Here is a 112,357-nt window from a genome sequence, read left to right as displayed (position 1 = left end):
TGTTTGTTCCAAGCATAATTGCATCCTACAAATTTTCTTCAAAGACTTTATTATGGATTATACTTTCAGCACCTGAGGTGAATGTTTGCTGAGTCATCGTTTTACTTTGCGCGTCGAGGATCCTTTCTGCGGAAAAGGCCAAGAAACCAAACTCACGGTTTTAGGATAAACAACTTTACTCATTAACCTTTCTCCAAAATCAAAAATTCTCGAGTTTAAATTGAAATGCCTTCTGTCATTTATTATAAAAAAAATGTCGTTTTAATGTTTAATTATTTTTTGAGTACAAATAAGATGATAAAAACTCAAATTTAAAATTCTACTCAAGTTAAGATATACACATAGTCAGATATATATGACTCGTTAAATTCATGAGATAAATTTTTATTTTTAATCATAGAAAAAGAGAAATGAAAGTTTGAAATTATCAAAATTTTATAAGAGTTTTCCACTAGCTAAAAATTTATTGGTAGATATTAAATTTGGACTCTATTTACTATGTTAATAAAGTTTATTACAAAATCGGTTGATATGTTATATATTTATTAATAGGCTTACTTTTTTCTTTTTTTCAGGACATATTATAATTTAATATATGGTAAATGACATATATTATATATAATTTAATTTATTTTTATAATATCTAACTTTTTTTAATAATCTATTCAATAAGTCTGCCTACTACATATAAATATTTAAATATTATAAAAAATAAAATTAAAATAATTAAAATACTAAAATTTAAGCGGTTAAATATGTATTCTGGTATAGTTTATACAAGTTATAACTTTCGGTTGGTCATGTCAAAAGCTCTACTGTAGTAATCCAACAATGAGTTGTAGTAATGGGACATATCTTGGCTTCATTCCCTGCATCTAAAATCCGATTACTGATTTGATACCAAACATGGGTGCGTGCAGTCACGAGCCACGGTCCAGATCTATTGCCCATTTATCTGGTGGATACTCTACTAATGAGTGCAGATTTGTCGGTCGCCTGAACTAATAATACTTTTTCTTTTTCTTTTTGTTAACGATAATACTTGTTCTTTATTATATGGATTTTTTTACTCTTTAATTCAGATTTTCGAAGTATGATTAACCGCATTTCAATAGAAAAAAAGAAGAAAAATATCTGCCTAACTAATTATAAATTACTAATTTAATTGTTAGCTATTTATTGAATAGTATTGGTACCTCCAAGTCACTATATTTATATTTTTTTAAAATTATTTAGTATCTATTTGAGATTGTTATAGGACGTTAAAAATAAAAATTGAACACGTGATATATAATTTAAGTGGTAAGAGTGTTTATTTTTTATAGTTGAAAGTTTTGAGTTCGTATTTTCACTTCTACATTATAAATTACTAATTTAATTGTTAGCTATTTATACCTCCAAGAGACTGTATTTATATTTTTTAGAATTATTTAGTATCTATTTGAGATTGTTATAGTTCGTTAAAAAGAAAAATTGTACACCTGATATATAATTTAAGTGGTAAGAGTTTTGTTTTTGAGAGGTGGAAGTTTTGAGTTTGTGTTCCCACCTCCACATTAAATGAATTTTTTTTTTATAACGAATATATAGATGACTATCTCTTATTATATAATCCATAGCTCGTTGTGTTTGTCATAAATAAAAAAGATCTATTTAAATATATTTTTCAATTATTTAAATTTATTCTTCAACAAACATGAGTTATTTATTTTTCTAAAAAATAATTTTCAACATCAAGATGTTCTTTTGAAAATACTTTTACGAACTACAATTTCAATAAATTTATGTAAATTTTCAAAGACTAAAGAATAGAGTAGTTACTCCAACTCACTTCTTAGAACAGAAATGGAAAAATTCTAATTTTTTTTTTATTATTTATCAATATTTATAGAAATTTAAAATTTATGAGTAAGAGATAATTATTAAAAAGTGAGTATAAAGTCTCTATGTAGTTTTTAATTAAAAGATTTATAAAAGTCAAATAAAACATATATTTAAATTATTTTTTTAAGTTATAAATAAGGAATAAAAAATTTTAAATTTTAAAATTTTATTTAAATTGATATATAGATATACTGTCAGGAATAAATTAAAAGAAGAAAAAACAGATTAATGATGTTTTTTCTAATCCTAGTAATGTTATACTCTTCGTACATTTTTATTATTAAAGAAATAAACACCTAATCAACTAGATGGCGAATTTGACCATTAGTCCAGTTATCAATCAACTTGTTATCAGTTCGACCAATCAAAAAAATACCAAAAGAAAATTAAACTAAAAGCTACCCAATAGATGCTGACCTTAGATACGCACGTGCGGAAACACTCGACAGTGCTAATGGGTCGAAATACAAAGAACCAAGTCAGCAAAGGCACGTGCCAAAGTGTATCTTTTGAAGACTTTGAAAAACCTTCATGTCCGTGACGCTGCTCCCTCTCCTCTTCTCTTCTCTATACGCTTTTTTGCTTCCTCACTTTTAAACAATTCATACCTTTTTCATTTTCTGATCCTGAGAAATTTTTTTAAAAAAATAGTAATAATTTCTCGAAAGAATGAACGGCTCAGATCAAAAGCTCAAACCTCTGCAACTATTTTCTGGCCATCCATTTCTTCTTCCTCGTATCTGGTACTGATAATTTTTACTTTTTATGGATTATTTTAAGGGTGTTATTTGTGGTCATTTGAGGTTATTGATGGTTTGCATTATAATGGATAATCTGCAGTTACTTCTACTGAATCTTGCTTTAGTTATAACTAGCTTGCTTCTGAGCATTATATGTTTAAAAATATTAATCTGTTTAAATATGTGTTCAGATAGTTTTGAGATGATACTTGTAAATGAATTGGCGCGGTTAATAAAATTTCAGTTGTAAGTGGTGAATTTATTTGACAAGTCTTTAGTTCCTAATTCACAATTAGGGAAGCTTTTTGGATACTTGAGAAAGAAATTAAACGTTCAAATCCATTATCTAAACGGCTTGCATTTCAAAAAAAGAAAAAGTGGAATCAGTTCTGGAATCGATGGATACAAGTTTATATCACAAATATAGTTCTTCTTGTTCTTTAATAAGAAGGAAGATTGGTAATTTTTAATGATGATTTACCCAGTGTTTAGTTGAAATCTATAAAATTTATGGAATTCATTTACAAATTTAAAATTTATATGCTTTGAATGAAGGGAAAGTTAATTTAGTATTCTATATAATCACATTTATGTGATTGATTATAACTAAATTAAATTCTAACAAAATAGATAGAATTTCCAAATGAATTTCACATTAGTAAATAAATACATTACATAACATTAAAATATCTTTTTCAACTTTATTATTTCCATTTTATTTTTTGTCCATGTCTTTTTTTCAAATGAAATAAATTATTTTATGGATTTCAATCAAACATAGCATTAGTAAAATTTTGTGAAGCATGTGGTTGTAACGTGTTCTGGAATGTTATAGTGACTTATTTTCTTAAAATAAATTTTGTGATGTTTCCAGATTTACTTGGCAGTTTATGGGAATAATGGAGTCCTGTGACTGCATTGACACACAATGGCACCATGAGGAACTTCTTGTGAAATATCAATATATATCGGATGTCTTGATTGCCTTCGCGTACTTCTCAATTCCTGTCGAGCTCATTTATTTTGTGCAAAAATCCGCTTTCTTTCCATATAGATGGGTGCTCATGCAATTTGGTGCTTTCATTGTTCTTTGTGGAGCAACTCACTTCATAAACTTGTGGACATTCACCATGCATTCTAAAGCTGTTGCCGTGGTGATGACTATTGCAAAAATTTCTTGTGCCATTGTATCATGCGCAACTGCATTGATGCTTGTTCATATTATTCCTGATCTGCTGAGTGTTAAAACTCGAGAATTGATTCTGAAGAACAAGGCTGAAGAACTTGACAGGGAAATGGGCCTCATTCTTACACAAGAAGAAACTGGAAGGCATGTAAGAATGCTGACTCATGAAATCAGAAGCACACTTGACAGACATACAATACTGAGAACTACTCTTGTTGAGTTGGGTAGAACCTTAGGCCTGGAGGAATGTGCACTGTGGATGCCTTCACGGTCTGATATGACTCTGCAACTTTCTCATACCCTAAACTACCAAATACAAGTTGGAATAAATGTGCCAATAAATCTTCCTGTTGTTAATGAAGTCTTCAACAGCGCTCGAGCAATGCGTATACCTTATACCTGTCCACTGGCTAGGATCAGACCTCTTGTTGGTAGATACACACCACCAGAGGTTGTTGCTGTTCGTGTACCTCTTCTACATCTTTCAAACTTCCAAATCAATGATTGGCCCGACCTCTCTGCAAAAAATTATGCCATCATGGTTCTGATTCTTCCCACAGACAGTGCTAGAAAATGGCGGGACCATGAGTTGGAACTTGTTGAAGTCGTTGCAGACCAGGTCTTTATGATTTAAATTTCTTTATTTCAAGGGGTTTCCGTTAGAAATAGGATATAGGTTTTCAATTTTGTTTCCCATTTTTCTAACTTATATATCTAATTCACTAGTGTCTTTCTACCTGCCATAATATGATGTTATGTTAAGAGATGTTATGTTCAATTTTATATTTTATCTGGTAAATTTGATTACTTGTTTTTCTTTTTCACGTGGTAGTCCTAAGCCATTCTCATTATATAAAGCTACAAGTTGGTAAAACTTGCATATATGATCTAAACTTCTCAACTTTCCTTGTATATTTAAATAGGTAGCAGTTGCTCTTTCACATGCTGCTATTCTGGAAGAGTCTATGCGAGCACGTGATCAACTCATGGAGCAGAATATTGCTTTGAAGTTAGCTCGTAGAGAAGCAGAAATGGCAATTCATGCTCGCAATGATTTCCTTGCCGTGATGAACCATGAAATGAGGACGCCAATGCATGCAATCATTGCATTGTCTTCGCTCCTTTTAGAGACTGAGCTGACTTCTGAACAGAGAGCGATGATTGAGACAATATTAAAGAGCAGCAACCTCTTGGCAACACTTACTAATGATGTTTTAGATCTTTCTAGACTTGAAGATGGCAGACTTGTATTAGAAATCCAAATCTTCAACCTTCATGAGGTCTTCAGAGAGGTGAAAGTCCCTGATTTCTTGACTACTATCAACTAGTTTATATGTGTACTAATATAGTTTTGCTCTGGAAAAATGTAGGTTGTCAATTTGATAAAGCCCATTGCATCTCTAAAGAAGTTGTCTATGACTTTGATCATGGCCCCAGATTTACCTGTGCTTGCCGTTGGGGATGAGAAACGTCTTATGCAAACTATTTTAAATGTAGTAGGTAATGCTGTCAAGTACACGAAGGAGGGCTATGTTTCAGTTATAGTTTCTGTTGCGAAACCAGATTCTCTGAGAGACTGGCATCCTCCTGAGTTTTACCCGATGTCGAGTGATGGCCACTTCTATCTACGAATACAGGTTATTTACCGTTGCATCTGAATTCCCATATTATTGAAGTTTACGTGTCATCTTCTATAATCTCAGAATTAACGTTAACCATCTCTGTGCGTGTTATTGTTGCTATTTTGGCAGTTTGTTGCACTCCTTTTAAAGTTTTTCAATGTTATACTTGCTACAGCCAAATTCAATTTTAATTTCCCGGTTTGGCATAATTATCGTGTTGATTGTTACAGGTAAAGGATTCTGGTTGTGGCGTTCTTCCACAAGACATCCCACTCATCTTTACCAAATTCAATCAGCCCCGAAGTGGATCTAGCAGAAATAATGGTGGTGCAGGACTTGGACTTGCCATCTGCAAACGGTTAGCTAGAAAATGTCTATTGCTTATCTTTTGTGAATTATGGTTGTTTATTGTGCAAATTATAATTCTTAGCTTGTCTTGGGCATTCTTGCTTCTCTTTGTCAAGCAAGGAGCTAGACTTTTACTGGCTAGGGATTATGATATTGGAAACATATCAGATTGATTACATGTACTTGCCCGTTGTCTTAGTAATCACCTCTATCTTTCTGACTTGCTGTATCAAATAATTGAATCAGGTTTGTTAGTCTAATGGGAGGCCATATATGGATTGAGAGTGAAGGCCTCGACAAAGGTACCAATGCTACATTCATTGTCAAACTTGCGATTTGTGCACCAAGCCGCACCCAAAGGTCGAGCAAACCATGCAAGTGCAGATTTTACTGGATATAAACCATTATTCAGAGATAATGATGGGGTGCCCTTTTCCAATCAGCGCTACCAGAGAAGTCTGTAGAATATGTACTATGAGAATGAAACCCAGCTCACGGAAGGACTATTTTTCCAAGTGGCTCTACTAAAGGCTGATGAATTGTCTGACTGCAGACATAACCTCTAGCTAATAGAAAGAGGCGATGCCAATAATGAAAAGATATATCTTACAGATGAATTGCTCTTGTACTTGCTTATGAATTGTAGTATATAATTCTAAGAAAAGATCATGGGTTAAAATATCAGCGATGCTGATGTATGCCGTACATCGGTTGAAATGAAAGTACGAGCGTCAGCATAGCATTTCTCACAAGCACCGGAGCACCCGGAGACGGGCTTGAATTCGTGTAATATTCTGTGAAAATATAACAGGTCCTATTCTCATGTCAGATAGCAGGTACATCTTATGACCGGTGCTCTGGAATGTTGTTGTAAAAGCCTCCTATCGCTGTTTGGGTTACAAAATATATCGAAAATGTTTTCTATTTACATAATTGCACGCAGAAATTGTCTATCAGAACTGGAACAAGGATACGCTCCACAAATTCCCCAAAGAATTTTCTTAACAACCACAGGAAGTTCAAGGGTCACTGACCTAACCTTTGAACATTTTGCAAGATCTCTAGGATTGAGAACCAACACAAATACATAAATCATTAACAAACGAAATAAACTAAAATCTGATTAAGAGTTAAAGAATCAAAATACAAGCAATGAGAGCAGTAAAGAAAAAGAAAACTGAAGCTATATAGTGTCAATGCTTTAAACTTCGTTCCATCTTAAGGTAACATAGTCCAAATAAACAAAATAAACCACACAGGAACAACAAAACTACTCTGCCACAATAACAGGATCTTCTAGAACTCTCTAAATTTGATCTCACTTCTTGGATTTCTTAGATCCCCTGCATCCAAGAAAAATAAAAAAGCATTTAGCATATCATACAGACTTGCTAACTTTGACGACAAGTGGGAAGTTTTATCAAAATTAATACTTACTCAGTTGATTGAGAAGCAGGTGGAGCGGCTATAGGCTTCTCTGCCCCGGGTCCCTGTGCAGAATTCAAACAAGATGATAGTAAACAAACCAGTTAACCAGAATGACAGAGATAGCACATCAGTAATATTTGGAACCATGGGGTAAATATAGCTTATACTTAAATCACAAATACCTGGGCCAATCTTTCCTCCCTCCTAGCAAATTTTCTTTCCCTACTAGCCTTGTTCTTTGCCCTCTTAGCCTCAAATTGGTCAGATAGAGTCTTTTCTCTTGCTTTCTCAGCCTTTGACTTGTGAATACTTTCCATAAGAACACGCTTGTTCTTAAAGACATTACCCTTCACCTTCATGTACATGTCATGGTACATGTGCTTGTCAATCTTCTTGGATTCCCTGTACTTGCGGAGAAGACGCCTTAGAACACGCATCCTTCTCATCCAGAGAATTTTTGTTGGCAGCCTAGCCTCTCTTGTACCTTTGCGCTTACCTAGAATTATTGCAAACAGCACGACAGTTGATAAAAGTTTGCTAAGTAGGAAATCCTAGAAATAACTACACCAGTTAATATACAATTAATCTAACCAGAAAAACAGTAGTAGAATTTCTAGATGCATAACACTTGCATGTTCTGAATTGCATATATCATAGAACAGACAAAACCATGGAAGATTGAACCCATACTGCTTACAAAAGATAAATACCTTCTCAATCTCACATAGAATGAATCATAAAAAATTTTACAGTTTGGAATAACACATACCATATCCAGAGTGACGTCCTTTTCTCTTGGCTTCCTTCATGCGGCGAGCACGAGATCGAGAGTGAATCTTAGTTGGCTTCCTGATGATGAAACCATCCTTAACCAGCTTCCTTATGTTCTGGCCTGTATTTTGTACAACACACTCATCAGATAACAGAATTCCGACAGTTTCATCCAGAGTCTTGCTATAACTACACATGTTTGTGTTGGAGCTACTATATGCGCCAACTGTATATACACGATTTTGCAGCATAGGAGATAGTAACAGATGCAACCCACAGAGTGATAATGAAAAATAACAGAAAACAAAACACTGACAATAAACAAAATATTCAAAAGAAACATATATTTCAGACAGTGTTTTCCATAACAAGTCAGTGAAATATGAAAATAAATTTGGATCATTGAAATAATATTGAGGAAAATAGATAAAGCACTGGAGAAACAGAGAGCCATTGAAAAATGTCCAAAAGAAAAAGAAGGGAAAATAGTTACATAAAACATAAATAGAATAGATTCAATCAAATAGGAATTAAATCGCCTATAAAAAATATAATAATAAAAACAAAAAAGAGAGAACGTACGGGAGTTGGCCATAGAGATTTCGTTAGCTTCATTGGGATCGAGCCAGACTTTGCCTTTACCGCATTTCAGAACGCTGGCGGCAAGCCGCTTTTGGAGCTTCAGCGACACCATTTCTTCTTTCTCCCCCTCCCGTTTGTAGCTGCTAATTGCAGAGAGATAAGACCAGGAAATGCTTAGCGCGTTTATATACCACGGGTTTCTAGGCTTGTCAATTAGGGTTTCTGCAAAGGGTTCTGCTTGTTGGGCCTCAAATACGGATTGGCTTTATAAGATAGAATTTACCCACTTCTGGATGGGCCCATTTTACGTTGGTTGCTATTTTATGGGCTGAGTATTTTCTCTTTTAATACTTTTTCTTTTTGTGCATTATATTTTCAAAAAAATACCATAAATTCCATGTGTTTTTGTTTCTTTTTATCAAATTTACATTTTTCTTAACTTATCTTCGTTTCCAATGTGTTGAAATATTAAAAATACAGATTTCTTTTTCAATTTATGGTTTTGGTCGATTGTTTATTTATTTTTTAATAAAATAATCGAAAAATAACTACCATAAAATTAGAGAAATTTTTTAAATTAAATCAGATTTTTAAAACAAGTAAAATTACATAGTAAAAATGATAATTCTTGTAAAAAGAAAGAATTTAAATAAATCAGATTTTTGAAAAAAAAAAATTACATCGTAAAAATGATAATTCTTGTTGATTTAGTATATTTTCAGAAAGTTGTTTTTATTAATGGATTGAGATGCCCCAACCTATGATTTAGAATGGATATGTATAACAAAATCAACATCTATAATAGATAAGAATTATTATGTGTAGGTATCTGTTATCTAAGTTTGCTTAAAAAATAAATTAATGAATTTATTTATGATTTATAGAAACAAATTGATATGTATATTCTTTTAATTTTTCATTTGTATATACTGTATAATAAATTAATTTAGACATACAGATATTATGGATTAATAGTATTTAAAACGTGTTAAATATTTTATTAAATGGATCTTAATAGTAGATATCCATAGTAATAGTTATACAACTTGAAATTAAGACTAACAATGAATATTAGATTAGATGAATTATGTGTTACAATGTATATCTAAATCTCTCACAAATATACATCTCTTTCTTCAGCTAATTAAAGGTCTAATTCAAAACCCAATTGATAAATTTCATCAGATGGAGATATATCAGAATTTCATCATCATTCCATAAAAAGGAAAAGAGAATAAAAAATAAAAACCTTAAGACCGCTACTAATTGTGAAGAAGAGAAAAACACAATTAATTTGGTAGTGCAGTTTTGTTTTGAAACCAATAATCCGTCGCTTTTCTTCCATTGCACGACAAGAAACAAACTAAATACAAACACTTTATATAATCAGCATGCCAAAATCTTATTTAGACTACCACTCAAACTACATGATTTGGTAATTAAATTATCTTAATAATCATCATCGCCATACCATGTCACTACCAAAGGCGAAGTAACTCGGTGCGTCCCATCCGTCCAAGTAAGTTGCCCAAACTCACTCTTGAATTCCCCACTCGGTATTTCTTGCATCTTCGACACGATCCTAACCGTGTAGCTCAGTTTTTCCCCGTTGCTTGTGAAAACCAGCAATGGAGGATCAACAGTTACATCTGTGTCCTCTGGTTTCTTGACCTCCACACTGTAGCTTGACGCTCCTTCTTCAACATGTGTCACCGTTCTCTTCACTGAGATCTCTTTTATAGAGGGCTTTGATGCTTGGAAAGGAACAGAAATCGCAGGATAGTTTAGGTCCCATGCGTTTCCGATATTCTTGCATTCCACTGATCTATGAGTGATAATCTTTATCTCTTTTTGCGTCAAATTCGACGCACATAGAAAATCCACGTAGTCATCAGAAGTCATATCGTATACAAGACCTGGATCATTGGCTTTTTCTGGATCCACGTGTCCAGCTCCCATATCCCCTGCAGTACTTACACCGTACGTCGTGTCTTCTAACAACGGATTGCCATCTTGATCATGTGTATACGCAGTTGTCATGATGGCTGATTTGATCATGGCAGGTGACCAGTGGCTGTGCGATCCTTTCAGAAGAGCAGCAATACCTGATACGTGTGGACAGGACATTGATGTTCCAGATATTATATTGAATTCGGTGCTCCGCTTATCTTCTGATAATCCAGACGGTGGAGAGACTTTGGACCAACCGGCTAAGATGTCGACACCTGGAGCAATCACATCTGGCTTCATCACATACATAGAACGAGTGTTGGGCCCACGAGATGAGAAAAAAGCAACCACAGGTGCAGGTTTGACCCCGACCTGTGTCCCACGGAACACCATCATAGCCCGTGGATTAGGAGTAGAGGACATGTAATCCAAAAGAAGTCTACGACCTGAATCGGTGATGGACAATCCAGGAGTCAAGTACGCATCAGTTATTAAACCCCAGGATTTTACATTAGCAACGACAGCACCAACCCCTCCCGATGCCTTAACAACCAAACCTTTTTCAGGACTTGACAGCATGCCAGTATCACACACTACGATCTTGCCACTCACTAGTTCTTGGTCTAAGGATCCGTCACAGTAAGCACTGGCATCAGAAGAGTTCAATGATGCATTTGCCGCGTAAATCAACGGCCAATATTCATTTTCAGGAAATGCAGCGCCGTTGAAGAGAGATACTCCACTTATTACGCCACCATCTTCCAGTAATAAATCAGCTGGGAACTTCCTATCTATAGAACTAGCCCCAACGGTGATTATCCATGGTGCTACATTACACACGGAAGCGGTTTGAGGACCAGAATTGCCTGCTGAAGCTGATACAATTATACCTTTCACCATTGCACCAAAAGAGCCAATCGCCACCTCATCATCAATCAACGGTAAGGCATAGAATGACCCTAAGGATACAGATATCACATTGACTCCATCTTCAACGGCCTTGTCAAAACCAGCAAGTATGTCCGAGCCTCTGCAACCAATCTCTGTACACACCTTATAAATTGCAAGTCTTGCTTTGGGTGCAATGCCCACTGCAGTGCCTCTTGCAAAAGTACCAAGAAACGAAGCATTGGTCACCGCTTGTCCTGCAGCGGTAGAAGCCGTGTGTGTGCCATGGCCTACAGTGTCTCTAGCTGTATTGGGGCCAGATTGGCGGTCTCCATTTGCTCCGGTGAAGTAGCGGACGCCAATGAGTTTTCTGTTGCATAAGGTTTTGGGAAATCCCTCTCCTCCTTGGCATTCTCCTTTCCACGTAGAAGGAATGGGACCAAGGCCATCGTCACGAAAACTATATAGTTCTGGCCATATTCCAGTGTCGAGCATTCCGATAATAACATCGGCACCGAATTCTGACAGGAAAGACGGGCTTTTTCCGCCGGAATCATTTCGCAGTCCAAGAAACTCAGGTGACCTGGTAGTTTGGAGTTGATAAATATGTTCAGGAAACATCCCAAGAATTTCAGGGCGTTTTCCAAGTTCTTGGGCTTGCAGTGGTGTAAGCTCGACGGAAAAGCCTTCAAATACTGTCTTATAGATGTGGCCAATTGAAACTGAAGAGTTGGATTTGAGGTCTTTCAGTATAGAGCTATACCATTGATCTAGCTCATAGAAGTGAACTGGTTTCATGGAATTTTCAACACTAACAATGAAAGTTTGGACAGTGTTGATCTCAGAGAAAGCAATACGGGAGGAGACACAAAATATAATGAAAATGGTAGACCAAAAGCAACCCATTGGAGAAAGAAAAAAAAAAAAGAAAGAAGAATCAAGTATATGGAAGAGAGATGGAGTGAATAGGAGAAATGAGATGATTAATTCACTCAGAATATATGAGAATTTATAATAGAGAATCCGAATCTAAAAGGAGATAAAAAACAGAATTAATTGAAGCTGTTGAACTGCCTCCATGAACTCATTTTGTAGAATGAGTGAGAAGTGGAAAAAAAGACCGAGTCTTGCTTGGCAAAAGTGATCAATTAGTAGGCTTTCAAGGCATATTAGCCCATTAATTGTGATAAAGATTAAACCAAAAAAATGCTTTAGCATCAATAAGTACAATTAGCAGACCTTATAATAGTTAGTGTAGTGTGAGAAGTTCATAATTAAGTAAGCTGTTCATGCTTATTAATCTAGTATCCTAGCTGTTAATGGAATGTTCCTTTTTATAAATGAAGTTACAAATGAGAACACAATCACAGCACAGCTGATCATTATGGTGGATGAATGTGGAATCCTTTCTACTTTCTACAAACATATGGATGCAGTAGGCATCGTGGAATCCAAACAACTTAGATGCCTCTCAAATGTTTGTTACTGGTCAATTATATTCACTTGTGAGAAGCCATGGGCTACCAATTTGCATTGACAGAATATTCAAGTTCCCCTACAACAAAATGAATATTAACAATAAAAATATTTTCTATCAAATTCTTTTTATCACAGAAGAGTTCCCAGTTAAGCTTTCTCTGCCCTCTCCAATTCCATCTCCACATAAGTTATCAAATTAGGGTTAGTAATTTTATAATTTCTCTATTCAAAAAGAAATTGCATGTTCAATCAAATAACTACATTTTATTTACTCATTATTCTACCTCATAGTTCAGACTCGTGAAATAGCAAATCAGTGCTCGTGCGAATAGTCTCTTCCTACTGAAATTGCGGGAATTATGATTAGACAACACCAAGAAGACAGTCACCACTCAATTCATATTTCTTGATATTTAAAAAGAAAATATAATAAAAGAAGAAAATTGGGAGTTCTTTTTTAACGTTGCAGCATATTTCTATCTTTAATTTCTGTTTAGTTACTGAAAATAAGAGATGTTAAGTGTGGAAAGCATTTTCCTCTAGTCTCTTTCTGATTTTTTTTTTTAAATTTATAAATTCTTATTTATTGTTGATAATTCACACAAATTTTATTAGATTTAAATAATAAAATATGTATTAATCATTTAATATCAAAATAAAAAATACTTGTAATATGTATCATTCTTCTATTTATTGCAATATATATATCAAACTTAGATAATAATTATATTATTTTATTTTAAATTCTTTTACCTAAAATTGGTGTATACACACTGCAACAAATAGAAAATAATATATAGAAGAGAATCAATTATTGTGAATTGAGTAAAAATCGACGATTTTCTCCTTAAAAACCGAGCAGAAGATGTTATTTTACTGCCATGACCAACATGGAGAGTTTGCAATGGTGTCGTGGCGATGGTAGAAGTAAATTCACAGTCGTTTAATAGTAAAGTTAGAAATTTTTCGAGGTTAAAAGCATTTAGTTGAAATGAATTTAATAAAAAATTGATTAAAAGTGACTCAATATTATGAAATTTGGACTCATCAATCAAATTTCCAATACCAAAAGCTTTAGCTTTGAAGGGAGATTATGAGTTCTTAACAGAGAAAGCAAAATACAGAACAACTATAGATGAGTCTCTAGCAAAGAATTGAGGACCCAATTGAGCTGACTCAGCGAGTTGAGAAAAGAGTGATTTGAAACCTAATAAAGGTGGAGTTTGCTTTGTAGTTTGAGAGATTTGGCCAACAACATTAATAGTAATTATTTCTGATTGTATGCTAAATTTGTTTGGAGAAGTAGGATTTTTTGGACTGAGAAGTCATAATTGAAGCAAAAGGTGGCATCTTTTGTGGTGGTGTGGATGATAGCGACGGTTGTTGCTGTTTTAGTGGTGGAGGAAATGTGGGTGGTGACTTTAGAAAGAGGAAAGGATACTCTGGTTTCTAGAAGGCCTTAAAAGGTTTTTGTTTATGGTCAAATTTTGAAACGTGAGGAGAGTCTTGGACTATCGAAGCTTTTTGGCAAGGGTCTTTTAGAAAAAAGAAAAACTTGAAACGGTGTGTTTTGAGATGGAATCTGAGTCAGCAATTGATTTATGCTGATTTAACAGTTTTTTTTTTCTTTTTTCTTTTTCTCTCTAGTGCCACCTAATAAAAATTAGCCCTCTATTTCACTTCAATTCTATTTAAAAAGACAAAATTTTAATCTAGTCACTCTTTGGGCAAAATTGAAAGCATTAGATATTTTAGAAAAAATGCCAAAAATTTAAAATTTTTTTGGGTCATTAAGCTGTTTTTATAAGCAACATTTTTTCCATTTCTTTACCATATGCAATGCGAGCTTTAGTTAATTTAACGACTACTAAAAGTTTTCTTGACTATTTCTTTTTCTCTCTTTTTATTTTTATCATCCATCGAATCAAGTTTAAACCTTGAATTATCTTCCCAAAGCTTCGTTTTGCAAGTTTTGAATCAAACCATCGCAAGCCAACATTTATGGTGATTACAACCATCTTTTGGGTTGATTTTTATGTCCATAGACTCGCTTCCCTCAAGCTTCTTCCTTAATTACCATTATTAGCATCTAAACCTTATATATATATAGTTTTCCCTTAAATCGATGCTGCTAGTTTCAATTTGAAACCTCTTGTAGAATTGATAGAGGAAAACATTTATAGGATTGAAAGCTGTCTTTTGAAATCAATTTCATTCAAGTTGAGTAAGTTTTCTTAAATCCCATAACTTCCTTCTTAATCTCAATTTCTCAAATTTATCACTCATTCTTCTTCTTTTGTTATAATTAAAGTTATTTTTTCTATATGAGACTTCAAATTGAAATTCTAAATGTTCGAATGGGATTTTATCGTAAAGTAGCATTGAAAAATCATTAAAGCTTGAAGTTGCTTGTCTATTATATTGGGTTACCAAAACTCAATATTGATTGATTCTAAACCTATAATAGTTAGTTGGTTTTGATATTATGATCATATTTTGGAAACTGTAGTAATTGTTGTAAGGATCTTTTAAGATGTACCATTGTAGAATGACTTTCGAGCAGAGATTGGTTATGGTATTATAAAGTTTGAGGATTCGGATCTTTTTGCTCAATGAAGGTAAAAGAAAAGAAATACTTGTTCTTTCTCTTTGCTGTAAAGAAAAAAATATGAACTATTTTTCTTCTTTTCTTAATTAAAATGTTCTAAAATCATAATTTTATGTAAGAATATATTCTTTTTTTCAAAATTAGAATATATTTTATCTTAATAATAAATTTTGTGTGTGTCACGCTACTCTTTAATAATTGATTTTGTCGAATTGGTGCATATATTACAAGTTTTATGTAAGGATAAATGGTTTAATTTTTTTGACATAATAATAGGTCGTATGATTTGTTTATGATATTTTAATATTTTAATAGTTAAATTATTAATAATTTATAATTAAATTTATTAATATTGATAATAGTTTTGATATTGAATATGAAATAAATTCTAATCGCTGTAAAATCAGTTTTATTAGTCAGACAACACAAAGCAAAAATTATCTAATATTGTTAGTTTATTAAAAATTTGTCAGAATTTATTAAAATAAAATAAAATTGAATTGTGAGATTATTTTCTCTTTTAATTTTTTTTTAAAATTTTTAAAAAATTGACATGATTAATTTTAAATAAAATAAGATAATAAATAATGGTGACGGAATTACAAATAATTAATATTAGATGAATGAGTTACAATTAAGAGTATTAGTGAGTTTAAGTATAAATGATAAATAATTTAACTCTTATAATATTTTAAGTGTCATAAAAAAAAAAAGAAAAAAAAACCCATAGAGCGTTTTGTGTGAAAATATGAAATCTCTCGGCTCAAAAATTATAATGAAGGGGTGATACAAGTTGAACGGCCAAAACGAACTTTTTCGGAACATCCATTCCTGATTCCTGAGGTAAAATTTTGGATTTTGCTTGCTACAGATATAGGAACTAGTACTATGGGTCCCATTACACATGAGACTGCACGTGGTCAGCTCGCAGAAAGTACTGGAAAGAGAAGATTCTTTTTTATTTTGTTGGGTAACATACGTACATATGTACGAGAGAATTGATGAGAAGGAATTAAAACCAAAATCGTACAAGTTTTTATATTTATTAATGAAAATCGTACAAGTTTATACAAAGCGTAACTGCACAGGCAAGAAGCAATTTCCCCCCGCCCACAGTCAAAAACACTCCGAACCAAGGAACCTTGGAAACCATTAGCACCGGACACGGTTTCAGGTTTCCAAATTGACTTGGCTCAGCTCCACTGCGATGTGTTACCCTACCAACCATTTTGTTCTCTTCTAGGCTTCTTGTTTTGACATTTTCATTACCCTTTGACGCTTCCCGGCCTTCTGCATTCTCATATCTTCTATTTCTTTTAATTATAAATAAGAGAAAAGAGACTCCCATTTTTTAGATTTTTAATAGAAAAGATTACAAGTAATAATAACAAATTATCGAAACTACATTTTATGGGAGAAAGACGGTCCGTTTTGCTATTTCCTTCGTCAACTTTTTGACATGACGTTAATGAACTATGTAAATCAACTACTTAATCTAACACAGTTTCTGTCCATGTATTTACCTAATCTTGTTCAATTTTAGTGTCGTAACAGAGACTAATCAATATCATTTTACAAATCTTGCATTGTGGATATTCTCTGTTGTCGTCCACATGAAGCATGACCAAACTCATGATTCGTGCACTTCTTTTCTTATATCTTTTTTCACTTTTCCACTTCGCCATCGCATGCAGTTTTCACTTTTGTTCTCTTATATCATTTTTTTCTTAAAGGGCAAATGGTCATTTTGAAAAAGAAGAATTACAGAGAAAATGATTTGAATACAGTTGCTTAAACATTTGAATTTTCAATAGGAAAAAAGAAAATTACACTTAGAGACCAATGAAAATCTTTTTCTAACAAACAAAATAAAACATAATAATCCTGGGAAGATTATAACCCCCAATAACCAAAATTCAAGAGTTCCCGGTATTTACACACCCAAAACCACCCAAAACTCCAAATTACCAGAAAATTCGGTTGTCATCAGAGAGAAACAACAGCATCATCAACATAATCATCGAAGTTCCAGAGACTCCCAACAACACTTTCCTGAGCAGCAGCAGCAGTATTTGGGGCCGGTGATTGTCCATCGAGATAAGGTATCTGATAGAATTTCATGTAATTTTCATAAGCCATTAGCTCCTCCGACAGTTTCTGCACCTCGTTTTCTTGCTGCCGAGATTCCAAGTCAATTATCACCGTCTCCCCATTATTCACCTTCTCTACCTCCATTTTCGCCTCTTCCTGTTTCACTTTCACTTCTCCTATGTAGTTATTGCTGTTCACATTCTGTTTACTGACTCCTGGGCAAGCTTCCTCCTCTGTAACAGACCCAGAATTTGAAGAATAAGATCCGATCTGATTTAGGTCATAACCAAACCCAAAATTACAAGTCTTCGGGAGATTGCTGAAATTACAAGCAATATGCTGGGTTAGAGGAGGTGGGTTTTGGGTAATGCTGTATTCGTCATCTTCGTTCGGGAAATTGACTTTGGCCTTCTTGCCGCGAATTTTACGGGCTTCTCTATCGTAGGCTCGAGCAGCTTCCTCAGCAGTATTAAAGGTGCCAAGCCAAACACGGACTCCTTTCCTTGGATCACGAATCTCTGCTGCCCATTTTCCCCAGGGGCGTTGCCTTATACCTCTGTAGAGGTTCTTTCTCTGTCTCTTGACAGGGGTTTTATCTACTTGCGCATCACCTGTTTGAATAAATGCCGCAATGAAACTGATTCTCGAAACAACTAAAAGAAAAATTGGAAAGATATCTCTTAAGAAAAATTGTTACCTGAAGCAAGCTGGGATCTTTTACGAGTGAAAGAATCGGGGTTGATGAATGTGTCCCGATGGGACTCGAAAGGAGTGAGTTTGGAGAAAAACGAGTCAGGGTTAGGCCAGAGGTCAGAAGCGGTGACGCTGCGGTCACCACGCTGGGGATGGATGAGATTAGCTATAATAGCACCGCCACACATCTTTTAGCTGAGCCAAGTAAGAGAAAGCTAATAAACAATATTTGAAATTAGTGAGAGGGGGAGAGAGTATGCAAAGAGGAATCGTTAATGGAAAAGGAAGTCTAATCTAGAGAGGGTTTAAGAAGGAATGAGTGGAAACGAAGAGGAGAGGGGTTTATGTACCGCGTGAAAATGAGATGGGAGTGGTTGCCAGTAGAGTAGTACAAGTTGTGATGAAGGAAGTTTCTTTGCATACGACTGCTTTTTGTACGATTATATTTCCTTATATTGCGTCCTTTGGTCTTTGCTTGCGTGGAGGGCAAGTTCAGGCTGCTCCTATCCAAGCCGCATTTCAGATATGTAATTGCTGAATCGGACAAAAAAGAATTTCTCCTGAAAGGTCTGGAGAATATGGATTATATGAATATGATTCAATTTGGCCCCTGAACTTATTGAATTAGATCAATTTGGCCCTTTCTAATCTCTTGGGGCCAATTTAGCTCAAAATTTTACTTATTTTAGCTGAAATTACACCATTTGAGAGAGATTGTAACTCATTGACTATAGAAAAAAGAGAGTGAATTGATAGAAAAATAATAAATTAGAATCCTTTAGTTAATATGTTTGACGAATATTTAAATTATAAAATAGCTTATAGGAATTATTAAACTAATTTTGTTTCATTTCATAAATCAAGCATTTTCTTTTATTTATCAGGAGAGGATGATTCTCGCTCTCTTATTCACAGAATAATGTAAGCTGAAAAAGATAAATTTTTGCGCTAGGACGGCTTAAAAGTGTTAAATTGAACTTATATGGTAAATTTATGGGTTAAATTAAACTTTATTTCTAAATTATATTTTGACTTTTTTTGAGTTGCAAATGAGTATGGGTTCAAATTTTAAACATTTCTCAAATTGATATATACATTTGTCTCCGGCTAAGAGTGGAAGTGCATATTTTGACATTTGATACAAGGGTCATGTCTTACAAAGAAACTGTTAGGAAAAATACTATAATCCTTTTTCAAAATCTTATTTGGCAAAGTATGACTATTACGCAAGTAAATTTTGACAAGAACTAGTCTAGCAATCCATTGTCACATCTCAAATTCAATATGGGTAAAAATAATAGTTCCAACATTTCATATAAGTTCTTTTATGAGAGAAAAAAAATAAATTTACTTTATTTAATTTCTCTTTAATGACTCATAGTTTAACCATATAATTTATTTATAATGATCGTAACAAAAAATTTCTTATTAATTTGTTATTTTATAGAATTTGGAATTTATTCGATACAAACTCATTGATCTTATAAGGATAAGATTATTTAATATTGTTTAACAAATCTAAGAATAAGACTTGTAATAATTCAATTCCACTTGATACTCAACGTCCACTAGCCTTAACAAATAATAATAGTAATAAAAAAAAGCCGTCAACCATTTAGAGAGAATCTGCTAATCCTAAAGTTAAGATTAAAATAATGTCTAAGCAATTTGATTAATTGAATACAAAATTAATTAATGTACTGTAGAAGTTTGAAACCGCTAAGCACATAGCATCCTTAACTGGTGGGCATATAACATTGATATTCCTGGTTTGACTATGCATTGACGTTATCTAAGAACTGCATATAATGGTTGTTCATTTGCCATTTAGTTGAATTACTTACTCGAATTCTTTATTGTCCAATTTGTAATATCTTAATGCGAATGCACAAAATATAGTTGGATATGGGCACTCGTCCTCTATAATTTAACTTCAACCGGTTGTCCATATAATGGATTAAGTCCCATATTATTAAATGCAGAATGCCAATTAAATGAGCATCTTTATCACTCTGTACTGTAGATGATCAAATATCAGATCTGGGTGGAATGCTCTAAAGAACAACAATGTCCAACTCCGGTGTGTAGTTCATCGTTGCAAAATCAAATCATGTCAATGCTTAATTTGTATTCATGTTTCTTATTTAGTAGTGCTGAAGAACAGTTTGTCTTATTCTGTCTCCTTTCCATTTCTAACCTTAATAGTCATTTCAAAGAAACAAAAAGAAAATAATAAATAATCAACAAGGTTAATAAATTGCATTACTAAACAAAATGTGTAGGACAAATTAAAAATTAATCAAAAGAAAAGATTTAATATACACCTCCATCTTAATAGTCATTTCAAAGAAATAAAGAAAAAATAATCAATAATCTATGTAAGACAAATAAAGAATTATCAAAAGGAAAAAATTAAGCATGAGATCATATTATTACCAATTTATTTAAATTGGTCAAATCCATTTCACATAAAAAAAATAAATTACACTTAAATTAAATGTTTAATCCAATAATTATGGATGAACCTAATAAAAGAAATTTATCTATATTTTATTGCATGATTCCTTCAACTTCCTATGAGTTTAAGGAAAACATAAAATGATTTTTTTCTTCTTTTAATATTTCAATGTCTATTAGCTTGTCCGTAGTGGTTAGGGTTTTGGACTATAGACCCAATCGGCAGCAGTGATGACTAGGAGCGAGAAGAGAACAAGAGATATACGAACAAGGAAAGGGTGCGAGCCATTCCAATAATTTTGTGCAAGCACAAAGGAGAGAGAACCGGAGAGGGACGTGCAGGGTTGACAAGTTACCATCCTTTCCACGTTGTTAGACCAAAGGCACATAGCATGTACTGCAATATGGAACATTTTTAAGGGACTTCTACAATTATTTAAAAGTTTTTCTTTTAATGATACCTTCTTGGAAAAATGATATAGTTGAGTTGATTTTTTTCTTAAAAGAAAAACAAAGTTGATTAAAGTTTATATATATATATAGGGATAGGTTTAAAAATATATTATGTAATATGGTTATAAATTGTGACAGAAAACATATCTCGATATTAAAAGATGTCAATTGACAATAATTTAGAAATTTTTATTCCGATCAACTATTATTATCATATTTCATGTATATGTTAATATGAATTTTAAAGCTTAATAAATTAAAATATCATTATTTAACATTAATTTCATCAAATTAAAAACTTTTTAAATTACGATTTAACAGTCAAATAATAAAATTATAAATTTTTAAATTATAAATTCATATTATCAAACATGAAAAGCATGATTGATTGGAACAAAAATTGAGTAATTTCATACAAACTGATTTTTTAATATATTTAATAATATATTTTTTATCATAATTTATAACCACATATTTTTTTTTATCTGAAAAAAATACATATTTAAAATAATAAAACAGTAAAACCATATATATATTAGGAGAAAATGAAGCCAACGTCAGAATTTGAACATAGAGTTCAAATAATCCGAGACGCACATCTCTTTTTCCTTTACCCCTCTAATGCCAAAAAGGTTCTGTCTAAGAAGCTTGTACAAAAGGTTACGAGATTTTCTCCAATGATCAGATCATCAGTCATTTTTCTTAAAAATAAATAAATATAGCCATTATAAGTCATATTGGAATAGTCCAATCAAATTTTCCTAAGCTAAATTGGTTGCAATAAATTTCAATTAAATCTTCAAAAAAGTATTCAATGAAGTGGTGGCTGGCCACTAACGTTTGCCCCGAAAAAAGCATGGCTTGTGCTTGTCCACTTCATTTCCACCAGTTGGTGAGGTTTATTTTAGAATTGAAATTAATATTAACGAAATCTAAAACAATCCAATTTGTAAACAAAAAATTGCATCCTGAGAATTTGTGCAACCAGTGCAAGATCACAAGCTCGAAGGCTTATTTGCTAAAGTTCTGCTCGTCACGTCGCAATGACATGGCAGAGGCATTCTTTCGTTAAATCTCTTCATATTTATTCAAAGGCCAACTGGCCATGTATTTTTTTTTCCTTATAGTTTATTCTTAAAACTTTAGTAACATAATCAGTTAGACTACTTTATACCTATAAAAGGCCTTGGTACTAGTATTCTCCCCACCAACACCTCGTAGTTTCTTTATTCTTTTCCTTTTGAGCTTCGCCATAAGCAATGGCATTCAACGTTTCCTTTTTTTCATCCTTTATCCTTCTTCTGTCATCGCTAGTTATTGCTTCTGCTAGGGATTATGATTATGGTTCTAAGCCAAACAATAGTTATGGCTCGACACCCATATCAGAAAATGTCCCCAAGCTAGACAATAACTATGGCTCCACACCCACATCCGAAAACGTCAAGCCTGATCACGAATATGTCCAAAAATCCAAATCTAATGATGTCCCAAAAGATGAGTACAACCTTGAACCAAAACCAAATACTATCAAGCCTGAATACAAGTATGAGGAACCTAAACCTGATACTGCCAAACCTGAAAATGTTTATATCCCCAAACCAAAATCAGACATCATCAAGCCCGAAAATGAGTGTAGCGCAATACCTAAATCAGACATTGTCAATTCTGATAATAACTATAGCCCGGTTACTAAACCAGATACCACAAAACCTGATACCACATATTCTAAACCAAAATCAGAATATGTCAAACCTAGTGAAGAATATGATTCAAACCATAAATCACATACCTATCCTAGACCAAACTCAAGATATGTTAAACCTGATGAAGAGTACAACCCAAAACCTAAATCAGATGTTGTCAAATCCGACAATTCATACTCTAAACCAAATCCAGAATATGTCAAATCTGATAAAGAGTATAGCCCAAAACCTAAATCAAATATTGTCAAACCCGACAACTCATACCCTAAACCAAATCCAGAATATGTCAAATCCGATAAAGAGTATAACCCAAAACCTAAATTAGATATTATTAAACCCGATAATACCTCTCCTCAACCAGAGCAAGAGTACATCAAATCTAGTAAAGAGTACAACCCAAAATCAAAATCAAACATTGTCAAACCCGATGTCATCTATACTAAACCGAAGCCAACATATGTCAAATCGAATGAAGAATACAATCCAAAACCTACATTAGACACTCCTAAACCCGATGGAACTTATTCTAAACCAGAGTTAGAATATGTCAAACCTGATGAAAAGTACAACCCTAAACCTAAATCAGACACTATCAAACCCGATAACATTTTTCCAAAACCAAAGTCAGAATATACTAAATCCAATGAAGAGTACAATCCAAAATCTAAATCAGACATTGTTAAACACGACACCACTTATTCTAGACCAAAGCTAGAGTATGTCCAATCCAATCCCGATAGCACTTATCCTAAATCAAAGTCAGAATATGTTAAACCTAATGAAAAGTACAACCCAAAACCTGAAGTAGACACTGTCAATCCTGATAACACTTATCTCACACCAAAAACAGAATATATTAAATCTGATGAAGAGTACATCCCAAAACCAGAGCATGACCAATCAAAAACTGACAAACTAAACTATGATGATCTCCCAAAACCCAACCTTAAGAAACCTGACTATTGGTATATCCCAAAACCTAACCTAAACCATCCTAAGCTGACTGTCCCTAAACCAGACACTGTCAAAGAAGATTATGGGTATGGCCCAAAACTAGAAAATCCATTCCAAGTTGGCATTGAAGGGCTTGTCTTATGCAAATCCAGTTCGAGTTATGTTCCTCTTGAAGGTAATGTCTACATTCCATTAATCGTTAACTTAAAATCTCTTATTTTAACAAGAATAGATTGAATCGAGACCATTTTTCTCTGATATATAAATATCTTTGAATATAGGTGCTGTGGCAAGGATAACATGTTCAGTTATGGACGAGAGTGGGCACAAGACAACACCTTTCTCTTGCTTGACTGGCGCAACTGATACGAAGGGTTACTTCTTCAAGGCACTGTCTCTTTTTGGGCATGATGATGATTTGAAGTTGATAGACTGTAAGGTTAAACTTGAAAAATCTCCATTGGATACCTGCGATATTCCTACAGACGTAAACAAGGGGATTACTGGTGCTCACCTTTCTTCTTACCGCATCCTCTCTGACAAGAAGTTGAAGTTATTCTCAGTTGGACCTTTCTTTTACACCTCAGAGCCCAAATCAACTCCTACTACTGGTTACTAGAATTGCTTTTCATGTCGACAAAATGTTTTTGTTTTTGTTTCGAGTTTTCCAGAAACGGAATGGATGTTGAATTCATACTGTTTGTTGTTGATTGTATTCAATTTGGATTTTCCCATTTTCATCAAAGAGTTTTGTAATAAATTCATTAATTTTTCAGAGTTAAGGCTTTTATTGTCATATATTTATTTTCTCTTCATATAGATATAAATTTATGAGAAATAGCTTGAGTTCCAATTAATCATGATAAATCACTCCATAATTAGGAAACAAATTAACGAATTTAATATTTTTGTTAGATGAATTGAAATTTCATTACTATAACATGTAAACATAGAGAGAAGATAAGGAAAGTCAATATAGGATATCTGTCTCAAGAATCTAAGATAAAATATAGCTTTGTTCCATATGTTTTATATATATATATATATATATAAACACAAATTTAATACATTTTCGCCACTGACGATTTGAAGTAGTCACTTCAAAATCATTGATCTAGATGATGCATTAAAATTTCAAACATTATTGTCAAACAGTTTATTGGGCTAATCAGTTTTATGCAATCAAATGTGTACATGAATTAAAGATCAATTAATAATTCTTAGCTATCCCTTATAGAAAATTCTTATTTGTTCTCAATATATATACTAAACTGATATACCCCTTGTATGTTACCGAACAATAAAGGATTTAAAAAGTGCAAGAAATATTTCTTCATTAAATATAATGTTTAACCCAATTTTATTCTAATGAAATTAGCTCCCTTTGTAATCCAAAATTATAAATAAATAAAAGAAACACTTGAATTCTTTAGATGCATGAGAAATGGTCTCCATCTTGAAAAAAAACACTATAGGTCTTGCAAGTAGAGGAGAGAAGAAAATTAACCGTGAAAAGCATATATAATATGTAGAATGCCAATTAAGTTGAAGTTGTTCAGGATTTCTAAATTTAATTAATTACATTATTATTATTATTATTTTCTTAATTTTTCCATTTAGATATTTTTAGATATAAGTTCTCGATTTTGGATAGTGCCATAATGCTATATTCCAGTTGAATTTTCCCCAACCAAATTGGCAATGAATTCCAATGAAATATTCAATTAAGTGGTCACTGGCCACTAAGGTTTGCCCCCAAGAAAAAGCATGGCTGGTGTACTTCATTTCCACGTCCCTAGTTGGTGAGGCTTATTTAAAATTGAAATTAATATATAACGAATCTAAAACATTCCATTTTTTTTAGAATGCAAATGTGCAAGACCACTAAGATATACATATTCAGACTTATGCACCAGAGAGAAAGAACACAGGCCCGGAGGCTTATTTGCTAAAGTTCTGCTCGTCACGTCGCAATGACATGACAGAGGCATTCTTTGGATAGAGCTCTTCATACCCAGTTAGATGCCAACTGGCCATGTATTCTTGTTTACTTTAGTCACATAATAAATTACACCAGCTTATACCTATAAAAGGCCATGGTAGTAGCAGACTCCCATATCAACAGCTCATAGTTTCTTCATTCCTTCCCTTTTGAGCTTTACTATGGCCTTCTTTCCATCCTATATCCTCCTTTTGTCGTTTCTAGTTATTGTTTCTGCTGGGGATTACGATTATGCCTCTAACCCAAACAATAGCTACGGCTCAACACCCATGTCGGCAAATGTCCCCAAGCTAGATAATAAGTATGCCTCTGGCTCTACACCCACATCCGAAAATGTCAAACCTGACTATGAGTATGCCCCAAAATCCAAACCTCACAATGTCCCGAAAGATGAGTACAACCTTGAACCAGAATCCAACGTTGTCAAGCCTGAAGGTGAGTATGAGAAACCTAAGCCTGATAAAACTATGTATATCCCCAAACCAAAATCAGACAACATCAAGCCTGAAAATGAGTATGGTGCAATATCTAAACCAGACATTGTCAAGCCTCATAATAACTATAGCCCGAAGCCTGAACCCGAAACCACCTATCCTAAGCTAAAATTAGAATATGTCAAACCCGATAAAGAGCATAGTACTCCAAAATCTAAATCGGACACTGTTAGTCTCGACAACACCTATCCTCAACCAAAGAAAGAATATAGCAAATCTAGTGAAGAGTACAATTCAAAGTCTAAATCAGACATTGTTAAACCCGATGACACCTATACTAAACCAAAGCCAACATATTCAAAACCTACATCATACATTACAAAACCCGATAGCACTTATTCTGAATCAAAGCCAGAGTATGTCAACTCTAATGAAGAGTACAAACCAAAAACTAAATCAGACAATGTCAAACCCGAAAGTACCTATCCTAAATCAAAACCAGAATATGTCAAACCTAGTGAAGAATATAGCTCAAAACCTGAATCAGAGACCTTGAATCATGATAACACCTACTTCACACCTGAATCAGATATTAAATCCGATGAAGAGTATATCCCCAAACCAAAGACTGACAAAGTGAATTACGGTTATATTCCAAAACCTGACCATAAGAAACCTCACTCTGAGTATCTCCCAAAACATAACCTAAACCATCCTGAGTTGACTGTCCCTAAACCAGACACTGTTGAAGAAGGTCATGGGTATGGTCCGGAATTAGAAAATCCACTCCGAGTTGGCATTGAAGGGCTTGTCTTATGCAAATCGGGTTCTAGCTATATTCCTGTTGAAGGTAATCTCTACATCCACCAATCTTTCACTTAAAGGCTAAAGTTCTTATTTTGACATGAGTATACCAAATCAGAAAACCATTTTCTCTTAACTATATAAATATATTCTCTTGAATGTAGGTGCTGTGGCAAGGATAACGTGTTCAGTTTTGGACAAGAGTGGGTATAAGACAACACCTTTCTCTTGCTTGACTGGTGCAACTGATGCGAAGGGTTACTTCTTCAAGGCACTTTCTCTTTTAGGGCTTGATGATGATTTGAAGTTGATAGATTGCAAGGTTAATCTCGAAAGATCTCCATTAGAAACCTGCAGTATTCCTACAGACGTAAACAAGGGGATTACTGGTGCTCACCTTTCTTCTTACCGCATCCTCTCTGACAAGAAGTTGAAGTTATTCTCAGTTGGACCTTTCTTTTACACCTCAGAGCCCAAATCAACTCCTACTACTGGTTACTAGAATTGCTTTTAATGTCGACAAAATGTTTTTGTTTTTGTTTCGAGTTTTCCAGAAACGGAATGGATGTTCCTGTTTGTTGCTGATTGTATTCTTACTGGATTTTGCCATTTTCATCAAAGAGTTTGTAATAAATTCATTAATTTCCAAAGTTAAGGCTTTTATTTCATTTATTTATATTTTCTGGGCATACAGGTATAAGTTTATGAAAAATGAATTGAGTTTCAATTACTCCTGAGCGAACTTCTACAAAATTCAATCCATATTTATGATTTAAATTAACGAATTTAATATTTTCCTTCGATGAATTGAGCTTTCGTTGCTAACATGTAAATATTGAGAAAAAGAAAAATGGAAAGTCACTGAATGTGTATGTATGACATGGTAACTTCCATATATTCTATGGTTTGGTATAAGCACAGTAAAAGAACTATGATAAGCACAGTAAAAGAAGAATTATTCAATTCATTTGGGAAGTGTATAAGTAGTGCAACTAATTCTTGATGATTAGCATTCTTAATTCTCTATATCCATCTCAAGAATCAAGATGAGAAACAGCATTGTTCCATATGTTGTATATATAGTACCGCAAATTCAATGCATCTCCGCCACTGATAGTCCCACAAAAATCATTGCTGCAGAAGATGCAGTTGCAAATTCAAACATAGAAAAGAATGCATACTGGACCTTAGTAAATATTGTTGTCAATCACTTCAATCCAATCAAACGTATAGATATGTAAATGTTTTCTTAATAGAGAAACAAGTGAAGCCAGCCATCCCTTGTACCAGCCAACAAACAAAGGGGGTTTAAAAAGTGCAAGGAGATACTTTTTTTCATCAATAAGGAATTTTTATATAATCCAATTTTAATCAAGGGGCGATTTTGAATCTCTTTTCCTGTTTGTACCAAAATTAGCCTATAACGAATGTTAAGAATCTTAATTTGAAGGATCAACTATCAAAGGTGAAAGATTATGGAAAGGTCATATTGCCGGGGGACGAATAAAAAAAAAAAGAAAATAAATAAATATATAAGAGTCAACCATTCAAGATATTAATTAGAAATGCACAGAGGGTTTTTGTTGGTTTTGAGGGAACTCACCTGGACTCACAAATTTTTTTAATGACTTCCAAATTTAATCAAATATATTCTGACTGTGGAATCTTCAAATGTCATTTGAATAAAGAAACAAGAGCATTATTTTACATAAACCATGTTATGGATCGTGCAGCATGATAGGTATAGCAACACTACTCTTACATGCATGCAGGATAATTGAAGATTGGAGATTTTTCTTTTTCCAATCGTGCAGACCAATCACATTTTTTACTTATCGTGTATTTTATTTGGCAATGTATGATGGATAGTAACATTCTTATAAAAGGGTATGTAAGGCAACTCCTATGACATATCCTTCAGACAGTTTTCTCCACTCCTGTCTCTTGAATAGCAAAAACATTGTACTACAATGGCTTTCACTCGTTTCTACTTGGCAATCTATATGGCTCTGTCATCAGCAGTTATTGCTTCTGCTAGTGTTAGTGGGTATGGTCCAAATCCGAACGTTGACAAACCAAGACTGGAAAAGGAGAAGCTACTCTCCTCGTTAGTTGGTATTCAAGGCCTTATTTACTGCAAATCGGGCCCCAAACTCATTCCTCTAGAAGGTAATTGCTGCTCCATCGGCTGGGATGATGAGAGTGGATGGGTCTTTTGCCACTGATCATAATATTTTTCTTTCAGGGACACAATCTGTTTTCTTCCCCTATTTTTCCTAACCTGACATTCCTTCTTAACCATTAATTATACTGTAAACAAAAAAAAAAAAAGCACACACACACAAACCTGAAACCGCTTTGATTTTGGCAAACCAAATATCAACGTAATTTTTGACACTTTGCTAAAGAAATAGCTATGGATGTTAAATCAAAATCAAAACATATAATTGCTCAAATTCATTGCTAAAACATAAATCCAATTCTTTTTTGTAACTTCATTTTGAAGTAAGCATTTAACGATGCATCTATCCAATGCACATATATGAGTGCAGGAGCTATAGCAAGGATCACATGCCTTACAACTGATGAATATGGACATGAAGCAGCACCATGGTCAATCTTGAGTGGAGCGACAGATGCAAAGGGCTACTTCTTAGCAACATTATCACCTTCTGAGGTTGAAGATAAAATGAAGATTAAAGAGTGCAAGGCTTTCCTAGAAACATCTCCATCTTTGGAGACTTGCAATGTTCCAACCGACATCAACAAGGGGATAACGGGCGCTCCTCTCGCTTCTTACAACTTCTTGACTCACAAGAATATGAAACTGTTCACAGTGGGACCTTTCTTCTACACCACCAACCCTAAACCTGTCTCTAATGGTTACTGATTCATTTTTTTCTCATGGCTGATTTAATGCGTTGATTTATCTTTTTCTTTTTGTTCTTGGATTGAATTTATGGTGGCTACTTTGCCTTTTCTTCTTGTTTTCAAATTTATAACAGTAAAAGAAGTGGAGAAAACGCATGTAATTTGGTTCTCTCAAATTGTTTATCGTTCTTGATTTGAACCACGTCATTCACAGATACAAATTACAATATAATATGTTTACTTTCACATGTACAAACAGATTAGGAGTCTATTAAAATTATAGGCATTCATTGATTGTCTGCAAATAATCAAACTTGGCCAACTGAAACTGCCTCTCTAATTGGACTAATTTGGTCATAATCAAACTTGGCAACGGAAATTGTCTGTCATAATTTTAAACACACCGTGGAAATGAACGAAACCTGATAATTTCATTTATTTGAGTTCATCAAAGCAGGATGGATATTTATATTTTGATACATTTAAATAGAGACATAATATAATAATATGGACTAATAATATTAATTGTACTTTAATAATTTCTTTTATTTATTTTTATATTTTTCGATTAGGAACCTGTATACAAATGCCATTAAACAATGCCCACAAAGATACTTAACTTTGATTCATTAAGACTCTAAAGATCTATATCTTTTTTATTTTTTTAAAAGAAAAATGATATGTTTTCTTTAAATATTTTTTAAGTCTTTACATAAAGATTTTTATTTAGAACTTACATAAATATTTTAAATTCAAAGTTCATATCAAAAAAGAAAAAAGAACCTGACTTGCAGAACAAAAAGGAATTAGCACTAGTAATATTTGGAGTGAGACTAATTATTTTGAAACTCTTTAAGGATGCATTTAAATTAAAAGAATAAATAAAATCTAAATTTAACTAATCGTTCAATATTCAAATTTTAGGACAGTTATTTTCATATCAAAATAAGAAAAGGAAAATATGCACAAATAATGAAAATGAGAAAATAAGTAAATGACATGTACATTTTTACATTAAATATAATAAATAGGATAGCGGCAATATGGCGAATTAAAATATAATATATATAAGGAGATAAGGTCAAATTTGGAAAACTATTGATTCTTTATAGTAATATAAATTTTTTAGAGATCCAATAAACTAAAATTGAAAAGTTTAATATCTTATTGGTATATAATTTTATTTATTTATTCATACTAATAGCGTTTTTACTGTGAAATTAAAAAATGAGAAAAGTAAAAATATATAAAATTATTAAAAAAAATCAAAAGTAAAAAATATGGGAACTCAAAAACGAATTTCAATTAATAATATAGTAATTCTGTAGTAAAGTGATGAGGATTACAATTATTAATAATATAGCACTTTGGGGTAAAATGATCAAATTCTGAAATTTATTAATTTATACTGAATCGCTGAAATAGTGTAGGCTGATACTTGGCGTAGGGTTGCTTTCATAGACCATAATAAATTAAATTATGACAAGCAAAGAATCATATCTGATATTATTTGGGACATAAATGATGGTTATATTGATTTGGGCCTACTCCAAAGCCTTAATATGTATTTCCAAAATCATGAGGTTGTGTATCATTCTTTGCAGCTCACGAGAGAATGATTAATTTCAACCGAAATAACAATGTTGTCATATGCAACGACCGCTCATTTATAAACTTCACAAAACATCAACGAAATTAATGTGATGCACATGTTTCACACGCATTTTCTATATGCTAGAAATGCATGTTCTTCTTTTTTCTTTAAAAAAATAAATTATAATCTATAATAATTTATGAAACAAAATTAATAATGTATATTTAAAATGGTTAGAATTATAATTTTATTATATTAGTCCTAAGTGAGACTTAACCTGACAGTAAAGATATATGTTTATCATTTACAATTAAAAAGAATGAAATAAACATTAATCATCAAGAACCATTCACTAACAAATAACTTTGGTTGTTGTGAGTTTGAAGATGGTTTTCCAATTTTAATTAGTAATTAGGTAGAATCCACAGCAAGTGTGATTTAACAGAACCTCCAAAAAGAAGGGGTACGAGGGAAGTAAAAGATGCCAATTAGCAAAAAAGTTTCCAAAAGTTGAACGTCCGAAATTGATACTTCACTTCACTCTTTCCAAAGTCAATAACCCACTCCCTCTTTTATCTCCCTTTCTTTCTCCACAATATCATCATCGAATCCTTCACTCTTCTCTTTTATGATTACCAAACCCAAAAGCAAAGAACAACTGAAATAGAAATGGAAAAGCATCAGACAAAGCAGGGGAAAAGGAGGGCACAAATAGGCCTAGTTGGCGGTGGTGGTCGCGGTGGTGCTGGTGCTGGTAATAATATCGGAGGTATTATTCTATGGGTTGGAGCCTTGGCTGTTGCAACTTCGGCAGCTGCTTTTGCTGCCCACAGAGGTAGAAGGAGAAGAAAAGATGGTAATGATAAGAAAGAAAAAGAAGAAGCAAGTCAAGGGCTGAGTTTCGTCCTCCAAAACTCATCTCCTAGTTTTTACTGTAATCCATGGTTAGTACTGAAAGTAGCTAAAAAAATCATTAAACTTGATTCTATATGTTGCTTTTATTTATGAATAATTATTAAGAGGATTGTTGTGTTCAGCTGCGCAAGCTATGGATCAATGACAGAGTTGGTTGCTACACAGACTGATTTTTGTGCGCTGGATTCTACTAATAACAGTTTGATCTCGGTAATTTATCCTTTCCATATCATAATCTTACACTGTTTCATAATACTCGAAATCTTCATGCCAATTATTTTGAATCGAGCTAGAAAGGAACGTAGATTGTTTAATTCTACTAATAACTTGACTACAAATTTGGTTCAGGAAGAAGAAAATCCTGATAATCAGAAGATCCTTCTCATTGATGATTATAAAGAGGATGACGTTGAATCGAGCGACAATCGTAGCGGGATCGAAGAATTTTCTTTTCCAGTGATTGACCATCACTCCTCGCCTGAGCTGGAAAACAGGATCAAGAATGATTTAGCAGAAGATTTTCCCTTAATGGAACTAATTGAAGTGGTAAAAGAGGAGGGAACAATGGATGCTGCAAGGATAATAAATACAGAGAGAACTTCATTGATGCAGTCAGTTTCAGTTGTTGAAGAAGAAAATGACGATAACGATGATGGTAATGGTGATGCTGGTGAAGGTGAGGACGAGGAAGTAGTCAAAGAGGTGTTGCCCTTGCTTGAAATCGTCCGAGTTGAAGAAGAGGAAGAACCAGTATATGCTTTAAAGATATGTGCAGATAAAACTTCATCAATGCATTCAGTGGAAGAAGAAGAAGAAGAAGGTGATAAAGAGAGAGTAGAAGAATTTCCATTGATGGAAAGAACCGAAGTCTGGAAAGAGGAAGAAGCAATAGATGGCGATGCAAAGAAAAGTGTAGAAATCACTTCATTAATGCATTCAGTTGGAGGTGATAAAGAGGCTGTAGAAGAGTCGCCCTTGTTAGAAAGAATCCAAGTCAGTAAAGTGGAAGAAGCAACCAATGATGCTTCAAAGATAAGTACAGATATAATTTCACCAATTTTTTCAGCTGAAGAAGAAGAAGAAGAAGATGATGAAGAGATTGTAGAAGAACCACTAATGAAGGAACGAATAGAGGCCTTGAAAGTGAAAGAAGCATTTGATGCTGCTATAAAAATAAGTGCAGATTCAAATTCATTGCTGCATTCAGCTGGAGAAGCAGAAGAGGAAGAAGAAGATAACGACGATGATGATGAGGAAGAGGGGGACAATCAAGAATATATAATGGAAAAGGGCAAAGAAAATTCAGAAGAAACAGGGAGCACTTCTGCTGGATCCAGTGCTGAGGAAATATGGCCAGAAGAATCAATAGAGGCATTATCATTAGAGCTCAAGAACACCCTGCAATTCTCTGCTCCAAAGATCGTGGAGGAAGAAGAAGAGCAAATCACCAAAACTGAAGAGTGCTTCAACGACAGCAAATCTAAGAACCTCAGCGACTGCAGAGATGAGTACCAGACTACACAAACTCCAATGTTTTTGAAGAAAGAAGAAACCCTGGAGCATACAGTAAATGATCAACCAACGATCTTAATCAAATGGAGAATTTGGATTAGGTACGTCTTAGTGCTGGCACTGATGATGGTGCTACTACTTGTATTCACCCATCCCAATGCTTTTTATAACCCGTCTTCTTAATTTTTCCTTGTTTCCACGAAATATGGAAAAAACTGGAACAATCGCTTGAGAAATATAATAAATCATTAAAGTACAGTTGAGTTTCTTTCTGCATCTCAAAGCAACAAGCAGCACCATAAGAACTAAGAACCCACATACAGATTTTATTTCTTTTTGTTGACAATTGAGAAGACAAAGGAAACATGATAGCATAAGAGAAAAAAGGAAATCTATATGGCAAGAATTCTTACAACCTTTCTGTATATAAAGTGTTTCACCATCCTCTCTTTGCTAGTATCTTTACATGTGTATATACTCCTATCTACCACTCTTTTCTCTATATACAATGCCCTGATTTTCCAGAGACAGACTAGGGTTCAATTTTCTGCTGCTGGTTTATTTTGCTATGGTTGTCCAACAAATAGATGATAACTATTCAGCTAATTATCCAAAATATAAGAACACCAGAATCTCAGTTTTCTGGGGGCAAAACTTCTTACCCAAGCTTGCAACAGCTGGGTGAAATATTTGGGGCATAAGCTCAACTCGTAAATTAGCATTCAAGACACTGGGGGTTTTCCATTGAGCTTGGCCAGCTGCAACCCGTAGACCATCCCAGAACACCCAAAATCAGATCCACGCTTGAGCAGGCCTTCACCTAAAAGAGATTGAAGCAGGCAATATCAGGACCAAACACAGGCACAGAGAGAGAGAGAGAGAGGTATTGCTGGGTACACTACCAAATTATCAAGGCTCCCTTCAATATGAAACAACATCACGGCCATTCCCCTTCCTCTATCAATCTCAGCCTGATCATGGAAAATAAAGATGTCATGCAGGGTCAGGTAATTAAGCAAACACTAACCAGATAAATAGAAGCTACAGTTCCATCAGACATCAGATATTCATAATCACTCACCACACAGGAACATATTGTGATGCCTACAGTTGCCAATGCTGTTGTAACCTCAGCCATCATGCCTGAAATTGTTTTTGTATGATTTTATGGTTAAACATAAGATTCATGACAACTGATAAATGATGAGAAGGATCTATATAAGAGTACACGGTCATCATTAAAATGGTATCAAACTAAAAGAAGCATCATTTCTCATAGCAATACCGGCCACTCACACTTCATTTGTGTTTAAAGAAAAATGAAAACAAGTCATCAGAAATATGATTCAGAGGGAGTATGAAGTAGCCTCTAATCAATGTTATTATTATTACTATTAGAGAAATAGATGGAACCTAGTTTTTCTTATTTTGACTGAAGCAAAAAATTACCTCTTCGATCTATGCATACCACTGAAAACCATTGGATTGAATGCCCTTCAACACTGTGCCAAGATGCAACCTTGCTGGCATGCCAACCTTCTAAACCAGGCAAGACTTCCTTAAACATCGGAACATTAGATTGTATCATCTTGGCAACACCATTTCCCTGTGATAACAATTTCCCCTGGGCGTCCAAACTCACATGCTGCATGTGCTTATTATGTTTCCCATTGACCTTGGGGACCCAAACGCTGCCATTTTTTGAAGGCAAGAGATCCTTGGAGTATTTCCCCTGAGATGACTTTTCTGCAACATTCACAAAGATTTTCTCCCACAAAGGCCTGTTTGATGCCGTATTATCCAAGAACTCTTCTACCTCACTATCCTCTTCAGAATTAAAGTCATTTACTGCATCTGCTGTTATTTCAGCAGCTGATAGTGCAGCTTGCTCCCTTAAGAACTGAGCAGATTATGAAGTTCTAACTTTAGTCCTGAGAGAATTTATGAATAAATAACAAAGTATTTCTCAGTGTATATAATTTAACCTACTTTCATAATTTTGTGTCTGGCACTACGTGTTTTTGCATGTTGTAGCCATTGCTTATGCCTCTGAAAAGCTGACTTGCTAGAGAGTGCCTGAGGAAAAAATGAAGTTCCAAGATATCATATAGCAGAGCAAGGCATTAATGGTACACATGTTAACATTCAGATGTAAGAGTAGCTAGGCAAACTTCCAACTGCAGATAAAAAAAAAATTATGAAAAAAAAGATAAACATATAAATATAGGTGGCCAACCGTCATAACTTAATATGGATCAGTCTCGAACAAATGAAAAGGAATCATCTAGTGCAAAATGACATAATTAAAATTCAATATCTACAAATATTCACTCATCAGAAATTCAGTATATTTCTATTTCCTATCATGCATAGGAAGTGGACCTCCAGAAAATCCGCATAGGAAGGGAAGAACACTACATGTGCTCCTCCAATATAAATCACAGGGATGAAATACTAACATTGTAGGTGATTATCTCCACAACTTCTGCATTAGCAAGAACATGCATTGGAGAAACTAGATTGCCGTTGACCTGGAAAAGAAAAACAAGAGTGACATATTTCTCATTTAGGTCGTGTTTCTTCCTTCTTAAAAAAACTCATATATTTTTTTTTTGCTTTTTGTTTGTTTATAAAATGTATATCGTACATTCACCTATAAAATTCTGAAACTCATCTAAAATTGAAATACATAAGCCATTCTTTTTTCTTCCAAGCTTAAAAGGAAAATCTTTAAATGTTTAATTTATTTGTTTATAGAATGTATAATGTATGTTCACCCATAAAATTCTGTAACTCCTCTAAAATTGAAAAATATAAGCCATTCTTTCTCTTCCAAGCTTTAAAAGGAAATCTTTAAACCTACATTGCACCAAGTAGACAAGCTTTCCCATTTTTAACTCAAATTTGGAAATCTTATTTCACATGGCAAATATCTTGATTTGGTTTATAGAAAAGCAAAAACCAACCATAAAAAGAATTAAATTTAGCCCCTCAGAACAGAACTTGTTTTGGTTTCAGAAACTATTTTCTGTTATCTAATCAAAAGAGGTTTTTTACTTTAAAAAAGAGTAGCAGAATTAAAAGTGAAAAGAAGAAAGAAGAAAAAGAGGTTATGCTAGCTAACCACCGCTGCTGTGAAAACAAATTTCCCTCTGTGATTGATGAAATTTATTTTAGCAAGTAAATATGGCCTTAAATTTTAATCGCCTTTTCAATTTCCAATCTGTAAAATAAACATGAAAAACACCAAAATGAAAAGGACACCTTTGCAGCCACCATCTTGTTGCCAATATCAGTGTGTATCATGTAAGCATAGTCGATTGCTGTTGCCCCTTTTGGCAGATTTTTTATCTGTAGGCAATATCAAAATAAATATTAATAATCCTGCAATACAGAATTTCCTATTATGTGATTCAAGCCTTCCTACCAATAAGTGATGCAATCCATTCTCTTACCTCTCCCCTTGGTGTGAATACAAAGACACGGCTACCTAATAGATCTCTAGTGATGGTATCTACAAATTCTCTAGAGCTCATATTGCCAACAAACTCCTCTTGCCATTCTCTAATTGCGTTGAGCCAGCCAATCTGGAGGAAGGAAAGGACTTCATCCATGAAATTAGTATCAAAGTCAGGGGCTAAAAGGTCTTTCCTAGAAGTTTAAAAAGTACATCTAATAACTATTGTGACTTGTCAAGGAGAAAAATCGACATACCCTGAGTGCAATATTTGCATTGTTAAGACAGACAGTCTTCCCTCTTGAACTTCTACCATTAGGTACTGCACGTCCAACTAAACCTGTAACGAATACTTTCCCACTATAATGAGCAGCAATGCCTCTCTCAGCTATCAGATCCATCTCTTCAGTTCGAACCTGTCAAAAGCAGATAGCTGTTTTTAGGTGACTATGCTGTGAAGCAAGTACGCAAAGATGAACCAAAATCAGAAACAATATAGATGTTCCTTGGAATTTATTTTGCACAGAGACGGGCAAAAGAGTAGAAATTGACAATTTCAGAGCACTAGGATACAGAAGATGAAGAAGAAAGAAAGAAAGAAATAAAGAATAACTAAAACTGAAGGAAGTCCCTATTCCCTTAATGGAAGGGAAAAGATAAAACTTGGTAAAGATGAACATAGAATAGTACCTGAACCTCCAGCCGAAACATGCTCTCATACAGAAATGGAATTACAGTAGTATGGAGACTTTGATAACCATTGGGCTTTGGGGTTGCAATATAGTCCTTCATCTGTTACAATAATTAAACTGATACTTTAAGTTACTTGTAGTATAACTAATAGTTCAAATATACCATATTGTACCTCAAAAAGAAAACTAAAAGAGTACGTACAGCTCTAGGAATAGGTGTCCAGATCCCATGGACTAAACCAAGAACATGGTAGCATATCTGCATAATTTGCAACCATGAGAACAGAACATTTGACATACCAAAGTATAATCCAGCATAAAACAGAATTTTCCAGAAAATGGACGTTGACTTACTTGCTGTGGAGTACAGAAAGGCCCAACTCCGACACATGGCTTTGGCTTTACAATAATACGTAGCTGGTCATTACAAAAAGAAGTAATGTGTTACGCGCACAATATATAAGTTGAAAAAGAGATTCTGGCTCAGATGTTTCCCATGATGGTTTAGGGAACATATCAAAACAAACCTGTGCAATTTGGTTCACCTCACAAATTGAGCTTTTGGATTTAAGCACCGCTTTGTAAATACTGCAAGCAATGGAAAGTTCCCAATTAAAAGTGTCAAGGGGAAAAAAGCAATTTGAAGCAACTTTAGCAGACCAAGGGCCAGAAACATGCAGGTGAAGGAATCTACTCAGAGAAATTAAATAAATACTCAACATAGAACACAAATCTCATAAAATTGGAGGTCATCTTCCTAAACCTTTGAGATCCAACAAAGTTCTTTCTGAGTAACGGGCTCTGAACCCACACAAGACATGAGAATAAGGAGTTAATTTGTAATTGCAATAGTAACTCTATATTTACTGTGGCAAACAGCTATATATTACTCCCAAATGGTTTTATAAGAAAACTACAAATTTTGCTGAAAAAACTGATAAATTACTGAATCACTTGCTGAAGGAAAAAGAGCCCTGGGGACAGAAACATTACAAGCATCACGGATTTAAAAAAAATTAGCATGTATCCAGAATATATAAATTAACAAAATAAAATGTTCATAGCTTCACCTGTAAGGCTCCTTGCATGCAGAGCGAACTTCAGTCTTCACAGTCATAAGGTCTAGGAACTGATCCTCCTCAATCTTCTTCTCTAAAATTTTGTTTGCCTATACAAAGGAAGAAATTTTGGATAAGAAATGGCCACACTGCTGCAAGACTACCTCAAGAACCACCAAACTTGACTTTCACCTAGCATTAAGTCTAAAACTTTCCTATCAGGATAGTAAAGATAATTCTGAGCTCCTTAAAATAAATGCATGGCAAAAATTATTTCAAGAAACTTACCTCCAGAAGCTCTTTCTCATGTTCTTTGTAGAGATCTGCAACCCTCCTCTTGATCTTAGCATAATCTTCAGGTTTTGTGTACATGAATGATAGATTTTCTAGCTCAGACTGCAATGATTATTAAACACGAGATCAGGAAACTGACAGCAAAAAAATTTTAACAGGATTATAACATGAACAAAAGAAATCCCAAGTTGACCTCAGGAGTAAAATAGGTGTAGTGAAATTAATCTATTCAAACTGGTATAGTATCACAAGCTCAAACAAGCAAAATTCACATTACAATAGACAAAGATATGATATAATCAAATAGTATGTCTCTAGTAGTGACTTGGCTAGAAGAATACAACAGCCCAAGCAAATCAAAGTCAAGCCTGGTTTCTCAATGTAAAATGAAATAGTGTCAGGAACCTCAAAACTAAAACTGGATGCATAATGCTCTAACTCGACATTTTAAACTTTGATTATTCAACATAATGATTATTATTTTAGAAGATGAGTTCACAAATTTAAGCAGCAAATAGTTTCTCCAACTGCATCCCATTGTATAGAATTTAATGTGTGGAAAGGCCACATAAAGATCTACCTTGATTTGATACATTCCTAGTAATTTCGCAAGTGGAGCAAAGACCTGAAGTGTTTCCATAGCAATGCTGGACTGCACAAAAAGTAATAACATTAAAATCTTAACAAAATTGCCAAAGAACAACTTGAGGTTTCTTTTCTCCTTTTCCTTTTTACCATACCTGCTTATGTGGAGGCATATAAGAAAGAGTACGCATGTTATGTAACCTGTCAGCTAATTTGACAATAATAACACGAACCTGAAACACCAAAATTTAGTCATAACATAACTTTGTTAATAGATAACCAAGGCACAAAAAGAATAATAATAATAATAATAATAATAATAATTATTATTATTATTATTATTATTATTATAATAAATAAATAAGAATAGCTCACCTCTTCTGTCATGGCAAGAAACATCTGTCGCAGGTCATCAGCTTTAACATCTTGTGCCGAATCACTTTCATTCTTACACTTTAATTTTCCTAATTTAGATACCTAGAAAAGGAAAGAAACTGATATCAATATGTGCTCACGGTTAATTATTCTGCTAAGATAGCATTTAGGCCAAAAAAGAACATAATTTGTACCCATATAAGTATAGCACCTTAGTCTCTCCTTCTACGATGTGGCGCACAGTGGGACCAAATTCCTCCTCTATTCTTTCAAAAGTAACAACATTTGTATCTTCAACAGTATCATGCAGTAATCCAGCAGCAATTGATTCCCAATCCAATTCCTAAAGGAAAGGGCAAATAACAGTCTTTTAGGTTGCCGAGTGCTACTTAAAGTAGATTTCAAGTTTGAGCATACTTTTAAATACTGAGAAACTCACAAGTTCTCCTAGAATGCGTGCAACTTCAACTGGGTGCACAATGAACGGCTCTCCACTGCGTCTTTTCTGACCATCGTGAGCCTCAAAAGCCAGCTGTAGCATTAAATTATTACATTCATAAGTACTTCGAGGAAAATTTGCAAATATGGTCAATAAATATTCTTCTAAGCAGAAGGCTACCTCAAGAGCACTATGGACCAATTCCAATTCTTTTGGTGAAAGGTATGAAACAGCAGGCTTAAGATCCTAAGTAAATCAAACAATTGACAATATAAGCCAAAATATGCTCAAAGCAATCCCTGTTTCATGAGATAATTATCATAAAAGAGATATGCATGGTATAATTGTGCAAATTACCTCCCATAATCTTTTGGGGGAAACCTCATTCCAGGTGCCCATGGAAATGGGTGAAGAACAATACAATTGCCATCTTTGACCAGCAACATTAAGCAATCTAGTTCTAAAGAGTTTCTCAACAAATGCAGATCCAAAAGCCTCAATTGAGTTAGAACTTGCTATTTCAAAGGTTCCGCATTTCTGAAAAGAGCATCATAACATTGGTAAGGCGATTAAAAAGGCCCAGGATAAAATTTATAAAAAGTTCGAGAATGAGACATTAGAAATGTAAGATGAATAGGATAGGATAGGATAGGATAACTAAAGCTAAGGCAGAATTGCATCAGTATGGTTGCTTTTTTGTCGTATGGTACAAAATAAGTTTAAAATATGCACATACAACCTGTTTGAGAGAATTTTGGCACTCTAATATCTCAAATTAAGTGGCGCAATTTATTTCTTTTAAGGATTACAGCAATTGGGATACAGAAGCATTCTGATCTATTTTTTACAACACTTGCTAGGACAAGAGTATAAGGATCAAAGAGAAAAAGAAAATCATGGTCCATATTTACCAACAAAACCTGTTTGCGGACAAAATAAGATACAACAGATTACTCACTTCTTGAGACTATTGAGCAAAATTTATATGCCTTCCAAAATTGGATGCTATAAGAAAGAGAAGGTTGATTTCACCTGTTGTGACTGTTTTGGTTTTCGACATAATAATGAGCTGAGTCAAATTATCCTTGTATAGTTTGATGATTTTACTCAATTTCCTTTTCTAACATTTTCATGTGACGACTAGATAAATAATATAATCACTTCCAAGATTTCCTAAATCTCAAAATAAGAAACCAAAAGAACCCTTTGTTCTCAATCTAAGACATCCTTCCTATCCTTTTCTTTAACTCCCAAAACGAAACTATGAAGAAGTCTATCAAAATACTTACAAATAAGTATACTTAGGGTGATGAAAGTAAAGAACAAAAAGTTAATTCACCTTAGAGATTAACAGATGTAAATGTTTAACCTTCATTAACTTTCCATTACACTCTAAAACCAACTTCACAATAAAATTAAATAGTTAATCTACATCTCCCGATTCGACCGTTCAACCTTCTAATTGAGCATTTACAATTAACTTAGGATAAATGACATTTTAAGCAAACTAAGAAACTTACAGATTTGAAATGATTCCTTCTACAATTTCGTGCAGAAGACAGCGAGGAACACTGATGAGGATGCGCAGTACTCGCAAGAAACCCTGTCAAAACTCTAGGAGCTTTCCACGCACAAGAGAGCACATTACAGTCATATCTATCTCCTTTTGGTAATTTACATATATTCACGCATTCCAGCGATACTACAAAGTAAACAACCACACAATTACAAGGAATAACTAAATAAATGCATCAAATTCATTATAAGTTTAAAAAAAAATTGTCAAACTCAACTAGGATATGAAACTGAATTCAACTAAATATTCAATACGTTACGAAAAAAATACAATAACAACATTATCTCCTTATCCAACCAAGAGGACTAAACACAATTAAACAGCAGAATCGCAAGACATTAAAAAAACAAATTATCAGAAATGATAAAAACGGACTTACCTGACAAAGAAGAAGCAGAAGCCATTTCTACAGCGAAGCATCGGTGCGAGACAATCTCATTGAATTTATACTTTAAGCATTTAATTATGCAAATTGAAAAGACGCACAGAACCTGCAATCAATCAAACACTAAAAGGAAACAACCAAGCGGACAGAGGGACTAAGAATCTCTCTATAAAGACTGGACTGCCTTTTTTGTTAAGCTGATAAAGCGTTGCGCTCTTTTTGGTGAAAACTTTAGGGGTTTTTTCTTTTCCTGTTTCTTTTTTCTACAAAAAGGCGAAGATATGGATTTGAAGCATGGAGCTGAAGAGATAATCTAGAGAGAGAAAGAGAGATATGGAGTCGTTTAGCCAAGGCCACAAAATATTAATGCCGTTCGATAACAGATATTTTCCCTTTTCAGGTTTTTCTTTATAATTTAAAACCTTTAATTCTTCATAATTTCTTTTGAAATTTTTGCAAGTAAATTTTAGGTGGAGGCTTTTTTTCTCTTAATTTTTATTTATTTTTCTCTTGTCTTTTCATGGACTGAATATTAAAAGGACATGAATTCAGCGGAAATTTACGCTATCAACGTCTACCAATTGGTAGCCCTGACAATTCTCCTGTCAGGTCTCTTAGTTCGCAACCAAGCAGCGGCCTGGTGGCAAAAAAGCTCTATAATATTATTAGAAAATACTTGAAATTATGGAATATTAGTTTTATCTTTTTATAATCTAACAGGTTAAGATACTAACATCTATTTACTTTTATAAATAAATAAATATATCTCTTTATTCCTACTGAATTAATTTTTTAAATTATGTTTATAGTTTTTGTCTTTTTTCAAATGAAGCATTGTAATAGATGACATTATCGGACATTAATAGACATGTGGAACTCTTTTTCGGTTTAATTGTTGTTTATATTTCAATTATTTAGTGTCCGACTCTTATTAATTTAATTGAATTTATTTATTTTTTATTCTTTAGTTCTTTTATAATATAGATTTTCTTGTAATTATAGTAAATAGAACTCAAAAATAAATAACTAATCGGTGCTAATTTTACAAATTAAAATTTAATTTAGTTAATACTAATATTGAAATTTAATTTAAAGTGATACTAATGTTTTATGTTAGTTGTACAGCTAATAATTAAAGAAATATATTATAATTTAATTCCACCCAGAATTGGCAATATTATTTTGTTATAGAAAGAAAATTGGCAAAATTGTTTAAGCTTAAAAATATTAAGACATCTAATAAAAAGAAATTAAAATATAATATAGAATTGGCACTTGCCAATGACCAATTTGGAATGGAAAACGACGAGGTTTTAAGTTAAGTTCGATTTGAAACCAATGGATGAAGCAATCGATGAAGCAGATTTGTTTTAAAGCAAGAATAGCATCGATCAGTACTTTGACTTTGCCGGTGACCAAGTAGCCACTGACTTCTGCTCATTAACGTAAAGTGTTTTTCTTTTTCTCTTTTAATAAATGTAGCAGTCAAAATGGGTGCGTGGAAGTTTGGTGCCCTCGCTCTCTTTCTGTTTCTCGTTTTCTTTTTTCCTCTTTTTTTTTTTTTTTTTTTTTTCTTTTTGAGGTCTATGAATCATTCTAAGTGATCATTATCAAAACAGATATATACATATCCTAAAACAGATTTTAATTTTTTTTATTAAAAATACAGTAGGTATTTTATAATTAATATACTTAATTGATAAAAATTATCAAATATTAATTCATGAATTTATAATATAAAGAGTCCAGTGTAGTGAAATTTATTTTGCTCTTTTTTATGTCTCTTAATAATTAACAGTATATCATCATAATTTTTAACTATTTCATAATAAAATTATTAGTCATCCAACCTGAAAAATAAGTTATTTTTCTAAGTATTTGGCTTGTTATAAAATATAATATGTTGTTTATTCTTAGCATACTCGTCAAAACTATGCTATAAATCTCATTAGTATATTTTTTAATTATTTGACCCTCTATATATAAAGAGTCAGATTTTACTCTCTACTATATATTAGAATTAATTGATATTTATTTTTATATTGATAAATATTTAAAGAAATAAAAATATTAATACTTATATAAATAAAAATAAAAAATATAAAGAGTTTATTGGATTTAAATAAAAAAAATTATTTTTATATTTAAATATGTCTTAAGATGTTATTTATTATAAAAAAAATATATCTTTTAAAATAAAAACCATTAGAGACGCTTTTATAAAAAAAAAATTATTGAAATATAATAAATATCAAAATTCATAATACTATCACGAAATTTAATAATTAAGTTATAACTTTAAGCGAAGAGCGAAAACAAAACTCTTAAGTCTTATTATTTTATTATCGAACAACGATCATTCATTATGGCCGGCCCGACCAAAGACTTCAAACCCGGCCCGGGCAAGCTAGATTATGGAACCGATCTGACCGAAGTGGGTCTAATGGAACAAAATCTCGATCGAAATTGAGCTCCAAAATACTATATCTAAATAGGCAGTATTTGGATGAACTAAAAGATGATTCATTCAATCAATATATTCATGAAATGTACGATTCGCCCCAGGGAACGCCCTCTTTCTAAAATCTAAAAAAGGTTGCGGGATGGGCTTTTTCTTCTTTTTTTCCGGTATGCCGCTCCGCGAGCAAGGAGCGATAGAACCAAATGGGGTGTGGTGATGTCAGAATTTGCACATATTTGTATCTATTTAGTGATCAATCTGCTAGTTTCTTTGATCCTATTCGGTGTTCCTTTTTCATTTGCTTCTAATAGTTCGACCTATCCATAAAAATTGTTGGCCTACAAATGTGGTTTCGATCCTTCCGGCGATGCCAGAAGTCGTTTCGATATACAATTTTATCTTGTTTCAATTTTATTTATTTTTCTTGATTCGAAAGTAACCTTTTTCTTTCCTTGGGCAGTACCTCCCAACAAGATTGATCTTTTTGGATTAATTTTAATATATATATATATATAGGCATATATCATTAAAAATCTTTAATATAAATATATTTTGTATATAAAAGCATTAGTATAGAGTTGCAATGGTTGATTTAGTAGCGTTGACTACTCGATTAATCTTGGGTAGCTGTCACTCTTTGCTATTTAACTATACTAGTTGTTTATCCATAGATTGCATCATAGTTATTATTATATTAATTATAAAATTAAATTGATATATATAATATAATAAAAAAATTATATTTAATATTAATTTATAATATTTTAAAAACAATAGTGAATTAATTATTTTTAAATATTTTTAATATCTTAAAATTTTAAAATTTTATTAGTGCAATAATATAAAAATTATTTTAAAATATTATAAAACTTAATACTATAATTGATATTACTATTTTCAGAATTAAAAAATTAACTTATTATTAAATATAATATTAAAATATAATTTAAAATATTATCTTCTCGAATTAGAATTATTATATAATTAAAAATAATTTATTAGTTAATATAATATTTAATATAATCAATATACTATATTATGATAGAATTAGTATTAGTATCTGATTAGGAAACTATTTATTAGTTAATATAATATTAAAATATAATAAATATACTATTTTTTAGGATTAGAGACAGTATTTAATTAAGAATATAACTTAATAATTAATAAATTAATAAAAAAACTTATAAAAACTTATATATATACTTAAATTTTATGTGTCAAAAATAGTACATATGTTAAAATAAAAATTATACGTGTCAAAAATTAAAAACACGTGTCAAAAAATGTATAAAGAAAAAGAAGAAAAATGAATAAAGAAAAAGAATGCTTATCTTAAAGAAAATTAAGAAAAAAAATAACAAAATTATTATAATAATATTGAAATATTTGAGTAATGTTGAATGTCTATCCTTATTTATACCTATAAATATATGTTATAATTAATGTAACGATACAAAAAGATTATTTTCTTACACTAGCTTAAGTGGCAAGAACGATCCCTCCTGAGAAGTGAAGGTCTTGTGTTCAAGCTCTCATCTATATATTAGGTGAAATTGTATTTTTATGGCGAGTGTAAGGATGGCTATCTGTGTAGCCCATAGCTCAATGGGCCTCCTATAAATATTAGAAATTTTAAATCTCTTTATAACAGAAAAAAAGATTTCCTCTCTATCGGTAAGAAAACCGTGTGGTGGCACAAACTTTACTCTTTAATCTTTATCTCTCATTCCTAAAGATCTGCTCCTAAGAGGTGAAGGTCTTGTGTTCAAGCTCCCATCTATATATCAGGTGAAATTTTATTTTTATGGTGAGCGTAAGGATGGCTACCCGTGTAGCCCATAGCTCAATGGACTTCCTATAAATATTAGAAATTTTAAATCTCTTTATAACAGAAAAAAGATTTCCTCCCTATCGGCAAGAAAACCGTGTGGTGGCACAAACTTTACTCTTTAATCTTTATCTCTCATTCCTAAAGATCTGCTCCTAAGAGGTGAAGGTCTTGTGTTCAAGCTCCCATCTATATATCAGGTGAAATTTTATTTTTATGGTGAGCGTAAGGATGGCTACCCGTGTAGCCCATAGCTCAATGGACTTCCTATAAATATTAGAAATTTTAAATCTCTTTATAACAGAAAAAAGATTTCCTCCCTATCGGCAAGAAAACCGTGTGGTGGCACAAACTTTACTCTTTAATCTTTATCTCTCATTCCTAAAGATCTGCAAAATAAAATTATCATTCGTTCTTCCCTTCTATCTCCCCTTTTATCTTTTTGTCTTTGTTCTGAAATGTAGTAAAAGATTTCTTACTAATCTTGAAGTATGTCTGTATTTATGAAAAATTCTTGCATAGTTTTAATGTATGTTCTTATCTATACACCAACCTGATAAATAATTGATTCATATTTATTAATATTAAATAATAGAGTATGTATCAATTATTCAATATCAAAGTGTAAAATACTCATACATACATGTCACTTTTTTAGCTGTATAACCAAGCCTAGACAAGAATCTCTCCTCTATTAATATTCTAATTTGATAAATAATTAATATATATTTATTAATTTTAAATAATAAATTATATCTCAATCATCCAATACTAAAAATAAGAATCTCTCAAGAGAGTAATGTTTGATATAGCATAATAGTATGTAACATAATCAACTGAGTAATAAAATTAAAAAAATAATGAAATGCAATGTAATTATCATTCTATAACTATATTTGGTTATAATAATAAAAATATATAATATAATTTTATTGTTATTTTTATTTTAATATTTAATTTATTTATAATAGTTAGTATAAAATAAATTATTTAAAAATAATATTAAATTATTTTTAAACAAAAATACCAATCGCCAGGATCTTATCAGTAATCATTAAAATTCAGTCATAGATCACTGAAATTTGATTGCTGGTTGCTGGAACTCAGTCACCGGCCTTCAAAATCTGAAATCGGAGATATTTAAATTATATTAATAAAAAATAAAAATAAATATGTTATAAATAATAATGATTTATATAAATTTTATGTATATCTAATATTACTTGAAATTAAGAATAATTAATTATATTGTGTAATTATTGTTATATTACATTAAAAGAATTTTAATAATTAAATAAAAATAAAATATATAATGTAATTGTGATTTCATAATATGATCACTACATCGCGTTTAATCATAGTCTAAATAAAATCAGCATAACCAACCAGTACCAACAGCAAGCACCGACATTTATAACTGGCCGTTACAATTCCTCGAGGTAAGTTGACTGCCACGACACCATCTTCCTACAATAACTGCATCAGCTTCTTCTTCGTGAATTTTTGTCTCGCAATAGCAATAACGACTTCTATTCTTTATATGATTAATTGTTGCACGGTGCTATTAAGTAGTAATGTTAATTAATTTCCTATTTCTTTTAATTATCAATAATAATTTAATTTCTATTAAATTTTCAGCTGTACATTATCAATTTCATATGAATAACTTTTTTCCCACAAATTAGAGTGCCAATAAATGTATTCTGACTTACTTAATCACTCTTAATTTTGAATAAATTTTTATATTTAATCAAACTAAATTATAAAATGTATTTATTTTAATTGTATGTCATATTATAAAAATCTATTCATAAGTTTTTTGAATACTTTTTATATTTAACCTAATTAAATTATAAAACGTGTTTATTTTAATTATACCTCATATTATAAAATCCTATTAGTAAGTTATTCATATATATTTTTACAGAATTATAATCTAACAATTTAAATCCAAATTAATATTTGATTTGTGTTAATTTTTATACATTATATGAAGTTCTATGCATGAATAAATTCATTTCAAAGAGATATATATACATATATAATGTTATCATACATTTTAATTATTATTTAATATGGTCTACAACTTATGTGAAATCTTATTATTGTGCACAATTTAAACGTTGTGAGACTAAAAATTATGTATAAATAAAATATTCTAAGAAATCAAATAAAAATATTAATTTTTTTTTCTTTTTATGGATATATTTATTCTACCAAAAGAAATACATATCAAAAAGTTGCTAAAAATACAACAGATGGTGTAATAACTTTAATTAAATATTCAATTTTTTTTTTTTTACTTCTCTAAAAATTGAAATGAGAAAATACAATACTTAGATGATGTTTGGTTTAAAGATTTAATACAACCGGTAGTTTTTTTTCACTGAACAACTATATTAAAGCGTTTGATAAAAACTTGAAACAACAACTGATAGCTGATTTAGTCTCAATCAACTGTTGATTGTATCAGCTCCATTTTAAAGTCTTTTCTTATCAGTTTATAGCTTATTTGATTTTTTTATTTTTTTTATTTAGATACTATTATTTTTATAAAACTTATTAATAATAATTTACGAAATTATTATAAATTTATTATTATGGTATTTAAAATTAAAAATTTAAAATTTTTATTTTTATTTTTAAAATAATGTTTATAAATATTTTAAAAAATAAATATAATTGAGCCAAAGAAAATGAATTATAATATTTTTAATTATTGTAAGTTATTCTTATTACTTTATATCATGAATATAATATAATATAATAAAATAATATTTAACAATAAATTATTATCATTGGTCATTTAACATACTAACAACAACCGTTGATAAAATTTTACACAGTACCATTAGTTACTAGCTGCACTGATCAGCCGAATCAAACAAATTCTTAGTTTTTAATCAATCATCCCGTAACATTTATTAATAGTTCCTAAATTCAGTTTTTGTTGTTGCAATTGTTTTTAAATAAACTAGAAACTATGATATTAAAAATAATTTTAGATGTTTAAAACCCAACATGAAATAACAATAAAGTAAAATAAGAAACTGAATATTTAAGATAAATTAATAAAATTTAGCCTTCAGAATAAGGCCAATTGAATCATTGAAACTACTAAAATATTTAATATAAAGTTCAATTATAAACATGTTGATTTTTTATACTCATAATCATCATGCTAAGATACATTATTATTAGCAGAGACTCCAGAGTGCTAAAAAAGACAATTAAAGGGAGAAAAGAATTAAAAGCACTTTCTTTTTTAATTTATTAAACGTTAATCACCTCAACCTTCCATTTCTAAAGTAAAGAAAAAAGAAAGAAAGAAAGAAAGAGAGCAACGCACACGGATAGTTTCTTTTGCACTGCTTTTAATTGATTTTTATAGGGATTCTTTTAATTAAAAAAGAATCATAGAAAATGATTCAATTTTCTTTTTTTATCAATGTTTTAAGAATCTTACAAATTAAAATTAAATTATGATTATATTTTTCAAAAATTTAAAAAATATTTAATATAATAATAAATACATATCTCAGTTTAAATTTTTTTATCAATTTTTATAATGAAAAATATAAGAACACTTTATTACCAACCTCACTTAGTCAGCTACAACCAGAATATTCTATTAATTTATAGTGAACATCTCCTATACAATATTACGAAATTGCTTTCAGATTCTTTTCATTTAAAAATAAGATAAAATAAAATAAAATAATTCAGAAGTATATTAAAAAAGAGAAAAGAAAAGAACAAAATAATCTATTTTATTTGTGAAGGAAGATGAATAGTAATATATAGTATCCAAAATATATGAAGGAAACAGAAAAGTTACAACCACAACCACCCTACTAAGATCTGATTTTATTTGAAGATATCAGCTCCAGATTATAACTTTAATCAATCAGGTAAATCGTAACATATCTGTCTTACGTGTCATGGAAGTTAGGTCGAGTTCCGCAATTGTTTAAGTGAAATGAAGTTCTCTGCTTCAATAATAGTAAATTAATTAACAGCAAGATCGCTATGGTAAATTCTGAGAGCGTTTAAGGACAACAGCCACCCATGCTTTTTTGTTATTATCTGAAAATTGAGCATTTGTTGGTAGCTGGAAACCAGGCACAAGTGGAGAATTCCAGGATGTGCAAAACGCATGCTTTCTCTTTCTCATGTCATTTCTTGTTCTTACATAGAACAAGAAAACAATTCCGAGACTTCTAGTTTTTTTTTTCTTTTTCCTTCTTTTTTGAGATTTTCAGTGCCATCACAAGGAAAAAAGAAACTATTACAAGAAACTTGATAATGTGCCACATGCAGGGCTGGAGCTAGGTTAGAGCATGAGGATCCATTAATCTTTACCAATCTAAAAGCTTCGCCTCTATATTCTTAAGATATTTAGAAAAAATAAAAAGAAAAAACTAGTAGCCCCCTAAAATCTCTTATGTTTTTATTCTAGCCTCTACATTGTTTAAGGCATAATATATTTCTTTAATTATGTATTTTATTATTTATTATTATTCATTACCACTACCAACCCACCACCACCACTGTTTGCCGCTTTGACCACCAGCCACCCACCCCACCACCATATACTAATATAAAGGAGATCAATTATAAATTTTTTTTAAAAATAAATAATCAAGCCCATCCATCAAAAGGGTGAAAATAGCTTTTATATTATTTATAAATTATTATTTTATTTTATGTACTTATTCCATTCGATGGGTAGAATGCTTTCACCACCTTTGTGTTAGTAATTAACTTTTGAAATTATAGTGACCCTATATAATCTCCCTCCTCTTAATCTATACACAAACGGGATTGTTTACGTTAAAAAAATGCAATTTCCACCTAAATTCAAGCTAGGTCAATATATGAAACTAATTAACCAAAACAAAAACAAGGAATTTACAGTGGAATCTGATTTCGAGTAAGAGCAAACCATGAACTAATTTTCAAGTAATTTCCTGTCACGTGTTGTCTTGATTGCAGAATCCAGAGCAGTATCTTGGATGAAAAAAATCACTCAAAAAATCATTGGATGCCTTACAATTCTATGTTTTGGCATGCATTGTAAAGAACAAAACCAAATTTTGAAAAATTGCTACTCTTCTAGGCCGCTCTGCCGTGAATTAGTGAGTGGTTACAGAAAAAGCACAGAAGTTTCCGGTCTATACAAAGTTAAACGGTAAATCCTATGGGTACAAGGAGCAGTATCCTGATACCAGGCTAGCTACGTACCTTCTCTCAGAAAATGTACAAGAGGACAGAAATTTCAATAGTAACTAATACAGAAACAGAAACAGAAGAGCTGATAAGTTATCCCCACATAATTACCTGTGATGGTTCGGAAAAGAAGAGAGAGCAAGCAGACTGCTATAGTGGTCTTGGAAGGAATCAAGGTTTCCACTGAGCATACGGGGATAGCTCCTCTTTGCAAAGCTGTGCACGAAGTGGCTAATCCTGATGACGAAATTATAGTTCTCACCCTTCTTTCTGTCAGAAATACTTCAGAGCCATCATCATCCAACACAGGCGCCGTGGGCGGTGCGAATGTTCGTCAGTGGAATCAATCGCGTGAAGCAGATTCTTATATCAGGTTGCTACGTGAAGAGATCAGTCAGAGGAAGGAAAACTATTTACGGATTTTTCGACCATTTTACTATAGCTGCAAAAGCAATGGAGCAAGTCCTTTTCTTGAACCTCTAAATGTTGGTTGACCTTGTAATTCTGCTGTCTATAACATCTATGCTTTTTTGACAGGTAAAATTTCAGGTGAAGATTGCTGCAGGCTTTAGACCAAAGGATATCATAATTGAAGAGGCAAACAATGTCAGACCAACTTGGATTGTAATGGATAGGTCAGTCCCTTGTCCTAATAACTAATATAATATTGCTTCTTTCAGGTCCAAGTAGCCTAATTTGAGAATCTCACAAGACTAAAAAAATGGTTTCTTATATTGTTATTGTCCAATATAGAATTTTCCATGTTCTTACAGGTGCTTTGCTAGACACTTGACTTTCCGGGTGAGTGGAACAGATTGCCATGTGTCTCTAGTGAGTGACGATGAGCAACTCATGGTTCATAATTGCCTGCCTTCAAATGATGCACCGAAAAATTCATCTGCCGGGGACGTTGCGCGCAATCCTAAATTTCCAAAGTTGAGGAAGGGATCAATATCGGCGGAGGTAGCTCAATTTCCTGACTCCCTTCCAACAGTTAGTAATGAATGCCAACCTATTTTGTCAAGTCTTCCTGCAATTATGTGCAAAGAAAGTGAAAATCAAACTTTTTCTGAGCCAAGCCGGAATAGCGAGTCATGTTTAGGGGCTATTTCACAAGAAACTAGCCATGTTCAGCAGGAAAAGCAGGATACAATCTCAGAAAAAGTCGATATCTTCTTAAGACAACCGTTGCAGCTAACCTGGGAAGTAATTATGGAAATAACACAAGAGTTTAAATCAAGGATTTGCGATGGCCAGAGCGGGAACTATATGTCCTATTATGGGTACCTAGAAAATCATCAATCTCTTGTTTTGGTAAAGAGATATAAAGGAGATTCTGTTAGCATTCTTGAAGCTCAAATGAAGGCAGCCCTCTTCCTGCACCATAAGAATATACTGACTTTGATAGGTTACTACAGAAGTGAACAGGATGTAGTCCTAGTTTTTCCCTTTAAAATAGAAGGGACATTAGACAAACATCTGTGCGGTGAGTTCCATGATCTCTTTTCCTCTACATTGTTTCCAAAAACATCTTTAAACTAAAAGTGCACCAGCTATTATCCTTTTCAATTCTAACATCTTTCTTTCCCATTAGCACAGACTTGACAAGAAAACAATGGGATTTGACATTTCAAGATAAAATGAGGATAGCAATAGGAATTGCCCAAGTTATCCGATACATGCATGAAGAATGCCCTCGAGGCCCCATTGCTCATGGCAAATTACTGTCCAGCAACATTTTTTTGACGTCAGACTTGCAGCCGATGGTGAACAACCCAAAACCAAATTTTGTATTAAAGCTGTTCTTTCTTTATAAAGAAATAAATTGTTAATTGAGCTCTGAGTTGATTACTTGTAATCTCACAGTTCTGGAGATAAAGTTCATCAGTTAAGATTTTTTTTGCTCTCTGATAGTCTTGACTCCGTTTCCAATTTGTGGTTCAAATAGATCGCTGGCTTTGAGCATGCTACATGGCTTCAACTTAAACAAGAGTCACCAGCTTTCAACGACAGGTTTGCATCTATTTAACATGTCCAGGCATTTAGTTTTCAAGCTTTATTTTCTGGTTTGAAGGAGTGCTTTTGGTTTTAAAGGTACCAATTTGGGAATTGTTTGGATCATGGATCGACAGTACTGCTAAAATCAGACATTTTTGCCTTTGGAGTTCTTCTCTTAAGGCTGTTTTGCAAAAGATCAGTGCCTCAGGATGACAAAATCTTGATTGATTGGGTTAGTAGACTATCATTTTCATTTCATCATTTTCTCAGAATTAGATAATCATATCAAACCGCCAAACTCTGTGTCAAGTTCTAATTAGGATTGGCTCAATTGACAGGCTAGCCCACTGTTGCTAGACAGAGCGTTCCATTTGTTACTGGATGAAGACTCTGGTTTAGACATGCACGAAGTTTTCAGGGTAATGTCTGCTGCAAGAATGTGCACAATGAGCAAGCCAGTTTCACGGCCTTCGATTACCGAAGTAAATGTCCATTTTCTTGTTACAATTATTATTTTTTTTTTCTTTTCTTTGCTGTGCTTTTTCCCCCATAATCAACTTCCCTTTAGGTGATCTCCATTCTGAAAGGTGAAGATTTTTGCATCATACAATCATCACCATCAGACAACAGTGCATAAAGTGGATGGGATTAGTTCATTGGAAGTCGCAGCCAAGATTGCTGGATGGGTCACTACTCCAAAAGGACCTTTAGACAGTCCTTAAATTCTAGATGCATATACACAACCGAAGGTTTTTCACAGTTCCAAGCAATGGAAATTCTGTAATTTGTCTTGACTTATCTCTTTTAATTAGATTAATTGAAACGCTTTCTTTGAATTGTATATATATATAAAAAAAAAAAAAAAAGCGAGCTTTCTTTAAAGAAATCATTAATTGGGCTGACAGCTAGCGGTGCATCCACACACGACGGAACTAGAAATTAATGCATGGAGCTGATTTTTTCTTTTTATCAAACATAGGGCTGAAGTAAAATTATAGAGATAATCTAGAAATTAAAATAACTATTTGCGACCTGTGGATTATGCGGATCCGTAGATGTAACTTTAGCATTCAAATATGAAGCTGATATGGTTGAATCTTTTGCCATTAGTGCCTGCGTAGGTCAAGTCAATGTCAGCCAATTCAATTCCTTGGCAAGGGTTGGATGAGCTGGATGTTAAACTGACTGCAACATTTGAAGCCGAAGTTCCCCCAATATTCTTGTAATGAACGTCAGAGATCTTTACTCGTGATGGCTGCACAAATAAATATACGCAAATTATATAAATTTGATATCAGTTTATATCGACAGAAAAAGGAAAATGGGTGTAAAATTACCTCGCTACTATGGGAACCGTAGTTCTGATCTATGAGGATAGGATTCTCAACAGAGTCCATAATAATATCCTGAAAGGTAATGCTTGAAGCTGCACTTGGCGGAGATCCAGGCCAACTTTTGATCCTCACACCGTTATTAGTCTTAGATAATGTACAATTAGTCACCATAATCCCATTAACATCTTTTTCATTCTGATACTTTCCGAGGCTGCCAACACTGCCGCAAAAACATAAGAAAAGCTTTTTCAGACCTTGAAAATCAAACAAGGTTATTAAACTGGATTTCTTTTTTGATTAATTACAGGCTTCATGTTGTGTGATGTTGTAATATACCTAATGCCATGTCCGGGGCCACAAGTGATTTCGGAGAAAGTAGCATCGGTGACTCCTGCTCCGATTGAAATGCAGTCATCACCTGTTCCGATGGTGCTTTTTGATACATTTACGCCATTGGTTTCGCTTATATGCATGCCGTCTGTGTTAGGGCTGTCACCAGGAGCAGTAATTTTGAGATTGTAGGCTGTAAAGCTACTGCTGTATGTGATATGAAAATGTAAGAACTTGCTATTGATGGAATTGATCCCATTAACAACTGAATTGCTTACTCCTTGGAACTTGATCGACTGAAAGCACCATGCACTTCGAGAAATTAATTGTTAAACAATTACCATTTCATTTTTCGAATACAGCAAAAAAGAAATGAAATTCTAGATAGCTTACGGTCGGAAGTGTGGAGCAACCGCTGTTTTTCTTGCAATCATTGAACTTCCAGACAGCAGGGCCCTGTCCGTCAAAGGTTCCTCCACCAGTAAGAACCAAGCCATCAATTTTTTCAAACAAGAACCAAGAATCATCAGAATATTGACTTAGATCAACTGTTGCTTTTATTACTCCAAACTTCAAAGATTATAGGCTCAGAGTTTTTGCATGGCCCCTGAAATACAAGTGGTGATGTCATAAAAGTCCCTTTTGGTACAAGAAACCTAGCGAGTTCAGTACTTGTTCTGCATGAATCAACCCATGCCTTCATAAAAACCTGCATATACAGAAAGATAATCATTTGATTGTTTCTTTTTGTCTTTCAAGTATTAATTCAAGCGTCCATTTCTAATTAAATTGCTTCGTACTCCCGGGCCAATGTCCTAGAGATAATGATAAAAATGGTCACTGACTTATCACGTGGCTTACTTATTTGTCAAAGATGAAAGCATATTATGGGCTGTGGCTCAACATACGGCCTACATTGAAATTCTCAAATGAATAACAGAATAAATGCTTAATAAGGAATATGGAAGTGGCTTAATGTTTTTTTTTTTTTAATAAAAATTTATAAAATTTACATTCAATTAACATAAAGAAAATATTTTTAAACAATTTACAAATAAATTATTTTTTAATATGCGAAATCTATAACATTTTTTACATTGTAAAAGTTACATATTAAAATTTTGGATTTGAAATTGAATATGTGGATGGCTGTTGTGGGCACAAGAACTGAAAACACTAACATCTCTTCTTCTTGTTCGATTGCAGAAGTTTCATTGATGATACGAACCTGAAATTAAAGGATACATTCAAATTCTTATTGATGATGAAAGTAAACCTTACTCCATGACTTGATAACATCTTTGGTTGCATCAATCTATGGCAGGCAGAATCCACAGGCTTGTAAGAGAGTTTATTTCTCTTCTTTCGTTTGACTACAGCTTAATATTTTTATTATACAAAGGAAGAAAAATCACATTATTAATCAACATAATGTCATTTTGACGTTGTTATTCATCAAAATGATATTGTTTTGGTCAACAAAATGAGCCAGCAGCTCTAGCGTAAACGCAATATTTCTTTTTTTTTTTTTTTGTCATTTCGCCTAATTAAATGCCATATTAGCAAATTTAGGCTACTAAATTGTCGGAAGTTGAATTTATAATTAATATTGAAAGTACCGTAATTTGATATAAGTATAGAGTATGTATATAATAAAACATCTCTATAGTCATATATTTGGTACCAAATAAAATTTTTGATCATGACAAAATTATAATTTAATGAAAGTTTGAGTGCTAAAATTATTTTTTTGGACTAATATTTAATTTTATAAATAAAATAATATAAACAGAGATAAAATATATTAATATATTATAATATTACACAAATAAAATTGATGAGATAAAATAATACTACAATAAGACAAAGCATACATAACATATATCTTTTAAAATTATACATATAAATATTACTATATAAAGAAATATTTTTTTAAGATGAAACTGACAAAATTTATAATTTATTACAATAGAGAGTTTATTTTTATTTATAATTGGTTCAAATTAGAGTCGGAGTTTTTTTTATCACTGTATAGAAGTTATTTCTACATAGAGTATCACTATAGAGAGATTTTAATATATATATATTATTCTGAATGGTCAATTGCATATTTGAATACCTAAACTTGGTCCATTTGATTATTTTAACATCTTAACTTTCAATTTAACTTGATAGATACCCTAATTTGTATTGTTTGTGATATTTAAATACTTTTTGACACATAGCTTTATTTAATATGTTCACATGTATTATGTATATGTATATTGAAATTATCATAAAATAAAGTTTAGATGTCTGTTAGGTTAAAATAAATATTAAAATAGTGTAATAGACTATAAAAATAGAATTTAGATGTTTGTTAAGTTGAATTAAGAGTTAAAGTATTAAAATGACTAAAAATCAAATTCAAGTCTCTAAGTATGTATTGTGCTAATTCTGAATTGTGTGGGTACAGATGTTCTTTGTATTAATAGAAAGTAATCGCGTGTCTATTTTGTACAATGAAGTTATTATTCCAACTCAATACTTTTAATTGCAATAATGTCTTATAAAAATAATGATGTTTAACAAATTATATGATTGACGGATAGTTTTTAATTTTATATATAGACCTTTTCTCTCTTGATATAAGACTATTTAGTATATACATCATAATAATTAATAAATAAGAGAATGATGTGTGTATATACATTTTAATATAAATAATTAATAAATATTTCATTATTTAAAATTAATAAATATGTATCAATATATAGATCAGTTTTATACAAAAAAATTTCCATATATATAAATAATTCTTTTCCTTAGCAGTTTTTCTAATTACTTACAACATATCAATATTTAGTATGTTAATCGGATGGAATGTATAATTTGTGAAATAGGCGTACACAAATCGAGGATGTAAGCATGCATACCCTTATCATTCTTATGGTGTTTCCTAATTTTTGTAAACAAAACACAAATCTTCCAATTGTAAATTATACTTATATATATCAGCTATACACAAAGCAATACATGAATAATATGTATAAATAATATAAAATAACTGAAATAGATTAAAAATATAAAACACTTACACATTGCCATTCACTTATTTATTATAGTGTATATATTTGAAATAAATAGTAATAATTCATAAAAGGGGCTATACAATTATAATAGAAAAAAAAAAAAAACTAATTGATATAATGAGGCATTACATAAATAGTGTTAATAAAATATTCAAAAAAGTGATGGCTTGTGACCCTAAAAGAAATAATTATTTAATTAAAAACTTTGATATTTCTCATTCCCCTATATAATAGAAGCTCTATATTTCCATCTCTTTTGTTGACATTTCGTAATTTCTTGATGCCGTATAAAGTTGTGGCAGCTATAATAAACTGAAAGAGATGTATAGGAAGAAAATTGTTTAAAAGAAAAGGAAAAAAGAAGCAGGGGGGGGGGGGGGGGGGGGGGGGAAGGGAATTTGTGAAAATCTCTTTTATATAGGACAAGTTCCTGGATTCAATTTTCCAGCGGCTGTAACTTTTGCATTCGAACATGAGGTTGAGAGCTCTCCAGTCCCCTTTTTAGTGCCTGCGTAGGTGAAATCTATATCAGAAAGTTCTACATCGTCACAAGGGGCAGCTGGGCTGCACTTTAAATCCACAGCCACCATCGAAACTGTGGAGCCCTTAATGTTTCTGAAATGAACATCGCTCAGCTTAACTTTTGACGGCTGCATAATTTTCAGACAAAACGTAAAATTAGATGTGCTGTCATGTTCAACAGTGCACGTGTCCTCTCTCTCTATATATATATAGCATCAGTGAAAATTAAATGCTTAGATACCTGAGAGCTTTTGGAACCATAAAATTGATCTATTACGATGGGATTTTTCACATCTTTCATTGTGATATCTTCGAAAATGATGGTGCTAGCCTTGCTAGCTTGTGATCCAGGGTATGTTTTGATTCTAGCACCATTTGTAGTGCCTGTAAATGTACAGTCAGTCACAACAATCCCGGTTACATCCTCCTCATTTTGATACTTGCCAAGGCTTCCAACACTGCAACAGCAAACACCGAAAGTACGCGCATAGATGTAAGTTTTGTTTTACTGGTACTAGGGTCTGTGTCCGGTTACGAATCCAAACAGCTGAAATCTTTTTACGAAAATAACATAACTGGCACGAAAAAGAATTTGGAAAAAGAAGAGGAAAAGTTTATTAATTACCTGATGCCATGTCCCGGTCCGCAAGTAACTTTGTTAACGGTAAGATCGTTGGTTCCTTGTCCGATAGAGATACAATCATCGCCAGTGCCAATAATGGAGTTAATAACTTTGATAGAACTGGATTTGCTAATATGCATGCCATCGGTGTTCGGGCTTTCTCCAGGAGCAGTTATTTTGAGGTCGTGGAAATTCACGTTGCTGCAGGATACAACATGATAGTGGAAGTATTTGCTATTGAGAGATGTGATCCCAGAAACATCAGAATCTTTCACATTAAAGAATTTCAGTTGCTGCAACATATTTAAAACAATGCAAAAGAAGCAAACCATAAATCTCTAGGAATAAGTTATTTAAAATTTTTCTTATATATATACAAACAGCAAATAGTTTGTGGAGCTTCTTACATCAGGAAGAGCAGCGCAATCGCCAGTGTTAGCGCAGTCATTATATTTCCAAGCAGACTCACCTTGACCATCGAATGTGCCATCACCCTTCAAAGTTAAACCAGTGATTCTTTCGAATGAGATCCATTCTGGTGAAGAGTAATCGCTGAGATCAGTTGTTGCTTTAACAATGCCTAGCAGTTCAAAAGTGACTTTGCTTTGGCAAGGTCCTTGAAATACTGCAGGACCCATCACGAAATTTCCCTTTGGAATTAGAACCTTTGCCGGGGTTTTTGAATTGCATGCCTCCTTCCATGCTTTTATAAATGCCTACATATATATAGAAACAATCATATTTTTCCTGATTCTTTTCTCCTCGAAGCAAAAATAATTGACAAAGGTTCTAAGTCATACAAATAGAGATGCTAAGGAACAAAGAAGAAGAGAAGAATGAAAAGAAAATAAAGTTTGGAATGTGAATTTGCTTACAATTGCGTTATCGGTCTTATCATCCGCTTTAGCGCCAAATTGTGTAACGTCAAAAACAGTCAATGAACCACCAGTATCCTCAACAAGGTCTCTTCTATGGCGGAGTGCTACACCATTGGCCAAACAAGAGAACAAAGCTAAGCCTAGTACTACATGAATAGCCTTAACCTCGAACCTACATGTAATGGCCATGGTGATAAGATACAAATCCAGAAACTACACTGTTGATATATTTTAGTTTTGCGAATGCTTTGCTCAAGCCTGTATTTTATACCCTTTAATCTATCTATGGCCACACAACAGAAAAATAATATGTGATTAATTTAGACTTGGCATGACTATTTTTGTTGCCTTCTATATTTGAGCTTTGATAATTTGTGGCCATCAAATAGAATGTTAGTTTCACTTTTGCTCCACAAAATAACCAAATCCGTAAGGGTCAATGCCCAAAAAGGGACCAATATAAGGCAAGCCATGCCCTGCCTCATGTTCTCTATGCTAGTTCATGGAATAGAAAACCTAACATCCAATCATTAATAGGACCCAAAAATTATAATCCGCAAATAATTATTTCAACCAGTTGAGGTTGTTACTCACACCATGCTTTAGATTCATATATTATTAACACCTAAACTTCTCTCTTTTTTTTTTTTCTGGGTTTTGGTTTACATTGGAAAATTGATGCCACCAAAAAAAGCTTCGAACTTTAGCAAAACGAACTGAATATGGTTTTGTAGTTGTAAACCTTAAGTCAGTGTTTTCCCGAAATAGAAAAGAAATACAGTAGAATTTCACACTTCGTTATAGTTTACTAATTAGCATAAAATATGATACGTCGTGATTCGTAAGGTTGCCATGCTAGAAAGGCACGTTAACTACAGCATGTCTTTTGCTCCGAATCTTACTGCAATTACATTCCATTATAGCACATATCAATACACATGGCCTAATAAAAATAACGAGGAATTGGTGCAACCGGTGCTGGTTTCTTGACACTATGCTCCGAAATTACCACACCACCGTACTTCAGCGCAGCCTGGTCGCAGTCGAGAGTTTCTTTGGTATGATAATGAACTTGTGGAGTTGCAAGCTGAAGTAGATGCTGATTATGGTTATGATAGTTATAGTAAGTTGCATAAAGAGGAGGCCTGGGTTTTCGGCAACCCTCCAGCAATGCAAAAGCTTCGGTTCCAACTTCTTGGATGTTGCTTGAGAATGCCATTTTGAGTGCAGCTACGTACTCTCTTCTGCTCAGAACTGAACTCGTGTTTGTTTGTGATACCATAAGGCACTAAAAACCTTTATATATAGGAGCAGCTAGTTCTATCTTAATTGTACATCATCAACATTATGCAATATGGATTCTCTCTTTTCTTCTAATAGATATAAAGGGTAAAGATAGATACTGATCTCTGATTAGCTTTCGGTGGCCACTTTCCATGTGGAGTTACTTTGCAAGGTTAAAATGCGCATCAATCTTTAGAGGTGCATCTCCTTGAGTGCGGTTTAAGTTTTTCTGTCAGTAATACATGCATCTTTTCCTGTCTAAGCCTGAACCGTCGACTCTGATAGTAGAAAGCGATCTATATGGACAAATACATCTGTGGATCGGATAATGAAGAAGGATAAAGATCTGGGGCTTTGTACATACGGATGGGAAGGAATGTTTTTGAAAAAGAGCCCTCTTTATAGAATTTAAAGAATAGCTCTTGCATCAAGAATCTTTGGGGTAGCTGAAAGATAAAAAGAGAAAATTGGTTGATGTAAGGCATGCATAGCATTAGAAAGAAGGATAAATAGCAAGGCGTCTCTCTGTTTTTATTATCAACTAGTTGAGATATTTCAGTTTTATTTTAATTTTATTATTTATATCAATAAAATAAAAATAAAATTTTATGCTTATTTTTAAAAAATTATTAAACCATACTAAGGGTTTTTTTTTTTTTTTAACCTCTAATGTCAAAGTGGGGCTGCAATTAGATGGGGAATATTTAATATAACCAACCATTGATGGTACCTTAAGAACTATTATTAGATTTAGCACCAAATCATGCAATACATATCTACTAATTAAAAAGACTTTTGTGAAGAATTGGCAGGACATTATAAGGTGTTCCACTCCTATTATGTCTACTAGGCGAGGAGAGGACGGACAGAATGGGCAAACTGGATAAATGGGCTACTCCAGCTAAGGCCCATCATGCAAAATTCTTGGGCCAATTTACAGTCCAGTCAATGGGCAACGATAGATAGAGAAAGGCAACCATTGGGATACAGCCCAGTCCTTCAAATGCTTATAACATAGAGAATAATGAAAAGCCTTCTTCAAAAGTGCCCAACAAATTTCTTTCCATTAATTTAAAATCATTGCTTTTCACTAAGTGAGGCACCTCTTTTTGTTATTTATTTTTCTTGAGAAAAAGAGTTATTTAAAATTAAATTTATTAGATAATGGTTAATTTTATCATAAAATTAGGACCGTTTGATTTAAGTTCTAACATAATAATATATAGAAATAGGCTTTATAATATTTTATTATGTGATTTAAATGCATTACATCAGCATGATAAACCCAGTTTATTAGCTAGTTACTTTTAGGCAAGCACTGTGATTAATTTGTAGAAAGATAATTTAGATTCCTTTGAGCATGGACATATAATTTTGCCTTGGGTAAATTTAAATAGAATAATGGCATCCTTGCTATAATCATAGAAGCAGCTTTCTTAAAAACACAAATAGGTGGACCCAAGAGCATATCCTTATCTGGATAAGAAGAAGATGGCATCTTATTGCATTATTCATTGAAAATGGTTTCAGAAACAGCTTTAACTTATCTTACCTGCCACTCGAAGTGGATAAGCCAAACAACTTTGGAACAGTAGTTAGCAGTTTAGATACTTGATGGATTGGATAATGAAGATTATCCAATTTATTGTTTTTAATATGGATAAAAAATTGGACATGTTTTTTTAATAATGGTATATTTTTACTTCTATTATGAATCTTTTATTATATAATATTTAGCTCTAATTAGATAATGCTTAGCATAATGAGTATCTAGGAATTAAGAAAAAGAAAATGATGGCACCCAGATTTTAAAAGTTGCCAGCAAAACTGGATACTGGTATCGCACTAGCATCCGAGGACAATGATTGCGCAATTCACGTATCTAAGTTGTATTGGCAATGGCACGCCCCTATTGGCAGCACAACTTGTTACTTGGAAAAGGAAACCGTAAATTACAAATTGGACCGAGATTGGTTAAATTGATTTCATTTTTTATTTTTACTTTCAGTTTAATTCTTATTTATTGGTAAAAGTTATCGTTATATTATATATCATTAGGTGGCTTCTGCTATTATTTTATTTAAAATAAAATAATATCTAGTTTAAATAAAAAAGAATTACTAAAACTGTCCATATTTAATACATTATGAATCTAGTGAAATAGTAAATTGAGAAAGTATTTTATAAATATATGATTATTTTGAGTATATTAGCTTTTTTTTTTTAAAAAAGTTGTATAGATAAATTTTTTTTATTTTTTAATTATAAATTATGTAAAAATAGTTAGTTAAATGATTAATTCGAATGAAACTTGACTTTAATATAACAACTGTGTATGTATGTATGTTATCAATATTTAATAATTAAGTACTGTAACTAATATCTATAATAAAATTATTATTTTTTATTTAAATAAATGAAAGAAAATTTTATATTAAATTAAATTTTATTTTTTATTTCTATTTAATATTAATTTAAATCTTTCTTATTTAATAATATTAATATTTATTTTTATCTAATATTTAAATATTTATTTTTAATTTAAAAATGTAATTTTAATTTTATTATATATTTTTAAAATACAAATTCTTCTAAAATTTATAATTAATAATTACTCACAATCGTTTGAATCTATTTAGAGTTTAGTAAATATAATTATAAAAATAGTTACCATTTTATACAAGTAAAATAAAATTTAATGATAAATAGTAAATAATTATTGATATTTTTCACAATAGAAATATATAAAATCTTCTAATTATACGGTTATTAGCTTATATGCATTAAAAGAATAATTAAATATTTGACTCGTCAAAATTATTATTTTTAACTATTAAATATATAATAATAATGTGCAATTATTAATAAATGTATAATTGCTAATTTTTTATAAAATCATTTATCATTTAAATTCTATATCATCTATAGATTATCTATAAAATATAAATATAAATATTTAATTAATCACTGCATAATTTCAATGTTAAAAATAAAAATATTTTTAGATGTATATAATATAACTGAATAAATTAATATAATTATTTATATTTAGTCAAGTGAATGAGAAGCAAGTTCAAGTGAATTCTTTCTTTACAATAGCATTACATTTTTATTCTTTAAACCTAGTTCAATTAGATTTTAAAGTTTGTTTCTATGGAATACTGTGAATTATAATTTAGGTTTGGTTCATTAAACTACTCAAGTGTTTAAATTCGAAATTGATTTAATTAAGTTAATTAATTTATAGATTGATCTTAATATTAAATTTTATAAACTATCAATTTTTTAAAAACAAAAAGAAAACATTCTTCATCAGTATTGTTGAAAATAAAAATACAATTTATTATTCATCAATCGCTGTAATTAAATTTAATAAAATATAAAATACAAAATACATTATATTTTATATATTATGTCCACTCTAAAGGGTGACATTGACTAGTACAACTATAAAATACAAAAAACTAGTCAAGAAACCATTGGCTCCAAGAAGACACGTGTCCTCACATCAATTTATGTCAAGTAATCCATCTAGAAACAATTATGAACTAAAAGAAGACATTTTCAAATAATAATATCAGCCAATACATTCCTTGCGTAATATTTGTTTGAAAAGTTCTGAGCAACACAAAACAGATACTGAATTAATAATATAATAATAATTATTATTATTAGATTAAAACAAATAAATCAATAAATAAACAACGGGTACCTCAATGTTTTTATATTAATATTATTACTAAGGGATTGATATTTTCTAATAGATCCAATGCGGTGGATTAGTCGCTATAAAGTTAAAAATTAATATTGAAAAATATTTTTTATTGATTTCATCACATCAATTAAAATGTAATATTACATGCATTCTGCTGCTTACAATAAAGCTTTTTTTTTTTTTATTAAAGCAAAAAGAAAAAAAGAAAAAAAGGAAATTGGAAGTGACGAAAACCGCAGCGAGTAGTGAAGTGGCATGTGGTGCCTGGTTTTGCAAAAATCTCTGAACGGCTGCCACTTCGCAGAATAATAGTCAGTTTTTTCACACTTTTTTTCGAGAGTGCCACTCTAGAAACAGTTCAAAGATCCAACACGCAGTTCGTTTGGCCTTTACTATAAATTGCCTTCTTTTTCTTCTTTCTTCTGATAACTCATCCATTTAAGTTTCGCTTCCTTTCTGAATCAATCATCTTTCTCTATTACTACTGCTACTGTTGCGATCGCCGATCATAACTCACTGACGCCATAATTACTTTCTTCGTTTTGATTGAATTTGGATAATGGCAGCTCCTAAGTTTGCTCGAATCCCTAGCATGAGAGAGCGCGTGGAAGATACTCTCTCTGCTCACCGTAACGAACTCGTTTCTCTCCTCTGCAGGTTACTCTCGTGTTTTCCTCTATTTCTACTCCCCGTTTGGTTCATCAGAAAACAGAGCAGTTTTCTTTTTCCTTAATTGTACCTTGATATTAATCATGACACCATCACTTTTTATCGGCCATTATTATTTTATTTTTTTTGTGCATTTGGTAACGTGTGTTTTGGAAAAATGAAGGTACGTGGATCAAGGTAAAGGAATATTGCAACCGCATACTTTGATTGATGAATTTGATAATGTTGTTGGCGATGGTGAATCAAGGCAGATGTTAAGAAATGGTCCCTTTGGTGAAGTACTTAAATCTGCTCAGGTTGGTCTATGCTTTACTTTTTCTTTTTCTAAGAAACCCAGTTCCTTATTAGTTATTACACAATTCTCGTTACTTCATTTACTGTACCTTTTTTCTGTTTTACATTAACATCACGTAAGATAAGACGACAGAGATTAACACTTGCTTTTTCAATGGCAGATTACTTTTGCTATTAATATCTAGTAAAGATGAAAGTTTCAACGAATCAATAAATCATCAATTAAAGCTCAGTACCATTTAATTTGTGGAGAAAGAAAAGGAAAATGAAAAGCGGAAACCCTCATGGTTGAGAGAAATTGCACCAGATTGCTAAACCTTGTGCCAAAAAATAAAAACTAAAAAAATATCATAGCTTAGGGATTACCCTGAATAATCTATAGGATAATGCATAAAAGGGGGAAAAATAAAACTGACGCGAAATGCTAGGTGTGCGTCTATATTAATGTAATTAACAAAAGCACGCTGGAAGCAGCTCTTTCTATTTAGTATCCTGCAAAGCATATATAACCACCAACATGGGCAGTACTTGCTTTATTTTGTGTTTTAAGAATATACCTAGCACTTTTAGATGTAGTAAACGGTTCACTATAACAAATGGAGTCTCTGTGTTTCTGAACAAATACAATGTCGTGACTGCCTTTTCTTTATTTGGCTATAGGAAGCCATAGTTCTGCCTCCATTTGTGGCGATTGCCATTCGTCCGAGGCCTGGCATTTGGGAATACGTTCGTGTCAATGTCCATGACCTCAGCGTGGAGCAATTGGATGTCTCCCAATATCTTCGCTTCAAAGAGGAACTTGTTGATGGCTCGTAAGTAACTTCTGTATTCCTTGATGCTTCCTTAATATGTATGTTGGCACATAATCCATTAAGTCTCTGGACATCATTATTTATGTTATTTCCCAAATACTTTTTAGGTCTAATGATCCTTATGTACTCGAGCTTGATTTTGAGCCGTTCAATGCGGATGTTCCTAAACCTCATCGGTCTTCATCTATTGGCAATGGGGTTCAATTCCTCAATCGGCATCTGTCCTCAATCATGTTTCGTAACAAGGACTGCTTAGAACCTTTAAATGATTTCCTTCGAGCACACAAATATAAAGGGCATGTAAGTTTACCGCGAAAGGTTATATCTTTGTTTTTTAAAAAAAAAACTGATCTTAAGAGTGCTGTGCTTGTACAAGTTTATTTTGCTGTATAAATTTATCATGTCATGTTTAGGTTATTCCTGCAAGTAGGAATTCTTTTTATCATTGGTATTCAGATGCCATCGGTTTAGCATAGTTCGAAGTGGGATGATTAACTACCACATGGATTGAGGATTTTGTCAGAGACAAATAATTGAATTAAAAATTCACATGCAGGCCTTGATGTTGAATGATCGGATACAGAACATATCCAAACTTCAGTCTGCCCTTGCAAAAGCAGAAGAATATGTTTCAAAGCTTCCACCTGATGTACCATTTTCCGAGTTTGAATACACGTAAGTTTCTATACCTATGACTTTTTGGGCTCATAAAGCTATAAAATCGAATTCCTTTCCTTTTTTTACTGGTATTCGTGCTTCTCATTGTTACTTTGATCCAGGTTACAAGGATTGGGTTTTGAGAGAGGTTGGGGGGATACGGCGGCACGGGTTTCGGAGATGATGCATCTTCTCTTGGACATCCTGCAGGCTCCTGACCCATCCACTCTAGAGAAATTCCTTGGCAGAATACCCATGGTGTTTAATGTTGTAATTTTGTCCCCACATGGATATTTTGGGCAAGCAAATGTTTTAGGTTTGCCTGACACTGGTGGACAGGTGATTTGATATTCGTTTTGTCATCAAGAAAAATTGTTGAGAATATTTAGAAACATGGATATTCTTGAACAGCCTCTTTGGCCGGATGCACTTATTACTACCTTCATTAAAAGAAAAAAATAGAAAAGAAACTCGTATAGAATTATAATATTTTTTGGCAATTTAATCCTCATTTACCACTTTTTACATGAATGCTTTCTGATCCTTGCAGGTTGTTTATATACTGGATCAAGTGCGTGCCCTGGAAAATGAAATGCTTCTCAGAATAAAAAAGCAAGGCCTAGATTTCAAGCCTAGGATTTTGATTGTATGCACTTTAATGCTTAGCTTAGATCAGTTTCCCGAATCTCACTGTTTCGATCAGTGTTTAATATTTTTGACTCACTGACACATTTTTTATTCATTCTTTAAGGTGACCAGGCTAATACCTGATGCAAAAGGGACTACATGCAACCAGCGGTTGGAAAGAGTTAGCGGAACAGAGTATACACATATTCTGCGAGTTCCTTTTAGATCAGAGAAAGGCATTCTTCGAAAATGGATCTCAAGATTTGATGTATGGCCGTATTTGGAGACCTTTGCTGAGGTAGGTACATGTGTGTATGTGGAATTAATTGAATCATTTTCCTCATCAACTACCTAAAAAATGACACTTCAAATTGGAAAAGTTTGAGACTTCTTTGTTCCGGTGATATAGAATCACTTGGACATGCTACTGCCTGCTGTTGACTTTCCTTTGTGATACTACTTATTTTTTTTTTTTGTTTAAAACTTGTTTTATATTTACACCTTCAGCTCGAGTCATACTACCCTTTTAACTGTGCAATATGCATTAGGTTTAATACAAGGTAAATAGTTTTATTATTGTTTACTCTATTATTTTTTAGCTCTCTAAATTTGTTCAAACCTCTCAGGATGTGGCCAGTGAAATTGTAGCTGAGTTACAGGGTATTCCTGATTTTATTATCGGGAACTACAGTGATGGCAACCTCGTTGCTTCTTTATTGGCTTATAAAATGGGTGTCACACAGGTTAGGACTGATTGTTAGTGGTTTACTTATGCGAGTCAATTAAATTTCTGTTATTAGAGGAAGATTTAAATTCTTGAGTTTTCAATGTGCAGTGCACCATTGCCCATGCTTTGGAGAAAACCAAATATCCAGATTCAGATATATATTGGAAAAAATTTGATGATAAATATCACTTCTCATGTCAGTTCACTGCTGATATCTTAGCCATGAACAATGCTGATTTTATCATCACCAGCACTTACCAAGAGATTGCAGGATCGTAAGTGTGCCACTTAGTAGGCCTCTGCATGAATGATCAATCTGCTGGATTTTTTGCAGCTTAAAGTTTGGCAACTGATTTTCTGTTATCATGTCAATTATATTGACCTGCCTTTCATGTTTAATGTTATGAGAGTTTATGTTGTTATTTAAAAATGCTTTTGGATATGGGGCTTTGATGAAATTGCTTGTACAATTTCATCAGTTTGGTAGACACTAGATTATGTCATGTTCCTTGTCTCAATTGCTCAACTTGCATGCTTTGCTGCAGGAAGAATACTGTTGGTCAATATGAGAGCCACACTGCTTTCACTCTTCCAGGGTTATATCGAGTTGTTCATGGCATTGATGTCTTTGACCCAAAGTTCAATATTGTCTCTCCTGGAGCTGATATGTCGATCTACTTCCCGTATTCTGAAAAGCAAAAGAGACTTACAGCCCTACATGGTTCGATAGAAAAGATGTTATATGATCCTGAGCAGACTGATGAGTGGATGTGAGTCTCTTTATTAATTTTATATATGCATATCTCCCATTTAATTTTTATGACATTATTAACAACGATTATGATTGATATTACCATAATAGAATTGAAAAAAAAAAGTATTATGATACATGCACAGCATCCAAGATCATTGTTGAAAAAATCTGAATTAAGAAGGTTTGCATTTGATATAATCCTTTATATCATAACAGTGGCACGTTGAAAGATAAATCGAAGCCCTTGATTTTCTCCATGGCAAGGCTGGATCGGGTGAAAAACATAACTGGGTTGGTAGAGATGTATGGTAAGAATGCCAAACTGAGGGAGCTGGTGAACCTTGTTATTGTAGCTGGTTACATTGATGTGAAGAAATCCAAAGACAGGGAAGAAATAGCTGAAATTGAGAAGATGCATGACCTCATGAAAAAGTACAACTTGGAGGGACAATTTCGATGGATAACAGCCCAAACAAATAGAGCACGTAATGGTGAACTTTATCGCTACATAGCCGACACGAAGGGAGCCTTTGTGCAGGTATGTAATTGGGGTGTGCTTTGCTAATGAGGAAAAGATTTTTCCAGACTAATTGCCAATGCTTTTTCCCCTTCTTTTCGTGCAGCCTGCTTTTTATGAAGCTTTTGGACTGACAGTTGTGGAGGCCATGACTTCTGGGCTTCCAACATTTGCCACTTGCCATGGCGGTCCTGCAGAGATTATTGTGGATGGTGTTTCAGGATTCCACATCGATCCATATCACCCAGATCAGGCTGCTGCAATTATGGCAGATTTCTTTCAACAGTGCAAGGAGGATCCAAGCCACTGGAATAAAATCTCTGATGCAGGACTCCAGAGGATTTATGAAAGGTTAGTATCTGTAAATAGCTTGACATTATTTAGCACAGAATATATGAGGCTCACTTAGATATTATGAATAGATATACATGGAAGATATACTCTGAGAGGCTATTGACATTGGCTGGGGTATATGGTTTCTGGAAGTATGTGTCCAAACTTGAGAGGCGTGAGACCCGAAGATATCTCGAGATGTTTTACATTCTCAAGTTCCGTGATTTGGTGAGTACTTGACCTACTCTTTATGTTTTTCAATGATGTTTATTGGCAATGTAGCTAGTCTTTCCTTTTATAAACTAAATCTGATAGGAACTAAGTGGTTTGCCGGTGGGGCCATCTCTGCATTGTTGATGATAACAATGTTTACCTAGGGAGTTGCATATGAGCAGCTTCTGCTCTGCAAGTGCAATCTCGGACATTCGTTATTATCTTTTTTCCAAAAATCTTGGACATTCATAATTCTGAGATTTCATAGTACTGATTATGGTGGCATATCAAGTCTAAAGCTGATGTTCCATATCAAGTCTTCATGTGTTTGGATGTTTTGCATCAGATTTCAAATTTTGTGCTTTGATTCAGGTGCAAACCGTTCCTCTGGCAATTGACGACCAACATTAAGCTGCAGTTGGTCTTGTCATGGAAATGTGGCGCATGAACCAGCGGCAGCAGACATCACATGGTACTAACAGTAAGTAAATAAACTCCAGTCAGTGTCTGGCATGTATGAAGTTGGTTATGCCAAAATAACCATGTACTTATCATCTAATGTAAAAGTGAATGTTTATGGAAGATAATGTACCCTTGCTAATGTATCCTTGCTATTATGAATAAATTGAGCTTTCTTATTCGAGTTCGAGTGCATGTTGCCATGTTATGGATAAGTTCTTCTGCGGCTTCTTTGCACCTTGGGGATAGGGGGTGTGCACATAAACCCAACAGATTTGGATAGGTTACTCTAATTGAACCGAAACAAATTCTGTTCTTCTGTTTTATTTTGGGTTGACTTATCTTTTTGGTATTTTCTACAGCACCTATATCGATAACATTCTTTTATTTTACACACATGACGTCGAGAATATGAATTCCTAAAAGCAAAAAACAAATATAAGAAATGACTGATAAGTGGAACTTTGGTTCAAAGAAAAAAAAAAGATCAAGTTGCACTGAATAGGATGGCTATAAGCCTAGTTTCCACTGATACAACAAAGGCAAAACCCTTCTTTAGGTCTTCATACTTTTCTACATACTTTTACTTAGTCCCATGATGGATTGCATTTTAATAAATTCTTGTATTTTTATTTTTGTCGTTTTTAAGTCCTTCCATCAAGGACGTGCTCACGGACGCCATTAAACATGCCAATAAAATTCTTTATTTTGTTTCATTAAGCCCTAAAGATTAATTTTATTTTGAGATATCTCTAAATATTTTTCTTTGTTTTTAAAATTTTTATATAAACGTCTGTTAATTTTGAGAATTTAAAAAAAAATTTAAGAAAAATAATGCGACTAAGGCGAAAAATAAAAGTATTTTAAAATAAATTGAGAAACTAAAGTGCAATTTAGCAACTTAATAGAAGATTAATTTTTTTCTAAAATCAACTTGGTTGTAAAATTAATTTATCTGATTTTTGTATGATAATTTAAAAGATCACCGTCTAAACTATATACAACACCTTATTTCAAAAAGATTCTCACTATATTCTTTTTGGATGATGTACACCAGTTTAAGAATTTCTGAGATTAATATCTATTAGAAAAGAATTAGTTTACAAAATAAAAATAAAATAACACTATTGATTAGATATTATTGGATTTGAAATTTTATAATTTTTTTAGAATGCAATGAGATAAAGAGAATTTTTATAAAAAAAATAAATTTAGCAAATAATATTGCATTGCAATTTTATGAAAATTATTTTTTACACTAAATAAAAAATAAATAAAATTATGAAAATAAGATGGATTAAGTACATGACAATTCTCCTATACATATTCAATATTTTTTTGTATTCAATCTACTGACATATAACGAATCAATACTAAAATAATGTTTGAATGGGGAAAATATAACAAAATATTATATAAATTTGTTAGGAACTTAATGAATCAAAATTAAGAATTTCAGGGATCCTTTAAAATAATAACAAAAAATTCTAGAGACTCAATGAACTGAATTTGAAAATTTTATTATTTTATTGGCATAATTTTCTTATTTTCACTTACATTAATGGCGTTTGAATGCACGCTTCTAACGAAAGGACCTAAAAATTTATAAAAATAAAAGTACAAGAATTTATTAAAACGCAATTAATTTTCAGGGACTAAGTAAAATAAAGTCAAAAAGTACAGGGACCTAGAGATGAGTTTTGCCTACAACAAATTAGGGGACAAGTAAAGTGGAATATTTATAGCTTGTTTTGTATGAAGGTAATAATGTCATTATTGATGATGTATCATTTTGAAACTCAATAAAACTGGAAATGTCTTGATAGTGCAATAATGGTTTGGTTAGTGAAGTTTGTCTTTGATCTGGGATTTTGGCTGGTAGGCTCGGCCTACAGTCTAAATGCTGGACCAAGATAGTAATGCATGGACGATGGAACCCAAGCCCACAACTTATCAATAATTTGAAGGTTTGATCCACCAAAAGGGATGTCGTTTGGTCTCCTCGGCTCATTCTAACCAGAGGGTGCATAGAACAATGGATTCTACCTTTTAACCAGTTACCCATCCTGACAAGTCTGAAACTCCGCAGCTTTATTGACCAGAGGACCTACAAAGCTACAACATTATCACGTGTCTCTTACAAAATCTCTTTCTTGCTCTCCCTAACTTCCCTTCCCTTTCTCCTCGTTCACTTCCAACGGTCAAAATAACTCGTAGCACAATGCTCTCTTCTCACCAACGGGAAAATATTAATTTGGAACATTATCCAGTAATGACTGTAGATTAAGTTAATTTTGCTTCCTTCTCAGTTCTGACTCTTCTCTGCCCTCTTTTGTATGTTAGTTGTTAGTTTCAAGAGTAAAAGGACAAACCCATTTTATATTTAATTCTTCTTCGGTGGTCCTTCCATTTTTATTTATCCTTAGTTCCTTTTCACACTTGTATATATCCAGTTCTTTTCCTTCTTTAACAGAAAAAAAGAAAATCAAGCAGAGGTGGACCAGAGAGAGAGAGAGAGAGAGAGAGAGAGTTTCTAAACAAGTTCACTTTGCAAATTAAAACACTACACTAGCGGACATGTTACAAGTCCCAAAAACGGACTCAAACAGGAAAAAGCGAAAAACTTGGAGTAGCCAATACCAATATGTCTTTAGAAGCAAGAACAACACCGTTCTTAGCACGACACTTGAACTCACGCCATAGGCTAATAGCGAAGAATAAAAAATAACAACAGCTTTTGACCAATATTCTTCATGGTTAGGGGTTGAGGCTCGAGCTTTAGTTCTCGACCCTATAACCACGCAACACCATATTTCACATCCATAGAAGTATTTTAGGGGCAAAAACAGGAACAAAAACAAAAAAAAATCAGCTAAAATCCTAATAATATTGCACAGAAATTAGAGCTGGCCAAATGAGTGAGCAAGGTAAGCCAGTGCTCCTACTAGAGGTGCATTAATATAAGTGGCTGGTTCTGACTGCTCATAGTCTGATCTTTTATCTGGGAACCTATCATGCTGGTCTGGCCCTCCAACTACTGCACCCACAAGAATGTTTGGATTGGGTGATTGAGAGTTCATGATACTGAAGCCCGAGGAGCACTGGATCTTGGCCGGGTGAACAGAAATGGACGGTAGAGATGAGCCCCTGTGGTGTATCCTTTGTGGGTATCTTGGACCATATCCCACCATGTAGGACATCTTCAATGGGTTGTCTCCTAGCAGATAGTCCACCTAATAACAAAATTCGAGAGTTAAAAAATAACTCAAATCACTAGATGACTAATTAACAAAATTGGTATTAGTGGTTCAGGATGAGATTAGTTTTGGGTATAAATGTGTTTCTTTTACCTGTTTCTTGGCAATGTTTCGTAGCCTATTTGGACCGACAACAGTTCCACCGCAATTCACAACCTTATGGGCTTGAATTAAGTACTTGGCATAGGTTAAGAGCAAGAAAGAAGTGGAGGTAACATATTGCATATTACTATCACTCATCTTGAACAGAAGTCCACCTGATTATCAGCCAAAGCCAAAAACTAGCCGTTAAAAAAATGACAAATACAAGAGAGAAGTTAAAGAGTAAGGAAGGTGGTGTGGGGACCTGGAGTGTATTGGGCTGAAGAGAAAGGGGCCCCTGGAATGATGGAACAGATAAAATTATCTGCATGGTCTTTGTAGTCATGGAGAGATTGTACTTTTTGAACAAGAAATGCCTGAAATTCAAGGGCAGCATGTTAGTTAATCATCATCAAGAAAATATACATTACAAACAAACAAAGAAGCACTTGAAAATTAACCACCTTGGAAAGAAGAATTCTTGCACCAACATGCTTGTTGTCCCAACCAAAGGTATTGTCAAACTCTGCAGCACCAAGTATCTCACCATTAACCTGAATATAGTTGAGATAAGTTGGGTTTTTGGTGGCCCTATGCAGCCAAGCAGCACCCCACAGCAGCTCATCCTGCCATTTTTTACATGCCCATTTTAGATTTAAGCTCAACATCTCAGCCAAATTGAACTAGTGACTAAGCAAATCAAAAGTAGTACGAAAAATAAACAAGACCTGATATCCAGAGTAGTCACAATAGAAGGGGCAAACATCTTTCTTCAACCCATTGCTATAGGCTCCTCTATACTTATCTGCAAATTGGAACACCTACACAAGAAGGAAATTTTTTTTTAATTATTCAAACCTAGATCTCCTAAATTTTTTATAATTTTAGCAGTAAACTAGAGGTTGATGTACCCTGATAGCCCTCCTGACCAGAAGCTTGGAGTAAGTGGGGTCATTTTTCTTAAATACTAGTGAAGCTGCTGCCAGAGCAGCAGCAGTTTCAGCAGCAACTTCAGAACCAGGAGAGTTTCTGTCTATTTTGAAAACACTTCTTGGTGTATCCATATCTTCTGGTCTCTCCCAACAAGCATGATCCTTGTTAGCATCTCCAACCTGCAACACAAAAAATCCAAGAATACAAAATAAAAAAATAAAAATCAGCATCTTTAAGAAACACAGATGCATAGTTACAAGTCTAGAATGCTAAGCTAAAAGAAAACAAACCTGGACGTAAATGGTGTCTGGATGTGCAGTAGCTTTGAGAAGATAATCAGTAGCCCAACGAATGGCTTCTTTCGAATTTTGTAACTCTCCTTTCATCAATCCACCAAACTCAACCACACTCCATGAAAGCATTGTGGTAGTGAAAGCCATAGGGAAACCAAACTTCACATTATCCCCTGCATCATAGTACCCACCTACCAAATCCACCTGCATTTTCATGTCCATACCAAAAAATCAACTAAACAATCTTTTCTTTTTAATAAAGAAGGGAACAGAAAAACTGTTATAGAATATAAAATGATAGTTTCTATTACATGCATGGCTGAGCCATCTGAAAGACCAGAGTCTCTCCTCCATTTGACCCTCTGGCTAGAAGGGAGCTTGCCTGACCTCTGTCCCTCGAAGAAAAGGATGGATTTGGTAAGGGCGTCCCTGTAGTTGTGACTGGCAAAGCGAGGGTGGCGGTGGTGGTGAAATGGGTTGTTGTTGTGGTGTACAGGAAAGCCATGGGAAGAAGCAGCAAGGCAAGAGAGGAGAAGTAGAAGTGTGAAATGGAAAGGAGAAGAGAGAGCCATTTTTTGGTCTGCCCAAAGTTAAACAAACCCAACTCAGCCAACAAAACCAACCTGACCTGCAAGCCGCAGTGGGATAACAGAGTCTTCCTTCCTTTCTTTGTATTTATAAAGCAAAAGCTGCCTTCTTGCCTCCTCTATTAACTTCTTACTTAATTACAACAATAATTAAGTCCACACTTTTTCTTTAACATCTTTCTTGAACACTCTTAATTTATCCATCATTTACAGTTATAATTAATAATTTTAAATGAATGTCCGTTAGTATACTGGGTACATTATTTTGATTTTCTAAAATATTATATTTATATATAATTTAGATGGTTTGTAGCTTATCTTTCAAATATAGTCGAAGGTCTATTTAATTAGATTGGAAGAGATTATTATCATTTAATTTACACACTCTTGAGTTATACAAATCATTTATAAAAAAAAAGAAAATATCTATGTTGTGATAGTCTCACAATTTTAACTCTAATTATTTAAAAAAGAAATATGATTAACAAGGAAAGGAATACTCTTGTAAACAGAATTTACATTAATTTAAAGTTATTTTATATACTCTAATTAAGCTATTTATTGGTGCTTATTGCTAAAGTGACATCACTTGTCACCAACGATTGGCTACTCTGTTGCCTTTGAAACAATAACAAGGGGGCATTGATGACCAAAGAAGGATAGTCACGTGGGAACTTTGAATAAGTTACTGCTTGGTTAACAGTTATGGCATGAAAACAGTCAATGGCAGTGTCCCATGGAACCAGTTGAAGTTACTTGCAATAGCTCAACGAAAGAGATGTGATATGGGTCATGCAGCTTGTCCCTGCAACTCACTCTGTCTCCAAGCATCCAGTTTAATGCATGAGACAATATGATAGCTGAAGAGAAAAAGAAAAGAAAAAATCATGGAAGATCTTTCTTTTAGTGTGAGCACAGTACTGTCATTGGCCTAAAATTATATAAATAAATTGTTAAATTTAAAAAGATTGAAAGAAAAAGTAGACCATAAAAATTTAATTTCATATTAAGAAAAGATTAAGATAGTTTGCTAAACAACCAATCATGCCAAAAGCTCGTGACGTCCATATATCAATCACATATGTACTTAGTTTATTTGTTTTTACTAACTAACTGACTTCCATATAACAGTATGCTCGCAACTCAGTCAGTTTTTAACTGTACTCCCACTACTTTGGAACAAAGCTTAAAGCAACTCTTGCCCACAACTTTGAAGTTTAAAAAAATAAAAATAAAAATAAAGAATGAAGATGAAGTGTCGGACAAAAGGTGATGAAGATGAACATGTGGTTGAAGACATAACCAAGGAATTTCTGTCGGAGAGAAATAGCAAATAAAAATATGGGGTTGATAGGGAAAATCTTGGGAGTTGTTAATTGGAGTGAGTGAGGAAAGGGTCAATTGAGACCCATACAGCAGAAAGTAGTGGAGAGATGGACCAGTTGAATCAAGAAGTGGATAGGCCAAGGGATTTTTTGGTTCTCATCCTCCACTGCAGATAAAACCAACATCAACCCCATCTTTGCAAAAATGGAATGCCATCTGAATTGCTTATTTTTCATATCCCAGTTTTTGTTTTATGCATTTATTGAGCTTCTTGATCTATCAAGATTTTATTTGCTTTCTGGCTTTTCTGCATTTTTGTTTTTGGTCATATAGGTATAGAAGCAACAGTTGAAGGTTTGAATCTTTAATTTATATGCTACAAAATAAACATTCTATCATTGAATTAGTAATATGCATTTTTGAAATTTGATACGCTAGATTTTCTTTGTTCAACTTCAACACTATATTTCACATGGGATTATAGTTTTTGCTTGATGGTGTTGTTTTTGTAAGAAGTAGACTTGCTTCAATGTTTGATTTTCTCTCTAAAGAGCCATGATTAAAGGCTGCAGAAGATTCAGATAACTGCAACCCAAGTAGGCATCAATATTTCAAAGATAGATGGCCACAAGTGATTTCATTTCTCAGTAACCTATGGTCTCCGCCGCTTCTTATTTTGTATCCTTCTTCTCAGGTTTTAGTCCAAAAGATCTACGTTTGAACTTGCTTTTTTTTTTTTTTTTTCTTCCCCCTAAAATTAGCTCCATGGAGATATCAACATTAGATGAAGCCACCAAAATGCAAATTGAAATACATTCAATTAGCAGTCCATTTTCAACTTTAATAAGCCTCGATCTATATTCATACAATAGGGTGTTATTAGAAATCGGATTCACCAACGTAATATCTGTTAATGAATCTGTCTCTACTACTTAGAAAACTAATTGTGAGACAATAGTAAGAAAATATACTCTAATGAAGTGGTATTTCTTCATGTGGGGAAGCATTATCTTTTCGCTGCAGTGCAGCATTATTGAGTTGGGCAATTCCAAATAGCTGAGAGAAACTGAGCGGATCCTTAATTAGGTGATCAATGAACACATAAAGAGGAGCAGAAAGGACCCAAGCCATGTTGCTAAAAGCAAATAAGTTAGCAGTTGATACATACAGAAGAACAAAAGAATGAAAAGAAGCACCAAGCAGAGGTTGCCACCGAGACCTATCCCTGCATTATTGAAAATGGATATTCCCATAAAATAATTTATTTAATGATGTAAATTTGGATAAAGGGGGATTTAAAGTAAATAAAAATTGAAAAAAGGACATTGAGGAGGGCACTTTTGTTCAGAAAGAGATGGCCCCAAACTTGACCCTATAACACGCATGTTTCTTGGACTGGCCATGGCCTACTCAAATTCATCATGTGCTCCTCTGGTATCAACCCACATGCAAAAGCATGCATTCATGTTCATCTTCTATGTGCTTCTCTGTAAAACAAGAAAAATTTGCACTTTCTAATCAAATTTCAACCAAAAGCTGACACCATTGTATTTTATTGGGTGATAACTGAAGACTTGATTGAGAATCCGATAAATCATCCTTATATGTGGTTATAACTTGTTAGTTCAGTCTTGCAGGAGGGTAGATACACCGAAGGATCTATACTTGGATAGACTTTCAAATCAATTTTTGTGGGATAGCTGGAATCTGGGATCAAAACCAATTAATATATTTATCCCCAAAAGGTTCGTGTTCACATGAACATGTTCACAAGATTCGTTAATAATTCCTTCTGCAATAGACAATTGCTCAACTGGGATATAGATGTAAACTGTGTCCTCAATTATGCTTTAAAAAGCCTTTTATACACATCAATATTGTCTGACAGTTGTTATTTGACAAATTGTGGCATTAAAATATACATTAACACCTATTAGAAATTTGTCCAGCCCATTCCCTTTTCTGATATGATTAACAGTGGTGGGAGTGATGTGAATTACAAGAACATAGAAATTAAGCAGAAATGTGAAAGTAGGGGTATTAACAAAGTAGTTTTTGAGCAAAGTTGTAGGTAATGGAATGGTGGAGTCGTTGTATAATAGTTTACTTCCTGGTGCTCCATAAATATGAGAAGCAAGAGATGAAGAAAGCCCAGCCAAATTCACACCGATAATCCAATACAAAACAACAAATTGTTTCTGCGAATTCAATTTCTAATGCAAACTTAAGCTTCAGCATCAGTTTATTAGTAATTTCAAAGTTTCAGTTACTTGTTTTAGTTACAATAAATTGTACTGCAATTTCCAAGATTTCAGCACCTTAGCAGACTTTTACAGTTGAAGTTTCAGTAGTTCAATTCCTGTTATTTCAAATTTTCCAGTATTCACTTTTTCTTTATAATTTACAGCAGTTGATATTATATTTTCAGACCAGACGCTTGCAACTAATCCTAAACTCCTTAAAACCCCGGCTTTCAAATCCCTTTTCTTCATCAAATTCTGCATCTAACCAGAATTGAGGAAAACTGAAATGGGGAGTTTAAGAATCTAGAAAATATACAGGTCTGTTAGTTTTTCCATAATCGTTTGATTTAGAAGTTGATTAGGTAAATTTATATCCTCTCAAACTAATTAAGGTTTAGCACCTCCGCCAAGCCTGCATTTATTTTTGCCTGGACAACAAATCAGGATAACCCTAAGTGATTAGCTTTATTAAAATTATTCTTTTTAAAACAAGAAAACTAAAGTAAAATAATGATCTGGATTGTGGAATTGTCTATAATACTATCTTACGGGTAAGCAAATGTGAGCACAAACCTTCTAAAAAGACTAAAAATTGTGCAACAAAGAAAAAAGAAAAAAAGAAAAGCATAAAGAAGAGATTGAAAGAAAGTCAGGCTCCAAGCTGAATCTTTAATGTGGATGTGGTAGCAATCTCATTCTCATTCTCATCATTTGTGCGGTTTACAAAGTCGCGTGATTTGCGGTTTTCTTGCAGGAATTTCGCGGACTTGGTCGTGGGCTTTCGGGACCATTTTCATTGACTAGGGCCTAACATAGTGCCGAGTAACTAAGCATTCTCCGTCAAGAGTATTTCTCCAATGATTAGAGGGATAGCACTGCTTCGGGGGATTGTTACTCCAAGCCTATATAAGTGGGCAACGACAGCCCAATCAGAAATCTCCCTTTTCATGGACTCAATGCGAGGATTGCTTAAGGTCCCAATTTGGCAGACATTGCATCATCAATAGGCCTAAATCAGCAATTGAGGAGCTTCATTTCTTTTTAGGAATTCTTTCATAAATATTTTAAAAAATATTAAAAATATTATTTTTACTGTTAAATTTAATTTTTTAGAAATACTATAAATTAAAAAATTATTTCAAAAATATGATGATATATGTTAGATATACTGTTTTACAAAATGGTATATGTTATTAGTAATTTGATATATATTTTTATAATTATTATGATATTTAATTTTTAATATAATATTAGTATATGTCTGATACATGTTTAGTATCTAATCAATAATATTAATTTGATTACAGGTCAAATCATTAGAGAGCCGAATATATACATAATTAATATCTTAAACTATTTTTTAAAAATATAATTTATTTTATATATAAATCATATTTATTTAAAAATCATCATAAATAAAACTTTTTTTATAAATGTATATTAGGTATTGAATATATGTTAATCAAGATTCTGATTTTATTAATTTAAATCTTTTAATTTTAATTTTTTTCTCAATAAACATAATGTTAGTTTTAATTGATTGATTTAGTTAAAGTTTATATAATAACTCTAGTGATAATTAGAAATTATGAAAATAGTATTATGATAATTATTTTATTATTTTATATTTCTATAAAATTAATTAATATGATGTATACTTATAATATAATATAATAAAAATGTAGAATCAAATAAGATCCATTCGATAAAATATAAAATACATTAAGTATATATTTGATATATATATATATATATATATATATATATATATTTATATATTTATTTATTTATTTCAAATATATAAAATTAAAAAGTAAACTTTAAAAATTAATATACATAATATTTATTTTAGTATAGGTTGCATATATTTATAATATATTTTAAATACTTATATCTTTAAAAAATATCAAAAATAGCAACAAATGATATATGCTCAACATAATATAGTATACATTAAATATATATTTGATAACTGCAACTATTTTAATTCATATAGATTGCATATCTATAAAAAAAAGGTACACTCTTAGAAAATATTATACATTATACTTATTTTATTATATGTTAGCTATATATTAGGTATATGTTAGGTAACTTTTAATCAAAGTTTCAATTTGTTTAATATATTTTTATTTCAATTATTTTTGTCTAGTAGAAAAAATATAATATTAGTGTTTATTTAAAATAATGGAATACAATCAATTTTTTTTATTATATGTTCCTTATATATAATATACTCACTATATTTATATCTTTAGAAAAAATACAAGAAAAAGTTACAATAAATGGTATATATTTTACATATTTTAATATATATTTTATATATATTTAGTATACATATAGTATATAAATAGTATTTAAATTTGGTATTTAATAAATCAACTTGTATCTTTGATATCAATGCACTTGTAAACTTGGCTACTATTCAAAAAGTTTTGCCAATTTTTTAAAACAAGCATATTATCAAACATCATAAGTGCAAACCATAATTTTATTTAATTCAATTTTATTAACCAATTCAAGTAGTCATTTCATTGTTTGTTCATACATAAGTAACATGGGTAATAAAATACATTTTAAGCCAATTCAACACTTACAATGTCCTAAAAAAGAGAAAAAAATTATTTTTTTGATGTGCATAAATAACAAATCAAAAAATAAAAACTTTAAAATAGTACCCTCAAAATTTGTGTACATTTCTATAAAAAAAAAAGAGAGAAGAAAGTTAAAAACAAACTATTTTATGGTTCAAGCATGTTAAAAACAGTTAGAAGATAAGGGAATTTGAAGTCATAAGTTACATTTTTTATTCACTTTAAGACATAAAAAAAAAACTATTTAATTTCTCAATATTCATATTCACATTTTATTAACAATACCACAATATAAAATTTGAATCAAATATTACTAAAAAGCATTCAAAGAAATCAAAATCAAATAATTTTAAAATCAAACTATTTCTTAATTATTTTTTTAAATCAAACCACATTAGATAACAAGAACTTAATGTTAAAAAAGATACAACTCATAAAAATTACGAAAGCTTTTGCCAGCCAAACACCCATGCCTCTCCATCACCAATGTTTGTCGCTTTACAATTATATAACTTCAATCCGAGTTTTGAAGTTGTTAAATTGTCTTTTTTCTTAATATTGATTTAATATTCCTTCAATTTTTTATATCCATTGAAGCTTTGTATAACATCCGATGATGATGATGAAGAAAAAGTGCTTTGATTTTTTTCTTTTAGTATCATTACGGTCGTAATGATGATAACGAATAAGAAGAAAAAAAAAAAGAAAATAATTTTAGAAGTGTCAAAAAATATATAATATCACAAGAGAAAATACTATATAAATGAAATAAAAAAGTCAAATAAAATAGAGATAAAGTAAAAGAAAATATAAGGAAAATAAAACTTTATAAATGATATTTTTTTTTTCAAAAAATACAGTATATAGTGTAATTTTCTATTCTTTTTATTTTTAAAGAAAAAGAAGAAGAAGAAGAAGAAGTTTCATTTAACTTATTTTCAATTAGTGCTTTAGTTTCTCAGTTTGTATGCATAATTATTCAAAGCTATGTCAAATTAAATTTGGTTGCCTCAGCTCAAAGAAGTTGACAATTGGTCTCGACTATCCACCTTTCTTCTTTCAGAATATCAATAAGTTCTGAAAAAACTATAATGCCAATATCTTAAGTATTTAAACTTTAAAAATGAATATGCTTCTAATCCATTATATATCAAAAAGTCAGCTAAGTTTAACCGGATTCTATGGATATATATTCTAACCAATTTTAATTTTTTTTTAAAATATTAATTAATTAATTGTAGTCTTATATAAATTAATACTATCAATATAATTGATACTACTATGTTTTAAGTTTAAGATTTTATTATATAATAAAAAGTTAATTTATTATTGTATATAATATTAAAAATATTATTTTCTAAAATTAAAATTATTATCTAATTAGAAAATTAATGTATTGATTACTATAACATTAGAATATAATTAATATATTATTTCTCATAATAGAATTTAAGAAATTATTTTTTAGTTAATATAATAGTAAAATATAATTAATATTCTATTTCTTAAGATTAAAGTCAGTGTTTAATTAGGAAATAACTTATTAATCAATAAATTAATAGAAAAAATTATAAAATTACATATAAACTCAAGTTTTATGTGTTAAAAATAATATATATGTCAAAATAGAAATTTATGTGTCAAAAATTAAATACACATGTCAAGAAAATTTTAAATCTCAAAAATTAATATATATATATAACTTGATTCTAGTAGAGACAATTCCACAAAACATTTATTCTACAAGACTATCAATTCTACAATACTCTTGCAATTTAATTAGATAAAAAAGTATTTAGATATCAAAATAATAAATATTAAAAAATGAAAATACTGGTGCAATTTTCATAATGAAAAATGCTCCCACCTAATGAAAAATGCTACCAACATTAGAACCTTAATTTATCAATTCTAAAACAAAAGATTCTAAATAAATAACATATGATTAAAACATTATTTCCCACCAAATAATGAATGCAAATAAATCTTATGCATTCAACTCAAACCGAGAAAGAAAGGGATGCCAGTAGCATTAAGCCACTCACTTCCCTGTATAAATGGACCAACTGTAAACTGACTAGCCTCTGTTGTGCTATTGATAACTCTGTAACCAGGCCATGTAACTCTGGCACTTGTATTGGATCCAGGACCCCTATTCATATACTCCCCATAATAAAGTGTACTCAATGCAAACGCCCCATTCCATTCCAACCACCCAACAGGATCTACAACATCATCAATGTAAGATCGAAGGAAAACTGTCCTAGAATACTCTTTCCACGGTCTGCCAAGATATGTCTTGAACGATTTCTTAACCGGTATTAAATCAGCTGCAGCAGTAACTTTACTGTTCATGATAGAAATTCCAGTATTCTGATTAGGGTCTTCTCTACCTTGGGCAGTGAATATATTTTGCTGATTTGAGTTTGGTTTACGCGCGTATATGCTGCAGTTCTGGAATACTACAGCTGCGTTGCCAAATATGAAGTCTACAGTTCCATATATGTCGCACTCCCTATAAAATTGTCGAAGCGAGTGAACATAGAGTGTGTCTTGGTAGCCCACGAAGCTGCATTGGTAGAATGCTGACAGATCCGAACCACTCCTTAAGGCTACTGCTTGGTGCATGTCAGGCCCTGCTGAGTTCTCAAACGTTATACCCTTGGCTACGAACCCGTTCCCCACCACGGCTGCAAGTAAAAGTAACCAAAACTGCACGGATTAATTGGTGCTTTAACATGTTCAAAATTCACGAAAAGTAACATCATATTTTTTATTTGACTAATTGCACAGGATAATTAATATATAGTTCATCTTAAAAGAAAAAGATATTGCAGAGAACAACTGCATGAGTGAACAACTTTTTCTGATCTTTGGCCTTATTAAGTAGAGCTTCTAAGAGAGATGGAAAGGCCTGCACTTTTTGAAATAACTTATCTTTTGGCCTAAAATTTCAGAAACAATATTTTTGGTTTGGTACAATTCGAGAGAAACCTAATGGCCTCCAACGAGAGCAAGAAAAAAGAAAAACAGATAAAATTAGATAGAGAAAAAGCGATGGAAAAGTGGGAAATCTTTTACTCGACAAGATCACAGGATAACGCGTTCCAACTTCAAATGATCCAAAAAACACGGTGAGCAGGAAAGAAAGCAAGAAAGAAACTGAGGGTCCAATAAGCACCGACACAGGCCACACACAGATATCATCAAAGCTGTCTCTCAAGTCTCAACGCTATAACAATAATAATAATAATAGTAATACTGTATATCCGATACCCTTTTGCTTTTAAAAAGTCACTTACATTTTATATCAGAGTACACTCCTGCTTCACAAACACCAGGACATATACAACAAATATTAAAATAGGATCACGTGCATTCATTTCCTCATGCAACCCAAAATGGTTTCTCTATTTGCGTCGTTCTGGACATAAGACGATCAACTTCTGCTGAGTATCATTTTCTTTTCTCTATAGCAACTAATTGAAATAAAGGAAGGAGAAGAAAATGGGAAACAGAAAGAACAGCCGTGGGTACAGTTATCGATTACTATAGGATAGGTCTAGTGCTGTAAAATATGCGCACTAAGAAGACATGCAATTCATGTATCCATTTTTTCGTATAAGAAATGTTGGGTCCATTTTGTGATTCTAATAATACCCCATCATGTCCTTTTACGCACACTTTTTTAAGGAAAATCATATAAATAAATTAACTTCCTTTAAATAAATCAAAATGCAGGTTTTTTTAACTAAGTAGATTGATTAATATTAGAGACTTTAGGGCAGGTTTGGAACTGTTTTTTCCTTAATATTTCTTTTTTAAAGTTTTAGAAATTATTTTTATATAAGAAATAAATAAAATTGATTATATAAAAAATTAAATAATTTCCTTTTAACACCAACAACAATCTGAATTAAACTGATGTTTAATGATTTGACAAACTTTTAAGGAAATGGATTAGAATTTATTGTGGTCGCTAATTGGAGAGGGAACCAAAAGAACACCAAAACGATGCAGATGTGGACAAATGAAGATGTCTTTAACTACGAAACCTCAATCTCAGCGACATTAGTTTATCTTCTCGATTTAGGTGAAACACGTCAAACAAAGAAAGAAGAAACTCGTCTTCCAGTGTGGGGTCATATCATATCTAAAGAAACAAATTTAACATTTGAAAATCAAACAAAATAATCTCCATTTTAGGAATACATCCTTAATCCGATGAATGTATGGTTTTAATTTATATAAGGTTTCAAGTTTTTATTCTTTATTTATTTATTTAGCACAAAAAGAAATGACTACTTTTTTAATCATACATGCGTGTTTATGATCCGTTTGTGTTTTCTTTTTTCTTTCTATTTAAAAGGACAAAATAAATAAAGCCATCTAACTCGAGAGAAGGAAATTATCAGTACGTACTACACGTCGTCTACTCTAATTTTCCCACACCACATGTAATTGGGCCGACAAACGCTGGCCCCGCGACATTACTAACCCTGAAAAGAAATTGAATGCTGCGCTCTGAATGGTCAAGTATTATACTATCACGACCTCATTTTTAAGTACCAAACTGGATCGAGCAAGAATCACATTTTAACAGCATATATATTCAAGGTACTGGTAGCTGTAACAATATATACTAGTAGCAATTAAGAGTGATAAAATTGAACTCACCAACTGTTGCTGACCGGAAAGTAGTCCACCCACCAACCACACTCCTATTAGCTTTCACCACCGTCTTCCCAATCCCATCTCCGATGAACATCAGATTTGTCTTCTTTTTATCCACATCCACATTCTCAAAATATGCTCCCTCCTTTATATATATCACAAACCTATGCAAATAAACCAATCAATCAGTCAATAACAACGTCAGATACCTTAACAAACTTAAGTTAAAATTTGTAATCTAACACTCCTTAAAATCAGCTGCAGCACTACTGAGCTGCTTAAAGTTGATTCATCTCTAGCAGTTTCTTCTGATTGTTACGAAAGATCCGACTGATTAAGATTATAATATAACAAACCTTGTGAGGCTAGAGTTTGGAGCTGCGGCCACTGCCTGGCTAATAGTAGAGAAGTTTCCGGTTCCATCTTTAGCCACTACTAGATCAAATTTTGTTGCATTCAGTGGGGCCTGCAAAAGCTCAAGATCCTTCGACGACAACCAGGATGGGAATCCGTGTTTCACCTCCCCATATTCGGGGAAAGCCTCAGACTCTTTGGATGCATTAACGCCCGGGATTTTCTTGAGCATGGCTAGGGAGTTGCTAACATGACGAGAGATGTTATACAAGCTATTCTTGATTGTTTTCCTCACCCTTCCTCTACTATAAGCAAACCCATCAAGGCAAGTGTACTGATTCGTCATTGCCCCACTTAATAGAGTTTGCAAGTCGTGGTGATGTTGAGAGACTGATTTCCTTGAAGTGAGATCAGAGATTGCTACATTGAGCTCATCCATGGTTTCAGTAAAGAGCTCTAGACAATCATTGAGAGCTACTCTTTCAATCTTGTTTAGCTTTCTGAGCTTGTTCTTGATGCCACTGCAGTTGGAATACGACACTCTAACCTCGTACATTGTTCTGCTTATGGTAGAGGAGATTAATTGTTGTAAGGACCTGTAAGTGAGATCTGGCAGAGATGAGAGAGTTGAGACGCAAAGTTCTGGGTACAATGTGCCTTCACAAGCTGAGTGGGCAATTTGGTTGTGCTTTTGGATATGCAAATGTGGGATTTCTTCGCTATTCTTGAAATGAGGTGTTGCTAGTAGGATGATCAAGTAAAGGGCTGAAATGGGCAAGAGGGTAAGCAAGAATTTACTTCTTCCTCTAGGTATATACATTGTAGAGATAGAGACTTAAGTATTTGAGACAAGCGAGAGAGATTTGAAGTTGATCAGAAGTGGCAGAGATTTGAAAAGGAGGACAGCAGTTAAATAGAATTTTGATGGCTGTTAGATGCAGCAAAGGGTGACTGCCTGTTGCTATCGCAAGGCCAGCATGAAAAGGAAAGTATATAGCATTTTGGGCCTGGAGGCTGGAGATTGCACGCGAAGCAAGGACTGGACCAAGACTCGGGCGCTTCGGGATTAAATTTAGGACTGGGATAATGCTCATCATCTGGGACTCAATCGTAATTAATGTGCTTGCCAGATCATTGGGACGGTTTAATAATATACATTTTGAACATGGGATACATTGCATTCCTCGATTCTATTCTCTATGTAACTATTATTTATATATAATTTACAGAATTTCTATATTTTATTCTTATATAATTAATAGATATATATATTAATAATCTACCTATAAAAAGTTTTCCATACACATAGCTCAAATCAAATCATGTCTTACGTGCACTGAGGTGGGTTGGGTGCCGGGCAATTATTACATGGATTGAATTCAATCAGTGAAAAACGAGCTGGTTTTCCACTAATATAATTGACTGTTTATATTTACTTGTTCAATCCCTTCCAAATGCCCAAAAAAATCAATAAATCGAATAACATAACTATATGTACAAACAAAATGATCCAAACATTTCTGCTACAATTTTCTTCAATAAACTATGCCGAGAAGAGAATAAAATAAAATAAAAAATAATAATGAACCAAACCAAACCAAATTATTAGACTCTGCATCCAATTTTATATAGAAATAGAATCCACTAAAATTATGCAATGGTTTAACATTTTATAAAATATTACTTTTGAAATCCTATATTTTCTTAATCTCATTTACTAAAAGAGTTTCCTTACTTCCCAATTCCTTGTATAATTAGAAAGAATCATTTTAAAGTTTATTTCATTTTTTCACCTTTATAATAAATAAATTTGTTATTACTTGCTTTCCTTATGGGAACCAAGTATCTAGGATTTTAAATTTATTTGTGTCACTTCACTGTAAGTACTCTAAACCATGATCTTAATATTATTAAAAACTAAATACGTAATTGACAGGGAAATAAATAATAATTGATAGTAGATTAATTTCAATAGTTTTTGTTCTTTCTTTCCTTTCTCAGAAGGGTTGACATAAAATCATTTACGTCGAAACCCAAGAAGCCATTTTGGAATTCGAGCTATATGATTGAAAATAAAGGAACCAAAAGTTTGTGTTTCTTTCGTGTTTGTGTGTTTCTCCCTAAACATTTAGAGCAAGAAATCAGCTTTTTCGGCTCTACATAAATTGCTTTGTAATGGATCAGTAATGAATTTGTGATAGTTTCTTTTTTTAAAAATGATTTGGTTGAATGAGTTTCTAATTCTCTGTTTATTTGATCATTGTTGCTTAGAAGGATTATGATGATTATTCTTGAATTGATTTTTATTATGTATTAGGATTCTGATCTTTAGATATCTTACAAAAAATCAAAGTCCTTAATAAATGATAATAAAATATAGGATTAGTAAGGTGACATCTCACAATATTTTAAGCCGTGAGATATAGTACAAATGAATGCTTGAAATGTGAAAAACTTCGTTTTATCCATATATTCATATGAAAAAGGGAATTGATTTTACTAGCCAAACATCATACACACATGAGAAGAAAGTGACTGTACCTTTGTTAAAGACCAACATACAAAAGCATTGCACAGTCCAGAAACTAGGAACCAAAGGACAAAAGACCTAGGAGCATGTGGCCTCAGATCTGTACAGCTATCAGCTGTACAGACAAGTACATCACAAGCCTGGCAAAGGCAAGAAAGGAAGCAATCTTTCTTCCTTAAGGAAGAAAGGTCGCTTCAACCCATCAGGAATTAGGAAGTTAACATTGACATAGAGCATAGGAGCTAATCAGGTAGCCAAGAAGACCGTTGAAGCTCAACCATGTATATATCTGTAAACTTCATTTGTAAAGACTCAGAATTCTAATTTCTTTTGTAATAGAATCATCATTGTTCATAAATATAAATTTCACATGGTATCAGAGCAGGTATAACCTGTCATCACTTACCTCAAACCACAGTCACAAGCATTCAAAATGGCTCACAACGACACCACAAAGATAACCAACATTGTTCTCAAAGGCAGCCATAATTATTTTGAATGGTCGAAATCGATATATATTGGTCTCAGTGGCCGAAAAAAGCTGGGATTCATTACTGAAAGCAAACAGAGACCAAAACCAGTAAACCCAGTAGCTCCAATAGAGGAAGAATTGGAGAAAATGGAGGAATGGCAGACGATTGACCATTTGGTTATGTCAATGATTACCAATACCATGGAGACACAAATCTCCCGACTCTGTATTCTAATGGAGTCATCAAAAGCCATTTGGGACAAAATGAAGGGTCTCTACGGGCATCAGCACAACTTCGCCCATATTTTCAAACTCAAGCAAGAGCTGTCACAAACAACTCAGGGTACAAAAAATTCCTGTGAATACGCCACTGAAATTCTAACAAAATGGGAAGAATTACAAAGTTACTTACCTCCGACAAACAACCCCGAAGAACTACAGAAAAGGGCGGAATAGGACCTTGTTTATACCTACCTGGGGGGACTAGATACCAGTTACGAATCCCTTCGGTTGCAAATACTCTTGTCATCCTTCCTTCCAAAGATCGATGCAATCATAGCCTCTATCCAACAGGAAGAGACTAGACGAGCAGCGATGAACCCTAGCCTTGAAAGCACATATAATCAGGCCTTTCTTTCTCGTCACCTAGACCCTCCAGACGTGCTGCGCATGCGAGGAGCGCCTACATCTGCCGAAAGGTGCGACCGCTGCCGAAGGCAGGGTCACACCCGTGACAGGTGCTGGCACCTTCATCCGCACTTGCGCCTGTCTCATAGGAAAGGTGATCGAGGAAATCGAGAGAGAGGCGATGGGGGAAGAAGAGAAAAGAGGGACAAGAGATTCGGCGGCTCCTGTTTCTCTAACCCTAACATATGGGAAAATGAAGTCGAGTCTCGGGGCGGTGTATGCAGTAAAACACGGGGGTCAGCACGCGGGTCAGACTTTGGGCCTGGGTCAAGTCATTCCAAATCAAGCGAGCCCATGGACTTCATTCGATCCGAGCCCAGCAGTGCACCCCGACCCGACTTGGACTCATTCAACCATTCGGATCCGACCCGTTTTTCTCAACCAATTAGACTCGATTCAGCAGAAAATTCTCAACTCTCTCATATTATTTTCCAATTTCAATTGTTTGTAAATCAACAACAAATCCGTAGGTCAGGTTCAGTCTCTAACTCAGAAAGTTATTTCTCTTCCGCTTATTCTAACGATTGGATTATTGATTCCGGTGCAACTGATCACATGACATGGGACTTAACAAAACTTCATAATTTTGTTCCAATTGAGTCTCAACATGTCATCGTTGCAAATGGTGGGAAGGCCAAAATTTCTAGTTGTGGCAGTTCCACTCTTTTTTATAAAACTATTCCTGACATTTTATTATTACCTGATTTTAAATCTAATTTATTATCTGTTGGGAAAATTACTCGCTATTTAAATTGCAATGTCATCTTCTCACCTGCTTCAGTGATATTTCAGGATCACACCACAGGGACGATGATTGGTGAGGGATATTGCAAAAATGGACTTTATTACCTACCCAACTCCATCACCCAATGTCTTGCATCGACAAACCCGGTCTATCAAGGGATGCTGATGCATCGATGATTTGGACATCCATCCGACCAAGTCTTAAATAAGCTTTTTCCTTACAAATTAAACTTTAGTTGTTGTGATATTTGTAAATTTTCAAAACATAGTCGTCTACCTTTCTCCTTATCTACCACTATTTCTGAAAAACTGTTTGAATTAATCCACTCTGATGTTTGGGGACCTGCCCCTATTACTTCTTATAATCATTTTTTATATTTTGTTACATTTATTGATGATTACTCGTGCACTGCTTGGCTTTACTTATTAAAAGGAAAAAAATGAAGTATTCGTCTGTTTTCAACAATTTTTTAATTTCATTCAAAATCAATACAATGCTAAAATTTAAATTTTTTGCTCTGACAATGGCACTGAATATCTAAACAAAAATTTCTCTGACTTTTTTATACAAAAGAAAATTCTTCATCAAACTACTTGTGTTAACACTCCTGAACAAAATGGAGTCTCTGAACGCAAAAACCGGCATCTTCTTGAAGTAACTCGAACTTTACTTTTTCAAAATAATGTTTCCAATATTTTTTGGTTGGATGCTATCCTCATTGCTACCTACCTCATCAATCGCCTACCCAGTGTTAAATTAAAATATCTTTGTCCCCTTGAAATCCTCAAAGGTCGAAAAATTGATCTTGGGCACCTTCGTGTCTTTGGTTGTACCACCTTTGTTCACATCAAAAGACACCATAAATTTGACAGAAGCTCTGTTAAAACTCTTTTTCTAGGGTACTCCTCTGAAAAAAAGGGGTACAAGTGCTACGACCCTACCACTCACAAAACTTATATCTCTCGTGATGTCACCTTTGTCGAGCATGAACCCTATTATCCCAGTGATCCAATTAGAATCCCTGAATCTTATGATTTATTATTTCCGCATAATCCTCCTTTTTCTGATAACCAAGTACAGGAAAGGGGGTCTCATCACAACTCTCAATCAATTCTTCAGGGGGAGAAATTGGTAACACTGAGGAAGTAATTGCCTTACGAAGATCCACTCGATCCATCAGGCCTCCTGTCAGGTTAAGAGACTATGAGTCCTATGAGGTATCGTACCCTATTCAAAATTTTATTTCTTATCAGTCCGTGTCCAATCAGTATAAGGCTTATCTAGGAAGTCTCACTAAGCATACCGAACCGACTTCCTTCTATGAAGCCAACACCGACCCAAATTGGTGTAAGGCTATGGAGGAAGAACTTCAGGCCTTAGAAAGAAATGGCACCTGGGAACTTGTTCCTCTTCCACCAATAAAAAAATCCGTTGGTTGTAAATGGGTTTATAAAATCAAATACAATCATGATGGGACAATTGAAAGGTATAAGGCTAGGTTAGTAGCAAAAGGGTTCACTCAGACCTATGGAGTAGATTACCAGGAAACCTTTGCTCCTGTTGCTAAAATGAGCACTGTGCGTATTTTATTATTTGTTGCTACTAACTCAGGATGAAGTTTATTTCAGATGGATGTTAAGAATGCTTTCCTTCAAGGATCTCTGGAAGAAGAAGTCTATATGACTCTTCCCCCCGGTCACAAATCTACCTCTGATCCCTCTCTGGTATGTAAGCTTAAGAAGGCAATTTACGGGTTGAAACAATCCCCAAGAGCATGGTATGCCAAGCTAAGCTATTTTCTTTTAAAGATTAATTTCAGCAAGTGTGCATCTGATTCTTCTATGTTTGTCAAACACACTCGCACCTGCACTATCATTATCCTTGTATATGTGGATGATATTATTATAACAGGTAACAACAACGAGGAGATTGAAGAAGTAAAAAAGAAACTAAAAAGGGAATTTGATATCAAAGATCTTGGCCAATTGTCCTATTTTCTCGGAATAGAAATAGCCAAATCTCATAAAGGGCTTTTCTTGTCTCAAAGAAAGTATACTCTGAACTTACTAAAAGAAACCGGAAAAATAGGTGCCAAGCCCATAAATACCCCTGTGGAGACTAAAACTAAACTCAACTTAGAAGATGGAGAACCCTTAGAAAACATAGGTCACTACCAACGTCTAGTGGGAAAATTGATTTATTTAACGGTCACCAGACCTGATATTAGTTTCGCTGTAAGTATGGTTAGCCAATTTATGCATGCTCCCCGTACTTCCCATTTAGATGCAATCGACAGAATACTCAGATATCTTAAAGGGACCCCGGGTCAAGGTATTTGGATGAAAAATAATGACACTGCTAACACCATTGTTGCTTTCTCTGATGCATATTGAGCAGGAAGCTGTGACAGAAAGTCAACCTCAGGTTTCTACAACTTCGTGGGAGGAAATCTAGTGACTTGGAAAAGCAAGAAACAATCTGTAACTGCAAGATCCAGCGCGGAAGCAGAATATCATGCAATGGCATCAACCGCCAGTGAACTCATTTGGATTAAACAAGTACTAGCTGATATGAAAATAGAATGCAAGGGTCCTATGAAAATGTACTGTGATAATTAGGCAGCTAGACACATCGCATCAAATCCAGTATTTCACGAACGTACCAAACACATAGAGGTTGACTGTCATTTCATAAGAGAAAAGGTCCAATCCGGAGAAATTGAAATCCCTTTTGTCAAAAGCCACGAGCAATTGGCAGATATATTCACAAAAGTACTTGATAAAGGCCATCATCAAACACTTCTTAGCAAGATGGGATCTCTCAACTTGTTCGAACCTATCTTAAGGGGGAGTGTTAAAGACCAACACACAAAAGCATTACACAGTCTAGAAACTAGGAACCAAAGGACAAAAGACCTAGGAGCATGTGGAGCCAGATCAGACACCGTCACCGCATGCATAAGTACATCACAGGCCTAGCAAAGGCAAGAAAGGGAGCAACCTTTTTTCCCTAAGGAAGAAAGGTCACTTCAACCCATCAAGAATTAGGAAGTTAACGTTGACATAGAGCATAGGAGCTAATAAGGTAGCCAAGAAGACCGTTGAAGCTCAACCATATATATATCTGTAAACTTCACTTGTAAAGACTCAGAATTCTAATTTCTTTTGTAATAGAATCATCATTGTTGATAAATATAAATTTCACAACCTTGCATATACTTAATTACATTTTTGAATATTTGGCAAAAGAAGATGATAAAAACACGATGTAAGAAATAGAAATTCTCAAATGATTAATGTTCCTAATAACTAGGTGGCGCCTATGGTGGATGGGTTGGTAAAGGAGGGAGGAAAATTAATTATCACCTGAATGATGCAGCATATTATGCAACTTTATGAGGATGGAGGACCATCTTGTTACTGACTACTTAAAATACTATGTTTAAGAGAGCATAAACAAATATAGTGTAATCAAATATGTACTGTAATGCCTTCTCGAAGAAAAAAGAGTAATATAATGGAAATTATAATGTAATTCAATATCATAATTGCAATTGAAAGTTGGGTTTTATTAAGAATTTTAGAAATTAATTATCACCAAAATTCGATGACAGTTTCTTGAATTACAGTGATAGTGTGATGGTTGAGTTAGTAAGAAATAAATGATATAAATATAAAAATAAATAAAAATAAATTAAAAATATACTTATTTTCTATAATATACATGCCATGCTAATTTAAGATCTCCAAAACTATACAAAGATAGCTCTCCAATGATTAAGGGTTAGTATATATTATCTCGATATAATCCCTAGCGAATAAGAGATCACCCTTACCCGAGTGGTCAAACTCATGACGTTCAAAAAAATAAAAGAATGTGTTTCACCCCATTTAAATCAGAGGCTACTCTTTATAACCGGCTTCAGCATGAAGTCAGTGTCTATCAATATCCAGTTGACTTTCATTCATAAGTAATATGAGATTCAATTTTTTATATGCTTTATTCAAACCCTATTTAAAAAATTAATTTAAGTATCAAATTAGTTTTTCGGATATCAAACTTTTTTATTATAAATATTTTATAAATCTTCAAGTCATTTCATACACCGATATATTTTATATAGTATAACTATGTATTAAATATTACATCATATACATTATAGGTTTATATTATGTATATATAATTAAAATATTTTAGTGATTTATAGGTATACTTTATATATATATATATATATATATAATATACAGAAATATGTGCTCATTATCTCATCTTTTATTTTTATTGTCTAATTTCATGTGACAATAGCCAAAGAGAGAGAATATAAGCTAAAAATGTATAAATGAACTCTAATTGCACTGCGGTTTACAAAGGTTCATAATAAAGACATGCTGACTACCAAAATCGCAGGCCTAGTCGAATTTATCAAGGCCCACGAAAAGAAAATTAATTAGTTATGATGTAATTAAAGATAATTATCTTTTAAGTTGTTTGTTTTATTTACAGTAGTTAAGAGGATAACTATAGTGGTGTTATGCTTAGAAAAGGATTATGAAAAAATAAATTCTATAAGAGATAGAGATCAGTTAAATAAAAAGAGCATTGTTCTATTATTTTTCTCTCTGTAAATTTATTACAGTTCATCTTCTACAACACTTAGTTAGTTTTTGCATTATTTATTCAAGAATAAGAGAAGTTTTTCAGGACGTAGAGAGTGAGGATCAATTTTCTTCATTCTTTGAAGAACTTCTGAATTTTGAGGGAGTTTTAATTTTTTTATTTTTTATTTCTTATGCCTTTCTATTTAATTACAATAACCATTGAATTAAATATTTCAGGCTAAGTTTCATAAGTGTTTAGTTTGGTTTTTTACTTATGTATAAATTTTATATATTAGAAGTTTAATTAATGATTTTTTTACTTTCATACTTGTATTAATTTCATTTATTATTATTGATTGACCATTATATTAAATTAATAATAATATTTGTTATGAAATTTTTTAGGTTAAAAATATTAGAAATATCATCTTTACTTTAATTTATCTTGGTATAAGAAATCTATGTTGCATCGTTAGCTTAAGTAACTTAGGGAAAATGCACATCACCATCTCATTCATTAGATTTAGACTTAAATGGAAATAAAGGGATTACTGAGTATAAGCTAGAGTATATGTTATTTTATCATATAGTTTACATTAAACATTTCATTTGTATATTTATTTTTTAATTTATTTAATTTCTTTCATAAACCTTAAAATTATTCTCAAAACATTGGTTTAGAGTGTTTAGATTTTTTTTTTAGGTATTTCTATGTGATAGTTGGTCTTTATAGTATATATTTTATAATTTCTTATGAAATCGACTTCGTGATGAATTTATTATTGGGTTCATACACTTGCGAGTACTAAGTTGCAAATGTAGTTATTACGAAGATGTTCCATTATTGATAAAGTACTGCCAAATCTAACTTAAACTGCTACAGCCATTAGTATTAGGCAGAGTGCAAAACACCCTTATCCTCTGCGATCATAAAAGTGGTACTTTTGGAGATAAAATGGCCCGGTTAGGAAAGGAAAAAAAAAAAAGGAAAACATATTGAGAAATGGGAATTAACAGATTTAGAGGGTACCGACAATGCACGGTCTCAATCAATCCTAACAAAGCAATTATAGTATTAACAATAATCTGAGAAAAGAAAGTCAACCGATTATAACAGAAGTGGAGTCCATTAAAGGGTAAAATAGTTGTTGGACATGACCATGGTCCCAAACATCATTACTCTTTCGCACATGCTGCCGTCTTCCATGGAACTATTTTGGTTGATTCAGCTTCGCATGCCCTGACTGCCTGGATACCAACAATACATATGCATATGCATTTGTCGCTTGTATAAAACTTCTGCTAATTAACCCCCCATCTGTTTTTATTTGGGTCATGCGCCAGCGTTATTTGCACTCTACCTGGCTGCTGCCTACTTCTTTTCTTTTTTTCTTTTTGGTCCAATGGGAACAATCTATATTGGGTATTAAAAGTATTTGTTCCAAGGGAATGATCAAAATGCACACTTCTTACTGGGGATCCTCCAATTTCACTTATTCAAAATTCAATTGAAAAATAAATTAAAATTTGATAAAAATCGCATTATTAAAAGACGAATTTGAGTATAGTAAAATAAATTGAATTAATCATTTTATTAGTTGGTTATAATATTTATAAGTTGTTTGTGTTCTTTATTTTTTTAGCAATATAAATCTCTCTTTAAAAAAATTATTTTAAAATATTACCAACTAGATTTTGATCCTCTTAATCTAGATGTGTATAGGAGTTCAATAATAAGAAAGAAAAAACTGCTTTAATTCTTTTAGATTAAAAACCCAGTTGAACTTCTATATAATTATTTTAAAGATTTTTCTTCCCAAAAAATCATTTGTTGATCATAATGAAGTATATTACTAACATATTAATCGAGTCTTGTAATATTAGTAAGTAGTTTTAATTCACAATTGGTGCAATTAAATTGTTAATTGAGGCAAAACCAAGATTAGGATAAAATCATATGAAGTAATGGATTCGGAGAAAGTCAGTGAAGAATGCAAGTGAAGCTAAGAAATTTACGAGAATAAGACCTTTTGACTGAACTTCAAATAATAAATTATATAATTTGGAATAGTATATTATGAGGGAAACCGTATATGGTTTGAAAGTTATATTTATCTATAATAAAAAATGAACAAAAATTAGTGTACATATTTCTTAATGAGTTATGTTCAGGCTCGCAGACTAATACAGAAGGAATAGTGTCAACTTAAAATGATGGTGTAAAGTTTACAAGTGAAACTTTATAGATTCTATCTCCACAATCTACTTTTGTTTTTTTGTTCTTGTAAAACTTGTACATTTCTCTTTCATTTGACTGGAGATTATCAAGAGGGTTCGACAGAATTTGGATTTATACTAGCAAGTTTAATGTGATCCTTTCTAAAATACTTAGCATCAAGATTGAGCCTAAACCTTATTAACAAATGAATTTTGATCAAATAAGATGAGAGTTAAAATTGAGTTTGAGGTAAACTTTATTAGCATATAAATTAATGATTAAATTAGAAGTTAATTGAATGGATAAAGTGTAAAGCCTATTATAATAGAATTGAGTTTGGATTTAATCAATATCAAGATGACTAGAATTAGTCACTTGGCTGATTGGATCTTAACACTTATAAATTATTTGTATTTTTTATTCTTTAGCGATGTGAAATTTCTAACACTCTTCTTCAAGTGAAACAATAATTTAAATTTGATGTCTAGTTTCATTTGAAATTGAAATTCTCTTCATGAAATTTGAAATTGAATTAAAACACATCGATAGCATAGAAAAGAAACAGTAGAACTAAATATTTAGATTAAAAGTCAAAAAATTAAGAAATCGGACAAATATGCTCTGTTACCCTATTAACTGCCTAATGTTTAAAGTGTCTCACTTGGGCTAAACCTTATAAACAGTAATTCAAAGAAATCCCTCCGGGTAACCGTATGTGGAGGGTTTCATTGAGCTATTTTTCAGATATTAAGGCGTTGCGAAACACTTAAATGTTGGACACGTAGTTGCCGTACTTAATTAGGTGATTGGGGGTAGATTGTTATTGGGCTGGGCTTATTTGTGTTCCGATTTACATGGATCATTTCCTTTACATGTTGCATTTACTAGGCTTTTTAGGCTTCCAACGAAGGCAATTTCCATTTATTTTTTTAAAAAAACCAGGATGGGATTATGATAAGAAATTTCTTTTTTATCCATGTTTAGTATTTTTATCTATTTATATATCAAATCAATATTTATTAATTTTAAATAATAAAATATATATTAATTTTTTAATACTAAATATATATATATATATATATATATATATATATATTAATTAAATTAAATTTAAATTTAAATTTCGCATAATAAAAAAATAGAGTCGATAAAATAAATAGCAGTAATTTTATGAAAATGGAGAAGCTTATTTAAGAATGGGTAAGGAACCCATGTGCTACCCTTAACCTTCATAAGATGGCCCATGATGTTGCGCCTTTCGAGAAATAATTAACTTAAAACTTCAATCTCGTCAATGGCCAATTGACATTTTGACCTGGTCGCCTGTGACTAATAATTGGCTTATAAACATTATATTTTTTACTTTTGGTTTTGGGATGTGCTCCGATGCATTGGAGATCTATACAAATAGGGCTGTGCTAATAAAAAGCCTAAGTGGGTCTCTGCACTGCTGCAATTACACCAGCAAAAGAACAAATCTAACCATTCTTATTGCAGGCTTGAGGCCATGCCTATTGCATAAACCGCATTAACTGCAGGAGAAAGGCAAATCTAACTACTATGCTCTATCCCTTTCTTAAATACTAGACATATTGGGCCTACGCCTGCAAATACGCGATTCTTTAGCAACTCATCTTCTCACTTGCTCCACTCTATACTTGAAATATCACCCAAGAATTTGAAGATCATCAAGTAAATGAACGAATTGAGTGGATTATGTTAATTTTACATTAAGGATCAAACCATACCATAGTTATATAAGAATTGTAGGTCATGACTCCTCTTACACAAAACTAATTGCCTTTTATGTTAATGCCCTACACTCTCTATATAAGTACTATTTTATACATGAAATTACATTTTCTAAAATATATTTACTAGTATAATTTGCTCTATTTCTAAAAACATTTCAACATTGACGAATTGCAAAAACCAGAAAAATCACAAAAGACTGAAAGTTTGATCTTAAAACTATATATTCAAATCAAACTCATTAATATATTTCTTTTATTATAATGAAATAGTCCTCGTCGATTGCTGATACAGTAAATTATCACAAAATGATAATTTAGTGATTGGATAATAATTACTTTAAAGCTAAATAGAAATTAGTCACTGATTTCAAAATAGTCTAATTTAATCGTGATTTTCAATTCTCTAAATGATAATTAGTGATACAAATTTTTTTTTTTTAAAAAAAGGTCATGAAATGCTGGTGATTGTAGCTCAACAGGAACTGCTTGCAGCCGTATAATGAAACATCGCCAGCCTGTTTAGGGCTCTATTTCAAAGTTTCACTTACCAAACGATTCCGTTGGCCTATCAAATTACTTGAATTCAGATTAACAATCACCAAATTTTATTTTATTTTTAAAAAGGGATGATGAAGACTTTGACTTAATTTGTTAGGCAGATCTTGGATTATATATAATTATCCTTCTAATGATCATTATTTTCAATTCAAAGTTAATTATGAGCTGAAACTAACATTATATGTTTCTTCTTTTATACAGAAAATGTTTCTGCTTTTTTTTTTTTTGGTTTCACGGGAACAAACACTATGCATATAGTTAGATACATGTCTGCTGTTGTTACTATTATTTAGGACAAGTTGAGACATTTTAATTTTGATTTTATTTTATCTTTTTCATTTCTGGGGTCTAAGTTGAGACAATTAACAAGAGTTGACAAATAAAATTCAAGGGAAGGTTCAGTTGTTTTGCAGCACATGCACCTTCCGCGTTAATTAAACTCAAAGGCTTTTACAAGTTGTTTCAGAGATCAAATATTCCTCCTTGTATACGGCGTGGAGTCTTTAGAATTAGTCCTTTCACACACACACACACATTATATGTATAAGTCAATGAAATTTATTAAATTTCAAATATGGCGAAAGAAAAATGATAATTAATTCCTAAAAGATACAATTGAATCTTTAATTAACATAATAGGAACTTTTTATACATTTTTCTTGTCTCTAGACGCATGTTCAAGACCTGTATAACGAGAGAGTTGGATTAAAAAAGAAAAGAAAAAAAAAAAAATTCCCTTTCTAAAAAGTTTATAATAGCTTCTTCCTTTTGGATTAGAACCTCCTACTATAAATTTCATATCAGCATATGTAGCTTTAATTTAAACCTAATAAGGAACTAATTAATTAAACTGCACCTAATGGAATTTCGTAACCCTAGGTAGCTATATAATGAACATGCAGGACTTAAAGAAAAGAAAAAGGAAAATCATTTTTAGATTATTCTTTGGAGTCCCTATTAATTGAATTATAGTATGAAAATGTATGTATATTTTTCAGCTCACCCACGTCTAGATCATGCTGGTGCAAATGGAGGAATAAGTTAAGAAGTTATCATTTCATCGTTATCTCTGTTCTTCAATTTTTCTATAATTAAACATTCAACCAACCCTCCTATCTTTAGATTATGCCTTTCCCTTATGTTCGTTATCCTCAAGAAAAGCTAGAGTTGTGAGATTCCCATTAATAATTAATAATGAATGAACTTTTGGTTTTCGTTCTGACTAGACGCGTAATGCCATGAAATGCATCCCCACGATGCTGGCAAATCAAATCTTGGATCCTATCATCTTCACCAACCAGGCCTGTCCTCATCTGCTACATGCATACTAAAGTTGTTGTATTACATCTTTCTAGACAATACTACCTAAACCATAATCCATGTAAAGCAACCCTGCGATTTCTTATAGCAGCATGTAAATTCATAGGTCTTTTTTTTAATTACCAAGTGGAATTCTAGTGCATTCTTGACCAGCCAAGCCCCAACCTCTTACTTTTCTTTTTCCGTTTTACTTTTTCGAAATATATATAACTGTTGGGAGGAGACTTTGTATTTTGTCTGCATGTAGTCGGCTGTTTACGTAGTATAAGAACCGCCAGCTATATCACACCACCCTAAAAATCAAACAATTCCTTATGAATCTTGACTATTTTATTACAGAACAAAAGACGTGTGATTGTGATTGACAAAACTACGTTTCCTTCCGACTCAGTAATTATTGGCGTCTTTTGGTTTTGCTACCTGAGTGACATCCTTTTAGACAATCAAAGAAATTTATATGAACCCATGCAGAAAGGGAGCTAGCTTATGGCTAATAGCAGTAGCAATACATGAGATTTTCAAGATGATTACATAATATATATATATGTAGATCCTAACCTTAGCTTCATTGATAAATATACTTGCTCTGTATTTTATGAATTAAGACTCAAAAATTAAGACTAGATCATCATTATTTTTTCTTGATATTTTAATTAAATTAAAATGTGAACATCAATTGACACAATTTGAAAAAAATAAATTGAATAGATATCATATGTTTGTTTGAAATATTATAATGCAATAAATTATATAGAAATTAAATTGAACGGCTATTCTCTTACTAAAAATATGCAAAATGAGAATCCTTATTTTTTAGGTATCAAAAGATAATGATAATGATTAAGTATGTTTTTATTTTTTCGACGAGTGTAAAGGGATGAAATTCATAACTTGCAGATCCTCTCAATAAATAAAAAAAATAGAAAGAATTATTAAATATTAATTAACAAGGAAATAACATAACACCGTCTAAAATCCTTTAAAATAAGATGCATCCATAACAACTTGGATTTTCAAATTATGTCAACAATAAAAATAAAATATTTGTCCTCTGAGTTGATCAAATTCATAATTGATAAAAAAAAAATTATAAAATGTAAATTGAAAAGAAATAAAAGCATGAGAGGAACGCGTTTTTTAGAAAAAGTCATCCATGTTGACTTGAGAAAATGCAAAAATTCAATTGAAAATCTTCTACATGCAAAATGGCTAAACAAGTTATAACACTACCAATAATCGTATTCAAAATAATAATAATAATTTGAACAGAATCTACGCTCACCATCGGTCTTTTTCCTCTATAAAAGCACCGAACCCACTAACACAAATTCCATTCCTCATCCAATTCTTTTTTATCTTAATAATAATCTTGGTCCAAAAGCCATGGCTTCTAAGCTCATTTTCTCTTCGCTAACAACATTACTATCTCTTCTCCTTCTTTTACTTCCTTTCTTCACGTCTCTATCTTTAGCAGATTCTCCTCCTAGCAATCCGACCTCTCCTGGATCCCTTTGCAACTCCACTCCTGAGCCTGCCTACTGCAAATCGGTGCTTCCTAAACATAATGCCAATGTCTACGATTATGGCCGATATTCCGTTCGCAAATCTTTATCTCAATCCCGTAAATTCTTGAGCTTGGTCGACAAATATCTTGCCCGCCGGTCGTCTTTGTCAATATCTGCAATTCGTGCTCTTGAAGATTGCCGATTACTGGCAGGTTTAAACATGGATTTCTTGTTAAACTCTTTTCATACTGTGAATACCTCTAGTACAACCCTTTCTTCTTTGAAAGCTGATGATGTGCAGACCTTTCTTAGTGCCATTTTGACAAATCAGCAAACCTGTTTAGAGGGTCTACAAGCTACAGCTTCTGCTTGGAGTGTAAAGAATGGTCTTGCTGTCCCATTGTCTAATGACACAAAACTTTATAGTGTTTCTTTAGCTTTGTTTACGAAAGGTTGGGTTCCAAAGAAAAAGAAAGGGCGTACATGGCAGCCTACAGGCAAGCAGCTTGCTTTTAGCAATGGAAGATTGCCTCTAAGAATGTCTAGCAAGACACGAACGGTTTTCGAGTCGGTGAGCAGAAGGAAACTTCTGCAGACAGATGATCAGAACGATGCCGTGTTGGTGAGTGATATTGTGACCGTGAATCAGAACGGCACTGGTGATTTCACTACTATCAACGATGCTGTCGCTGCAGCGCCAAATAATACTGATGGTTCCAATGGCTACTTCATGATTTTTGTCACCGCCGGTGTCTATGAAGAGTACGTTTCAATACCAAAGAACAAGAAATATTTGATGATGGTTGGGGCCGGTATCAACCAGACTATCATTACAGGGAACCGCAGCGTTGTTGATGGATGGACTACTTTCAATTCTGCCACATTTGGTAATTAACCACTCGAAATCTCAAATATTTTAAGACTAAGTAGGTGATACTTAAAATCTAGCGTCACTTTTACAATATAACGATCTCACGTGAGGATTAGACTATGCACCGAATAGATTACCCAGAAGTGTACCTACGAAAATGTCAATGAAAGTAGGCTAATTTTGATTGTCAATATTGCAGCTGTGGTGGCACCAAACTATGTGGGGGTGAACATAACTTTCCGGAACACGGCCGGGGCGATCAAGCATCAGGCAGTTGCATTAAGAAGTGGAGCTGATTTATCCACATTTTACAGCTGCAGTTTTGAAGGGTACCAAGACACCTTATATACACATTCTCTAAGGCAATTCTACAGCGAATGTGACATATACGGAACTGTAGACTTCATATTTGGAAATGCTGCAGTCGTTTTCCAGAACTGCAATTTGTATCCCCGTCTACCAATGAGTGGCCAATTCAACGCCATCACCGCACAAGGCCGGACCGACCCGAACCAAAACACAGGTACTTCAATACATAATTGTACAATTAGAGCAGCTGACGATTTAGCTTCGAGCAATTCGACCGTACGGACATATCTTGGGAGGCCATGGAAGGAGTACTCAAGAACGGTGTACATGCAAAGTTACATGGATAGTTTGATACACCCAGCTGGATGGCAGATCTGGAGTGGAGATTTTGCGCTAAGTACGTTATATTATGCAGAGTATAACAACACCGGACCAGGATCTGATACCAATAACAGGGTTACATGGGAGGGTTACCATGTGATTAATGCCACTGATGCAGCTAATTTTACAGTGTCTGGCTTCTTGCTGGGCCAAGATTGGATACCTCGAACAGGGGTTCCTTTTACAGCGGCATTGATATGATCTTACTAATTTTTTATTTTTTTTTTAAGTTATTTCATTTTAATTTTTATTCTTTTTATTCCGTAGATGTATTGGGATTTGGCGGTGGAATAAGCAATGTATTCTTCCTATTGTCTTACCGAATGCAATTCTTTTGACCAAATTGTGAAATGAAAAGAATCAATAATTTACTCCTTTTTCTTCTTTTTCTAAATTCTTACCTAATGTGGTCCAGTCGTACGAGGGAGTCCTAATTTATATTTTAATATTAAATAATTAATATATAATTTATTATTTAAAATTGATACAAATTAGAAAATTTAATTTATATATCAATCTCTATAGAGGAACGGTTCTTAATGCTATGCCTATAAAACAACAAATTATGATTTCCCAGACGTGGTATTTGGAAAACCCTCCATTAATCAAGTTAGTATTTGATAAAGGCAAAAGACTATAAGTGTTTTGAGGGTTGTAATTGCATTCCCCCTTCTTGTTGTGTATTACCTTATAGTAGACTAGTTCACTTATAACACATATCGCATCTCCTTCATTGTAGGAGATAAAGCTTACCACAAAAGGAGTCCATAGCCTAATGAACAACTACAATGTAGATAAAAGTCCTACTTCGAGTACACAAGACAATATGTTGCATTGGAGTGAACATCTATCTTTTAATTAACTGATCTTTATTAAGAATCAGTTGGAATCATAATCGGGCGAGCTCTTGTTCGCATAGGGCAATCTATTTAAGAGAGCTCGTATCACATGTCCCCCCTATAAGTTCCAAGTTAAAGACTTGAAATATGAAAATCTATTTAAGCAAAGACTTAGTTGTACATCGCACTAATGATGTTTAGACTTATGTTGCTTAAAAAGCTAAAATGGTTATAGAGATTTATATAGATCTATATGATAGAGCTAATGATGGGGATCTATAAGGAAGATTTATATCACAGAGATCTATGTGGGAGATCTATACTGGAAAGATCTACATTGGGGAGATATATACGAAAGAGTTACTGATAAGCACCTTGAATGTTGCTTAGTTATGTCAACTGATAGATATCATGAGTTGTGATATGTTGGAGATCTCATAGCTTTTCAGGTGATCTCATAGTTCTTTGTACGATTCCATACCTCTTCGAGCGATCTCATAACTCTTCGAGTGACCTTATAGCTCTCTCTCTGATCTTGTAGCTCTTCTATGCGATATCTTTATACGAGTATGTTTTGCGGATGTCCTTCCCATAAGTTCTTAGTCAAATACTCGAATGAGTACGATGTAGATCTTTTTAGATTTTTCTTTGAAAATCTTGTAAATATTTCTTGAAAGTATTTATAGAGATCTTCTTTGTTGAGGATCTTCTTTGAGGATTTTCTTGAATATCTCTTTGGAGGATCTCCTTTAACGAAGATCTTCTTTGATGTGGATCTTCTTTGAGAATTTTCTTGAAGATCTCTTTAGAGATTTTCAAGAGATCTTCTCTTGGAAGATTCCTTTGGATATTTTTGAAAGATTTTCTCTTAGCAGATCTCTTAGATATTTTCTAGAGATCTTCTCATGAAAGGTCTCTTTGGAGATTTTCAGGAGATCTTTTCTTTTAGGAGATCTATTTAGAGATTTTCGGGAGATCTCTTTGAGAATTTCGGAAGATCTCTTTAGAGATTTTTGAGAGATTTTCTTTTGGAAGATCTCTTTGAAATTTTCGAAAGATTTTCTCTTAGAAGATCTCTTTTCAAAATTCTCATTAGAAGTCTTTTTGAAGATCGTTTGATGTAGATCTTCTGAGAAGATCTATGGTACCTTCTTGGAGATCTTTTTGAAAGGTCTCTTGGAGATTTTTTTAAAGCTCTTCTTAGAGAATCTCTCATTGATTTAGAGATCTTTTTATGAAAACCTTCTGAAATCTTGATATATATAAAATAATTAGATCGTGAATGAAGGATCTTCTCATTAATAACATTATAAACGAATGCCATATAAAAATATGCATGAAGAAAGAAATCTTGATATAAATTGTTAGGCAAATCATGTACTAGCCCTCCATTGAATAAATAAAAATAAAGAAAATTATTAGAAATAAATACTATAGCACTTTACTTGTAGTAGACTCTTAAGTCATCTGAGTTACATGAATAGAGAAAGATCCATGGAGATGACTAGCAGATAGAATAAAAAAAAGAAAGGTGTTTCACGTTCACCGCACCAAATGATACAAACTGAAAATTTTGATCTGTATACTGATCTCTATAGGTGAGCTACACCTGCAAAACAACAAGTTATGATTCTCCAGGTGTGGTATCTGGAAAACCACTCCGGCGATCAAGTTGGTATTTGGTAAATGCAAAAGAATATAAGTGTTTTGAGGGTTATAATTGCATTTCCCCTTTTTGTGTGTATTACTTTTTATTTATAGATCTTAGTATAGTAGTTCGCTTTTAACACATCTGCTTCATTGTAGGAGATAAAGCTTACCACAAAAGGAGTCCATTGCATAATGAACAACTACAACGTGGATAAAAGTGCTACTTCGAGTACATAAGATAATATATTGCATTGGAATGAATATCTATCTCTTAATTAACTGATATTTATCAAGGATTGGTTGGAATCATAATCGAGCGAGCTCTTATTTGCATGAGACAATCTATTTAGGCAAGCTCATATCAAAAATTAATAAATATATATTAATTATTTATTAAATTAGTATATAAATATTCATATAATTCTAAAATAGATACTTTTTTTATGTTATTGTGGCTTTGTTTTGTTAACTAATTTCCCATTTCATGGCTCTACAAATTAATAGAGCTGCAATTGCTGACCTTTTATTAATAGTATTCATGGATGGAAAATAACCTAAGGAGAAGAGAAGTAAATAGAAAAAGAACTAATTTTAATTGTGTTTGGTAAATAAAATATTTTTAGGAGGAAAAAAAATTGAGGATAATAAATCTCCTTGTGGAAGTTGAATTTAATGACATCCCAATTTGGAGTGTAAAATATTTCAACTCATGAAAAGTAATTAGAATATATTTAATTATTCTTTTTATTTCTATAATTATAACAATAAGATCAAAATTAATTTTCCTCCCTTTAAAGTTTTTATATAATATATAACCAAACATAGTAGGATATATTCTAAGAAATTAATGACTCATATAATTATAGTCAATGAAATGTTATGAATTGAATAGTTATGACTATTGGTAAAAGGTTATGACATTAAGAGTTGTAACTTTTGGTCCTTTGATAGAAAGCTATCATTAGTCTATAAATAAGAGTTGGTCCTCTCTTTACCCATATCATAAATAATTATAACAAATACAAAAACTAAAAGATTAGAGTATCTATCAATAAAATAAGAGAAAAATGGAGAAAAATCACACTCTATTAAACATGGATTAAAGTATATTTTCTTCCTTCTATTTAACGGTGAAAAGCATGTAGTTCTAGATCATTGAGATATTATAGTTTTCATGTGGTATTAGAGCCATGGTTTAAGAAAGGGAAAACGATCCTAGATACCCTAATCTTTAACTATTTTCTCAAATCTATCCTCACCTTTAAAACGTATCAATTTGGCCCACCATGTTTGCGTCTTGTATCATTTCTACCCACCTGTGTTTTGGCGTGTGCCACTAATGACATGGCATCCACACGTTGCTCTAGTTTGTCTACGTGGTTGCTTTGCTTTGTCTATGTGGCTGAGGACATACAAGTGCCTCAAAACTCACTGTTTCGTCCCAATTACTTCTCTAATTTTTCCCAATTATATCCCCATTTCTAATTTCTAGAGTTTCTAATTATAATACAACTAATAACTTTCATAACCCATTTCTTTAGCTTGTCTATGGAAAATAATGCTTTCATTTCAATTTGGTCATTTAGGGGCAGAGCTGTGCTCTTATCATGACGATTGGGTGAATGAGAAAAAATTTAAGGATTAGGGCGGAGCTATACTCGTACACTGACGAGAAGAAGTTTGACGATTAGGGCGGAGCTATGCTCTTACAATGACGAGAAGAAGTTTGACGATTGGGGCGGAGCTATGCTCTTACAAGTTCAATTTCTGTGGTATGGTTGAACATTGTAATGAACGTTTGTTACTCTCCAATCAAACTTTATGCCTGTTTCTGCCAGACAGGAGTTGCACTGCCGAACAAGCTTTATGGTTGATATAGCAAGGTATAGGATTTGGTTTTGTAGTAGATGGGTGGGGTTGAATCTTGTAACCAATAGTGAATTGAATTACCAACTTTTATAATTGATTATGCAATGAAGCTCTTATTTTTCTGTTAAGATATTTTGCATGTATTCCTTTTGGCTTTGATGAAGTAAAATGAACCTATAGTTAATATGGCAGATTCACATTTGGACAGATAAAATAGGCATTAAATAGCCTTTTAATATTACCATAATATAGAATCCTTACAAAAATCATGAGGTACATTAAACATTTATCTTGGAAAAGACAAACACATAAAACAACTAATATGAAGGCAAACTAATTGATATGCTCCAAATGACAGTTTTGTTCCATGCAACTTTATAAGCTCTAACAAAAACACAGTACTGCAACTTCTTGAAGGCAACTTCTTAATTGGCTTTGGCAAAACATGTTGCCCTTCTTGGATCACCAAATCTGCATTCTTACTAGTCTTTGTCTTTATAGGTACCAACTTTTGTTTGCCTTTAGAACTAGCTACCACCTTCTCTTTGCCTTTCGAACTAGCTACCACCTTCTCTTTTGCCTTTGTACTTGTTGAAGTTTGGCTACAAACTTTTACACTTTGTACATGAGTAGCTGTAGTTGATCTTTGTTCCTTTGTAGCTGTAGTTGATCATTGGGTGTCAGACCTCTTTCTGGATTGCCTTGCTGCTATTGCTGTTTCTGTATAACCACTAACAGTCCTCACATTCCTTTCCCTAGCATCTGCAATATGACATTTTATATTTAGAACATGAAACATATGAAAACACACAAAATTAGAGATTCACATCTGACATGTTGAGTATGTACTTTTAATTACATATTACCAGTCTTTGTGGATATGTGCAGGCCATATCCTTTTCTAGCCTGCAGTACAACAACACATAACTCATAGGATTACTAAGTATAATTCATATAGAACTAAGTTATGAATAATATTTGAATTCTTTCTTTGGCAATTATTCTCTTATCATATAGTGGTTTGGATTATGAAGGAGCAACTTCTACATTTTCAACTGTAGTCTGATTTGGTACATCAATATTGGTAACATTACTTTTAGGAGCTGGTGGGCATCTACTTCTCCTTCTGCTTCTCTGTTACAAGTAGAAAATTCATGGATGAACATACTACTTAATTTGTGATATGACAACTCTAAAAATAAAATTTTACTAGATTTTCCAGAATATCTTTAGATGCAGGTGGATTATCCTTTCTTAGGCACCCTCTTTTATTGTGTCCATATGCATAGCAAATTCTACACTGCATCCTTATTCCATTTCTACTTAATTTGTTTGGATCCCTTTCTTTTTCATCAACAGCTTTCTTTCTGTTCACCTTAGGTCTTCCTGGTATCTTTTTGAATGGTGGTGGATGCACTAGTGCCTCAGTAATCTCATGCCACATCTTCTGGCCATTTAATGGTTCAAGGGCATACTGATAGGCTTGTAAGTACAGGTCATTCTTTTAGCATTCATCAACATAGTCATCCACATTCTGCCTCA

At 32.7% G+C, this 112,357-nt stretch overlaps 16 protein-coding genes across 18 annotated transcripts; 8 read left to right on the top strand and 8 right to left on the bottom strand.

Annotated features, from left to right (window-relative positions):
- Nucleotides 1-2,393: 2,393 nt before the first annotated feature.
- Nucleotides 2,394-6,608, top strand: LOC8259914 (ethylene response sensor 1). Its single transcript, XM_048375036.1, is given in 7 exon segments — nucleotides 2,394-2,627; nucleotides 3,512-4,429; nucleotides 4,734-5,102; nucleotides 5,181-5,447; nucleotides 5,663-5,790; nucleotides 6,027-6,119; nucleotides 6,121-6,608. Coding segments are annotated over 6 exon segments (1,896 nt in total). The 5' UTR covers nucleotides 2,394-2,627; nucleotides 3,512-3,514; the 3' UTR covers nucleotides 6,245-6,608.
- A 267-nt stretch (nucleotides 6,609-6,875) lies between these two features.
- LOC8259913 (60S ribosomal protein L19-3) lies at nucleotides 6,876-8,774 on the bottom strand. The gene is made up of 5 exons (XM_002523082.4): nucleotides 8,562-8,774; nucleotides 7,978-8,100; nucleotides 7,391-7,704; nucleotides 7,218-7,270; nucleotides 6,876-7,123 (listed from the first exon to the last, which is right to left on the bottom strand). The coding sequence occupies exons 1-5, from the start codon at nucleotides 8,671-8,673 to the stop codon at nucleotides 7,099-7,101; spliced, it is 627 nt and encodes a 208-aa protein (XP_002523128.1). The 5' UTR covers nucleotides 8,674-8,774; the 3' UTR covers nucleotides 6,876-7,098.
- A 1,093-nt stretch (nucleotides 8,775-9,867) lies between these two features.
- Nucleotides 9,868-12,389, bottom strand: LOC8259912 (subtilisin-like protease SBT1.5). The gene has a single exon (XM_015721743.3). The coding sequence runs from the start codon at nucleotides 12,303-12,305 to the stop codon at nucleotides 10,011-10,013; it is 2,295 nt and encodes a 764-aa protein (XP_015577229.3). The 5' UTR covers nucleotides 12,306-12,389; the 3' UTR covers nucleotides 9,868-10,010.
- Nucleotides 12,390-17,259: 4,870 nt separating this feature from the next.
- On the bottom strand, nucleotides 17,260-18,661 carry LOC8259910 (ethylene-responsive transcription factor RAP2-2). Its single transcript, XM_002523079.4, has 2 exons — nucleotides 18,275-18,661; nucleotides 17,260-18,188 (listed from the first exon to the last, which is right to left on the bottom strand). The coding sequence occupies exons 1-2, from the start codon at nucleotides 18,456-18,458 to the stop codon at nucleotides 17,473-17,475; spliced, it is 900 nt and encodes a 299-aa protein (XP_002523125.1). The 5' UTR covers nucleotides 18,459-18,661; the 3' UTR covers nucleotides 17,260-17,472.
- Nucleotides 18,662-22,392: 3,731 nt separating this feature from the next.
- Nucleotides 22,393-24,619, top strand: LOC112535491 (adhesive plaque matrix protein). The gene is made up of 2 exons (XM_025158065.2): nucleotides 22,393-24,012; nucleotides 24,119-24,619. The coding sequence occupies exons 1-2, from the start codon at nucleotides 22,440-22,442 to the stop codon at nucleotides 24,454-24,456; spliced, it is 1,911 nt and encodes a 636-aa protein (XP_025013833.1). The 5' UTR covers nucleotides 22,393-22,439; the 3' UTR covers nucleotides 24,457-24,619.
- A 1,323-nt stretch (nucleotides 24,620-25,942) lies between these two features.
- LOC112535493 (proline-rich protein 3) lies at nucleotides 25,943-27,749 on the top strand. Its single transcript, XM_025158084.2, has 2 exons — nucleotides 25,943-27,123; nucleotides 27,242-27,749. Exons 1-2 carry the CDS (start codon nucleotides 26,001-26,003, stop codon nucleotides 27,577-27,579), a joined length of 1,461 nt encoding a protein of 486 aa, XP_025013852.1. The 5' UTR covers nucleotides 25,943-26,000; the 3' UTR covers nucleotides 27,580-27,749.
- Nucleotides 27,750-28,855: 1,106 nt separating this feature from the next.
- Nucleotides 28,856-30,033, top strand: LOC8259907 (protein SEED AND ROOT HAIR PROTECTIVE PROTEIN). Its single transcript, XM_002523076.3, has 2 exons — nucleotides 28,856-29,246; nucleotides 29,630-30,033. Exons 1-2 carry the CDS (start codon nucleotides 29,048-29,050, stop codon nucleotides 29,965-29,967), a joined length of 537 nt encoding a protein of 178 aa, XP_002523122.1. The 5' UTR covers nucleotides 28,856-29,047; the 3' UTR covers nucleotides 29,968-30,033.
- Nucleotides 30,034-31,941: 1,908 nt separating this feature from the next.
- On the top strand, nucleotides 31,942-34,237 carry LOC8259906 (glutamic acid-rich protein). Its single transcript, XM_002523075.4, has 3 exons — nucleotides 31,942-32,486; nucleotides 32,580-32,667; nucleotides 32,806-34,237. The coding sequence occupies exons 1-3, from the start codon at nucleotides 32,212-32,214 to the stop codon at nucleotides 34,150-34,152; spliced, it is 1,710 nt and encodes a 569-aa protein (XP_002523121.1). The 5' UTR covers nucleotides 31,942-32,211; the 3' UTR covers nucleotides 34,153-34,237.
- Nucleotides 34,238-34,343: 106 nt separating this feature from the next.
- On the bottom strand, nucleotides 34,344-43,228 carry LOC8259905 (putative GTP diphosphokinase RSH1, chloroplastic). The gene is made up of 24 exons (XM_002523074.3): nucleotides 42,825-43,228; nucleotides 42,390-42,571; nucleotides 41,227-41,406; nucleotides 41,050-41,115; nucleotides 40,870-40,962; nucleotides 40,642-40,773; nucleotides 40,431-40,532; nucleotides 40,211-40,288; nucleotides 40,051-40,122; nucleotides 39,465-39,572; nucleotides 39,189-39,286; nucleotides 38,646-38,706; nucleotides 38,473-38,535; nucleotides 38,321-38,377; nucleotides 38,117-38,218; nucleotides 37,684-37,842; nucleotides 37,425-37,556; nucleotides 37,234-37,320; nucleotides 36,429-36,500; nucleotides 35,959-36,045; nucleotides 35,419-35,869; nucleotides 35,051-35,112; nucleotides 34,872-34,940; nucleotides 34,344-34,789 (listed from the first exon to the last, which is right to left on the bottom strand). Exons 1-24 carry the CDS (start codon nucleotides 42,847-42,849, stop codon nucleotides 34,685-34,687), a joined length of 2,643 nt encoding a protein of 880 aa, XP_002523120.2. The 5' UTR covers nucleotides 42,850-43,228; the 3' UTR covers nucleotides 34,344-34,684.
- A 9,009-nt stretch (nucleotides 43,229-52,237) lies between these two features.
- LOC8259904 (serine/threonine-protein kinase CDG1) lies at nucleotides 52,238-55,190 on the top strand. Of its 2 annotated transcripts, none has more exons than XM_015721730.2 (8): nucleotides 52,238-52,809; nucleotides 52,889-52,986; nucleotides 53,125-53,837; nucleotides 53,951-54,117; nucleotides 54,300-54,364; nucleotides 54,446-54,581; nucleotides 54,688-54,831; nucleotides 54,937-55,190. In XM_015721730.2, the coding sequence occupies exons 1-8, from the start codon at nucleotides 52,468-52,470 to the stop codon at nucleotides 55,069-55,071; spliced, it is 1,800 nt and encodes a 599-aa protein (XP_015577216.2). In that variant the 5' UTR covers nucleotides 52,238-52,467; the 3' UTR covers nucleotides 55,072-55,190. The 2 variants fall into 2 exon arrangements, with proteins under 2 accessions (XP_015577216.2, XP_015577217.2); XM_015721731.2 differs by having other exon boundaries at nucleotides 52,240-52,809; nucleotides 54,918-55,190.
- A 4-nt stretch (nucleotides 55,191-55,194) lies between these two features.
- On the bottom strand, nucleotides 55,195-57,757 carry LOC8259903 (exopolygalacturonase clone GBGE184). The gene is given in 5 exon segments (XM_048372607.1): nucleotides 55,195-55,604; nucleotides 55,687-55,903; nucleotides 56,020-56,309; nucleotides 56,407-56,608; nucleotides 56,610-57,757. Coding segments are annotated over 5 exon segments (1,038 nt in total). The 5' UTR covers nucleotides 56,747-57,757; the 3' UTR covers nucleotides 55,195-55,412.
- Nucleotides 57,758-59,025: 1,268 nt separating this feature from the next.
- Nucleotides 59,026-62,415, bottom strand: LOC8259902 (exopolygalacturonase clone GBGE184). Of its 2 annotated transcripts, none has more exons than XM_015721732.3 (5): nucleotides 61,104-62,415; nucleotides 60,636-60,944; nucleotides 60,232-60,521; nucleotides 59,848-60,064; nucleotides 59,026-59,734 (listed from the first exon to the last, which is right to left on the bottom strand). In XM_015721732.3, exons 1-5 carry the CDS (start codon nucleotides 61,293-61,295, stop codon nucleotides 59,498-59,500), a joined length of 1,245 nt encoding a protein of 414 aa, XP_015577218.1. In that variant the 5' UTR covers nucleotides 61,296-62,415; the 3' UTR covers nucleotides 59,026-59,497. The 2 variants fall into 2 exon arrangements, with proteins under 2 accessions (XP_015577218.1, XP_048226425.1); XM_048370468.1 differs by having other exon boundaries at nucleotides 59,026-59,592.
- A 4,045-nt stretch (nucleotides 62,416-66,460) lies between these two features.
- Nucleotides 66,461-72,351, top strand: LOC8259900 (sucrose synthase 2). Its single transcript, XM_048370434.1, has 15 exons — nucleotides 66,461-66,762; nucleotides 66,938-67,070; nucleotides 67,729-67,880; nucleotides 67,988-68,180; nucleotides 68,437-68,555; nucleotides 68,660-68,876; nucleotides 69,088-69,183; nucleotides 69,289-69,462; nucleotides 69,791-69,907; nucleotides 70,000-70,166; nucleotides 70,437-70,661; nucleotides 70,862-71,183; nucleotides 71,269-71,513; nucleotides 71,585-71,723; nucleotides 72,081-72,351. Exons 1-15 carry the CDS (start codon nucleotides 66,665-66,667, stop codon nucleotides 72,117-72,119), a joined length of 2,436 nt encoding a protein of 811 aa, XP_048226391.1. The 5' UTR covers nucleotides 66,461-66,664; the 3' UTR covers nucleotides 72,120-72,351.
- A 2,346-nt stretch (nucleotides 72,352-74,697) lies between these two features.
- Nucleotides 74,698-77,395, bottom strand: LOC8259899 (endoglucanase 17). The gene is made up of 8 exons (XM_002523068.4): nucleotides 77,043-77,395; nucleotides 76,729-76,935; nucleotides 76,417-76,617; nucleotides 76,234-76,326; nucleotides 75,970-76,131; nucleotides 75,771-75,882; nucleotides 75,518-75,681; nucleotides 74,698-75,400 (listed from the first exon to the last, which is right to left on the bottom strand). The coding sequence occupies exons 1-8, from the start codon at nucleotides 77,301-77,303 to the stop codon at nucleotides 75,068-75,070; spliced, it is 1,533 nt and encodes a 510-aa protein (XP_002523114.1). The 5' UTR covers nucleotides 77,304-77,395; the 3' UTR covers nucleotides 74,698-75,067.
- A 7,954-nt stretch (nucleotides 77,396-85,349) lies between these two features.
- Nucleotides 85,350-89,615, bottom strand: LOC8259898 (pectinesterase). Its single transcript, XM_002523067.4, has 3 exons — nucleotides 88,512-89,615; nucleotides 88,159-88,319; nucleotides 85,350-86,171 (listed from the first exon to the last, which is right to left on the bottom strand). Exons 1-3 carry the CDS (start codon nucleotides 89,327-89,329, stop codon nucleotides 85,477-85,479), a joined length of 1,674 nt encoding a protein of 557 aa, XP_002523113.2. The 5' UTR covers nucleotides 89,330-89,615; the 3' UTR covers nucleotides 85,350-85,476.
- A 15,102-nt stretch (nucleotides 89,616-104,717) lies between these two features.
- Nucleotides 104,718-106,832, top strand: LOC8259897 (probable pectinesterase/pectinesterase inhibitor 7). Its single transcript, XM_002523066.4, has 2 exons — nucleotides 104,718-105,783; nucleotides 105,967-106,832. The coding sequence occupies exons 1-2, from the start codon at nucleotides 104,775-104,777 to the stop codon at nucleotides 106,656-106,658; spliced, it is 1,701 nt and encodes a 566-aa protein (XP_002523112.2). The 5' UTR covers nucleotides 104,718-104,774; the 3' UTR covers nucleotides 106,659-106,832.
- The last annotated feature ends 5,525 nt before the right edge of the window (nucleotides 106,833-112,357 follow it).

Source organism: Ricinus communis, chromosome 1 (genome assembly GCF_019578655.1).
Source record: "Ricinus communis isolate WT05 ecotype wild-type chromosome 1, ASM1957865v1, whole genome shotgun sequence".
In the NCBI taxonomy this organism is placed as follows: Eukaryota; Viridiplantae; Streptophyta; class Magnoliopsida; order Malpighiales; family Euphorbiaceae; genus Ricinus; species Ricinus communis.
This window is presented reverse-complemented; position numbering and strand designations above follow the sequence as displayed.

Bases quoted from the DNA above. Each gene is read 5' to 3' on its own strand.
- LOC8259913 (XM_002523082.4), bottom strand. From the start codon at position 8,673: ATGGTGTCGCTGAAGCTCCAAAAGCGGCTTGCCGCCAGCGTTCTGAAA. The intron at 7,705-7,977 runs GTATGTGTTATT...CAATAATTCTAG, and splicing joins AGGACGTCACTCTGGATATG to GTAAGCGCAAAGGTACAAGA. The intron at 7,124-7,217 runs GTAAGTATTAAT...TCTTGGATGCAG, and splicing joins CCTGCTTCTCAATCAACTGA to GGGATCTAAGAAATCCAAGA.
- LOC8259912 (XM_015721743.3), bottom strand. From the start codon at position 12,305: ATGGGTTGCTTTTGGTCTACCATTTTCATTATATTTTGTGTCTCCTCC.
- LOC8259910 (XM_002523079.4), bottom strand. From the start codon at position 18,458: ATGTGTGGCGGTGCTATTATAGCTAATCTCATCCATCCCCAGCGTGGT. The intron at 18,189-18,274 runs GTAACAATTTTT...TTATTCAAACAG, and splicing joins AAGATCCCAGCTTGCTTCAG to GTGATGCGCAAGTAGATAAA.
- LOC112535491 (XM_025158065.2), top strand. From the start codon at position 22,440: ATGGCATTCAACGTTTCCTTTTTTTCATCCTTTATCCTTCTTCTGTCA. The intron at 24,013-24,118 runs GTAATGTCTACA...CTTTGAATATAG, and splicing joins GAGTTATGTTCCTCTTGAAG to GTGCTGTGGCAAGGATAACA.
- LOC112535493 (XM_025158084.2), top strand. From the start codon at position 26,001: ATGGCCTTCTTTCCATCCTATATCCTCCTTTTGTCGTTTCTAGTTATT. The intron at 27,124-27,241 runs GTAATCTCTACA...TCTTGAATGTAG, and splicing joins TAGCTATATTCCTGTTGAAG to GTGCTGTGGCAAGGATAACG.
- LOC8259907 (XM_002523076.3), top strand. From the start codon at position 29,048: ATGGCTTTCACTCGTTTCTACTTGGCAATCTATATGGCTCTGTCATCA. The intron at 29,247-29,629 runs GTAATTGCTGCT...ATATGAGTGCAG, and splicing joins CAAACTCATTCCTCTAGAAG to GAGCTATAGCAAGGATCACA.
- LOC8259906 (XM_002523075.4), top strand. From the start codon at position 32,212: ATGGAAAAGCATCAGACAAAGCAGGGGAAAAGGAGGGCACAAATAGGC. The intron at 32,487-32,579 runs GTTAGTACTGAA...TGTTGTGTTCAG, and splicing joins AGTTTTTACTGTAATCCATG to CTGCGCAAGCTATGGATCAA. The intron at 32,668-32,805 runs GTAATTTATCCT...AATTTGGTTCAG, and splicing joins CTAATAACAGTTTGATCTCG to GAAGAAGAAAATCCTGATAA.
- LOC8259905 (XM_002523074.3), bottom strand. From the start codon at position 42,849: ATGGCTTCTGCTTCTTCTTTGTCAG. The intron at 40,289-40,430 runs GTGAGCTATTCT...TTGGTGTTTCAG, and splicing joins TTCTTGCCATGACAGAAGAG to GTTCGTGTTATTATTGTCAA. The intron at 35,113-35,418 runs GTAATTTTTTGC...AAACAATTTCAG, and splicing joins GGTATGCATAGATCGAAGAG to GCATGATGGCTGAGGTTACA.
- LOC8259904 (XM_015721730.2), top strand. From the start codon at position 52,468: ATGGTTCGGAAAAGAAGAGAGAGCAAGCAGACTGCTATAGTGGTCTTG. The intron at 53,838-53,950 runs GTGAGTTCCATG...CCATTAGCACAG, and splicing joins ATTAGACAAACATCTGTGCG to ACTTGACAAGAAAACAATGG. The intron at 54,365-54,445 runs GTTTGCATCTAT...TTGGTTTTAAAG, and splicing joins TCACCAGCTTTCAACGACAG to GTACCAATTTGGGAATTGTT.
- LOC8259902 (XM_015721732.3), bottom strand. From the start codon at position 61,295: ATGGCCATTACATGTAGGTTCGAGGTTAAGGCTATTCATGTAGTACTA. The intron at 60,522-60,635 runs GTAAGAAGCTCC...AATATGTTGCAG, and splicing joins ATTGCGCTGCTCTTCCTGAT to CAACTGAAATTCTTTAATGT. The intron at 59,735-59,847 runs GTATCTAAGCAT...AAAATTATGCAG, and splicing joins ATGGTTCCAAAAGCTCTCAG to CCGTCAAAAGTTAAGCTGAG.
- LOC8259900 (XM_048370434.1), top strand. From the start codon at position 66,665: ATGGCAGCTCCTAAGTTTGCTCGAATCCCTAGCATGAGAGAGCGCGTG. The intron at 68,181-68,436 runs GTAAGTTTACCG...ATTCACATGCAG, and splicing joins CACACAAATATAAAGGGCAT to GCCTTGATGTTGAATGATCG. The intron at 68,877-69,087 runs GTGATTTGATAT...TGATCCTTGCAG, and splicing joins TGCCTGACACTGGTGGACAG to GTTGTTTATATACTGGATCA.
- LOC8259899 (XM_002523068.4), bottom strand. From the start codon at position 77,303: ATGGCTCTCTCTTCTCCTTTCCATTTCACACTTCTACTTCTCCTCTCT. The intron at 76,618-76,728 runs GTTTGTTTTCTT...TTTGTGTTGCAG, and splicing joins CAGACACCATTTACGTCCAG to GTTGGAGATGCTAACAAGGA. The intron at 76,327-76,416 runs GTACATCAACCT...CTTCTTGTGTAG, and splicing joins TGGTCAGGAGGGCTATCAGG to GTGTTCCAATTTGCAGATAA.
- LOC8259898 (XM_002523067.4), bottom strand. From the start codon at position 89,329: ATGTATATACCTAGAGGAAGAAGTAAATTCTTGCTTACCCTCTTGCCC. The intron at 88,320-88,511 runs GTTTGTTATATT...TTATTTGCATAG, and splicing joins CCAAACTCTAGCCTCACAAG to GTTTGTGATATATATAAAGG. The intron at 86,172-88,158 runs GTGAGTTCAATT...TTTTACTTGCAG, and splicing joins TTTCCGGTCAGCAACAGTTG to CCGTGGTGGGGAACGGGTTC.
- LOC8259897 (XM_002523066.4), top strand. From the start codon at position 104,775: ATGGCTTCTAAGCTCATTTTCTCTTCGCTAACAACATTACTATCTCTT. The intron at 105,784-105,966 runs GTAATTAACCAC...TCAATATTGCAG, and splicing joins TTTCAATTCTGCCACATTTG to CTGTGGTGGCACCAAACTAT.